The sequence below is a fragment of the Tenrec ecaudatus genome, chromosome 3 (assembly GCF_050624435.1).
Source record: "Tenrec ecaudatus isolate mTenEca1 chromosome 3, mTenEca1.hap1, whole genome shotgun sequence".
In the NCBI taxonomy this organism is placed as follows: domain Eukaryota; kingdom Metazoa; phylum Chordata; class Mammalia; order Afrosoricida; family Tenrecidae; genus Tenrec; species Tenrec ecaudatus.
Genome location: NC_134532.1, coordinates 122085986 through 122230164, shown reverse-complemented (window position 1 = coordinate 122230164; position 144179 = coordinate 122085986). Strand labels below are relative to the sequence as shown.

General features: G+C 43.9%; 2 protein-coding genes across 2 annotated transcripts; one reads left to right on the top strand and one right to left on the bottom strand.

Annotated features, from left to right (window-relative positions):
• Positions 1-35858: 35858 nt before the first annotated feature.
• DAPP1 (dual adaptor of phosphotyrosine and 3-phosphoinositides 1) lies at positions 35859-114084 on the top strand. The gene is made up of 9 exons (XM_075543541.1): positions 35859-35959; positions 64733-64855; positions 69804-69937; positions 89088-89218; positions 106846-106893; positions 108611-108673; positions 110150-110235; positions 112662-112749; positions 114016-114084. Exons 1-9 carry the CDS (start codon positions 35859-35861, stop codon positions 114082-114084), a joined length of 843 nt encoding a protein of 280 aa, XP_075399656.1.
• A 7816-nt stretch (positions 114085-121900) lies between these two features.
• Positions 121901-137606, bottom strand: LAMTOR3 (late endosomal/lysosomal adaptor, MAPK and MTOR activator 3). Its single transcript, XM_075543993.1, has 7 exons — positions 137431-137606; positions 137094-137138; positions 134039-134073; positions 131181-131239; positions 129005-129138; positions 125922-125985; positions 121901-122745 (listed from the first exon to the last, which is right to left on the bottom strand). The coding sequence occupies exons 2-7, from the start codon at positions 137100-137102 to the stop codon at positions 122672-122674; spliced, it is 375 nt and encodes a 124-aa protein (XP_075400108.1). The 5' UTR covers positions 137103-137138; positions 137431-137606; the 3' UTR covers positions 121901-122671.
• Positions 137607-144179: the final 6573 nt, after the last annotated feature.

Here is a 144179-nt window from a genome sequence, read left to right as displayed (position 1 = left end):
AATGATACCTTAAGAGTACTATTCCCTGAGCTCAATCAACAACCAAGTTAAAATATAAAGAGATAAAATCCTTCAAAACTGGATTCCTCATCATCATCCATATCCCAATTCAGAGCTTCAGCTGGTGGGAGGTCATCATAGACGCTGTCCTCACTGAGATCGCCGTCATCACCATCACTGCTATCATTTTCATACAAAGTGCAGTCTTCACTGCCATCCATAGCATTACTAATACTACATTTCTGGAAGGCACGTTGCACCATGTCTTCTGGAATGTCTTCCCAGGCATCTCAAACCCACTTTGCTATTAATTACTCTATGTCAGGCTTTGTGAGATTTCCTCCTTTTGTTACTCGGGCTTGACCAGATGACATCCATTCATGCCACATCTTTCGCACACAGTCTTTAAAAGGCTTATTCAAAGATACATCCACAGGCTGCAGTACAGATGTAAGCCCACTTGGAATAACAGGTAAAGTAACTTTACTAGATTTTCCCAATTTTTTTATGTCATCCGATAGGTGTGCTCTGAACATATCCCAAACAAGTAACGATGGCTTTTTCTTTAAGGCTGCTCCTGGTTGTCTGTTCTAAATTTCTTCCAGCCATTTTTTTGTTCCGTCTTCATCCATCCAGCCTTTAACATGTGCACACACAGTAATTCTTGGTGGGAAATTAATCTTTTTAGGCAAAGTCTTTCTTTTAAAAATAATGACAGGAAGCAGCTTAGTTCCATTAGCGAAACATGATAGAACAACTGTAAAGTGCTTTTTTTTTTCATTTCCTGTGGTTTTGAGAAAAATGTTTTTTTTTCCTCCTAAACTTGCCACAGTTCTGTTGCTTGGAAGATCATAAGTCATGGCGGTTTCACCCATATTCCCAATATCTGCCAGGTCATAATTATAAATCCTTCTTTGTTTTATAATAAATGACTGGAATGACATAATTTTTTTCTTCAAGGTCTTGTGGCAATTTCTGGGAAATCTTTGTTCTTTGTCTCAAACATAGGCGGCCAAACCTATTCATGGAGCGGGTACACCATCCTGCTGATGCAGCAAATTTTTCAATGCCTGGTGCTTTATATTTGTCATCCTTAGCCATTTGTAGAGCACATATGCGATTCCAATGCGTGTTTCGCAGTAACCATTTTGAGGACATTCCATAACCCATTTATGCAATTCACTCTCTAGAGTCCCATAAAAAGACGTTAAACTATGAGGAGCTTTTTTAGCTTTTGGAATCTGTTCCAAGTCAGCCTTCATTTTCTGCCACTCCCTCACTTGCTTTTCGTCAACACAGAATTCCCTACTTGCAATACTGTTATTGCTGTCTTGTGCTCTTGACACAACCTTCATTTTGAAACCAGCTTCATATGATCGGCGTTTTTGTTTTGGTTCAATAATATCCATTTCTAATAGGATAAAACACCAAGACTTAGAAAAAGAACTTTCATGGTAATGACCCCACCCCCCACCCCCCAACAACGTGTTAGCTGGGAGGAGCAGGGGAGTCCGTGCGGGCGGGAGATGCAGGATGTGAATTAACACAGAGACCAGAGGGGAGAGATGGAGCGTAGCCACAGAGACATCCTTACCAGTTCAGCTGCTGGCATAAGTGAATCACTATGGGTACTTCTGTGAATTGGAGCTATCCACGTCATAGGACAGCTCTGATTGGTTAGATGTGAGTAAACAAATATTCAAAGCCCTGCAGTGTCTGCGGGGCTTTGAATGAAGAGTGGAGAAAAGGCAATCACCCGCCAGATAACGGGTGCTCTTCCCGTTACCTTGGGGGGGGGGGGCAGTGAGATGCTACACCTTGCTGTAGTACCACTGACCCGTGTATAAGTTGAACCCATTTTTCAGCACATTTTTTTTGCTGAAAAACCCGGCTTATACATGAATATATACGGTAAGTGAGGACTGGGGCTTCAGACACTGTCAACACTTTCATTTTGTATTTGACCATTTTGTTTGTTTATTTGGAAAGTTCACCATCTGGGGAAAAGTAGGGTCGTTCCTATTCTGTATACAGGAAGTTAGAAAGTCTTCACAGAAATCAAATCCCTTCGGGAAAGCTTCAGCAGAATGTTGAAACAAAGTCATGGCAAATCTAGTTTCAGAGCTGCGAAGACCTCATATCTGTGTCTTCGTGTGGGGAGACCAGACGTTTGAGCTGACAGCAGAAGATGAGATTCATTGATGCAAATTCCATCCACTACGGCCTTTACTTACAGAAAAAAAAATTGCTTTGGGTGTGTTATAATGGGTTAGGCCTTCCTTAAGTCCATTTAGCATTTCCTCCTTCCCAATATTTCTGAGGAAGGGGACACTTCACTTGTGACCTAAGGGTGCTCCAAAGGAACTCCAAAAGTGTGGTTCCCAAGAGCACACCACTGCAGTGGAGGCTGACACACCTTGCACCAGAACCGGAAGGAGTGAGTCACCAGCTTCTCCAAAAGTTGGTGCAACATTTCAATGGAATGCCAGTAGAATAACTCCCTCATCCTTTGAGAGTAAAATTAATATTCTCATGTACTCATGAAGGACTTGTTAAAATACTTATTATGCCAACTGCCTGGTAGCTAGTAATGATAGCGTTTGGGAACTAAAGATTCAGATCATTGGAGTGAATACCTGTAAGTGACCCTGCTTAGCACCTAGATAATCCTCCTCAACAATTCAGATCATGGCACGTGCTTGCACTGTAGTTCACTTTTATAAAACATGCTTTTGAAAAATATGTTCTTGAATGAAAAAAAGAGAGAGAGAATTATATAGCAAATTTCGGACCCCAAATGTGAGGATGTGGGTAAGTCCATTCCAAGGCGTACTTTAGCAGCATGTTGGCCCATCGACACTGTATGACACATGTTATCTACGAAGCAAAGGGCCAGCGAAATGGACGAGCAAACTGGCTACAACAACGAGCTCCCGCGCAGCCGCGATTGTGAGGAGGGGGCAGGACGGGCACTGTTTGGTCTTGGCCCCTGAGGCACCTTTCAGCAATCGAGTCAGCACGGAAGGATTCCTAGTTTAGAATTCTGAGCATGTGCGTGCTCTTGTGAGATCGTGTGATCTACTTCCGGCAGAGCGGTCCATCAATGTGCCATGTGAGAGATGATCTTGATATGAAGAAGAGTTGTTGATTCTTGTATTGTGAAGAGTAGTGGTTATGTGTTAGGCTGCGATCCGCATGGCCAGTGGTTCAAAACCAGCATCAGCTCTGAGGGAGAAAGGTTGGGCTTTCTACTCCGTAAACAGTTACAGTCTTGGAAATCCACAGGGGGCCACGCTGAGTCTGCATGGACTGCAGTGAGTTTTGTAGTGTGAGGAAGATGAAAAAGTAATCTGGAAGGAAAAGGAAATTTAGGAGATTCATCACTACCCTCTCTGAATTTCAGGTGGTTTCCACAAAGCTGACATGTGGGGTGCTTTGGTTGGTTGGTTGCTGGGACCTTGTTTTGGGGGTGGGGTGTTGGGGCTGTTTGGTGGCTAACTCTCCTACACAAGAAATGAACAAAAGTACAACAATGATATTTTTGGTAACAAAATCATTTTGGCCATATGTTCAGTCCAAAACCCCCAAACATTCAGAAACAACATACTTTCCGAGTAAGTGGAAGCAAACACCGGCATTTTTCATTCAAATGCAGCCTCAGCCTTCTTGGGGCGAAGGGGAAGGAGGCGCTTCAGTAGATAGAGCATCCCACTCTGCAAACCCCGCAGCTGCAGGGTCAGTTGAGCATTAGTGGTTATGGCCAGAAGTGGCCACGAAGCTGGCCCCCAACCCTTGGGTTAGAGGGTCTATGTGTTAGAGAGGAAAACTGCTTTTTTTGTGAGTTTCTGGGCTGTAATCTGTACAGGACTAGGTCGACTGGCCTCACTTCCATGGAATCACTGGCCGGTGGGAACCACCAACCTGCAGGTTCGCAGCCCATCCCAAACTTTCGGCCCCACCAGAGAGAAGTGGGAAGTACAGCCCCCTTGTGGGCCCATCTCAAAGGAGGGGCTTTCAGGGCAGTCCCCTTCCTGCCTCATTCTCAGCCTGCCCACTCGAGCTGACCCTTGTCTAAATCTGCCAACTGCCACCAGTCTCCACACTCAACGGACGCAGACCCTGTGCACACGTGACTTGCCGTCCTCTGGAGGCCAGGCACGCTGGGTGACACGCAGTCCTCCGCAGTGCCCGGGGAGCTTTCAGACGTTAATGACTTCTCATGGCCTATCCATGGTCCATGCCACCCTATAGCTGGCCCGGCTAAGGCCGGGATTGAATGACTTGCCCTCGGGAAAGCCCTTACAGAGCAATGTCCGCGCCTCGTCCAGGAGGCAGGGCCTCTGAAGAAACTGTTCACCCCGCATGCAAGCTCAGGAAATGGAAAGGCGCGGGAGAGCTTTGGTCGGGCTAAATATAGCTGCTCGCGGTGGAACGCCGCCAGGGTGCGAGGTGCCAGCTCCGCTGAGCTTACACGAGAGCACGCCACGATCCCTAATGGCCACAGGTGGGATGCGGAGTTCTGCTTAATCTCTTCTAAAAATAAGCCTTTAATGAGTCCAAACCCAGCGTGGATTGGATTGTCCTTTTGAAGTTCAGGATGAAAAGCGGCTGTGTGACGTGAGGAAAAGCAGCGGTGGAGTCCGCGAATGAGTTGAAAGGTTTCCTTTTATGGCAGACACATATAGAAAGTGTCCCTTTAACACTGGCTTCTTAACGCACATGTCTGAGGGCTGCACTTGACCAACTGTGCGTCATCCTGCCCGTTAAGTCCGGGAACAACGAGGCCGCTCTGTGTGCTTCCTTCCATCCGGAGTTTCCTGTCTGCAGCCCCTGCGGGGGGAGGGGGGCGGGGGGGGGGGGAGGAGTGCACGTACAGGTTGCATTCAGCTGTTGACCCAGTGGCTGCGCACGGTGATTGAAGATGATGAGGATGAACCAGGACTGGGCAGAACCAGCCCTGAGACATCCAACAACAGGGACAGGATCCAAAGGGGTGGAGATCAATTCACCCGGGGATACCTGGGAAGAGAATCCTGGAGATCACTGTTATCACAAACCTTATGGACTGTCTGGCTATGTCACACTCGGGGTTGCCTGTGTCCAAACAGACTCTACAGCAAATGCTATTTCCAGCACATCCGATAACAGGAAGATTCCTGATCGTGCTCTGCATGAACTAGGCAAGCTGTCATGCATTGTATGTCCAGGTAGGCATCGCCTGACATTCCCTGTGCAGCCTCGGGGTGCCAGTCCCAGGCAGGTAGAGTGGATCGCCTTTCTCTCCTCCACTGCCCCTCTGCTTTCCCAAGCATGTTGTCCTGCTCCGGATACTGGGCTCTCCTGACAGGCAAGTTCTGTCCATCCTTGCATCTAAGGAGCATTCTGGTTGTACTTCTTGCAACTTCTAAGACATTTGGCTGTTCTTTTGGCAGTCCAAGTGTAGTAATTACATAATTCATGTCAACCTGAAGATATAACACTGTTGGGGGGGAATCTAGCCTGTCAATCAGATCACGGCCTGATGGTGTCTCCTTGTGAGCATGACCTTCTCATAAGGAGGGTCCTGGAAACTTCCCACCCCACACCTCATCACTGCCGCTCCCTCTCTCTCTGCCTTCACCTTTCTGTTGATGAGCCATGCTGAGACCTACATGAGCCCTGGAGACCTGTCCACAGCCATTTGATCCACAAGACTTTGCACCCACTGGCCAGGGATATTCCTGAATTCTGCATCATTGCATTGGCTCTGTGAGTCTGAAGAGGGACGTATGGACGAGTATCAGACTTACGGAATTGAGTTGGACTGGACTGGGATGTTTTATTGATGGAGAATTACATTTTGATATAAAGCTCTCTCTTACACATGCATGTGTGTCACCGAATTTGTGTCTCTAGTCAACCCAGCCTAACACACCATGATACTGTCAATGGTTTTCACCAGTACCAATTCTCCTTCAGTGTTCCTTAGTCAATGTCCAACTCTCCCAAGCATAGAAGGTAACCAAAAAATACCATGGCTTCCATCCAGAGTCCTCTGTCTGCAGAGACAAGGCAAGGCACCCTTTTGTCCTCAAACTAATGTCCTTGCCTTTCAACACTTAAAAGATATCTTCTGCAGCAGATTTACCCGATGCATAAGGCATTGAACCTAGGGCAGTGCCACTTTTACCAGTCACAGTGATTCCATGGGATAAGTCGGGGGTGATAACTGATGTCATGATTTCCCCAGATAGATGGATAGATTCCTAACAGGTATTTCATATGGGCCTTGATGGTTTTTCATTTGACTCCAAATCAGGTGTGAGTAGGAAGTGACCCAGCGACTGCTCATTTACCCAAATAAACCTGATGCTGTTGGTCAGTGGGCCACATTATGGAAAGCAAAGCTGTAAGCTATGTGATAAGCTCCTGGGTCTTCCCCTGCCCTACATGTGCTCAGAAAAATCTAAAGGAGACCATTAGGCCCCCCCAAAGACATTCTTAAACTAGAAATTCAAAGTAGAGGCAGGTCCCACGGCAAGATGCACTGCGTGCGGATGAATGGGGATGAGCAGAGCAGAGTGGCAATCCTGAGACTCTTCAACGGAGGAGTCCTCCTTGAAACAGAAAATCTGTGCTTAACTCATCTGACTGGCTCCTCAGTGCAGTATTCCCTGACCAGTCAGTGACGCACCCACCGGGAATGCAGTACCTCACTATGACTTCCAAGCCATGGTATTCTCCATTGCCTCATATGCCTGTGAAAGTTCGTCATTGAATAAGGAAGACCAAAGAAGAATGGATGCAGTGGAATTGCTGTGCTGGGGAAGAATATTGAAAGTACCCTGGACTGCTAAAAGGAGAACTCGATCTGTCTTGGAAGAAGTAAGACCAGAGTGCTCCACAGCAGATGGAAAGACTTCATCGTATATACTTTGGACGTGTTATCAGGCGAGACCAGTCCCTGGCGAAGGACATCATGCTCGGTAAAGTGACAGGCAGCAAAAGAGAGGGGATGAGATGGACGGACACAGTGGCTGCATCAGTGGGATCAGGCACAGGAACCATGGTGCGGACGGTGCAGGACCGTGCAGTGTTTCTCTCCGTTGTGCCCAGGGTCTCTATCCCCAACAGGGCTTCTGCAGGGATTTTAAGATTTCTGATGTGACCTCTTGATGATAGGATGAAATGCTATGAATTTAGCTTTCTTTAGACCCACGCCAGCAGGAACCAATGGCTCGGGAAGGAAAAGCATCATTTCAGGGGACCCCCTGGGTGCCCCCAAGTCAGCTGGGAAAGGCACTTAACTTCATCATATGTATCAAGGTTGCTGCATTCGCCTTCCTCTAACAAGGCTGCCTTCTAAGTACCCCACGAAACCATGACCATGAATCAAGCCACGCCTTTGTCCCAGGGCCATGTGTCATGCTTAGCCTGCAGCAGCTGCACCTAGCCCGAAGGACCATGTAGGCATAAGCCCTGCTAGCACGTCAGTCCAGCACAGCCCTTTGCAGAGCAAGTCCCCACCGAGCTACATTTAGAAGTTTAGAAGCACATGAACCAAGATAAAACCACCCCAGTCTACCCACTCGACCTTAGGAAACCTTTATGTCTCAAACAAAACCTTTTTCAAAAGGAGATTCTAGAAAGACGAGCATAAAGGAAGAGACTAGGATTGAGATGGGGGGAAAATCAAACACAAAAATAAAAGCGCAAAATAGTGAGAAAATTGTTGCTTGTTAAGAACTATGCTTAAATTTAGAAATTTTGTTAAAAGGAGTACACTGAAACCCAGGGGACTGACTACCCCAGGCCTGCTCTGCCTTCCCTGACCTCCCGTGAAACGTGGCTGGGAAAGCCCCTTTGAGGGCTGGGTGGAGCGTAGGAACTGCCTCTCACGTGATGTCTTCAGAAGAGTCCCTGAGCAGTGCATGCTGCCACATGTGTCGCAGAGTTCACAGCAAAGGGCTCGCTGAATGCTAAATAGCTAGTAGATTTTGGAAACCAGTAATCCAAGAGGCTTTGGGTGCTGAAGAAGGGGGAAATATACCTGGATGCAGGGAAGACTGGGAGTTGTAAACATCCAAGCAGAGAGGCCGTTTATCACAACTCGGCTCAGAGGATGGGAAGCCCTTCATGTATTCCTCTTATAAAAACCCACTGCCAGGAGTTGATTCCAACTCATGGAGACCTACTGGGCAGGGCAGAACTGCTCCGTAGGATTTGATGGGAGCACATTGGAGCCTGATCTTCCTCTTGAGGAGCTTATAGCTCTTCAAACTGCTAGCCTTCCAATCGGCAGTCTAACATTTAATTCTCCGTACAATGATGTGGTGGTGGGGGTGTGTGGGGGGGGGGAGGGAGGGAATTACTTGATTTTAAATGTGGAGCCAAATAGAAAAAAGGAAAAAAAAAGAGGGAACATTTAAATGGTCAATTAAAAGTAGTTTTAGTCTATATTTTAGGAGTCATAAAATAAGTTATTCCCTGTGAGTTATCCCATGGAATCATTATCATGGGTAAAAATAATATTACCTTCTATGCAATACCCTGTTCTCTATAGCCACCATTCATATGTCAATTTGTGACACCGTGGTGACTTGCATGCTGCTACAAGGCTAGAAGCAATGGCAGCCATATTTAAAATATCCAGTGCACAGGGTTCAGGAGAGCTTTTAGACAAAGGAGAGGAAGAAATAAGTCCCAGTGTTCTATTTTTGAAAATTAGGTGGGAAAAACCCTATGGATCACAGAACATTGTCTGAGACATAGAACTCGCTTTCTTTGGACCCATCAGCAGCACAATCAGAACCCATCTCAAGAGAAGGCTAGTGTGTTTGTAGAGTGGAGGGTCAACAGGCTGGGGAAGCCCTCAGTTCGGTGGGTTACTAGTGACTGAAACAATGGACTCCACCACAGCAACATCACGAAGATGTCACAGGACTGTTATGAATGGAAACATCATGAGTCAAAGTCAAGTACACAGTTGTTAGCACCAACAACACACTCTCTCGAAAGCTGTTTGTTACACATTTTATTTTTTCCTTTAAGATAATGTTCTAGATGCTAAGCAAGCACTGAAAACATTAGCCAAAAAAATATGACTCCCAGAATTCATCAACAAGCAGATGAAACACCAGAAGTGCTCATTCGTCCATGCCAGGGAGTCTGTAAGCCAACTCCTTGGCCAAACTGACTTGAAGAGTATGCCCATTCCAAAGAAAGATGACCCAAGAGAATGCAGAAATGATCAAACAATATCATTAATAATACATGCAAATAAAACGGTGTTGAAGATCATCCACCAAGGGCTGCAGTAGTACATTGATGGGGAGCTGCGAGAGGTTCAGGCCAGATTTAGAAGAGGACATGGAACAAAATATACCATTGTCAGATGGATCTTGGCCCAAACAAAGAATACCTGAGAGATATTTACTTGTGCTTTATTGACCATGCAAAAGCATTTGACTGTGTGGATCTTAATAAACTGTGGATAACTGAAAGAAGAGTGGGAACTCTAAATTGCTTAATTGTACATGGAGCAAGAGGCAGTTGTGCAAACAGAACAAGGGCACACTGCAAGGTTTAAATCAGGAAGGTGTGCATTGGGGTTATGTCCTCTCACCATGCTTGTTCCATTTGTAGTGCTGAGCAAACTATCAGAGAGGCTGGATTGCGTGGATTAGAGGAAGGCTTATTAACCACACGAAGATCAAGGCTTATTAATAACATGCAGGAAGGCTTATTAATAACATGCCAATGACACAACCTGGCTTGCTAGAAATGAGGAGGCCTTGAAGCACTTGTTGATGAAGACCAATGATTGCAGCCTTCAGTATAAATTATAATTTAATGTGATCAAAATTCTCACAACTGGACCATGAGGTAACATCATGTTCATTGAAGAAAACATTGAATGCCAAGGATTTTGTCTTGCTTGGATCTACAATCAATGTGCATGGAGGCAGCAGTGGCTACACAATGGGCTCAGGCACAGTGACAATTGTGAGGATGGCACAGGACTGGGCAGTGTTTCCTTCTGTTGGGCACGGGCTCACTGTGGGTCGGACTCAACTGCATGGCATCAAAAACAGCAGGTAAAAGCGTTTGACTGTGTGGGACTATGCAGAGCCTTGAGAAGAGTGAGAGATCCAGAACACCTCATTGTGCATACGCAGAACCTGCACATAAACCAAGAGGCAGAACAAGAGAACACTGGTTCAGAATCAGGAAAATTGTGTGTGAGGATTGTACCTTTTCACCCCACTTATTCAGTCTGAATGCTGAGCAAGTCATCTGAGACACTGAACTACATGCAGAAGAATGGGACAGCAGACGTGGAGGCAGGCCATAAAACCTGGAAAATGCAGATGACATGGCCCGGCGAACAGAAAGAGACACTGATGACAATGTAAGCCTATGGCCCAGAGTTTGCCAAAAAATCATTACCAAGAAACATTACATTATCATTCATGAAACATATTACTCTTTCACCTAGGGGCACTGCTGCAGTACAATGTGCTTTAAATAAAAGCTTTTCTCAAAAACTTTTAAAAATAGACTACGGCCTTCAGTATGGTTTGCAATTCAATGTAAAACTTTAAATTTCCAACTCACTATCATCGAGTTGATCCCACCTCATAGACTCAAAAACAAAACAAAAATTCTCACAACCAGACTAGTAAACAGGTTGGTCTACCAGAGGAAAGGTTGACATTGTCAAGGATTTAATTTCACTTGGATCTGCAACGATCATTCATGGAAGCATAAGTCCAGAAAGCAAAAGACATATTGAAAAAAGAAAAGTCTCTCCCACGGAGTCCATTTCAACTCAAAGCAACCTTATAGACGAGGGAGAACTTCTCCCATGGGATCCTAGACTGGGACTCTTTGCGGGAGTAGAATGCCTCCTCTTTCTCACGGAGAGCTGCTGCTGAGACTCAGCCACTAAACCCCAGGGCACAATCAGGACATATTGCACTGGGGAAATCTGCTGCACAAGATCTCTTTTAAGTATTGAAGAGCACGATGTTACTTCCCAGACTAAAGTATGCCAGGCCCAAGCCATGGGGTTTTCAACCACCTTATATGCATGCGAAGGCTTGGCAATGAATAAATAAAACCAAAGCGAAATTGATGCATTTGGATTATGGTGTGGGCAGAGGATATTGAATGTACCGTGGACTACCAAATGAGTACACCTATTTTAAAAGAAATCCAGCCAGAGGCTCCTTAGAAGCAAGGATGGCAACATTCATCTTTCATATATTGGACAAGTTATGGAGCGAGCGCGGTGCCTGGGAAAGGACGGCAGGCTTGGTCAAGAAGAGGGGCAGCTGGAAGAGGAAGACCTTTAAGGACATGGTTGGACACCATGGCTGCAACAAGGACTCAACCATAACAACAGAGAGGGCGGACGGATGGGAGAGCAGGTAGTTCTCTTGCACGCAGGGTCGCTATGCTTTGGGACAGATTAGAAGACGCCGAGCAACAACCACCACCACAGGAAAAGTGGAGCAGCTGTGGCGGCACAAAGCCAAGCTGTGTGGAGAGTCTGAGTGGACGTGAGATACACCCTCCCCTCCGGGAACTTTGATACCAATACGAGAATGTGCGATCATTGAAACGTGCCCATTTGGGGCAGGGGGTTGGTGGTGGTGGTGTCATAAATGCCGCAAATGTAGGAGCAGATTGTTAAAACAACTTTTCTCAGGACTAGTAGCTGATGGGGGATCGAGGACCTATAATTAATCTGCCGGGGGGGGGGGGGGGAATGCAGTGCTTTGTGTCCTCATAGCTCCTTTTGGCATTCAGCAAAGATCTGCTGTTTGCCAAGACTCCGGCTCAGAATAAGTCCATCCATATTAAACTGTGAATCAGTGCTGGCTAAACTTTAGCATGCATGTAAATCCATAGGGACGGGGTGGATTGTCTCGTTAAGATGCTGCTTTTGATTTAGGAAGTCTGTGATCCTTCATGTAAAATAAGTATCCGAGGGATGGAATGTCTAGTTACAGTTTCCCAAACTTATTCATCCTACCACCCCATGATCAGAGAGAAAAAATACAAGTGCCTCAGTATCCCCCAACCCATTACACCGGAACTTAAAAATACTTGTACAATAGCCCATTATAAAGTGTGGGTATCTGCTTTTCCAGCCACCACCACCCCAGATCTGTCCATTGAGCCTTACGGGGCAGCATTGCACTTCGTGGGAAGCACTGGTTGGCGGTGCAAACTGTTAATGTTCTCAGCTGCTAAACAAAGAATGGAGGTTGAGTGGCCCGAGGCAGGGCGGTCTACTTCTGAAAGAGCAGCCACTGAACACCCCTTGGCTCACAAGGTCTTTCCTGAGATGAGACACAGGGCCCTCTACTCTGTTAACCAAGCTTGTGTCACCTTCATATCTTAGGTTGTTAATAAGTGATCCTGATGCCACATTCTTTTTCATATACGCCAGCCACTCTGACGATTTGCTCAGCACATAGATTGAATAAGTACGGTGAGAGGATACAAGCCTAAGGTGCTCTGGGCATACATTTCCCAGGTAGATTGGTTTGTTCCTTTAGCAATCCGTGATTCTTGCAACATCCTTCTCCAGCATCACAATTCAAATGCAACCATTCTTCTTTGGTGTCCTTTATTCAATGTCCCACTTTCATGTGCATAGGAGGCAATGGAAAATACCAGAGGTTGGGTCAAGAGCACTGTGGTCCTCAAAGTAACATCCTTGCTCATCAACACTCTACGGACATCTCGTGCAGCAGATTTGCCTTTTGATCTCCTGACTGCTGCTGTCATGAGCACTGATTGTGAAGCTAAGCAAGATGGAATCCTTGACAACCTCAATCATTTCTCCATTTACCATGATGTGGCCCCTTGGTCCAGAGGCGAGGATTGAATCTCCTTTATATGAAGTTGTAATCCACACTGAAGGCTGCAATCCTTGATCTTTATCAGCAAGCTCTTCAAGTCCTCCTCACTTTCATTCAGCAAGGTCATGTCCTCTGCACATCCCAGGCTGGTAATAACCCTGCCATCAATCCTGGTGCCATATTCTTCTTCATATAAGTCAGCTTCTCTGGTGACTTCACAGCACATTGATTGAACGAGTATTGTGCGGGGAAACAACCCTGATGCCCACTTTCCTGATTTCAAACCAGTGTCCCTGGTTCTGGTCCCACAATCAAATCCCTCTTGATCCATGTGCAAGCTTGGCATGAACACCATGCAGTGCTCTGGGACCCCATTCTTCTTGAGGCTATCCGCAGTTTGTTATGAAGCACACAGACACTGTCAATAAAACACATGTAAACTTCTTTCTGGTATTCTGGGTTTTAAGCCAGGATCCATCTGACTTCAGCAACGATAACCCTTGTTCCAGGGCCTCTTCTTCATCCAGCTGAAACCTCTGGCAGCTCCCTGACAACAGACTACTGCGACTATCGGTGGATGCTCTTCAGCAAAATTTTACTTTCATGTGATATCAACGATATTATTCTATAATTAGAGCATTCTGTTGGGTCACATTTATTCGCAATGGGGACAAAGATGGATCTCTCTCAGGATTAGAATGGGATTACCACCTGACTTTAGCAGAAGGTATGAACCAAGCCATCCCTGTGTCCTTGAGGGCATCTTTAAGACCCCACCATAGTAGAGGGTGTGCACCCAGCCCAATCCTTTGTCTCCCTGGGAGCATCTGGAACTCCATGTTAGTGAAGGCTGTGCTTTAAGACCCCACTCTTTGTTTCCCTGGATGCACAGTGAGCCCACCATATGGGTCTCACCCCACCACCTGGAAAAACACACCCTATTTAGTGACTGCGAGTTGTTATAAGCAAGAAGACCTGCTGTAACTTGGGGACATTTTTGGCTTCTGGTTCTGGAATCTGCATTTGGCTCCCCTCTGGCCGTTCTTCTGATCTGAAACTGACCCACATTATCCACCGCAGGAGACAGTTATTCAAACTTCCGTGAGTTTCTGTGTGACTCTGCGGTGAAGTGAAGAACCCCAGGACAGGAGATAACACGCTCAGGGAGGTGTTGGGGAAAGCGGAGCAGCGGGCCATCTCCGAAGCGCTGGCTATTTGGGACAGTTTTAATCTCCAGTTCCTTAGGATGCGTCTGGTATTAATTCTTCTAAAAGAAAGTCTCATCACATAATGCATCAAATCTACTCTTAATTCAGGTGGCAAAGACTCGAGGTCCTATTTTGGCTCTTGTGGGTTGTTTTCATTCACTTTGGCTTTAACTTGAATTTATAGATGAGTAATGAGGGTTTGTTCTGGTCTCCCCTGGCCTTGTTCTCACTGATGAAATTGAATTTGGCCCTGCTGTATTATTGTGTGAACAGAAACCTATCTCACCAATTCAGCCGATACTCTATTTATTTATTTGTGTTCCTGCTCTCCTCAAATTTTAAAAAAAATCTCTTTAAAGTTTCTCGCAGTTCTTTCCCCATTTCACTTCTCTATACCCCCTAAACTATATTTTAAAATGTATTTTAGACTAGTCTTCTTCCTTTTTTTGTCTTTTAAAAATCATTTTATTGGGGGCTAGTATAACTCTCATCACAATCCATCCATCCATCCATTGTGTCAAGCACATTTGTACATGTGTTGCCATCATCATTCTCAAAAGATTTTCTCTCTACTTGAGCCCTTGGAATCAGCTCCTCATTTTCCCCCTCCCTCCCACACCCTCCCTCCTGCACGAACCCTTAACAATTTATAAATAATTATTATTTTGTCATCTGTTACACTGTCTGACATTTCCCTTCACCCACTTTTTGGTTTCTGTTCCCCAGGGAGGGGGTTATAGGTAGATTCTTATATTCGGTTCCCCCTTTCTAATCCCTTACCTTCCTGGTATCACTACTCTCATTATTGGTCCTAAGGGGTTTATCTGTCCTGGATTCCCTGTGTTTCCAGTTCCTATCTGTACCAGTGTACATCCTCTGGTCTAGCCAGATTTGTAAGGTAGAATTGGGATCATGATAGTGGGAGGAAGGAAACATTAAAGAACTAGAGGAAAGTTGTATGTTTCATCGTTGCTGTACTGCACCCTGACTGGCTCATCTCCTCCCTGCGACCCTTCTGTAAGGGGGTGTCCACTTGCCTACAGATTGGCTTTGGGTTTCTACTCAACACTCCCCCTCATTCACAATGATTTGATTTTTTGTTCTTTGATGCCTCATACCTGATCCCATCGACACCTCATGATCACACAAGCTGGTGTGCTTCTTCCATGTGGGCTTTGTTGCTTCTCAGCTAGGTTGCCACTTATTTATCTTCAAGCTTTTAAAACTAGTCTTCTTCCTATAGACAAAAGATACCCTTACATTTTAAGAGATTTATCACTATTAAAAGTTTAAGATACTAATGACCACATATTCAGGGGCAGAAACTAACTTCAGCTACTTTGAAATATTTGCTGCATTCAATTATGTTCCCTATATAAAATGAATTGTTCTTGAATTGTTTTCACTGAGAATCCTAAAGAGAATGTTTTAATTATGCCTAATCCCTGTTATAACAACAGAATTCAATTTTAACACTTATCCATGAACATATAATATATACATCTATATGATATATGTGATAGGATATATGATGTAGTATATACACACACATATATTCTGAATTTTAAATGTGCAATGAAGAGTTGTAAGATTTAAATTTACTAATGGAATTGAGAACAATGTAAGTGCTTAAAATATATTATAATTGCAGGAACAATATATGCATATATTTTCTATCTATTAATTTGAAGTTTTACATTCAAATCACTTTTACTCGTTTCCTTCCTTTGCATAAACATTGCAAAACTTTCAGGGGAAAGGGAAGCAGAGCTAAGAACTGCATATCCAAGATTTGATGAGGCAGGTCATGAAGTATGTATATCTTAATCATTCAATCGTTTCTTAAAATGTGTTTCTACACATGTGGTGCTGGCTAATATTGCTTGCACTCACCTGCTTTAAGAAGAACTACACTTTTATACACAGAAAGATCAAAGTATGAGTCCAATGGATTGCAGGCAAGCCTTTCCTGAAGTTTCCCCCAACCAATATTGTGTGGCTGCCACCTGGTGGCAACATATCCTCATCGCAGAAGCCGCGCCCCAAGGAGATGAAGGCGAGAAGGGGCCCCAATCCGCAGCAGGTTTAATCCACAAACTACAGCCAGAGGCATTGAAAGTAAAGTTGTATCTCCTATAACGACAAGCCTCATGACTTCCAGGCCTATTTAAGAAGTACAGACCAGTAGATGGGGTTTTAACAAAAGTTACAAGAGGATATCTAACTAAGCCTTAGATTTCAATTTAAAGGAGTCTGATTTCATTTCATACGTACGCCAAATGTTCGTCGTATTGGAGATAACAGAAACCCGAGGATCGTGCTTTCTTTTCATTGAATCCTACCCCAGAAAACTTTTTTTTTTTTTGCTTAAAAAAAGAAAAACACTAGATGTGGTGTCATTGAGGAAAGAACCATAGCCGAAGAAACACGACCTCTGGTCTTCACTCTGTCTGTCACCAGTAAAAGGAAGATTCACTGCCACGGAGTCCGCTTTGACTCATAGCGACCCACAGGACAGAGTGTGGGTTTCTGAGGCTGCATCTTCATGGGAGTAGAAACCTCATCTTCCTACGCTGACCCACTGATGGTTCTAGAACTGCTGACCTTCAGGTTCACAGGCCAACGCATGCCCCACGATGTCTCCGGCCCTCCAGCTCTGACACTAACCAGCAGTTGAATCCTAAGCAAGTATTTTAATATTTTCAAATCCTATTTTCTCACCAGGCGCACAAACGAGTTGAAATGGTTTCTCTGTAAGACGCCCTCATTGAAAAGTTCTAAAGCCAGTTGCTGGCAAGTTGATTCCAACTCATGGGAACTCCAGGTGTGTCGGAGCAGAACTGGGTTCCGCAGGTTTTCTATGGACTTTTTTTTCTCCCCAGAAGTAAGTCTCCAGGCCTTTCTTTGAAAGACTCTAGATCAGTGGTTCTCAACCTGGAGGTCGCAACCCCTTTGGGGGTCAAACTACGCTTTCACAGGGATCACCGATTCATAACAGTAGCAGAATTACAGTTATGAAGTGGCAACGAAAATAACTTTATGGTTGGGGCGTCACCACAACATGAGGAACTGTATTAAAGGCTAGCGGCAGTAGGAAGGTTGAGAACCACTGGTCTAGATGGACTTGAACTTCCAACGTTTGTGTGAGCAACTGAGCCCATTAACCACGCAGAATATCCATGAAACGTTCTAAGACCCCTTTTGTTTTTTAACTCCCACCCAGAATGTTTCCTACAAGGTGGGCGGGGGACTTCCACCCACTTCCTTTGACTGACGCGCCATCAGTAAAGTAGATCAGTAAAATGCAGGCCGCCGTCAATGAGGTCGGTGATAAAATAGCTTCAAACGCTGGATTAAAATATATTGATGCTGATGGATGGTGCAGGTACCTAAAGTTATCTTAAGTCGAAATTGACTACTTGGTGGCAACTATCATCAGCAAAATGGACCAAGACCTTTTGACACTTTGCCTGAGCTGTCCCATTCACCTCCATTCTGGCCCTCACTTGATGATCTGTGTGTCCAGCAACAGGGGCTTTGCCTGTAACACAAGTCTCTCAAAGATCACAGCGGGAGACTTACTCGAAAGTATTTGTGGTTTGCTGTTTCCCTTATTGCTTAGAAACAAAGTTGCTTTGTTTTGTTTTCCAGCGAAGACAAAAGGATTGGAATAAAGCCCACAACATCCCAACTTGCTTCATTTTGAGTGGGCGGCTACTTCCGCCAACTAAAAAAACCAACGCTGGTGTGTTCAACGTGTCACTTTAGTTAGTGATTTTATGTTCCCAAATCAATGCCAAGATGATTAGGTGGGAGCTTGCTCTCAGGCTGGCCCCTCATTTCAGCAATGGGAGCAGCCTTTGGCACACTAAGCATCAAACGCAGACGGTTGCATATTTGTAAGGCATGGCAGAGAGGGTGGGAAGTAAAGGCATACAGATTGAAGCATACTATCACTTAATCTACTTGCAAGACCTGATAAGAACGCTGTACTGCAGTTCTAGGAAACTAGGAGTCGGGCTTAAAGAAGCACTCTTCTTCAACCACAGGGCCTGTATTTCAGAATGATTGAATAGGGGCATGCGAATTCACTTTGACCAGAGGTGCTTTGTGAAGAACACAAGAGTCCTGAAGCCTCTGGGAGGCACAAAGGGTTAATCGCTCGACTATTAAGTGAAGAAGTCGAGTTTTAGAAGCCTGGGAAGAAAGGCTTCCAAACCCCTGGGGAACACAGCCATGCCCTGAAAGACAGGGGGTCCTCAGAAACAACCCCACGGTCCCTGGAGGGGTGTGTGTGTGTGTGTGTGTGTGTGTGTGTGTGTGTGTGTGTGTGTGTGATCAGAAACAACCCCATGGTCCCTGGAGGGGTGTGTGTGTGTGTGTGTGTGTGTGTGTGTGTGTTTCTGACTCCTATACAAAGCACACTTCAGCAACCCTGAAAGAGACACTATATCTCAATTTAAAAAGGAATCTTAAAAGTGATTTAGGATAACTTCTTTCTAATATAAGAATTGTTTCTAACAGTACTTATGAAAGGCTAGGTCATTTGATCTCCCTTTTGATTCAGTTTAAAGTTGTTTTAGTTTTTCAATATTTTTTGCTTTTGTTTCAATTGAGGGTCTTCTCTGTTTTGTTTTGTCATTGTTGGGTTTTGTTTGTTTTATATGATTTCTGTTTATGAAGTCCGAGATAGGTAAATCTATAGAGACAGTAACATGCCTCGGGGCACTGCAGGGGAGGCTGGGAGAAATGGGGAGGTAACAACAAGTATGAGAAGAAAGTGTTATGAAATTGATTGTTGTGTTAGACCTGGTTGACTAGAGAAATAAATCCAGTGACACTCATATGTGTAAGAGAGAGCTTTGTATCAAGAAGTAATTATATATCAAGCAAACATCCCAACCCAGTCCAGTTCAAGTCCATAAGTCCAGTACTAGTCCATAAATCCCTCTCAGACTCACACAGCGACATGCAGCGATGCAGAATCACAGGCTGGTGGGTGCAGGGTTGCAAGGATCCAGTGGCGGTGGCCACATCCCAGGGCAGCAGGAGGGCTCAGGCAGCAAGAAGGTGAAGGCAGGAGTGGGGGGGTGGGGGGGGAGAGGGGGGGAGGTATCCAGGACCTGGACGTCATGAGATGGTCACGCCCACAAGGAAGCACCTATAGACTGTGACCTGATTGACAGGCTAGACTCCACCCCTACACTTGTATATCTTCAAGTTGACATGAAAGTACGTACCTACCACAATTGTGATGATGCTTGTACAACTCTTCTTAATGTGATTGAACTATTAAATTGCATGTCATGTGAATTACATGCCAATAAAAACGATTTTTAATTAATAAATCATTTTATTGGGGGCTCTTACAGTTCTTATAACAATCCATACATCAATTGTATCACTCATTTGTACATATGTTGCCATCATCATTTTCAAAACATTTTCTTCTACTTGAGCCCTTGGTATTAGCTCCTCCTTTTTTCTGCCCTCCCCCACCCACCCACCCTCATGGACCCCTAATAAGTTATAAATGATTGTTATTTTCATATAGTATACCATCCACTGTCTTCTTTACCAATTTTTTTAAGGAGAGGAAAAAAGATTAGGTTGGAATTAATATTCCCACATATAGTCAATAAGACACATTTGGAAACATTAATAAGACCCACCAAGTGTCTGTCTGTTTCACATTATCACAGGAGAACAACAGCTCTAAATACTGTCAGTGATCAACTACCCCTTGAAACTGGGCAGAGCACTCTACACTTCCCAAGCACTCCTTTGTCTGGTGCTTTCAAGGACCGGGCCACTCATCTCATAGTAAAGTGAATGAGAACATGTTACTTTCCATGTTATCTACTTCTTATCGCCTAACTATAAAGGAACACTTAGAACATCCCTCCATACAAAATTAATGTAACAGAAAATCGTTTAAATACTTCATAATTGCACTATTGAGAACTGATTCTAACCTCCATTTGGCATATTTCCTGCATAGTCTGCTATTTTTTATTTATATCATTGAGCTACTGTATTTGTATTGCAGATCCTGAACAAATCTCCTTGTAAAAGCTAAGTAATATCCTGCCCTATGAAGTGCCCCACATGTCTTAGCCATTCCCTGGATGATGTACATTTAGGTTTCCTTCAGTCTCTGCCTTAAAAAAACCATCCACTCCCACATGGAAGAAGCACACCAGCCTGTGTGATCATGAGGTATCAATGGGATCAGGTAACAGGCATCAAAGAACAAAAAATCATATAATTGTGAATGAGGGGAGTGTGGAGTGGGGACCTAAAGTCCATCTGTAGGCAACTGGACATCCCCTTACAGAAGGATTGTGGGGAGGAGATGAGCTGGTCAGGGTGCAAGGTAGCAACGATGAAACATACAACTTTCTTCTAGTTCTTTAATGCTTCCTCCCGCCCCCCATTATCATGATCCCAATTCTACCTTACAAATCTGGCTAGACCAGAGGATATACACTGGTACAGATAGGAAGTGGAAACACAGGGAATCCAGGACAGATGAACCCCTCAGGACTCAGGATCAGTGGTGAGAGTGGTGATACCAGGAGGGTAGAGGGAAGGTGAGGTAGAAAGGAGGAACCGATTTCAAGGATCTACATACAACCCCCTCCCTCGGGGGTGGACAACAGAAAAGTGGGTGAAGGGAGATGTCGGACAGTGTAAGACATGACAAAATTATAGTAATTCATAAATTATCAAGGGTTCATGAGGGAGGGGGCGGGGAGGGGGGAAATGAGCTGATTCCAAGGGCTCAAGTAGAAAGTGAATGTGTTGAGAATGATGATAGCAACAATTGTACAAATGTGCTTGACACAATGAATGTATGTATGGATTGTGATAAGAGTTGTATGAGCTCCCAATAAAATGTTTTTTTTTAAATCATCCACTAATGAAGATTGTTGTATTATTGTTGTCTCTGTCTGATTCTTTTGGTAAACACTCTGCCACTGGGTCACAAATTAGATACTTTTTAAAGGCCTTTAGAGACATACTGCTAAGTAGAGTGTTCACACAACCGAAGCTAACTATGAATGATCTGGTCTCCCCAAAGTTGACCAACATTGGGTATGATCAAGTGGCTACTCTCTGGTTTCTTGTTTGTCTGTTTTGTTTTTCTTTTCTTTGATGTTTTGCTAACAGGATGGATGAAAAGATTAAGTATCTCATTGCTATTATGATTTGTATTTGTAGGGTGTTTCATTTGCATTTTCTCATTTATTACTTTATCATCCAGTTCTTTTGTCCATACAAATATTCACCCCTTGGAAAATTTTTTACTAACCATGGCATTAAAAATTTATCCCTGTTAATATAGTTTGTTTGTTTTTTTGAGAGCAGTTTTATATGTGTGGAAAAATCGCCTGCCTTCATCTACCCCCTGCCCAGTCTCTCCTGTTGTTAGCATCTTGCATTTGTTACAATTGATGACCCCAAACTGGAGTCTGCTTATTTAATGAGTATAGTATAGAGTGTCCCATGGGGCTCACTCTGTGCTGTGCAGCCTTGCGGGTTTAGAGAGCTGCATCATGCCGCCGTTCTCCCATCACAAGAACACACAGAACCTTTCCAGTGCTCTCAAAATGTCTCTGTTACCACCTGCTCCTCTCTTACCCCCACCCTTAAAGCTCAACACCATCCAGTTGATGTCGAGTGACTCTCAACCTTTGCCTTTTCCTGAATGTCAAATAGTTGGAGTCATGCCATCGGTAGCTTTTTCTGACTAGATTCTTTCAGTTAGCAGTATGCTTTTCTTTTTCTTTTTTGAGGCTCTTCCCCAGGTCAAGAACTTAGTTCATGTTATTGCCAATAATACTCCATGGTATGTATGTGCCAGTTTGTCCATTTACCTCTTGAAGGTATATGGACTTCTTCTTATTTGGGAAAATTGTGAATAAAGCTGCTAGAACATTCGTGTGCGGGTAAACTCTCGTTTTTACAAGACTCCACGAATGGGAATTCTTCTTTCCTCACTCCCACATTTACTGTTAAACAACTTCCACCCAGAAGGCAGAGTCCTCCAGCCTCAAGTTCCGAAACCGCCACTCAGTCGACTTTCCTTTCCAACCACCCTCAGACTCTTGGAGACGGCTAGCCCAATGCCACTCCATTCCGCCCTGTCAGATTTGCCAGCTGTTCCACCATCTTCTTGGTCACAATTACATTTGTTGAAGTCTTTAAGAGTGGCAGACAACAAACAAACTCACTGCCATCGACTGCGTGCTAACTCACAATGACACCCCTTAGGGGTTTCTGGGATTGCAACTGTCTAGGGGAATAGAAAGCCCAGCCTTTCTACCACAGAGCTGGTGATGGTTTTGAACTGCCAACCGTTCAGACCACAGCCCAACACATGACCCCCATACCACCGGGGGTTCTGGCAGAGCAAAAAAAGAAAATGTACAATAATCAAACTACTGTCTGTCCATCAGGAACCCTGGTGGCATAATGGTCACACATTGGGCTGTTAACCAAAAGGTTAGCAGTTCAAACCCACCACTAGCCTCACCTAGAAAAATTGGACTTTCTACTACCATAAACAGTTTCGGTCTCAGAAACCCACAAAGAGAATTCTACTCTGTCCTATAGGGTCATTATGAGATGGACCCACCAGGGCAATTCTACTCTGTCCTATAGGTCACTACGAGATGGCATCAATTTGATGGCCATGAGTTTGGCTTGGTTTTTGAGTCTCATCAGCAGACTGAAAGAGGATTTTGACCTTCTTCCCTGTGTTTGTTTCTGTTAGCTTTCTTTTTCAGTCACAGCTCCCAGATGCCTTCTAGTGGATAAAAGAGCTCCCAAGAATCCCAACTCGATCTCCGATGAACTGCTTACAAGCCAGGCGCCTTCGTGATGCTGGTTTGCGGACCTGAGGAGCAGATCATCACAGTCACGGGCAGTGTGGCAGACGTCACCGGCTGTGCACTCAAATACGTCCTCCCATTTACTTGGAACGGAGCGAAGTTGCATTTCCCAGATGCCCTTGTGTTTCAGTATAACCACACGACTACTTTGTTTTCCAAAAAACATGAACTGCTGTCTGTGCCTCTTCTTGGGGTGCCCCATGATAACGTCCCTCACCTGCTCTCCATGTGTATTCACGCTTGTGACTGGACTGGGCTTGTAAAACTGGGGGGAACCTTGAAACGGATCTGCTCAAGACAACCTAGCCACTGTCAGTCTGCTTTCTAACCCTCAGACCAGGAGGTACAGGGCTGCCTCACTGTCCTGTCTATCCTGTGAATAAGAACTCTCCTGTGTTGAACTATGACATTTGGAGTCTTCTGTAGCTGTCATTGAGCCTCTCCTGACTGACTGACACAGGAGAGGATGAGGTTTAGTGAAAAGCACCCAGGTTGAAGATACCAGGTGCCAGTCATTATTCATCTGCTGCCTCTCGGAAACCTTCATCACTTTCTCTGTTCTCGCTTATATCTCAGGGGACTGGAAGCCTCCAAACTAGAATGCATTGATTTCCTTACCAATTGTCTTGCAGCTGCAGGAAGAGATGCAGCCTTTCCTTCTTTCTTTCTTTCCTTCCTTCCTTCCTTCCATTGGGCTCTGATCAATATGGTTGGCAGTTTGAAACCACCAGCTGCTCTTCAGGAAAAAGCCTCGGCTTCCAATAACCGACAACAGTTACAGTCTCAGAAACCCACAGAGGTCGCCATGAGTCAGCATTGACCTGATGGCAGTGAGTTTGTTTGGGTTGGAAAGCCTGTAAGAGCAACAGCAGGCGCAGCCAGCACCAGTTACGGGAAGTTGTGAGTTGCAGGAGCATTGACCCCAGTTTTGAGTAGCATCCTCAGGAGTTTGCTGCTCCTGTCTGGGTTCCCCCCACCAACCGCAACCGTTACTACAGCACCAATGTCAGTCTCTTTAACCGTGCAGCAACCAGTATGCAGTCCCCTCAAAGACACTCACAGCTTGAGGGTGACCCTTTTTGCCCCTTCTAGGCCAACCAACATCTTTCTAATGAATGTCTGTGGCAGTTACACTTTATGTCAACTTGACCCTGAGTAACGGCACAGAGGTAGAGTCCAACCTATCAGCCAGGTTGCAGCCTGATGATGCCTCCTTCCTGGAGTGTGACCTTTTCTACAAGAAAGACAGTAAGAAATTCTTTTCCTCTTTCTGGCCCTTCACCTTCCTCCTGGGGGGCAGGGGTGGTGGAAACTCTGTATCTAGCTCCAGAGGAGTCCCATTTAGGCTGCTGACCCTGAAAGCTAGCCTCTGAGGTGTCTGTACCCTGTCCTATTTCCACCCACCTTGGATCCATAAGACTCTATATCCTTTGGCCTGTGATTTCCCTACAACCAGCTTTACCTTGCTGCTTCATCATCCTGCAGCTATGTGAGGATAAAGAGGGATCCGGCCAGCATGGGACCCATGACTTGAGTTATAATGGGCTGATAAACCTTCTTGGTATAAAATTACATCTGGATATAAAGTTATCCGTATCCTCTGGCTGATCACATCTTTCTTTTTCTACACCCATAGAAGCCCCTTGAATCTTTCTAGGCCTAGTTCATTGTTTCCCAAAGTAGGTGATAACATCCACTGGGGTGCACTGGACTGATCCGGGGGCACTTCAAAAGCCGATGTCTACACTTCATCCTGGATTCTGGGCCACAGCTTTTAATAGCCACTGAACAATATACATATTTCTGAAAGAAGGGCGGTACGTCAAATAAATGTGGAAGCTTGTTAAGTATGTAGTTATTTCAATCTTGAAAAGAGACCAATATGCCTTTAGCCAACAGGGGAGCGTTATTTCGTCATAACTATGATATTCTTATTAAACAGCAAAGTTTCAGTTGTTTCAACATTACCTGTTTGGAAATATCAGCAACAAGCCAGTGGCCTATCAGCAATAAAAGTACTAGACTTCCTATAACGAAGCAGAACCAAATGAATGGGGCTTGAACACAGGATAGGTGGTGCATACAAATGAATAGCGATCTCTGTAGCCCAGGACGATTTTCTTGATATGTGCTTACTCATTCTCAGGATCAGCTTAAGAGAGGCAGAACCTCGGGTGTTCATCTACTTAGACCCTCCCCGTCATTTTTATGAGTTCCCACAGGAAATATTTCATGTGTGCTTAAAACGGAGGTCTTTTGTGTTCTCTTGCTCTGACTTTGAACCACAGCTCTTGCCATGGCCCTTTAGCCATGTCTCCCATGAGGACACCTTCTGAGTGAACTCCACACTGGGCCTACAGCATTCCTGCCAGTCCACCATTCATTCTTGCTCTTTGGAGAAAAGTCAGTAAAAGTTCACAGAAGCAGATGAGAAGGCCTGCCATCTGATTTCAATTCCACTGTTTTCTGTCTGTTTTTTTGTAGATGGGTGACTGTGCACAAATTTCCCCCTTTCCCCAGTTTTCTCCAGTCATTCCCTAACTGGGGATGATAATTTTTGCTCTTTCTACTTTAAGTGCTGGTATATGTATCAAGCCCAGGAATATCAAGTAAGAAAAGGACTAGACTCAGCAGAAATCAGCATAGAGGAGTTACTAAGAGGGAAATCCAACACTGGTGGATCGCAGAAGGAACAGCATAAAGATAAGTAGGTACAGATCCATAAGGTTTTGAGGGGCTGGGGGCTTTTGGCTTACTACAGTGGAGGTTGGCTAGGGTTTGACGTTAGCTCCACCACTGTCTCAGCTGGAGCTGGGACCATTTGAAGCCAGTGCAGGGGATTTATCTCAACAGCTTGCCTCCACCTCGGGGCAGGGATTAAACCCTTGCAGCCCCACGGGCTGGGATCAAGGCTAGCTATATTGATACTTTTGTATTCCTTTCTTCTCTCTATCCCCCCACTGTCTCAGTGGGCTTACTTTTTAATTTATTTCCCTCCTCTTTGTTTCTCCTGTTCTCTCACACTCCACTGCTGACCTCCAGACCACTCCCTTTAGCCTAGGGCATTTACACCTGCCCCACACCCAGTTGGTGAGCCCCACTGTGGGCAGCTTAGCTGGTAGCTGGGGAAAGCCCAGCTTACCTCCTCCAGGGGATACTCCACCCAACTTCTTACCAGGGAATTCCTACCTGCATGCCTGGGGGAGCTCCTATTTTTCCTCTGTTGATTCACATGACTGAGGGAACTTCCTCCCGCCTATCTTAGTGCCTCACAAAGCCTAAGGCAGCTCGGCCAACACCCGTCAACATTCCAAGCTGCTTCAGGACCTCTGCCCAACCTCTGCAACACCAAAGCAGGCAACCCACCAGACTCCTGGGGCACACCACTGAGAAGGAAGCCACAGGAGGATAAAATGGTATGTTATTCCACAGTGAAATTAGCTGTAGGCAGTTTGAAAAATCATTCCTAAAAGTCTCCCAAAGAGAGCCAGTGCTCTTCAACTCCCTGGAAAATGGCACCTGGCTCCTTTAAAGCAATGCACCGCAAACAGCCATCAGCCCTAAGGACTTCAACGAAAAAACAGGAGAAACAAAAGGCAATGGCAGGTGTCCTAAACATAACAACATGCGTAATAGAAGCAGACATTGAGCTGCCACAGAAAGACATTTTCAGAATGCTGCTTGGAGTCATACAGGATATGAGGGAAACAACACAGAAAAGAGATGAAATGATAGAGGAGATAAAGTCCATACACCAAAGAGAAATATAAGAAAACCAGTAACAGACACACAGACCTTGAGAATCGACAGGAGGAAGCAGAGAACCACACCAGTGACTTGGAGGACAGCCAAGCAGTCTTTAACAAACGTAAACAAAAATCTAATAAGATCATCAGAGAAGCTGAAGAAAACCTAAGAGCTATGTCTGATGCCATGAAGAGGAACAAATTTAGAATTTTGGGATTACCGAGGAAGACACAACAAAGAAGTCATCTGCAATACTAAGAGAATTCTTGGAGGAAAATTTCCCCAGCTTAATGAGTGAAAACCAGGCAACCATTCAGGAAACTGAAAGAACATCAGATAGACTAAATTCCAAGAAGTCACCAAGGCACATAATAGTTAAACTATCCAATTTGGAGGAAAAGGACAAAGTCATGAGAGCAGCTAGGGAAAAACAGGTAGGTCGTCAGACTTTTTAAACAGGGGGCTAGTTCACTGTCCTTCAGACCCGTGGAGGGCTGGATTATTGTTTAAAAAAATTATGAACAAATTCCTATGCGCACTGCTCACATCTTATTTTGAAGTAAAAAAAAAAAAAGTGGCAAAAACACCCTGTGGGCCGGGTAAATATCCTCGGTAGGCCGCATGTTGTGTGTGGGCCATAGTTTGAGGACTCCTATTCCAAAAGGTGAAAAAGAAATTACAGCCTCAACAATTATAGTGGGTGACTTGAGTACACAACTCTCTGGGAAAGATAGATCACAGGGAAAGAAACTCAACAAGGAGGCTAGGGATCTAAACACCACATTTAGACAATTTGACCTGATAGATATTTACAGAGTTTTTCATCCAAATACAAAAATTTCACATTTTTTCCATTTTGCATGGCACATATTCGAAGATAGACCACATGCTGGGGTATAAGGCGAATCTACATAAATTTAAGCACATTGATATCATACAGATCTCTCTCTCTGACCACTGTGACATAAGGCTGGAAAACAACACAAGGAAGACGAAGAAAACAAGAGCAAACAGTTGGAGGATGAATAACTCTCTACTGCAAAATGAGCGCGTACTGGCACCGATCAGAGATGAAATTACGAAATTTCTAGAAACCAATGAGAATGAGAACATGATGTACCAAAACTTATGGGTCACAGCAAAGGCAGTCATCAGAGGAAGTTTCGTCGCAATACATGCACACCTGAGAAAGGAAGAGAGACTCATGATGGACATGCTGGCACAAAATTTACAAGAGCAGAGTCAACAGGACAATCCTACTAATAGTAAAAGAAAAGAAATCATAAAATCAGGGCTGAGATACAGGAGAGGGAAAATAAGAAAACTATGGAAAATATTAATGCTGCTAAAAGTTGGTTCCTTGAACGATAAACAGAATTGACTGACCACTAGCAAACCTAACCAAAGAAAGGAGGGAACAAATTTCAATAGCAAGAATGAGGGATGAAAGAGGGGACATTACAACAGACCCTAATGAAATCAAAAGGATAATTATACAGTACTATGAAGGATTTTACTCCAATGAATTCAATACCTTGGAAGACATGGACAAATTCTTGGAAAAACAATCCCTCCCTAGACTGTCCCCAAAGGCTGTCAAGAATTTCAACAGACACATAGCAATAGAGGAAATACATAAGGTTATCAAGGGATTACCAACAAAAAAATCCCCTGAACCAGATGGCTTGACTGGAGAATTCTACCAAGCATTTAGGGAAGAACTAACAACAATCCTACACAAACTCTTCCAGAACATAGAAAAAGACGGCAAACTCCCAAACCCCTCTATGAAGCTAGTAGAACTCTGATACCAAAACTGGGCACGAATCCCACAATTGAGAACTACAGATCAATATCCCTAATGAACATCGAAGCAAAATTCCTTAATAAAATATTGGCCAATAGAATACAAAAGTATATAAAACAAATAATTCACAATGACCAAGTGGGATTCATTCCAGGGATGCAGGGATGGTTCAACATATGACAGACCATTAATATCATTCGCCACATTGACATGAAAAAGTATAAGAACCAAATGATAATATCAATAGATGCAGAAAAACATTCAACTACAACATCCAACACCAATTCCTATTTGAGACACTTGAGAAGATAGGATTGGAAGGAAAATTCCTCAAGACAACAGAAGCTATATATATAAAAGTCACAGCCAATGTCGTAATCAATGGAGAAAAGACTAACACAATCCCACTGAAAAGGGGGACCAGACAACGATGCCCCTTGTCCCCACTCCTATTTAATATTGTGCTGGAGGTTTTAGCTAACAGCATAAGGCAAAGAAAAGACATCAAAGGTATTCGTCTGGGGAAGGAAGAAGTGAAACTATCGTTATTTGCAGATGATATGATTTTATATATTGAAAATCCCCAAAGCTCCACAAGGGGAGTACTGGAAAAAATCGAGGAGCTTGGCAGAGTGGCAGGATACAAGATTAAAAAAAACCGAAGTCCATCGAACTGCTATACACATCTGATAAGAACACCCTTCGCAATAGCCAAATACAAACTTAATTATCTAGGAATATACCTAACTAAAAGAACAGAAGATCTATATGAGGAAAACTACAGGACACTATTACAAGAAACCAAGAGTGACCTCAACAAATGGAAGAATATCCCATGCTCAGAGATTGGAAGGCTCAATATAGTAAAAATGTCAGTTCTGCCGAAGGCACTACATAAGTTTAATGCAATCCCGATATAATTACCCTCATCTTTCTTCAAAGAAATGGAAAAACTGATGACCAACTTCATATGGAGAGGAAAGAAGCCCAGAATTAGCAGAGAACTCCTCAAGAAGAAGGACACAGTTGGAGGGTTTGCTTCATCTTACTTTCGCACATACCATACAGCCACAGCTGTCAAAACGCATGGTATTGGTACAATGACAGCTACTCAGACCAATGGAAAAGAACTGAATAGCCAGAAGTAAAATCATCAGTATACAGACAAATGCTCTTTGATAAGGGCCCAAAAGTTATCCAATGGGAAGCAGATGCCCTCTTTAACAAGTGGTGTTAGAAAAAATGGGTATCTACCTGCAGAAAAATGAAGACCCTTATCTCAATCCCTGAAAAGAATAAACTCAAGGTGGATCACAGACCTTGATATAAAAACTTCAAACTATTAGGGCCATCTATGAGGGAATTGGGATCAACTTGAGAATTTTGGCACAGGGAATACATAGGCTATCAGAAATAGGGAAGGACACAAACACAGAAGAGGCACAAATTGACAAATGGGATATACTAAAGATAAGACACCTGTGTACATTAAAAGATTTCACCAGGAGAGTAATAAGAGAGTCCACAGACTGGGAAAACATCTTTAGCAATGACACATTAGACAAAGTCCTTATTATTAAAATCTATAATACTCTTCTAGCTTCCAAAAAGAAAAAACACTAATTGCCCACTGAGGTGGTGGGCAAAGGACCTGAATAAATTTTTCACAGGGCCAGAAATCCGAATGGCCAAAAAACATATGAGAAAATATTCCCGATCATTAGCCATAAGAGAAATGCAACTTAAAACAACTATGTGACACCACCTAATACCTTCAAAGATAGCGCAATTCAAAAAATCAGAAAGCAACAAGTGTTGGAGAGGCTGTGGGGAGACAGGAATTCTCATCCACTGCTGGTGAACTTGTAAGTATGTATAACCACTATGGAAATTGATCTGGCGATATCAAAAACAGATGGAAATCTAGTTACCATATAACCCAGCAATCCCCCTACTGGGCATATACTCAGAAGAGGCAAGAAACAAACCAAGGCCAGACATATGTGCTCCAGTGTTCACTGCGGCACAGTTCACAATTGTAAGGAGTTGGAAACAATCCAAATTTCCATCAACTGACGAGTGGGTTAAAAAGCTGTGGTACATACATACAATGGAGTACTACACATCACTAAAAAGCAGTGATGAACGTATGAAGCACATCATTACATGGGAAGAATTGGAGGAAATCATGCTAAACAAAGTAAGCCAAGCACAAAAGGACAAGTAAAACATGTGTCCAATGAGGTAAGCTTTAAAAAAAATGCAAAAGATTTATCGGGAAAAAGCTACTTACAAACATTCTTGGGGTGAGGAACAGGAGGTGTAGCAAGAGCCAGACCAAATCCAGGTATACATATGGTAGGTAGCCCACTAAAAAAGAGGTGGGGAAAGGGAAAAAAAAGTTTAAAAAAATTGATAGCGGAGGCACAGAGCACTAACACACCCAAGGGGAGGGTATTGTTTATGTCTCCACAGGGAAAGAGGGGCCAGACTTCAACCCAGTGCTCCAAGATGTGAATTCAACATGCTGGCATGGAGTGGGGAACCAGTGTAGAGGTCTGAGGAGCAGGCCCCAATCCTAACTACATGGACAGCTGCCCCTCCCCCGAGAAGAATTTACTTCAGAAGGCAGCACTGAAGCTGCAACTCAGGGAGAGGGACATGTCTGATCAGACACATGGGAGCAAATGAAGGGGGAGGAAGAGAGAGTGGAGCACATCCTGGCCCACCAAGTCTTGAGGACGATATTCCCACTCAGAGCAGCCCATCCACAGAGAAGACCATATGCCCAGCCCCACTATGAGACACAATCCATACCCCTACCTCATGCATACCCATACCTCACTGACCCATACCCCTACAGAAGACAACACTGGAGGCACAGTGTGGGAATTGTGCCCGATTTGTTCGTACTACACCAAGGCAAAACTCTAAGGGTGTGGAACAGAACAGCAAGGGCAACAGTGCAGCAAAGTCCCCAGGGAATACTGAAAATAGACTTTGGGGCCAGGGCTTGGAGCCCCAACAGACTCTACTGGAAAACACTCCTAAAGGCCAACAAAAAGTTCCTGAAGTAACTACAAGCTCTTCTTTCTTGTTGTTGTGTTTTGTTTGTTGTCATTGGCTTGTTGTTTTCTTTTATTTATTCTGTTGCTTTGTTTTGTTCTGTCTTGTTTTCATGCATGTTATTATCTCTGCAGGTCTGTCTAAATAAGATAGGCTGGATGAACAATCTGGAGGAGAAACAACGGAACCCACAGTTCTGGGGGGACATGGGAGAGGGGGAGGTGGGGGAAAGGTAGTGGTGTTAACAAACTCAGGACAAGGGAATGACAAGTGATCCAAATCGGTGGTCAAGAGGGTGTAGGAGACCTGGTAGGGTGTGATCAATGGTAATGTAATCAAGAGGAATTACTGAAACCCAAATGAAGATTGAGCATGATAGTGGGACAAGAGAAATGTCAAAGGAAATAGAAGAAAGAGCTAGGAAGCAAAGGGAATTTATAGAGGTCTAAGTAAAGGCATGTGTATATGTAAATATATTTATATATCAGAATGGGAAAATAGATTTTATGGATTTTATGTCCATATATTTATAGGTTTAGTATTAAGGTAGCAGATGAACATTGGGCCTCCACTCAAGTACTCCCTCAGTGCAAGAATACTTTCTTCTATAAACTGACATTCTATGATCCTCACCTTCCCGATACAATTGCTGAAGACAAAGCGGGTGAATAAGCAAATATGGTAAAGAAAGTTGATGGTGCCCGACTATCAAAAGATATGGTATCTGGGCTCTTAAAGGCTTGAAGGTAAACAAGCAGCCATCTATCTCAGAATCAACAAAGCCACCATGGAAGAACAACACCAGCCTGTGTGATCACGAGGTGCTGAAGGGATCAGTTATCAGGCATCAAAGAACAAAAAATCATATCATTGCATGCTCACCTCCCTGATAAAATTGCTGAAGACAAATGGGTGCATAAGTAAATATGGCGAAGAAAGCTGATGGTGCCTGGCTATCAAAAGATATAGCATCTGGGTTCTTAAAGGCTTGAAGGTAAACAAGTGACCATCTAGCTCAGAAGCAAAAAAGCCCTCATGGAAGAAGCGCACCAGCCTGTGTGAACACGAAGTGTAGAAGCAATCAGGTATCAGAACAAAAAATCATATCATTGTGAATGGGGGGTGTGTGCAGCATGGAGACCCAAATCCCATTTGTAGGCCACTGAACATCACCTTACAGAAGGGTCGCGGGGAAGAGAAGAGCCAGTCAAGGTGCGATGTAGCAACGATGAAACACACAACTTTCTTCTAGTTCTTAAATGCTTCCTCCCCCCACTATCATGATCCCAATTCTACCTTACAAATCTGGCTAGGCCGGAGGCTGTACACTGGTACAGATAGGAATTGGTAACACAGGGATTCCAGTGTGAATGATCCCTTTAGGACCAGTGGTGTGAGTGGTGATACTGGGAGGGTGGAGGGACAGTGGGTTGGAAAGGGGGAACCGAAAAAAAAGAAAAAGTACTAGACTCTAAGGACACCTGAGTTCCAGTCCTATGATGTCACTAACTGACGAGAGCATTTCAAACACATTACTAAACTTTTCCTGGCCTTCGTTTTCTCCCCTGGAATGAGGAGCTTGGATTAAAAGGCCAAGAAACCTTTTCCAGTATCAAAGTTCATGAATAAAAGATGTATCCTGAAAGAGGTAAATGTATAATTACTACATCTGGAGTGCTTCTTTCATTTATTATCAGATCATCAGAAACTTATTAAACAGTTGTTCTTTATAGGACCACAATGCTAAGAGTTATGAATTTGGGCACGGGAATATCATGCAAGTCAGCTTTTACCCTCAGTGGACTTATGATCTCTGATTCCCTGTTGGAGTTAGGAGGGAGGGGTGGTGTTAGGTAGACAAGAATTCGAGACCAGATCATTGCTTTTTTAGATAGACAAGAATTTGAGACCAGATCATAGTAGGGCAGATAATTCTTTATGGTGAGGGTCTGTCCTGTGTATTATAGAACGTTTAGCAGCATCCCTGACTTAGATATACAAGACATCAGTAAATAGCTAATTCACTGCCATTGAGTCAAATCTGACTCCTAGCGAAAATAGTACATATCTCCAGATATTGCCAGACATCCCCCAGAAAGCAAAATGTCTCCCCCAGAGAGCAAAAAAAATGCCATCTCTTCGGCCTATATGCATATACATAGCGATCAAGACACACAAAGACTCTGATGGATAATGTTGGAAAAAGTAGAATTCCAAAAAACTTCATTGTGCTCATATGGAAACTGAACATGGATCAGGAGGCAGTCATTACAACTGAACAGGAGGATATTAGGTGGTATACAATCAGGAAAGGTCTGCATAGGATTGTATCCTTTCACCATGATTATTCAATCTCTATGCTGAGCAAAAATATGAGAAGCTGGACTATATGAAGAAGAAGGAAGTGTTAGGTTTGGATGAAGTACCAGTAGCGGCCTTCTTTGTGCAGATGACACAGCCTTGCCTGCTGAAAGCAAGTGGGACTTGGCGCACTTACTGGTGAAGGTCGGACTGCAGCAGTATGAATTGTAACTGAATGTACAGAAAGCAAAAATCCCCACAACTGCACCGAGACAAGTGGAGAAAAGACGGAAGTTGCCTGTAAGAGCCTCCAATAAAATGATTCTTTTTTTAATGGAAGTTGTCAAGGATTTCATTTGACTTGGATCCACAGCCGGCACCCATGGGAGCAGCAGGCCATTCTGCTCCAAAAGGCTTCTTCAAAGAGTGACAAAGGAAAGGTGGACTAGGATGGGCTTGGGCCAAGCCAGGACATTTCCCTTCATATGCATGGGAGAGCTGAACGTTTGGGTAAGGACGCCTGAAGAAGAATCAATGCCTTTGAGTTATGATGCTGAGAAAAAATATTGAACTTGTGTGAACTTCCAGAAGAAAGAATAAATCTGTCTGGGAAGAAATATAGGTGGGTATGCTTTCTGGAAGCATAGCTGGTGAGACTTCATCTCAAGTATTTTGATTCAGTTATGGGGAAGGACCAATTCCTGGAGAGGGATATCATGTGCGGTACCAAAAAGGGCCAGCGGAACAGACCCCCAAAGAGGTGGACTTGCACAAGGCTTGCCACCGTGGTCTCAAGGCCATCAACGATTCTGAGGACGGCCTAGGACCAGGGAGTGTCTCATTCTGTGGTACATGGGGTCTCCATGAGTCAGAACTAAGAGCACCTAACAGCAGTACTGTTCTTTATGAGAGCAGACAGTCTCGTCTGCCCCGGAGCAACTTGATAGGTCCAGACTTCCCACCTTTGGGGTTTCACTTAATCACTGCATCTCCAGGTCTCCTTTAAGAAGACCAGTGTGATTCCTGTCCTGCAAGATTCCTCCCCTGGGATGAGGAATGGGGGAGAGAGCGCCTCCTTCATGAGTGAGTCATGGAGTGATGTCACTGCGCTCCCAAGCACCTGCCTTCTGGGCACTCACAGAGAGCCGGCAGAAGGCAGGGCACAGCAGTCGTTCTGCTTTCCAGAGACTTGGAAACACTGGAGTTTCTCCTGTGGACTTGCTTTTCCTCAGGAGTCTGGTCCCTGACACACTAGAGGCAACCCCAGCGACTGCAGCGGAAGGACTCGGGAGCTCTGATAGGGTCCATTCGCTGGCCTGGGGACGGGACCTTACACCCATTTCCTCTCTTCTTCCTACAGAATCCTTCTTCAAGAGGGGAAGCCAGACTTGTCGGTGACTCCTCCCCACCTGACACATCAAGAGCCGTGGTCCTTCAGCAGGGATGCCGAGAAAGCACTGACTGGACAGGGGCGGACTCAAAGCTAATTTGTTCCACACACACTCTTACAGGTGGTCTGGATGTGACCTTCTTCATGGCGGGGGATCAAGGCCTACGAGACACACACCTTCCTCTACGCACCAGGGCCTAAGCGCCTTAGCGAGAAGATTTGGTTTGACCTCCGGAGAAGATTTTGGCTTCATCCTCCAAGTCCAGGTTACGTTGACAGAAACCACAGGTGTGGTGTCTTGCCTCTGGTGTCCTCCGAAGAAGTCCCTCGATTTGCATACTTTATGACTGACAGGTCTCTCCTGCCAAAGCCTTGGGGGCTGGGTGGTGAGTGTCAAGACTGGGAGGAGGAACCAAGTTTCACTTCCTGGCCTGCTGGAGACTCGCAGCTCCAGCGGCTCCTCTCCCTCACCGCAGGGCGTGAGGGGACAGGCGCCCACAGGGGACAGGCGCCCACTTCTCTCTGTGGCTCCGTCGTCTTCCCCAGAGCACCTGGCCGGCACTCAGGTCGTGCGCGCGAGGAGAGCGAATGGGCAGAGCCGACACCTTAGAAGGGAAGATGAGTGTCCAGGATCCCTCCGACCTGTGGGGCAGATTGGATGGCGACGCGGAGCTGCTCCAGAACTTGGGGTAAGAGAGCCGCGCCCCTTGTCAAAGTGCTTGACGGGGTGACACAAAGCGCCCACTTCCCCCCAAAGGCTGGCTTCAATGAGATGCTCTTCAGCCCCCCAGTTTTCTCTGCTACCCCTGATGGTCTATGAGACGGCTCCCACAACAGTGTGTGGAGAAATGGAATTCAGAGTCAATGTGATTTCCTTTTTTCCAGCAACTGTTTGAAGCTCCTTCATCTTTTTCCACTTGGCTGATTTATAGCTGTCAGGTAGCTTCTGTTTGGAACCGACTGCATTCATTAAAAAAGAAAGAAGAGTAGATTGTTTTCTAGCTGCGAGAATAGTTAGGTTGAGACCATGGGAGACAGATTGGGGACAGAATTGGTATGTGTGTGCTCATATTGCTTGGTGCACTACCTATAGCTCTGGGGACTGAAGAAATGTGCTTTGATCCAAAGCCATTGACAGTCGTATTGCCGGTAAAATAAACAGAAGGCCTGCCCTCCTGTAAACCAGAGGAACTTTTTCAAAACACAAAGAATGAGGAAGTATCTGTAGCAATCTCTTGCATGTGTTTTCTTTCCTGACCCTGCCCTTGGGGGCTCTTGTGTCTGTCCACGTCTGCAGGGGAGACTTTGAGTCTTTTAAGCACTCACACCTCGGGGAGAGGATAAGATCGTGCAAAACAGAAAATAGTCTGCCTCAGACATTAACGATGTAGTAGGCAGACTTCTGTGTCCTGTCTATAAGTGGGGCCCAGATGAGACAATTAACCAGGATAATTAACAAAAGAAGCCAGCATTACACAAGAGAGGAGTAGGGGATTTCCTAGAGAAGCTAAATCAGTCCAAACCACAGAGAACGTACAGGTCAGGCTGGTTTTGACACCTGTGATTCAGAAAAGATGAAACTTGAATGTTTTGTCTTGAATCATAGGTCTAATTTCACAGCAAGCCAGTGGCATGGGAACACTTCTCGCTGTCATCCGCAGCTCGAAAAAAGAGCAGCACGGGGCTGAAAACCATGCTCGACAGCAACCGAGTCTTGGCAGAGCCAGGATCTAACAACCTGCCAAAGCCTGTGCTTCTTAGCCGTGGGAGAGATGAAACAGGAATGAATGTGCACGTGCGTGTGTGGTGCTATGAAAAAAGCTCCCAGCGATGTGTGTCTTTAGATTTAAAAGTGGAGGTTTCCCACTGCACCTTCCAGTGATAAATCAAATGTAACCGAATTTTCAACAAACTTAAAAATAAGTAAATAGAAATGGTTGCCATTGATTCTGACTCATGGGGACCCCACGCATGCCTGTGCTCTGTAGGGTTCTCCATGGCAGGAAGCTCTTAAAGAGAGATGACCAGGCCTTTCTTTTGAGATGCTCGTGGCTGGACTCCAACCTCTAGTCTTTCAGTCCGAAACTAAGGGTGTTAACTGTCTATATCACCAAGGAACTTCTTGATCCAATTATCTCTCTGCATTGAGAAAGGGGGGGGGGGGTGTCCTGGATCTCTCTACCTGTCTAGACTGAGTCCCAACACAGAAGTGAAAGAGTCCAGAGCACCCAAAACAGATGCCACAAAGCCTGGGAGCTAAAGCCAGACCCCGGGACTCGTACTCGGAAACCCATCGAATCATGAATGTAGAATCCTCACGTGTCTGGTCAATCGAAACCCTTTGCCTTTGATCCATGGACCCATCGAGGCCTAATTTTTATCCAAACTCCCAGTGGTTTGATTGAAGACAAAAGCTCAGGAAAGGCAAAATGCTTGAATGTAGTTCATTAAAAGCTAGCTTGTTTTGATAAAGTCTTATGAGTAGTTAGATACATTCTTATGTGTGACATTCCTGATAGACATAAGCAGATCATTTAGGGCTTAACTTAGAGAGGGACCATAAGTCTGCCTTTAATTTTTGATTCCGTGATTTCTTTCCTGGAATAAATGACGTTCTGGAAATTGAACTTTGAATTGCAGCCAACCTACCACTTGTCTTTCTGGAGACACGACTTGCTCTGAGCACAGCTTTCTGGTTTTCTAACGTATCTAAATCAAGTGACTCGTGTGCATTGCCATGTCTCATTTACGGGGTGTCAGCCTAAGAACACGCATTTGCTCTCCTCTTAAATGTATTAATGTTCTCAAGCCGTCAGAGTCTCAAATCGAGCAGGAATAAAATCTGCTTAAATTGTCACTTAGTCTCAGGTATGTTTTGGTAGCATGAGGTTTGGGGTAGGTGGGGACAACAATGCTCAAGGGAAAAGGGGGTGCAGAGAGCAGTAGGAGAAAAGCAAGTGCTGGAGAACCAGGGGGTTAACTGTTGCTTTTAAAGTGAAAGATGAAAAAAACAAACCTTTTGACACAGTGAAGAGATGAGGAACTAAAAGTAGAGCGCCATCATCTGCATAATTAACTAGCGCAGGATGGTCAGTTGATCGATAAATGAAAATGCCAGCGTTTCTTCACCTATGACAAGCGTTTCTACAAGTTAGACTACAGGGAGGGGCTTCAAAAGGACATGGAAATATTATCTTTTTATTCCATTTTTCCATGATTCTTTTGATGTCATCATAAAACTGTCTATCTGCAGATATAAAAATATTTTAGGATTTGCAAGGTAAATATTCAAACTAATGAGTCAGCACATTTTTTCAAGTAAGAAATATAACAAATATCCCATTTGTTATACTTTATATGCTTTCCCAAATCTCAATTTTTTTTACAGAAAAGAAAATGTCAGGCTACATTAGCCAGAATCAAGGAACTAGGTTCTGACATCTGAATATTTAAAACAATAAGTCCAAATTCTCTGCTCCTTCCTCTTCAAAAATGAGAGGAGCTAAAATAGATCAGTGGTCTAACAAGCAAACTGAGTCGCTAATAAATAGTTCAGGCTTTGCTTACGATCTCGGTTGCCACCACTTACACCTGCCACGGTCATGTGACAGACAGCCTAGACGAGCATGAAACAAATGAGCATGCCTGTGTGGGCAAAAAAAAAAGATAAATTTTACTTATGGACGCTGACATTTGAATTTCATACAATTTTCATGAGTCACCAAATGTTCTTCTCCCTGCCCCCCTCAACCACTTAGAGCGTGCAGTACCCACAAGCAGGTGGCAGGAAGGGAAGGGCCCTCAGATGGTGGTTTGCTGACCCCTGGGTGATCAGAGTTACCGCAGTGAGCCTTTCTGGTGAGGTCGAGATTTCATATAAACAAGAGCAAGTCAAAGACCATTGTTACCAAGGTTTCATTTCATACACGTATTAGACGGGTGCTTGAGCACGCCTGTCTCTGCCATCAGTGAACCCCGGTGAGGAAGTGAGTTGCAAGCTGAGCTGCTAAACACAAGGTCCACGGTTCCAAGTAACCAGCAGCTTCCCGGGAGAAAGGTGAGGCTGTCTGCTCGCGTCATGTGAGACAGCTCGGAAATCCAGCAGGACAGTTCTGCCCTGTCCTCGAGGAAGTGACTCAGTGGCAGGTAGTCTGCCACTGCTGAGTTCTCTCAGCAGCTCACTTGTATGAGTCTTGTTGGGGGAGGGTCTTCCACAAAAGAAAAAAGGTCTCAGCAAACTGGATTCTGAAGGGATCTGCTGGGCCAGTCATTCAACAGGAAGGTTCCGTTCAGAAGGTTATGGTGATGCGTTGGGGGATTCCAGGGTCATTTTGAGAACCTTTCTAGAAGGACATGGGAAAATTGCAGAGGTTTATTAGGAAGAAATTTTAAGCAAATTAAAAACTACGCTGGTGAGAAACAGACCAGGAAAGCTGCACTGCGACATTTCTTTCCCGTCAGGACAGCGCGCCTGCTCATTCTTCCAGGGCGGCAAGGCCTGTCTTGCAAACACTTATCTCAGAAACCTTGCCTTGTCTACCGCACAACCCTGGTCGTGCCCCTACAGACTTCTTTTTGTGGTCCAAACTCAAAGGATGCTTACAAAATAAACTAGTTGAATCCCTTAAGGATTCTGTTCCTGCCGGTTTGATGTGGCGTAAAGTGAAGAGCACAGAGTTCTTTGGGGGGAGGGTCAGCTAGATGGGAGCATTACCTTCAGAAGTAGGGAGACCTGGAGGGAGGACAGGTCAAGAAACAATAGCTTCACGTGTTGATGCTGTTGTTTAATAAAGGTCCCTGTGAGTTTTATAGCAGTACTGTTTCACTTGCCCAAACACGGGAAAGCCAAAAAGCAATGTAAAGTAGAAAACGTGTTAGAGAATGCATTTCAAATGTGTTCTACTAAAATGAGCACTAGACAAAACTTGTGTGACCCAGAAAAACAAGAAGTCCCTTCCAGCTCCAGCCCTCCCAGTTTGCACCGTGTTAGATCCCCATCTGCAGCTGGTATTAGAATCCCCTGAGGAGAAAGGATGGTCTCTAAGAGCAGAGCATTCTTTTTGCCTGAAGTCCTGGCTATAAAGCTTGCTCATTTCATCATATCGACTTGCCTCCCAATTGAGATAAAAACCAAAAGTCAAACCCATGGCCACCGAGTGAATTCTGACTCATAGGCTGTCAATCTTTATAGACGCTGACAGTCTCGTCTTTCTCCGAGTGGCTGGTGAGTTTGGCCCAACCTTGCACTTATCCATCAATGCTTACCTGATAGCACCTCCAAGGCTCCTCCCAGTCGTGGTCTTTATCGATCACCTGCTGTGCACCAGCATCATGTCTTTCACAGACACACCATCACCATTTAGCCATCACAATAACACTTTGAATCCACTGTGTTATGTCCATTTAATAGATGTAGACGTGACTTCAAATCCATGAAATGAGCTATCTCGGTGTCAGACTTGGTTGATGTTGGAGCTGCGGGGTCACACTTGGGTCTGACTATCCCAAAACTGATGCTGTCCACACTGTATGATGTTGTCTCTCAGAATTCATGCAAAACTGACCTATTCCAATACTGACCATTAGTAGTGTCCCATGTTTATCATGTACCAGGTATTGTCCTAATACCTTTGCACATATGAACTGACCTCACTCACACAAGCGACACTGTATGGTAGGCATTGTGACTGATGTCATCTTCATATACAGGTAAGAAAATTGAAGAGCAGAGCTTTTATCCTATGCCCAAGGTTATGCATAAGGACAGCAGTTCAAAACCTTCTGCCGCTCCTTGGGATAAAGATGAGGCTTTCTACTCCCATAAAAAGTTCCAGTCTCAGAAATTCCCAGGGCCAGTTCTGCTCTGTTTTGTAGGGTCACTATGAGTCAATGAGTAACTTGATACCAGTGAGTGGAAAGGTTATAATGAAGAGGGCTGGTAAGCACTGGACTGCTACCTGCAAGGTCAGAGCTTCAAACCCACCAGCTTCTCAGTAGAAGAAAGATGAGACCAGCTGCTCCCTTGAAGACTTACAACCTCAGAAATGCTATTTAGGGTTTCTATATGAGTTGGAATTGACTCTATGGCCATGAGTTTTAAATGATACTACTAGTAAACCTTCAAGCCCAGAAGATTGGCTCCAAAATGCACATGCTTTGCTACTTTCTAATTTTCATCAAAGTCTTTTTCTGGGAGTCCAAAGCTGGTAGCATGAATAGTCGATGCCTTGGTCTGATAATCCAAAGGTTGGAGGTTCAAATCTAACCAGAGATGCCACTGGGAAAAAAAAAGTCTGGCGATCTACTTCAGAAAAAGTCAGCCACCGAAACGTCACAGAGCACAGTTCTGCTCTCACATTCACCGGGTCACCATGGGTCAGGATCAGCTCAAGGGTGACTGTTTTATTGTTGCTGTTTTCTCCTTGTGCTAGCACCACTTCTTAGTGCTAGCGTGTACTAAGAGAAAAACAGTAGGTTCTGTGATGGCTGCTATCAACAAACTTTATTCCTAAAATATAGTATTCATTCTATTCTCCCGTCATACATATAAAGGGGCTTCAAGAAGCTCATGGAAAGGGGAATTAAGTTGGACAGGGTGCATTGTAGGTGGATTCCTGCAGTTGTGGTGGAATTAAGATGTGACACCTTATCACTGGTCTCCCTTTGGTCCAATGTAGAATTGTCCCAGTTTGGGGTGTTCTCTGCTTTGTTTCTGATTAAGGATTTTCTCTTTAATGCTGTCATTGTTGTTGGGGAATTTGTTTGTATTTTCTCTTGATTTTGTGAGTTTGTGTGTGTGTGTCGTACCAAGAGTGTTGCTTTTGTTAGATGCCGTAGAGTCAATCCCTCGTGACCTATGTACAACAGAAGGACACCCTGCACAGTCCCGCGGCATCCTTACAATTGCTCCTATGCATGAGCCCCATGTTGCAACCACTGTGTCAGTCCAGCTCACTAAGGGCCTTCCTCAAGTTCCACTGCCCCTCTACTCAGTCAAGCATGATGTCCTTCTCCAGGGACTGGTCTCTCCTGACAGCATGTCTAAAGTGTGTAAGAGTAAATTTCACCATCCTTTCCTGTAAGGAGCGCTCTGGCTGTCCTTTTTCCAAGATTAGGTAGACCTATAGAAACAACCACTGGATGAATGCATTCTAAAGGATGGGGTCGGTGAGACTGGTGGGAAATGGGGAGTACAGGAAAGAGGAAATGTGCCCTGGAATTGATGATGGTGTTGGTTGCACATCTTTTATGAACGTGATTGAACCTCTGAAATGGGTGGGGTGTAGATTGTATGTTGGTGAAACTTAAAAATAAACAAACTAATTAAAAGATCAATCGATGGAAAAAAATTACCATCTCTTACACCTTAACGAGTGTTGCTAGGAATCAACATGGACTTGACTGGCCGGCAGTGGGTTTGGTTTCGTCATTAGAAAGGGCACCCACTTAAATCGAGCAGACTCCTACAGTCTGCATGACTCTTGCTTAGAATTAGAGCCTATTTGTGAAAAATCCTGCACTTGAATAGGTCAAATTTCTTCATCTAAGGTTAATTTCACTTACAGGGGGGGGGGGGTATTCCAAACAAATGTATGTGCACAATTTTATTTTGAAGTTGTTCAAGTTAAAACTGACATTTTCCTGTGCTATATTCTGGAAGTATATCTATTGCATCTTAAAAATGTTGGACTTAATTATCCAGTAGTTTCTAAAGCAAGAAACTTGAACAATTGCCATTTAACTAACACATTCCGATTGCACTTGAAATAAATGTTTTCTATTTTTATGTAGAGGGAGTGATCATGGAAATTCTCCACAAGCTTTGTGAAGCCTCCCTGGCATTTACATGAACACACAAAGCCAAGCCAGTGTCCTCATGAAGCAGGCCATGCACAATTTGGTGTGGAGTTCAGGGTTGGGGGAATTGAATGGAGTCGGAAAAGCATAGCAAATCCAAAGCTTTAATGGAACCTGTTGACAGAATGGCAACATCGACTAGAACAGTAAAGTTTGTTCCTTCTCTTGACACAGCTGTGTGATCTTGGATTCTAAAACCGGAAAGTGACTCTCCTTTGGGGAGTGTGTAACTAAGCACAGTTTGGTTTCTCCTTGGTGCGAGAGAATTTCCTCTTTGGTTGTTGTGTTTTTCTGTTCCTCCTGTGGGCGACGGTGGTTTCCTCTCGCTTACGTGGGGTAATCTGCCCATAGGGTCTCCACGCCGGGGGAAGGCGGGGAGGTTGTGTTCCATGCAGGCGTTTCCCATCCATCTCCACAAATCAACTGTTGAATGAGGACCATGTAAAACAGGTAGGGTACACTGAAATAAATAAGACATGAGAGCTTTCTAAACAATAGATGTTTCAAGACATATAAAGATGAAATACGATTCAAATTTCAGTGTCCATCAATAAAGTTTTATTAGAATACAGAAAAAAACCAAAGAGGACATGGTTGCCCATGTCTGCAGCGCAGCGGGCAGAGAGTGAGCATGCTCACATGCTACACTGCAGGGCAGTGGGGGCAGAGAGCTGCGGCAATGCCTCGCTAGTAAACACACACGACATATGGCAGGCAGGAAGGGAAGTCACTGAAGTAGAGAAGATGGCTTTTGAATGGGTACTATTTCTGGCGGTAGGAGGTAAAGAGATGACATTTTATAAAGGAGGGTGGGGGACATGGATGGAATAAATCAGTAAAGCATGGCAAAGCACAATGAATATTCAGAAAATCAAAAGAGGCCAGATTGACTCACACTCTCTAATCTGAGAGTAAAGGGACCCCAGGCTAGAGATTTGGGAGCCAGGGCTCAGCCAGCCTTGTCCTAGCCTGGGGTCCCTTCACCCTCAGATTTTCTCTCTATGAAAAACTTCCACCTGGCTTCCCCGTGAACCAGGCCCCACGGCTTTTCTTTCTCTTCCTCTTTCCTTTTGAAGGTTACGTTCTTGTATCTCCGGCTCTCCTACCACACACATTGCTATTCTAAGCCAGTGCCCGCTGTTTTCTGGTTCCACCTCCCTGACACCGAGCTGCCTGAGATCGACACCAGTCAGAGTAGCTGAGTCCTGACCTCCCTGCTTGCTTGCCTCCCGCTTCTCTGTGCACATGCTCCACATGATTCCCTGCGGCCAGCATCTGCCCCCGTTATCTTTTGTCAGACTTCCTTGAATGCAACATACCAGCATGAAGCAGGGAACCAGTAGAGAGGTCTGGGGGCCCGCCCCAATCCTAGCTACGTGGACAGCCGCCTCTCCCTGTACCTCAGAGGATAGCACTGAATCTGCAGCTCAGGGAGCGGGACACCTCTGATCAGATCACATGGGAGCAAATGAAGGGAAAGGAAGAGAGAGTGGACTGCATCCTGGCTCACCAAGCCCTGAGGACAATATTCCCACTCAAAGCAGCCAATGCACAGAGAAAACCATATGGCTGGCCCTAGTATGAGACATGACATCCCTCATAGACCCATAGTGCTACGGGAGACACAGTGCAGGAATTGTGCCCAATCTGATCCCACCATACCAAGGCAAAACACTAAGGGTGTGCAACAGAACAGCAAGGGGAACAGAGCAATGAAGTCCTCAGGGAATACCAAAAATGGACTTTGGTACATGGTACCCCATCAGACTCGAATGGAGAGCACTCCTAAAGGTCAACAGACCTTGAATTATTTACCAGTTTTTCTTTCTTTCTCTTTGCTGTTGTTTTGTTTTCTTTTGTTGCTTTGATTTTCTGTCTTGTTTTTTATGCCTATTATTATGTCTGTAGGTCTGTCTAGATAAGATAGGTGGGATAAACAATATGGAGGAGAAAACAACAGACTGACAGTTCTGGAGGAATTTGGGATAGGGAGAGGGGAAAGGAAGTGGGTGTTAACAACCCAGGGACAAGGGAACAACAAGTGATACAAAATCGATGGCAAGAGGGTGTAGGAGGCCTGCTAGGGCTTGATCAAGGGCAATGTAACTGAGAAGAATTACTGAAATCTAAATGAAGGCTGAACATGATAGTGGGACAAGAGGAAAGTAAAAGGAAATAGGGGAAAGAACTAGGAAGCAAAGGGCATTTATAGAGGTCAAAATCCAGGTTTATACATGTAAAATATATTTTATATAACAATGGGGAAATAGATCTATGTACATATATTTATAGGTTTAATATTGATGTAACAGATGGACATTGGGGTAGCAGATGGACATCTACTCTACTCTCCAGTACTCCCTCAATGCAAGAACAATTTGTTCGATTAAACTGGCATTCCATGATAGTTACCTTCTGGACACAATCGCTGAAGACAAAGTGGGTGCATAAGCAAATGTGGTGAAGAAAGCTGATGGTGCCCGGCTATCAAAAGATATAGCATCTGGTGTCTGAAAGGCTTGAGGATAAACAAGTGGCCATCTAGTTGAGAATCAACAAAGTCCACATGGAAGAAGCACACCAGCCTGTGTGATCATGAGGTGTTGATAGGATCAGGTATCAGGGATCAAAGAACAGCACATCATATCATTGTGAATCAGGGGAGTGCAGAGTGGAGACCCAAAGCCCATCTGTAAGCAACTGGATATCCTCTTACAGAAGGGTCGCAGGGAGGAGAAGAGCCAGTCAGGGTGCAGTATAGCAACGATGAAACATACAACTTTCCTCTAGATTTTTAATGGATCCTCCCCAACACTATCCTGATCCCAATTCTACCTTACAAATCTGGCTAGACCAGAGGATGTACACTGGTACAGATAGGAACTGGAAACAGGGGATCCAGGAGAGATAAGCCCCTCAGGACCAATAATGAGAGTAGCAATACCAGGAGGGAAAAGGGAAGGTAGGGGAGAAAGGGGAACCGATCACAATGATACTTTCAATCATACCAAGAAGAGAGGTACAATCATTGCCACAATCAATTCTAGGATATTTTCTTCTTTAAAAAAGCATATAACCCGCTCCCTGGGGAACGCATAACAGAAAAGTGAGTGAAGGGAGACATCGGACAGTGTAAAACATGACAAATTAATAATAATTTGTAAATTATCAAGTGTTCATGAGGAAGGGTGGGGAGAGAGGGGGAAAATGAGGAGCTGATACCAAAGGCTCAAATAGAAAGCAAATGTTTTGAGAATGATGATGGCAACAAATGTACAAATGTGTTTGACATAATGGATGGATGTATGGATTGTGATAAGAGTTATATGAGCCCCCAATAAAATGTTTTCTTAATTACAACTTTTTTTGTTGTTGCTGTTGTTATTGTTTGAAGTGAACTTGTTTGTCGCAAGACTCCAAGTCCATTTCAGTTTCACTTTCCTCCTTTTTTCTTTAAGCCACTCAGACCACTGTTTAGGTTTGAGGGCTAAGGAATCTGGAGGGATTTACAACTGTTTTTATAATGTCCAGTGTATTATTCAAGGTGAAAGGGTCACAACAGCAGTACTTTTCTTTAAAACTGTTCACCTAAAATTACATAAAGAAAATATGGCAAATGTTACCAATTCTTCTGCCGAAAATTAGTATGTGGGTGCTAGAATTCACTTTTCTGTCTGTATATAATTGTTCATATAATAAGCAGTTAAAATAGTATCCCACCCAGAGTCACTGGGTTGATTCCGATTTATAGTGATCTTGTGTAGCCTTCCCAAGGAGGGTGGTGTGTTCAAAGGGCTGACACTGCATCTAGTAGCCTCACTGTGTGTCTAGGTCTAGGCACCAGGCCTCTTTTAAAAATATATTAAAAATAATTAATAAAATTTTTTAAAGAAGAAAATATCCTAGAATTGATTGTGGCAATGATCGTACCTCTCTTCTTGGTATTATTGAAAGTATTAATATGTTTGAAGTATTCATATACCTTAATTATAGAAAATTTGGGGAAAAAAAGAAAAGTGACAAGAAAGCCAGTCACAGAAAGGACATTTTGTTGAACTCTTTTCAGGCTTGTGTCAGCCTTTTCCGTAAACACATACGCACCCAATGGAATGGTGATCACACCATGCATATATCATTTTGTTTTTGCTTCCTGGTAGAATATTTTCCCATCTTCCATTTCTGGTCATTCCTGGGTCAACCTGTTTCCCTAAATTAAAGCTGGGTCAGCCGAGATTCCAAAGGAGCTTAAAGTGATTGGACTTTGGTGAACTGATGTTACTGGATCCCTGGATGTTTATAGGATGGGGGATTACAAGGCTTTCATAGTTTGTTTTAAGCTGGCCATTTGAGCGTGGTGGTGGTGGTGGTGGTGGTGGTGGAGGTGGTGGTGGTGGTGGTGGAGGTGGTGGTGGTGGTGGTGGAGGTGGTGGTGGTGGTGGTGTTGGAGGTGGTGGAGGTGGTGGTGGTGGTGGAGGTGATAGTGGTGGTGGTAACGGATCCAGAGCCAAGAACACTAATTAGTGAAGCCATTTATAGGACTGGCAGTTTAGAAACTAGGTTTGATTGATGACCTGGGTAGAGCAAGGGAGGAACAGGGTGGAAGTCAGTCATTCCATTGAGCTGAGCACCATAGGTGATTTGTATCCAAACCAGAGTTGGTTCTACTACTTTTGGATATATTTTTTCAAAATAATAACAAAGAAATGTGGAAAACCATAGTATTTCACAAATGTCTTCTAATTGTTCTTTGTTTGTTATCACTATACATTTCTGAAGTGTTTCTGAAGGTCTCCGGCGACTGTTTCTAAGGTTCTGACTCAGTAACAGCTGAGCAGACTCTGGGTTGATTCTTCAGCTAATCGTAAAAATATTTGGCGATATCAGTTTAAAGATTTGACCACTTGCTCTAGACTCCTGAAAAAAAATTTAACTCACTGCCGTTGGGTTGATTATGACTCATATCAACCCTACAGGACCAGCTAGAATTGCTCCTGGGGATTCGGAGACTGGGCTCTATAGGAGTAGAAAACTGCATCTTTCTCCAAAGACTCCTTTGGATGTGAACTGCTGACTTTGCAGTTAGTAGCCCAACGCATAATCACTACGACACCAAGGCTCATTTTTGCTCTCGGAGAAAGCAGAGTAAATTCATTCTGATGATGAGCACCTTAAACTATAGATGATCCATATCTGTCTGCTCCATCCAAGGCCAGCAGTTCGCACAAAGCATATTTGCTCCAGTGTGAGTCAAAGTCAAAATCAGAAGTAGAGTGAGCTCAGTCTTCAGTCAGTGAGCTCCTCACAATGCCGGCACTAGTAATGTATATGCATGAATCGCCCCCAGACTCACTCAGTTCCCTTACACCCAAAGGCTTTTACTGGGTGGACAAATCGATGTCAGTGAAAGATATCATCTAAACCCTGGAATAGAGAATTCGATTGCTCGTGACAGAAGGTGCTACCTGGAATTTTTCACAACCTACAAAGTTTAGAGTTCCTTCCTGTACCTATAAAGGTCTTAGCCCTCAATGTCACCTGTAGTGGCCCTCAGTCGGCAGTTGTCAATGGCACTCACTACACGTGAAGCAGCACTTCTTTGGGGTGCTGGCTGCAACAAGTAACCAGATAAACAGCAGAGTCATGCTTGATACTACTAGAGATGAGTCCTCTGGAGAGAACCTTTGGTTTGGGGTCCCTGCCCAGCCTTCCCAGGCCTCCGCAAGTACCACAAAAGCCTTGTTTCTAGGTGATCTCTCAACTTTTGTTTGCATATTCTGAAGCGAACATTCTCCCAGGACCCGTCGGGGGGTGCTCACTCACAGCCATGGAGTCAACTCTGACTCATAGAGTCCCTTTAGAACAGGGTAGGACAGGCCCCATGGGCTTCTGAGACTGTAACTCTATAAGAAATCCTTGTTTTTCTCCCTGGCAGGGGCTGGTGGTTTTGAACTGCTGACCTTTCGGTCAGCAATCAGCACGGCACCAGGGCTCCTTCCCAAGGGGAGCAGTGATGCCCAGCAATCCTTCCTGCATAGTGCAGACTGACCTGAGCATGAAATCTAAAGAACTGGGCTGCAATGTGTCCTGATTGGCAATCCCTCCCTGCCACACCTGCCAAACCTGCCACACCGTCCGTGGCCCTATCGAGTCTTTGCTCCTTTGTTTTCCCTAAGTGTCTGTCCCCTGACTTTCCTGGGTGTGTTGTTGATCTATCTCCCAGGCTGCTGGCCCTGTGGGTCTTTCAGTGCCTGCAGCCTTCCTTAGTTTCTCTGTTTCTGTCACCCAGTTCTCTCTCTCTCTCTCTCTCTCTCTCTCTCTCTCTCACTATTTCTGTTCTCTAAACCGCTTGCTTCCAGCTCTCTGGGCGAGCCCTGCATGCCTTTCTCGGCCAGTTTTGAAGCTTTATCTCTCCAGCCACAGCTCCTTGGCTTTTATGCCCCGGATGCTTTGCATCACCCATGTCTCCGATTCTCTGGCTTTCCGTCTCGCTGTGTCTCAGTCGCTCTGTGTGTTTTTATGACTTAGGACTTCTTGCCTCATTCCAAAGACTCCTTACAGAACAGGTATATCCTGGTTTTAAACTCCCACATAATTCTCTTCTCCCTTTCAGTCCTGTTTTTCTGGGGTGAGCCGTGATTCCTTCCTGAAGACTTGGAGCTGCATTTCCTTCGTTCCTGGATGCGATGCTCACGTCCTCTGCCTCTGGCAAACTCACGACATGTCTTCTAAAGCCTGGGCCAGCTGGCCTCGCCAGTTAGTTTGGCGCATTAGTGTGCATGCGTGTAGGCATTTAGAATGTAATGCGGAATGCCACAGATCAGGCGTGTCTCCTCAGCCTCCCCTGTACCTCACACTACTCATGGTGCAGGCCTTTGGGGGAAAGAACAAAAAAAGAGCAATTTTCAGGCCTTTTATTCGAGGCATCTCCGGGTGGGTTTGCACTACCAACCTTGTGATCAGTCGTCGAGTGTATGTTTAACCGTTTTCACTCATCAGAGGTGCCCTGAAGTCTTGTAAAACTCCCCAAGCCCTCTGCCAGCCCTCTGCTTGATTCTCTTTAGACAGGGCCCCTCAGCTGTGCTCAGTGGAATGAAAGGTCTGTCCTAACACGTGTGGCTGCACAGAGCCCTGGTGACTCTGTGGATTCAGTGTTGGGCTGCTAAGTGTAAGGTGGGCCAGTCAAACTCAGTGCCCACTCCTCGGGGGGAAGGCAAGGTGGTCTGTTCTCGTAAAGATTTGCAGTCTTGGAAACCCTCCAGAAGTTTAATCGAGACAGAATCAGCTCAGTGGCAGTGGGTTTGGTCTAGTCTGGTGGCGCAACATTTAAGTGCTCACCTGCCAACCAAAAGCTTGGGAGGGCAAACCCTGCAAGTCTGTGGGAGAAAGCCCTGGCGACCTACTCCCAGGAAGATGATCATCCAGGAGCCCTATGGGGCCATTGTACTCTGTCACGTGGACTTCCTATGACCCCCAGTCAACCTACTGGCATTTAACAATCAAAGCATCTTCTTTTAGATATGTTACAATCTCATTTGAATACATAGAGTAGCACTTACACTTTTTTCCCCCTAAATCCATGATTCTGGGAGCTACTCAAACTCCCAAACCCACTGCCATCGAGTGGATTCTGACTCAGAGTGACCCTATAGAACAAAATAAAAATGTCCTCATGGGTTTCCAAGACTGACTGCACCAGAGTAGAAAGCCTCTCTTTCTCCAACTCTGACGGCTAAAAGCTATAATTTTCCACAAAACTGGATTCTCTAGCATCATCTCCATGGACAAATGAACACAAATGAAATCAGTAGCCAAGAAATCCCATGGGAGGACTCAAGGACTAAGGGCAAGTTAACCCAAGTGAAGATGGCTTAGCCCAAGAAGATCTATCTGATTCATCTTGGACAGTGTCACTATTGTGTCAGAAGGAGTTTGAGGCCCACTCTAAGCTCATCAAGAGAGAAGACGCATCCATTACCTGTGTTGTCCAAGGTCCTAACAAAGGTCAGTGGCACTGGATGCCATATACCTTCCATGTTTGGTCTAGTTCGTTCAGAGTCGGTCACTGTCACTCAACAGTGAGGACAGCTTTGAAAATCAAGAACAAAGAAAACTCCCAAAGAAGAACAGCATTTGTTGACTGCTCTGCTATTGCACATTTTAGCAGCTTTCACACAGCCGGGGTCTGTGTTCTTGTCGGGGGTCTGAGTGCGTGCCTTCTTTATACCTCTGATATGACAGCATTTGTTGACTGCTCTGCTATTGCACATTTTAGCAGCTTTCACACAGCCGGGGTCTGTGTTCTTGTCGGGGGTCTGAGTGCGTGCCTTCTTTGTACCTCTGATATGACAGCATTTGTTGACTGCTCTGCTATTGCACATTTTAGCAGCTTTCACACAGCCGGGGTCTGTGTTCTTGTCGGGGGTCTGAGTGCGTGCCTTCTTTGTACCTCTGATATGACAGCATCTAGGTGGCCCATCACTTCTTTTTCATCGCAAGAGGAATCACATTATTACAATCCAAGTGCTGCTAGGTGCCATCGAGTTGGTTTTGATTCATAGTGACTCATGTGACAGAGAAGGTCCCATAGGGCCCTGTCAACTTTAGAGGATCAGATTGTCAGCTCTTTCTCCCCAGAAGCTGCTGAGTGAGTGCAAACGGGCAAGTTTCAAGTCAGTCGCCAAACACTTCATTGTTGTAAGATGATGTTGCCCATATTCACTTGTAGATATGGGCCACTAAGAGCCTGTATCCTTGAACAACGTGATCTAAATGTCATGGAATTTAAGTTTCAAACTACAAGATTTCTTTTGGCGCCCACTTGTTCTTCCAGCAGTATGTTACATCACTCACTCTCAAAGATGCAGTGGCCCAACTGGGCATCTGTTTCCTGTAGACAGCACACGTATGTCAACCTCAGTGCCTTTGATTAAGCCTTGCCTCAGCTGGGAACTCCCTTTCTCTCCCCGTCGAATGAGTCCTTCCTCTTTCATGGAGTTTTCCAATGTCCTGAGACCTTCTCCTAAATGGCTGACTGTCCAGATCACTAAGATGACAGGGATTTGATGGATTCCAATGTTAAGTTTCAATTCTTCCCTTTCTTTCCATGTTGATATTGGGAAGTATTTTATCCCTTTCTTTGCCATCTCTGTGTTACTCTTCAGCTGCCAGCCACTGAACTCAGACCATAAGGCTATTGAAATGAATCATAAAGTTTAAGGATCAACAGTCCTTCGCATCATGCTCCTCCGTCTTCAGACTGCATAACAAGCACCATTTGTTATAATTCATTATAATTCAGCAGGTCTTGGTGGGTACTGGGAATGTCCATTTCTAACATGGTCCCAAGTGTCACCTCACACTGTGAGTACCAACCCTTCACCGTGTTCTTTGAGACTTTACCTTGATCTTCACCTCATAACTGAGTTTAAAGTCCATCCAGTAGGTCAGGATATTTTTTAAATAATAGAAGGCTGAAAAAAGTAAATGCTCATAGATGGAGACTCTCTTACAATGTTTGATCACGTGCAAGTATGTGATATGTATGTGCATATATACTGGGAGACATAGAAAGTAAGTTTTGAACTGTGGGTGGGTCCAAAAATGTTTGCCAACTTCTTCTGTAGAGCTCAGCAAATGAAGGCCTGCTGCCGTCAGGTTGTTTGCAGGTCAGAGCTGTCTGATAGAGGTTTCTGAGACTGTCAATCTTTACAGTAGTGGGCAGCCTTTATCTGCCACTCAGAGAGGAACTGGTGGGGTTGAACCACCACATTTGTGCCTAGCCATCCGCAGCACCACCAGAGCAAATCAAGACAGTGACCTTCAATGGGATAAGCAGCTGTGACGCATCCAATATATTGGAGCCGTTACTCAGAAGGTTCTAGTATGAAGAGGGACTGCAATGGGAGGAACCAAGGGTGAGCTGAGAACCAGCTTTCTGGAGCAACCCTGCCTCTATTCTGCCAACCCAACCGCTTGCCATGGAGCCAGCTTCCCCTCAGAGTGACCTCATGAATCAGAGTAGAACATGCTCCATAGGGCTGTCAGTGGCTGGGTTTGTTTTGCTTTGCTTTGTGTATTTGTGTGTATTCAGCAGGCCTTTATCCTGAGGTGCCTCTGGTTGACCTCAAACTTCCAGTCTTTGGGTTAGCAGGCAGGTGTGTTTGCTCCATCCAAGGTTTCCTGCTTTCTCTGGGACCCAGCTGATTTCCTGTACCGGCAGAGTGGAGAAGCAGTTGTAGAAATGCTCCCTGGGAGGGAGTTTCTTCATTGGTTACTACATCAGGGAAGGGGTTACACCACAGCGTTTTCCACGGTCAGCCGCTGGTTTTGAGAATCTCATTGTTTTGATGCTTGATTCGGCTCTGCTCCTCCTGGAGACATAATTGTGGCAATGTGTTGGATTTGGGGGAAATGAAGAATATAGCATTGTTTCAAGTGCATTCTTATAAATAGGGGCAATTCTTATGTCGTCATCTTCCCTTTTTTAGCTTCTTCAAGGAAAATGAGACCCAGAGGATTTTTTTTAGGAGAATAAATCTTACTCCGCACTGCATAGATGTTTATCCCCAGTACCCAACACAATGTCTGTAGTAGTCACACTGCATGAGGCAACTTAGCAAAGTTTGTAACTGTCTCTTTCACAGACGTTGACGGAACCATATAAAATATGTATAAAAGATGACATTGTATCAATACATGCAAATAAAAGGTGCCTTTTTTATAGAGAATTTTTAAAATTAGCCACTTGATACACATACAAAAAGGACACCTGAGGGTAGGGAGGGAGGGGGGGAAATTAAGGAGCTGATACTAAGGGCTCAAATAGAAAGAAAATGGTTTGAGAATGATGATGGCCACAAATGTACAAACATGCTTGACACAATGGATATATGTCTGGATTGTGATAAGAGTTGTATGAGCCCCCAATAAAATGATTTTTAAAAGAAAAAAAAGGGAAACCTGCAGATTTGGAGTCATGGTCACCTCTTGTGTTACAGAACAGACCTGAACCCCATAGGATGTTTTGCCTGTAATCTTTATGAATGCCAGGCTTTGCCTCCCTGGCACTGCTAGGTGGGTTCACTGTTCAGTTAGTAATGGAGCCATACGAAAACAGAGGTGGTCATTTGTGTAGGGGTGGACCGTGGAGGCGATGCCCTTTGGCTAATCAATATGAGTGAACCATGTGGCTGGACTAGCTGAGAAAATGGATGTCCAGTCGGTGCTGATTCATAGTAGCCCGGCCATATAGGAAAGTTTTTGAGGCTATAAATCTTTATACGAACATAAAGACAGCCTCATCTTTCTCCTGAGGAGCACCTGGTGAGTTTGAACCACAGACTGTGTGTTGAGCAGGCCCACACCTAACTCACACCACTTGCAACTCACTGCCATCAAGTCGCTTCTGACCCATAGCTCGTATAGGGGCAGGGTAGCACTGCCCCTGTGGGTTTCTGAGACTAACTCTTTATGGGACTAGAAAGCTCATCTTTCTCCACAGGGGCGACTAGTGGTTTTGAACTTCTGTCCTTGAAGCTGGTGGCACAATGCATAACCTGGACACCACCAGGGCTCCTAGAGAAAGATATAACTCGCCCTCTCCATAAGGCATTCGCACGGACACTGCAGGAGCTATGCTGTCCAAGCCCACTGCTCACTAGTACGCTTACTCACTTGGCATTTCCCACTAGTAAAGGGGTCTCGTTATTGTATTTGATTCTGAAAACATCAACCTTCAAAGGGCAGCTGGTGAGTGGTGACTAAACAGCCAAGGAAGATGCCTTTTTAAAATATTAAATCATTTTATTGGGGGCTTGTACAACTCTTATCACAATCCACACATACATCCATTGTATCAAGCACTTTTGTACATTTGTTTCCCTCGTTATTCTCAAAACATTTGGCTTCTGCTTGAACTCCTTTTACCTGCTCATTTCCCCTCCTCCTCCACTCCCCCTCTCCCATGAGCCCTTGATAATTCATAAATTATTATTGTTTTGTCATATCTTACACCATCCGACATCTCCCTTCACCCATTTTTCTGCTGTCCATTCCCCCAGAAGGAGGTTATATGTAAATCCTTGTAATCTGTTCCCCCCTTTCTCCCTCACCTTCCCTCCACTCTCCTGGTATCGCCACTCTCACCACTGGTCCTGAAGGGTTCATCTGTCCTGGATTCCCTGTGTTTCCAGTTCCTATCTGTAGCAGTGTACATCCTCTGGTCTAGCCAGATTTATAAGGTAGAATTAGAATCATGATAGTGGTTGGGGGAAGAAGCATTTAAAACCAGAGGAAATTTGTATGTTTCCTCATTGCTACACTGTACCCTGATTGGCCTGTCTCCTCCCTGCGATCCTTCTGTAAGGGGTGTCTAGTTGCCTACAGATGGGCTTTGGGTCCCTACTCCTCACTCCCCCTCATTCACAACGATGTGATTTTTTGTTCTTTGATCCCTGATCCCTTCAATACCTCGTGATCACACAGGCTGGTGTGCTTCTTCCACGTGGGCTTTGTTGTTTCTCAGCTAGATGGCCGCTTGTTTATCTTCAAGCTTTTAAGACCCCAGACGCTATATCTTTTGATAGCTGGGCACCATCAGCTTTCTTCGCCACATTTGCTTATGCACCCACTTTGTCTTCAGCCGAGGAAGATGACTTGATTGTGAGTTTTGATCAGCAGTGAATTCAGAATGAATCAGCTGTATGATGTAACTGTGAAGAGTCTCAGGCAGCCTTAATGTGTGTCCCCTGCAGCCAGCAAGTCAGAGGGAGGTAGGTACTGGGTGGCTTTGTGGGACACAGATCTTATCTTAAAGATCAAATTTTGAACCTGGGATACCGTCTGGGAAGATAAAGGCTCTAGATGGTAAGGTTTTTGGCTGGCAAAGAGACTGAAAACTTGTTATGAAAGTAGACGATGGTGATAGAAGAGAGAGCGCAGGCTAAATGCTTTCAACCAGCTACTTAGGCATCATTTATATAACTGCAGAAGGTAACTCTGGGACCCTCTGTTGAAAGCTCTTCAGCAGAAAATGGCATTTCAATGTAGGCAAGTGTTTTCTGCCTGTCAATCATGGAAGTATGGAAATGACTTGCCTGTACAAGTAACGAGCTCCTCACTACTAGCAAAACGTAGGCAAAAGTGGACCTAAATCCTTGAGAGGATTTAGATGCTATCTCAAGCACTGGAAAAAATTGAAAAAGAATATACCCAAGCTAATGGCTGTCATTTCCTCTAGAAGGGATACAGTACACAGATTAGGCTTTTAAGTTCCGTGTCCCTGGGTGGTACAAACAATTACCACACTCAGCTACTAGCCTAACATGTGCAGATTGGGGTCCAGTGCAATCCTTTGGAAGCACCAGCTGACGATCTACTTTTAAAAGACCAGCCACTGAGAACCCCGCGGTGCACATAAGTCCCCTGGGGTAGGAGTTGACCCTGCAGCAACTGCCACCTCCTTTGTTATCATTAATTTATTTGTATCACTTGTCTCATGTGCATGTGAAGCTGCAACATGAACAAGGAAGTCTGACGAAGAACTCATGTCTTTGAATTATGGAGGTGAAGAAGATCAGACAGATGAGCGTCAGTCAATAAATACTGCTGCTTGGGTTCCAGTTCAAAGATGTGTTTAAACATGTCTCTTTGGATAGCCGCAGACAGCTATCTCAGTGACCCTTGTCTCATTAGAATCCCGTAAGAGCAACAACAATAGATTAGTCTTTTGTGCCTTTGGGGGTGAGGGGAGACAATGCTGAGGTCAGGGCTAATCATAAAGTGTTACCTAAATGCAAGCGGACATCTTTCCAATTCATTCAAGCTTTGCAACAAGTTGATGGAGCTGGTGACCCACATAAGAGAGTGTTTCGATGTCGGTGTTTTTAGCAAGGTTGGGTAGACCTCAAAGGCGAGTCAAGGCCGGGAAGACCGTTGACATCTATGACGTGTCCTGTGGTCGAAGTCCAGACACTGGTGGAAGGAGGCCAGGGCATCACCATTGATGCAACAGCTGCTGAAGTTGGGATCTCACATGGCTTGGCGTGAATGTCTTGGCCTCAGCCAGTGCTGACATTTTCAATAGTCTTTTTATTATTATTAATTGGGATTAATACAGATATCAAATCATTCCATAGTTCAAGCACATCCAGCAGAATTGTACATTGGCTACCAAAATCCATTTCCAAACATTCTTTATCTATACGGGCCCCTGGACATCATCACCCCTTCACCCTGCCACCACCATTGTGTCCCCTCCCCCCAAAAAAACCCTTATTCCACTTTCTGATTCTATAGGTTCATCAGTCCTGGTTTTCATACACCGAAAACCAAAAAAACACCTAGAGCAAAGCAAGATCAAAGCTAGTGAAGACAATTTTTATGAACTGGCTCCTAGCCAGAAACCAACCTGTTCCAGAGTCAGGTCTAACCGAGGCAGTGTTTCTGAGGGGTCTGCCGGGCCAGTGCAAGCCAAGGCAGAAAAGGTGTCAACGCAGAAGGTTATGGCGATGTTTTTATTGAATGGAAGTTTCTGTGGTTTTGTAGCAAGCCTTTTTCACTTACCCTCATACACAGTAAAACCTGCAGAAGCCAGAATCTGTGAAAAAGGTAAAGGTTTACCCCCAGGTAAAGTAAAAGGCAATAGTGTTTTCATCTCTCAGACCCTCCCCGTAAGGAATTCTGAACCCTTCCATTTACACCACATCAATATAGCAGTTTGGGCCTCCTCAAGGGATTCTAATCATAACCTGTTTCCACATTTTTTGAGTCTGAGCAACAAAAAGAAGTTTGAGAGGGGCGAGATCTACGGCTGGAGCTGAGTGAAGGGTGTCAATGAAATTCCCATAGGGCCACCCTTTACTACCCTCAAAAAATGAGCAGATACATTGTGGTGCTAGAAACAAATCCTTCAAACTTTCTTGGTCTTTTTCTTACCAACTATCATCTTCCCTGGTTCAAAACCTTCTTCCTAATACACTCCCATGATTGCCCTGTGTTCTTTAAGAAAAATCTATCAAAATGACTCATTTGAAATCCCCCCCAAATGGACACCATAACCTGAGCCGAACTCTGCCTTGAACGGACCTAGCAGGTCCCCTTGGCATTCACTGGTCTTGATTGGACCCTTTAAAAAAATTTTTTTTGGTGGGTTGGGTGGGGTGTGAGAGACACCCTCACCAGGCTAAGTATCTGAATGAATTTGTTTCCAGGTATCCACTGACTACAGAGGCACCTTTGAACACATTTTTGATTGTAATAAACATGTACATGTAAGGACTAGATCCCTAGTATCGATAGTAGGGAGTGCCCGAAGAGTGAACTCGTCTATTTGAAAAAAGCAGAACGAGGATGTTCTTCAGAAGTAAAGATGGTGGGATTTTTTTTTCTTATGCACTTTGGGCATGTCAACCAGGAGGGGCCAATCCCTGGAAAAGTGCACCCCATTTGATAAAGTAGATACTTACTCACTGCTGTTGAGTCAACGCCGACTCATCGTGACCCTGCAGGGCAGGGTAGAACCGCCCTGTGAGTTTCCAAGACTGTGCTTCTTGATGGGAGTGGGAAGCCCTGTCTTTTTCCTGATAAAGTATGTAGCTAGAGGAAAAGAGACAAAGACCTTCACTGAAAGCGATTGGCCTGGTGGTTGCACCAATGGACTCAAACATCGCAGGGCTTGAGGGTAGGGAGGGGCTGGGTAACATGTGGTTCTCTTGCACCTAGGGTTGCTGTGGGTTGTACCTGACTCCAGGATTCCAAACAATGATTACAATTCGAACAATATCAGTTGCTTCAACAATGTATCCACTTTCAAACAGTACAAAGCATATGACTTCTGAGCCATCAGAAGTTGACTGCCTAGCCAGTGAAGCTGTACCTCCAAGTTCTTTGAAGCCGACCCTAGCCATGCGGCGACTCAATGCCGTCAAGTCACGGAGTATTGACGATGAGTTTCTGTACAGGAAAAATCTAGGTGCCCAAACTCTTATAATTTGACAACATGCAAGAGCCTTCATGGAACTTCCAGAGTTGCCGACAGTTTTAAAAGCCTCTTTACCACCATCATGTTGTGAAGCTGAAAACAGCTTTTCTATACTCTCAAAAGCCTTCTAAAAGCTTCCAAAACAAAAGACTGAATCCTTGCTCTATTTTCCTTAGAGAAAACAAAATGATGTGATGAGACAATCAAAGAATACTTGGCCAAAATTTCATGGAAAAATATTATAAGGTTGAACAATTCGTGGAAATAAGTTGTTTCGGTTTTATAATGTTTGCCATATAGTTTATATTTTTGTGAATTTCCTTATAAATTACTGTTCCTTCTTGTCATCTTTTTTCAGAAGCTCAAACTCACGGCCATGGAGTTGGTTCCACTCATAGCAGGTCTCTAGGGCAGAGGAGAACTGCCCCTCGGGGTGGCTGAGACGGTAGCTCTTCATGGGAGTAGAAAGTCGCACCTTCTCCCTCGGAGCAGCTCTTAATTCCGAGCTGCCGACCTTGTGATTAGCTGCTCAGTGCATGGCGAGCCCTGCTGACATTGATTACATGCTGGGCTGCAATCCGCATGGCCAGTAGTTCCAATCCACCAGCAGCTGGCTCGGCAGGACAAAGGCCGGGCTTTCTACTCCTGTAAACCCTTACAGTCTCTGAACTCCACAGGGGGTCACTGAGTGGGCAGTGGCTCCATGGCACAGAGAATAGTTTTTGGAGAACTCAATGCATGACCCACAATGCCCCCAAGGGGTCCGTTTGGGCCTAGTAACCTCCTGAACAGCACATGACAACATTGTCTTTTTGGGGCAATTATATTTTGGGTCAGGGGATATTATTAAAAAGTAAATCGTATCGTACTGTACCCCAAACTAGTTTTCTGACTTCACAATATATTTTAAGATCAGATGGCACTATCAGAGAAGTGCTGGGCCGCTAACCTCCAAGGTCCCTGGTCCCATGAAGATTCCAGCGCCTCACAAACCCTGCATAACATTGCTTTGCATTGGAACAGAGAAGTGGCGGTGGGTTCTGTTTGTTTTAAATCTACTTTGATCAAGACTCCTTGGTGGCATTGTTGAGTAAGCAAGCATTGGACCGCCAGCCACGGGGTCTGCAGTTCACACCCAGGAGTCAATCTGAGGGGCAAATCTACTCCCCTGAAGACACATAGCTGCATAAGGTCGCTAGGAATCAGCGCCGACACGGCAGCATGTCCACAAGTACAACAAAGCGATTGCTTCCGCTGCACTAAGCAAGCCAAAGCAAACTCACTGTCACTGAGTTCATTCCCACTCACAGGGACCCCTGACAGCATCTCGGAGGCTGTAAATCTTTCCAGGGGTCGTCCGTGCCATTCTTTCTCCAGGGGAGCAGCTGACGGGCTCGAACCACCCCTTGCTGGCTAGCAGTCCAGTGCTTCCTGGCAGTGCCACCAAGGATCCCTTGAGCTACCCTAGAGAGGCCCAATTCCCTCCAGTTTACACCCGATCGACAATGAATGGGAATACCCACCGCCCTCTCTAATACTTTATACTACAGAACATTTCCATTTCAGATAAGCTGGTACATTTTAAAAATTGCAGTGTTGTATTAGTTTGCCCTTCTGGGATGGTAATAAGATCATTTATTTCCCTTCTGTAACTTTCACTTTGCTTTTAGAAAAGTGTATGTAAACATTTACAACTTGTTTTATGATCCAAAAACCAGAATGAATACTTTTAAAAAGCAACTCTGTCCCCTTTAAAGCCAACTCGGGTGCTGGCTCATTCAAAGAACCTGGTTGGACTCGCTCTTGGAGCCTTCCTGCAGTGTCACCACTCCTGTTCGTGGATATGGTCCTCGACCCACTTTCTGATCCAGCCAGAGGAGTGCTTTGTGAAGCCCGGCCGCAGGCTCTGTCAGATTCGTTCCCTTGGACCTGCCTCGCCCACGTGCTTTGTCGACTCTTTGCACATATGGGTATTTGAAACACAGTAGGTGAAGATTTATAAAAGCGATTGAGTGGAGGTGGGGAACCATGATTATGGAAAAACTACCAACTTAATTCCTTTTTTAACCTTCAGCTCTTCGAAGAGCATGATCTTGAATCATTCTTACCAAAGGTGAACAGGTTCCTACAAAGAGCCTACAATGTATTGGATCTATATTCACTCCTCTGTGCTCATTAAAAGGACACTAGGAGCACCTTGAAAGATATAATCGGTGTCATTAAACACTCATTGCTGAATGAGTGTTGTTTTGTTGTGTATATTTTCACCACAATCATACACACACACACACACACACAGACAACGGGAACATCATACACAACTTAATTAAAAGAGGGATTTTAGGTCTTTGTGGAAAAGCTATTGGAGATGTGAAGATCCTCCTTCTGTTTCATTTTCATCATATGTATGTGACATATCTCTATACACGGCTTAACTGGGCCCAGACCTGCTAAACATCTCAAGAAAGGGTAATCTTGTTTCAAGCAAGTTTTAACACTGGTGGAACACTTTCTAAATTTGAGCATATTGCAGTCTTCTGGCCTTATACACAATTATTTCCTATGTATTTGTGGTATGTAATTAGAATATAAAGGATTTTTGTTTTAAAATTGCAAGTACAAAGAAAGTTCTGTCGACCTATTAAAAACAAAACACAAAACCCAGAAGAATGCTGTAAGTGGTTTGCACGTAGACCACACGCTCACAGAAAACCCTCAAAGAATTCCGTTGCGTAACTGTTTTGTTGTAGAATGTTGTTGAAGCAAATATTACTTCAATATCTACTGACTCAAGCTGAATCTTATGCTAAAATGTTTACCCTCAGATTAAGTATTGGCAAGAAGTATCTTAGGGACTTTGGGAGACCTCTTTTAGAAAGACTGGAAATGATTTAACCTTAACTGAACCCGACATATTAGAAGACTACACTTTAACTTCTCCATCTGTCTCTTGGAAGCCTTGTGTCATGCACACACTTTCACTTGTCTGGGAGTCTGCAGAGAGAATGGGGCTCCTCTTGGATAAATCACCCAGTGGGTGTTCTTTGACAAGTGTTTTCCACGCCATTCTTTCAGCTAGCAAATATATAGCTGGTACAGGCTGGCAGCACCGTTGCCCAAAAGAGGAAATTTACTAAAGAAACATGCATCAGGAAATATAGATTTAGAAAACAGATAGCTTAGAGACTTCTGTAGAAACTTCCTTCCACCGATGATGCCTTAATGATCTCGGGCTGCTGGAACAGAAATGCCACGGTGGATGGCTCTCACCAACACTCAGCTATCCTCTCACGGTTTGGGAGCCCAGAAGTTTGAACCCAGCCCGCCAGGTCTTGGGCAAGGTGCTCTCTCTGGCAGCTCTCGGGAAGGTCCTTGTTTCCTTCGGCATCCACGGGTCCTGGGTTCCTTGGAAATCTCCATGTGTCTTGGGATAACTGGTTACAATTCAGGACTAGAAAGGACTCAGGACACCATTCTCCAGGCAGGGCAGCTTCTCCGTTACGCCCGTGAGCAGGCCCGTCTTTGTGACTCTCTGCCCTCAGCCCCTGTGCCTTCTGTCCTGCTCAGACAAGGGATACAAAGATCATCAGCTGCACCAGTAAGTGCCTTAATATGCTCCACTCCACTAACAAGGTTCCTGCCTGAAGACAGTCAGCTTGGTCACTCTGTGAGTTGGCACCGCCCCTGTGGTGTTTCTTCCTGGCCTCCTGATTCTGCTGGCATTTTGAATCCACCCAGAAACACTCCTGTGGTAGTTATATAATTTGTTGTCCACTGAGATTTAAGAGTGAAGGGGTACAGGTTAGCCAATCAATCAGGTTGCAGCTTGATGACTTTACTTGGAACTGCTAGTGAAGTAAATAGCTCACTGGAGGCGGGACACTCATACACACCCTGCGAGACATTCCTGTTAAGAAGACACATGGAGCTATGTTAGAGCCCTGGAATGGAAGGAGCCATGTGGAGACCCTTGCCAGTGCTGGGATGCCTCTACCACCACTGGATCCACATGTCTTTCCACCCACTGGCCTGTGTTCTTCCTGCATTCAGCATCATTACACGTGTTGCATGAGTCTGAAGAGGAATTTATAGATTGGCATTGGAGATAGGGACTAATATGGGATTTATGGACTTGCTCTAGACTGGGCTGGGGTGTTTTCTCAATATTCAATTGCTCTGTTATATATACATTGCTCTTTCTTACACACATATGAGTGTCTCCGGATTTGTTTCTCTAGTCATCCCAGACCAAAATAACCCCGGAAGAAAGACCTGGAATTTACAGTCTAAGCCTATAGAACTACAGTCGCTAAAATCCTGTGAAATCAAGGACCTGATGCAGAGGGCTTAAATGGAGAGCAAATGCTTTGAGAGTGATTAGGGTAAAGAATGTATGGATGCGCTTTATACAATTGATGTATGTATATGTGTGGATTGAGATAAGGGTTGTATGAGCCCCCAAAAAATGTAAAAAAAGAAAAGAAAAATCCTGTGAAATCCTGTTCTACTCTGAAACATATGGGGTCACCATGAGTCGTAATCAATTTGATGACAATGGGTTTGCTTTCATTCAAAAAGAATGCAGAGCAGTGTACCAACAATGCTCATTTCTCCCTGGAATTCGGGGGGAGGACATCCTGGCAGGCCTCTAAACCAATTGCTGTTGAGTCCAGTGTGAAACCGTGCGTGTTAGAGTAGTACGGTATTCCACAGCGCTTTCAGATGTGGTTGTTCAGGAGGAGGCCAGCAGGCCTGTCTTCTGAGGCACCTCTGAGTGAATTTGAACCTTCAAACTTTCAGTTAACAGCTGAACATATTAACGATGTGTACGACCCAGGGATTCCCCGATCATCACTAGATGATTGGCTGCCTTCTAGGAGAATAGGTAACATCAGTATCCTCTGGGGAAAGGAACCCAGGAATCTGAGAAGTCAGCAAAAGGCTTTCTTTTCAAGATGTGCCCTGTTGTGGTGGTGCAGTTGGTTAAGCATTGGGCTGCTAACCACAAGGTTGGCATTTCCACCTGCGGTTCTGCAGGAGGAGTGTGTGGCCAGCTAGTCCATAAGGATACACAGTTTCAGAAACCCCAAGGAGCAGTTCCACGTGGCTTTATTTTTAATCATGAATATATGTTACCTTTTCTATATAAAACAATTTTTTAAATTAAAAACTCGTGGATCGATTAGCGTTTCCTTGGGAATTCCCCTGTCTCTTCAGCCATTTGTCTGTTTGAAACAATATACTTGATGAGGCTTGCATCTCCTTACAAAAATGTGGACTCTGTGTGCTTCCTGTTTCTTCTGACAGTGAGTTCCATGAAAGGGCACCCCAAAAGACAGTGGGAGGGAGAGACGCAAAGACGGAAAAGAGACCAACATCTATGCTGATTGCTAACTTGGTGTTGGACTTTCAGATTTTTTTCCATGTTCACAGTAACACTCTATAGCCAGCTTTCTCTGATCTCACCGTTCACCGCTCCCAGCGATCTCCTTGCCCTGCCATTTTGTGTGAGAGCGTGGTCTGGGCTGCCGAGAGGAGATAGTGCTGTGACCTCTTCACGGAGATGGCAGGTGCAGGAGCAGAGACGTTCCTTCCCCAAGTGATCACACCGCTCTTTGCTTCCTAGGTGGTATCACAGCAACCTCAGCCGCCACGCCGCCGAAGCGCTTCTTCTCTCAAACGGGTGTGATGGAAGCTACCTGCTGAGGGACAGTAATGAAAAAGCTGGGATGTATTCCCTCTCCGTCAGGTAAGGGCACTTTGAACCGCATGAAATAACTCAGCACAGCACCTTCTGTCATTACCGGGCATTTACTTTAGCATCAGACTGAAATTGCAAGACTTCAAATCTCTCCTGACATTTATACATGAGGAGTCCTGGTGGCATAGTGGGTTGTGAATTGCCCTGCTCACCGGAAGGTCAGCAGTTTGAAACCACTAGTCGCTCTGCAGGAGGAAGATGAGGCTTTCTACACTCAAAGATTTACAGCCTTGGAAACCCACAGGGCAGATCTACTCTGTCCTATTGGGCCGCCATGAGTCAAAAGGGACTTGGTTTTTTGAGGCCAAACTCTAAATAATAAGAAAATCAAAGCAAATATTCTTGCCCTATTCCATCTGAAGAGAGAGAGAGAGAGAGAGAGAGAGAGAGAGAGAGAGAGAGAGAGAGAGAGAGAGAGAGAGAGAGAGAGAACACACACTGGAGGAGACTATGAATTGCTCTTAATCCCAATCTCTGGCCTTATCGATGAAGCGATGAAGACACGGAAATGCAGGTGGTGGGGTACCCTGGAGTTGAAATAGCACCAGAGTGTACTCCCTTGACACCCAACCCTGGCCTTCGGCACGCTCCCTGCTCCCTGGGCAACATCAGAGTGATTTGTACTGGTTAACTCTCATAGTCACAAAGTCCAACCGCAATAACGTGACTCATATATGTTTTTTGATTCTATCAATGGACTTTTTTCACGAGGCCGTGTTTCACTCTAATGGTAAGAAAAATAATCGAGTTTTTGCCATAGTGTTCATCATTGTTAGTCGCTGGGAGTTGGGGCGCTGACTCCGAGCGACTCCATACCCGGTGCCATGGTACGCTGCTCAATCCTGTGCCATCCACATGGCTGATTGTAGCAAAGAACTTTGGGATCCATAGGGTTGGCATGAACTACATGTTGGAGGTAAATGCCAGGTCATTCTCCCTAGACCATCATAGGCTGAAGCGCCACGGACACCTGCTCAGCAGCATCGCCACAGGCAACAGGCACTGATTGTGGGTGCTGCTATGCATGAGAGCAGTAACTGCCCTGTCCTGTAAGGATCTTCCCTCCCGTCTCACTTCCTTCTGGCTGGCTGGCTGGTTCAGAGAAGTTGGCTATGCTAGCCATGTGGGAGCCAGGGGTAGGTGGCTAGGTCTAGGCTAGCATCTCTCAGGCTCACACTGAAATGTCCCAGTTTCCCTGGCTTCAGGGCAGGCTGGCCTACACTAGACAGAGGATGAGAGGACTCCAGGAAATTACCTGCAATGTGACTCTGTGAGCTGCTAACCACAAGATTAGCAGTTCCAAACCACCAGCCGCTCTATGGGAGAAAGATGAGGCTGTCTGATTCTGTAAAGATTTACAGTCACAGAAACAGTATAGAGAGAGGGTCCCTGTAGGTTTTTGCCCATCATTAAATGAAAACCACAAGGCTTTCTACTCCCATAGGGAGTTACAAACTCTGAAACACATGGAGGCAATTCTACCCTCTCTACAGAGTCGCCGTGAGGGAATGGCAATGAGTTTTTGAGTTTATCAAATGCCAAACTGCTATTGTTGTTAACACTCCAATGGGAGGACCATGTAATCTACAGAGACAGTCATAGGTGCCCTGCTGCAATCCCTCCTGAGGAGTTGACACAAGAAAGTGCTTATTCCTGACCACACTGCTGAGGAAATTGCCCAACAACGAGACCATTCTGTTTGGATGGAAGCAGAGAGCTAGCCTTTCTCTGATCAACAGCAAATGGTAAAAATCCATTATGTGGTTAGGTTACAGATACTTTCTTGCATGAATCTTCCAAATTTCTCAAACAAATTTGTGGGATTGTTAAATCAAAGAATTTTAGTTAATTTTTTTACCTACTTATGTCAAGCTCCTAAAGAATCTAGGTGGTACATTACATAGACACAAAAATGTTAAATATACATCACTGATGATCATTTCAAGTATTTGGGAATGAGATTCAGTATCTTAACACTCAGGGATTATGGAGCATTGTCGTGATATGATTCTGGGCACAAAACAAAGCCGGAGGGGCTAGTATATCTATCTGTGTTTTTAGATGAGTCTGCCCAGAATCGCCAGTGATTTCCTTGCTTGTTTTTGCATGCCCCTCAAAGCTGTCTCAAACCCTCACAGTATTATACAGAACCAAGAAAAGGACTGGTCATCAATTTAATCCTCTTTGTTGTTGCTGTCATCGAGTCGATGCCAACTCGGGGTGATTCCATGTGTGCCGAGGAATTACTTTACCGAGTTCTCCAGGCTGTGTGCCACTTTGCTGAGCTGAGGATGAAGCTTTGCCATTGGTATTTCAAATGCCAGCAGGTCACCCATGGCGAACAGCTTTCCAGACTAAGTACAGACAAGGAAGAAAGAATAGACTGTCCGCTTCTGAGGGATTGGCGTCTGGAAACCCTATGAAGAGCAACAGAACTTTTTCAATATATGACACATTGTCTGGAGAGATGACTCCTTGGAAATGAGCCGCATGCTTGGTGAAGGAGAAGGAAGTCCCCCAGGAAGATGGATTGACACGGGGGCTGCAACAATGAACTCAGATATAACGAGAGGGAGGATGGTGCCAGATAGGAATCCTTCGTTCTGTTGTACACAGGGTCGCTCTGCTTCAGAACTAACTTGACGGCACCCAACAACAAGACCAGCAGAAGTAGTCGGAAGCACAGGGCGGTTCAGGAGAATGATTGCATTCATTCATTCATCTTTTATTCCCATAACAGCAAACACTTAAGAGGATCCACTCTCTGTCAGCCACTCTGATAAGTATTGTAGAAGATTCAAAACGTTGTCCTCAGAGAGATTCGTCTCTTGGGGGGCATGAGGACCAAATACAAGTAACACCGGGTATGTGCAGTAAGTGACACTGCGTAGAGAGGCCTGGATAAGTGCTGGGATTTTGAGAAGAGAAAACGGAACCAGAAGTATCTCACATAATGTGTGACAGGAATGGTGTTTGACCTGAAACTTCATGGGTAGCTGGGATTTAAAATAGTGGGGGGCGGGGGGAGATATTCCAGGTTAAGAGAACAATAACTCAACAGTACACAGCTTGAACAGAATGGTGAGAGGATACATCCCTGATACACATTTGCCTGCTTTTAAGCCACACAGTACTCCCTTGCTCTGTTCACACAACTGCTTTTGCTCAATTGCACATGAGCACAGTGAAGTGTTCTGGCATTCCCATTCTTCTCTTTGTTATTAATGAATAATCAGAGAATTTGATGATTAGCAACCTGTGACATGCAAATGACACAACCTTGCTTGCGGAATGTGAGGAGGGTGTGAAGCCCTTGGTGATGAATATCAAGCATCGAAGCCATCAGTATGGATTACAACTCAATGTAAAGAAACCCCAAATCCTCATAGCTGAACCAATAGGTAACATTGTGGGAAGTGGAAAAAAGAGTAAAGTTCTCAAGGATTTCGTCTTTCTTGGATCCACAAGCAATGCCCGTGTTAGCAGCAGTCAAGAGATCAAACAATGCACTGCACTGGGTACATCTGCTGCCCAAGACCTCTCTAAAGTGTTGAAAACAAGGCTGTCCCTGTGAAGACTAGGGTGTGCCTGACCCAAGTCATGGTATTTTCAGTCTCCTCACATACTTGTGAAAGTTGGTCATAGAATAAGAAAGACTGAAGAAGAATCGACGCGCTTGAATTGTGGTGCTGAAGAAGAATGTTGAAGGTACCATGGTACAGCCACAATGCTCCTTAGAGGCAAGGATGCTGAAACTTTGCCTCAGACACTGTGGGAAAAGATCCCATGTGGGTGAAGGAGCGAGGCAGTGAAAAAGAGGAAGGCCCTCAATACGATGGATTGATACAGTGACTACATCCTTGGGCTCAAGCATAAGAACAATTGTGAGGGTGGTGTCGGCCCGGACCAGGCTATGGTCTGTTGTGCACAGGATCACTAAGAATCAGAAGCTACTGGACGGTGCCCAACAGCAACAACAAAACAGAGGCAGTAGTAGATCCACTTGGATCAGAACAGGGCCTCTCAAAGTGTGCACCCCAGACCAGCAGCAGCTTCAGCATCTCCTGGGGATGTGTTGGGAATGCAGATTCTCAGGCTCCTTCCTGGGCCTACTGACTCAAGATGGGGCCCAGTAATCTGGGTCTCTGACTCCAGCTCACGTTGGAGTGTGCAGTGCATAGAGAGGGATCGTAGGAGGTCAGATAAAATGGGCCTATGTATTTTTTTAACTAAATACTCTGCCACATTCCAACATTGAGGTGAAAAATGGCAATTCAGAGCATTTGATATTTTATCCTGCAGGGTTGGATTCACAGAGAAGTTGGCTTGTGGCAGACTCTCAAGTATAGCAGGAAACCTAAGGTGAAAAGAAAACGATGGTGAAGGTCTTCTATGCTATTTGATCATCTTTGTTCCCTGCCATTTGTATCATGCACCTTAAGAGGGGGGTCGGTGGCCAAAGGTGATGTAAAGGGTTTGTGCTTATCTACTAACTTAAAGGTTGGTGGTTGGAATCCACCTGGCAATACCAGAGAGGAGATAGCCGATCGTTGGCTTCCAGAATGGTGACAGTCCAGTAAACACAATGGGAAATTTCACCCTGTAACACATCAAATCCCCTCGAGTTGGAATCGACTCTATGGCCAGTTGTCGTTTTTCCCCCTAAGGGGGTTAACATTCAAGAACACTTTCAGCAAGTGGAGGAGTGCATAGGAAGAATGAACTCTAGTCTTTCAGTACAGTGAAAATTTTTAAACACCTAGCCTGCCAAAAGAAAATAGAGATGTTGTGTCAAACTACAAGCGATTTTGACGATTGTGTCATAATGCTCAGTTCTCGGAAAGAGCTATTTATGATGCTAATAACTAAGAGTAGTTTCCAGTCAAAAAAGATATTCATTTGTCCAGTAATGTTGGACGCTTGTTTTTCCTTTCAGAGCCAAAGACTCCGTCAAACATTTTCATGTTGAATATACTGGATATTCATTTAAATTTGGATTTAATGAATTCTCATCTTTGAAGGACTTTGTCAAGCATTTTGCCAACCAGCCTTTGATTGGAAGTGAGACAGGTAAGCTCAGAACAGACATTTAATCCATGAGCTATTATTTCAGGATGAAGGGACCACGGCACATTTCAATGAAAGCACTGCATAGCTGTCACTCTGTTACATTGTGTGCATATGATAAACAACTTGATATACTTAGAAACATTTTCCTGTTGCTGCGCCGTAAGCTACGTTCATATATTGTGTGTGCATGCACACTTATTTCAGCCTTCTATGAGAAAACAATGTGCTTTGGACAGAATAGATATTTTCTCAGAATGTCTTATTTTGTGAATTGATTAAAAACACATGGACAAGTCCCTTAAAACGACCTCTGTTTTACAACCATGCGTACAATAAACAAAGAAAAGATAAAAGCAAAACCAATTTTGAGTTCTTTATTACTTTAGGTATGGAAAGCTTTTATGTGGGTAAAGAAAATTTTGAGTATTTGTAAAAATAACGTTCATACTTTATTTTTCCACCGAGGTCACTGAGCACTGAAAATAACAATTAGGGCATGCTTTCATGAGTTATAAAAATCTGTTTCTTTTGTCCTGGTTTCTCATAAATTGTTAAGCTGGAGCGAAGTGTATCAGGGAATGTTTAAAAGTTCCTATTCTAATCTATCCCAAAATTCTGTCATCAATTCAATTCCTAGTCAATATGACCCCGTGTCGGGTTTCTGAGGCTGTAAATTAAGTCAGCGCTCTCCTTTGTATTTGGTAGAGAACCACAACTTTGTTTTTTTCTAAAAGATGATAAATCGCCATTAATGAAAGGTAGGGAAATTCCACAAACCTATGACACAGAGGAACTCAAGACATAACATGGCCAGTTACCAGGAATCCCTACGTACGCATGTTCTTGGTAAGTGTGGTCACTAATCCGTCTGTCGACTTCAGTGTGTTCAAAGAAGGCACCATTGGCCTTTTCTATTTTACGTGGTCTGGATGGATCCTAATATGAATCATACAGTGTTGAGGGCAGATAAAATACACTGTCAAAACCATAAAATAGTCGACTTCCTTTAAATTGACCACACCAGGACCATAAGAGGATATTCCAAATTATAAAACTGAAACTATCATCTTTTTATGGTGAAAACTCTCTCTCAATAAGCCCTAAAAAGTATTGCACCATTTAACTAACATTGCTCTTTATCTTACTGTGGTGAGCTGATGGATCCTATATCACCAGTACTTCAAGTACTAGAACAGTCAACCATAGTAGATACATTTCAACCATGCTTCCAGGCTAAAACAGCCTACTTAGAAATTTCTGGTGGTGGACTTCCAAAAATTAGTCTATGAAAACTCCATGTAATACAACAGAATATTCTTATGATGCTTGAAAAAGATCACCCTAGACTAGAAGGCATTCAAAGTACTCAGTAGCCACAACAATGGCTCATAATCATTGAAGATGAAGAGGAGGCCGACACAACAGTTTACTTACACAGATGACAGGTGAAATATCTCTTGCTACCTTGACCTTGGCAAGCATTTCAGTTTCTATGATCCCTTCTCGTACGACTTAATTCTCATTTGTGTCCAAGGCAACACTCGATTTTGTCCATTTTTTGGTCCCTGGCCTTGGAGAAGAGGTTTTTGAAGTAGGGACTATGCTTTGCTCATCTCCATATCCCAGTTCCCGGTACAGTGCATGGCGCTTTGAGGGAATGAATAATTGACTATGAATAGGAATTCCTTATAGCCTGCAAGGCGATTAATTTATTCCTTTAAGGGTTCTCTGCTTTCTCCAAGCAGAGCCTGCTCCCTTCTATAAAACTCTCTTCCTAGAACCTAGTTTCAATTCCTTTGGTCATTTTATTGCTTCTTCCTTTAGGGAAGACATTGACTCCAAGTTAGGGAAATAGTATTCTTTCTGCTAACATATTTCAAGGAAGTTTCAGATCTGTGAGCACAGTGCCTTCTGATGGAACTTTGATGGCAACTATCCAATGGCCCAATAAAAGGATGACCTAAGACAGTGCCAAAGCAAACTAGTGACCAGTGGCCATCTAACTCCGACTCGTGGAGATCTTATATATGTCAAAATAGGATTATGTTCCGTAAGGGTTTTAATGGCTGACTTTTTGGGGAAGTAGATTCCCAGGTCTTTCTTCCTAGTCTGTCTTTATCAGAAAGCTGTGTTGAAATTTGTTCTCCACCACAGCAGTAGCGAAGGCTTCTTTAGCAGATGGGTCTTAGGTACATATGAAGTGCTTTGGTTCACAATCAAACCCAGCTCTTTTTTCTGTGGAAGGCGAGAGTTCTGCCACTGAACCCCCAATGCCCTGATGTTCATACTAAGCTTCCTTGGCCAATAATCAAACTCAGCTCTCCCTCACAGAAGGAGAGGATTCTACTACTGAATGCCAAGTACCCTCCTGTTCCAAAATAAAATATCCTCAATATTGTATTTAAGCTTCCCTGTGAATGCATTTGGACAACTAAAGAGGGCTCAGGATGAATGCATTCGGTGGCAAAGATTTGTATCTGGATTCCTATAACAGTTTTCTCCACAACTAAAACTTGCTGTATTGTTATATTTCTTTGCTGTATTGTTATTATTATTATATTGTCATATTTTATTTCTTTGCAATAAAACCCAGGAAACTAAGAATTCTCTCCTCTCCTCTGCCTCTCCTATTCACTACCCCTTCAGAGATTTACTGCTATCTGAACCCTTGTAACAGGACACGGGTGCTTATGAATGTGTTCTTGACTTGCTGTCTCTAAGCCCTGGAGTTAAATTCTGCTAACTCTGTACAATATTCCTCTTATCTGTCTCAGACAGATGAAGGCAAAGCTACCAAGGCTGGGAACAGGAGGCAAAAAAAAACTCGTGACAGATGAGTGTTTCTATTTTACCCCTCTTGGATGGATTGGCTTCAGGAAACAAGATAACATGCTGAAGTCATGATGACTCTTTAACCGTGACCCATAAAGATAGCGTGTGGAAGCTGGGTTGCTACCCTACAAATATATATGCCTTTATTCTTGTCCAATCAATCATTGGCCCCTGACATTAACTCCTAAGGATCAGGAAATAAGAGTTATGATTTCCTGTTCATAGAAGCTGCAGTGCAAAAACCTCTTACACAATTTAGGTTGAATTGGAGACAACCAATACATCTTCCTGCACAGTAGACGAAGCTCTGTCAGGGTTCTCACAAATGGGTCTTCAGAGTGAGGAGAACTCGAACTGAATACTGCGGGTCGCTTCTCTCAGCCCAGCCCTTCCTTGCTCTGACCCAGCCTCACTTTGCAGGACTTAGAGAGGAAGTTTATTAAAGAGAAACTTTCTTATTCTCATCTAGGGTACAGATCAAAGCACGGGCGGTACAAACGTTAAGCACTCACCACTAGCGGGAAGACTTGTTGATCTGCTCCCCCAAACAGAAATCATTGTCATAGAGTTCATTGCTGTTCACAAGGACCCTGTAGGACTGAGTGGAACCGCCCCACACGGTCTCCAACGTTGTAATCTTTACAGAAGCGTAGGTCTGAAAATTGGCCTTTTGGTTATCAAGTTCCTTAACCACTGCACCACAGGGCCCTTCCATAGAGATCACGAGCTCCTTCTATAACTGACCATGACAATAATAGCAGCTGCCCCAGATGGCATTGCTGATGAGGGCAATGAGAAAGATGCTTAAATAACCAACAACCGTACACTTCTGCCTGGTCGTTAGTTACAGTATCCACAGTAGAGTGAGACTAGGAATACTTGTTTCTAGTTCATGAGAAGTTATTTGCACTCAAGATAGTTAAAATTATTGACCTTAATTGATGAGTACTTCTTCACGGTATCTTTTTTCTTACTATTATTCTACGTCTATTCCCTAATCTTCAGACTCTCAAGATTTCCATTTATTAATCTGGAAAACTAGGGTTTGCATTACTTTAAATTCACCTCAAGCCTACATGTCTATTTGAAAACAAATCATGTATTAGTAAGAACGCATTTGTTTTATCCTTTTGCGATTGGCTGTTTCATATACGGAGTCTTGAAAACGTGGGCAACATTTATCTCTATGCTTTTGCTTCTAACATGTCACTTATGTTGCATGACATTTTTATTTTAAATGATCACATATGATTAACTACTGGTATTACTATGGTGATTTTATTTATCTTAGCCACATGAGCAAGTGTGACACCAGCCAAATGCTGTATGCGTTTGTACTTACTCTTTAACATAACGGGTTGTTATTTTTGAAGATCTTGTCTGATACTTACTTGAATGTCACATTTCCACTTCTTTTCGTCGGTTATAGGAATCATCAAATCTGTGATGACTGCCGCAGCTACAAGCGCTCTGCTTTGTGGGCACAGCTCTTTCCCCATTCGCATTATTTGAAACCATTAGATTGCATTGACATTGGCTTTAATTTGAGTATGTTTGGCACTTCCAGAAATAATCAGGGATAACTTGGAATTTTACTAAACTGCAACCAGAAATCTCTATTGAGTGCATGTTCACTCAGAGTAAAGGCATGTCTTAGTCTGCAAAGCCATGTTTGAAAAGAGGGAGAGAAAGCAAGAAGAGCTTAAAACCAACTTTGTTGATTATGTGCCAGCCGTTCTGCTAGATGGTTTCACATCCATCCCATTATTTAATCTTTTCAACCACTCATAACAGATGAATGATCCCATTTTCAGAGGAGGAAACCAACACTCAGAATCTAAGTTATGTGCCCCAATTTCCACAACTAGGTTTGTTGCTTCTCTGTTAGATGGCCGCTTGTTTAACTTCAAGCCTTTAAGACCCCAGATGCTATATCTTCTGGGCCAGACGCTATATAGCCAGGCACCATCTGCTCTCTTTACCACATTTGCTTGTGCACACATTTTGACTTCAGCAATGGTCAGACTGTAATTTTTTATGGGAGTAGGAAATCTCTTCTTCCTCCTGCAGAGTGCCTGGTGGTTTGGAATCACTGACCTTGCAGTTAGCCCAACATATAGTCACTATACCACCGATATATGTAGGAAAAGGTAAAATAAAAGGTAAGTTTTAAATGAAGAAAGTCGAGGAAAATCGAAATGAGAAGCAAAGATAAAATGGGGCCAACTGTTTCAAAATAATATTGACCAGGGAAGTTTTGGTTATTAAGTTTCCCAACACTCAATCAATTTGTTTCCCTTCAATAGGACTGAATGGTTAACTACACTTTAAGAATATCTGAGTCAGAAGACAGTTTAGGAGACATGTAATTTTTCCTTTACAATGACGAAATTGGCTAACAGCACCTCCTAGATAAACCATTTTTCACATCTGATTTATACATGTCCTCTCTTGCCCACACTAGATAGAGTACATCATTTCGCAGTCATGGAGAACTTTCTGGTGGGGATTCATAGAGGCTACGAACAGTATGTGATAGAATGGCTCAATGTGTAAGCGCAAGCTTCAACTCCAGCCTCTACTTACCTGCTCTCTGTCCTCAGGCAAGTTAATCGAACCTCTCTGGGCTTCAATTCCAGCATCTTATAGAGTTGAGCTCATACCTTACTGCCTTACTGTGAAAATGGAGCGAGATTAGACTCAAGACATTTAAAATATTTTTTTGGCAGAACATAAGCCCTCAACCGTTGTTATGTAACTGTTATTTAATGAGAGACTCTCGTGTGGTAATTTTTGCATCATATTCTACTTCAGAACTATTAACTCTTCAGCATGTCATACAGTGTTAGATTAGGGAAATTGATGTTACATGGATCACATGTTTGTCATATCCTCTTTAATTTTTAAGCCAGTGCCATAGCGAGTTCATCTGACTAATAAATCAAGTAGCCACTCAGAAAGAGAGTGACCTCCCTTGACATGGATACTTTAAGAGAGGTCTTTCTTGTGCTCGCTAACCGACAGAGTATGTATTTCCCCCACAAGACTGGACATCAATACCAAACCCAATTATATGTAAAGGATAATGATTTTACTAGCGCCATATTATGACGGGTTGAAGTCCATTTGCAGAACAAGTAGCAAAGAGGCCATGAGAGAGGTCTTGACTATTTCTATGACGGTGTTGTATACCTCAAGTCACTTCTGACTCAGTGACTCAAAGGACAGGCTGGACGGTAATCATTACAGAAACAGATGCTGTGTCTTTTCCTCAGCAGAGCTGCTGATGGGTTGCACGACCAACCTCAAGGTTAGCAGCCTACCACTTAACCATCACACCATAAGTGCTTCTTGAATATTCCTATAAAATGCCTCAATGTCATTTCCCATTGGTTGAAGGAGGCAGGGAAGACCATGATACATAATCAAATTGACAACTGTGCTCTCAAAACTGAAAAGAATAATAAACATGAGAAAATGTATCTTAATTTCATAAAATAATCTATATAGTGGGAGTACCCACTAAGCACTGTTAGCTTCCAAATAACTAAACAAATCAGCTAGCATCATTGCCCTCAAACACTTGACAATCTACCTGGGGATACTGCTGAGAAGGCATTAGATTTAAGGCATTAAAAGGGAAAAAAAGTTCTAAACAAATATTTTCCTTTTAGGAGTTAGGTGTACCTTGTGTTAGGTGCTTGCCAAGCTGGTTCCAACTCAGATGCATAACAGAAGGAAACACTGCCCGTCCTCCTCATCCTTCTTATGCTTGAGCCCATGTTTTCAGCCACCGAGTCGATCTCTCACTGAGGGTCTTCCTCTTGTTCATTGTCATTCTACTTTACCAAGCACAGTGTTCTCTTCAAAGACACATTTCCCTGAAATATGTCCCATGTACGTGAGATAAAGTCTCACCATCCTCCCTTCTAAGGAGCAGTCTTTCTGTACTTCCAAGACAAGTGTGTCTGTTCTCAATGTAACCCATGATACCTTCACTGTTCTTTAGCAATACCATGATTTGAATCCACCAAATCTTCTGCTGCCATCCTCATTCGGTGTCCTATTTCACAGGCAGAGGAGATAGGAAATACTGTGCCTTGAGTCAGGCTCTTCTTAGTCTTCAAAGTGACATCCTTGCTCTTCAACATTTTAAAGAGGTGTTGCACAGCTGATTTGCCCAATGCAACATGTCATTTGACTTCTTGACTGTGCTTCCATGAATGTTGACTATAGATAGAAGCAAGATGAGATCCTTGACAACGTCAATGTGTGGCCTATTGTGCTCTATTTCAGATAACAAGCTAATGCCAGAGCCCTGAGACCACTTTCACTCTTGTTCTGAATTCCCTGCTGGGGTACAAGATAAAGAATCTTTCAATACAAGATAATCACATTACATGCATAATACCAAAACCAAACTCTTTGCTCCCTATTCTATTCTGACTCATACCAACACTTTAAGACAGAATAGAACTGCCCCCAAAGAGCTTCCAAGAGTGTAAGTCTTTAGAGATACAGACTGGCACATCTTTCTTCTTCTCCGTGGCTCGTAGCTTCCAACCACCAAACTTTTGGCTTGCAGCTGATCGCTTAACCGCTGCCCCATCAGGACACCTTCGTATGTATACAAGTGTCCTGAAAGTTTCTGTTCAATCAGCCCCTGTGGGAATGCCTACTTCAGTCTGGTTCTGATCACCTCAGAAACAACGTACCTCCACTGAGCATGCCTCACACCGGGTTTCATATCAGAGACAGGAAACAGTCTCCCTCTTGTTCCGAAACTGAAGTGAAACTTGCAGTCAAGTTTCCAAGGTCTGTGGTTGCTGATCTTCCTCCCTCTTCTTCCCTTAACACCCTCGGTCTCCTATCGCCCTTAGTCGACATCGCTCCCCACAGCCCTCATGCCCTGGGGGCCTGGGGGCTTGAGTGTCACTCACTAGCATCAGAGGTCCTCTCTTATGGAACACAGGCACTGTCTTTGATGGAAAAGATAACGAATCCCAGTTGGTGGCTGCATTATATGATTTTCTTTTGATTGCAAATAATAGACAGCAACTCGGACTACCTACACGAAAAAGTAGGGGACAGGGAGGAGGAGAAGTTGGGGGGTAAGATATTTGTGTATTCTCCCAGAATTCAAAAGCATGCTAAACAACCAAGAGACAATAAAGAATCAGCACAACCATGGCACAGCAGCAGCTGCTGGCAGACCTGCTTCTTACAGAAGAAACTCAGACTCCCAAGACATGAGCGCAATCCATGCTGTCTGACTGCTGGAGTTTGTGGTCCTCCGTCACTGTGAGTTCTAGCTTTGAGTCCTGGGATGGAACCGTCACTACAGAAGAAATCATTATCGGCATACATTTTGCCAAGAAGTCTGTATAACGGCCTTCTTAGGGCATGAACAGTCTAAGCAAAGGAGGCCTGGCTTTTAAGATACCAGATTTTGTTGTTGTTAGGCGAGGTCACATTTTGCACTTTTTAATCCCACAATTCAATCTATTGTTTTAAAAGCTCACATCTATCTACAGTTAATTGGACACCCCTGGTTGATTCTCTATCATTTCCTTAAGTTAACATTTTGTGAGTTAACCTGTACAAGAGGCTTTTGGGTCCTCCCAATGAAGAGTTGGAGCCTGATTGGCAGCATAGTGGGCTGCTAATCACAAGGTCTACAGTTCAAAGCCACAGTTTGATAAGAATTTCTACACCCTTAAGGATTTACCGTGTCAGAAACCCATGGGAGAAGTTCTACTCTGCCCTATCAGGATGCTCTGAGTCAGAATCAACTCAATGTCAGTGAAAGAGAATGAACATTTAAAGAACCCTTGTGTCAGTCTGGAAAGACTTGAAAAACAAATTCATAAACACACATATGTGTATAAGAATTTTATATACGAGAGCAGTTAAATATTGAGAAAACGTCCCAGACCAGTCCAGATCAGATCCATAAATCCAATATTAACCCATATGCATAAAGTCCTCTTCAGACTCATGAAATACATTCAATGACGCTGAGTACAAGATGATCACAGGCCATTGGGTAGAAAGTCTTTGGATCCAGTGGCATTGTAAGCATCTCAGCACTGGCAAGGGTCTCCGTGAGGCTTTTCCAGGTCCAGAGTTCTGGCTGCATCAGGATAGGTCCATGTGGCTTCTCCTCAAGGATGTCTCACAGGGAGTCAGCAGAGAATGTGTCTTCTGCCATCCAGGAGGAAATACCAGAGTTCCCAGAATTCTCAGGAGAAAGCCATGCCCACACGAAGGCCTCATTGGTTATATCTTGATTGACAGGCCAGACTCCCTCCCCTTCGCTCATAATCCCCTCAAGCGGACACCCGATTATGTAGCTACCACAGCCCTGAGAGAGGGAAGTTGGGTTGAAAGCTGGGCTGCTGATTGCAGGGCTGTTTATTCAAACCTACCAGTCACTCTGTGGGGAAAGATAAGACCGCACGCTCCTCTACATAGTTACAGTCGCAGAAACCCTGCAGCGTAGTTCTCCTCGATCCTACAGGATCTCTAGGAGTCGAAATAGATTTCGTGGCAACGGGTTTGTCTTTCATTTGTTTGTTCTCATGGGAAGTTGGTGAGTCTTGGCTAAAGCAGGGAATGGGGACCTGGGCACCTTGTGCTCTTCTTATCCTTGCCGCAGGCGAGGGTTGTTTCTCACCTAGGAAGCTGCTTCAGACCAGGCTCTTTCCTGACTTGAACCTGACCTACAACCGCATTGGCTTATTCATCCATCAATTTATTCATCAAGCCTTGTCATGTTGTGAACTCTATTAGGTGTTGGAGATAGGAAGATAGTTTTGGTGCCAAACGTTCTCAGAAGAGCTCAGAGCATTTGGAAATGTTCTCTGAAAATAAAGTCAATGGCTTCATGGTGTAAGTAGCTCCAGTACTGAGGTAGCATTCCTGACCCAAAGATTATCTTACACTACAGCTATACAAGCCTTTGTGGCCATGCAGCTATCCCAAGAACCGGTAGGGCGGAATAAGGGCACCTCAGAGATGTCCTCATTCCTCCCCGGACCTGTGCCTATGTGGCGTTACCTTACAAATTGCTGCTGAGCTGATACCGACTCAGAGCAGCCTGAGTAAATCTGTGCTCATTGGGGGTTGCCGATGCTGATTGCTCAGAAATAGTTTCTCTAGATCTTTCTTCTAAGCCCCTTCTGGATGGACTCCAACCTCCATCTTTCAGTTAACAGTCAAGTGTGTTAAGTGCCTGCTCCACTGGGGACTCCTATGGTAACCAAAACCCAAAACCAAACCCATCCCATTGAGTCAATTCTGGCTCATGGCAACCCTATAGGACAGGGTAGAACTGCCCTTGTAGGTTTTGGAGACTGTAATTCTTTAGGGGAGTAGAAAGCCCTGAAAGGAGCGGTGGGTGGTTTCAAACTGCTGACCTTAAGGTTAGCAGCCCAATGTGCAACCACTATGCCATCAGGGCTTCTGTTGCTATGGTGCATGGCCAGGAGAAAGTAATATTGCTAATTATCTGACCTAATGATAGAAAGATTCTCCTGAAAGATCCAGGTAGGAACATTGTAATCACAAGAATCCTTGTAAGTAAACCAAAGCAAACCCACTTCCATCAATCTGCTTCCCATGCCTAGTGACCTATGGGAAGAGTAGAATTGTCCCATTTGGGGAAGCCCAGACCTGGGAATGGGTGGCCGTAAATCTTTCTGGGGAGCAGACAATCTCATCTTTCTCCCATGATTGGCAGGTCCAAATTGCTGTTCTTATGTTAGCAGCCCAATTGCCTAATCCACTGCACCACCAAGACTCCTTATATCTAAGCAAAACCGAAAAACCCACACAATTCATTGCCACCAAGTCAATTCCAACTCATAGCAACTGTGATAGTTAGGTTTATTGTGCCAACTAGGCTAATAGGTACATGTGGGCAGAGTTTAATCAGATCACAGCTTGATTGCAATAAATAAAGACAGCTGGCATCCCATCTCCCTTTTGCTCCCTGGTGATTGGACCAGTGTGCTGCTGCTTTAGCTAGTTCTGTCTCAACTTTGCTCTACACTACCTGTGGGCCAAGCCAACCTGTGAATCCTGTTGCTAGAGTTTGAGGCACCTTCCAGACCTGCTTCAACACTCTGCTGGAGTGTACGTAAATTTCTTGAGTTTGAAGCTGGTGGATCCTGTCGCTGTGCTTGAGCTGGAGATCCCACCCGGCCTGTTTCACTAAGCTCCTGAGCTACTGACTGTTGCTCACCCACCCTGCTGTCTGCTGTCTGCTTCCTTCTGGCAGACTCTGCCTGCCTTGCCTGAGGGAAAACTCTATTGTCTCTGTCTGCTTCCTTGACCTTGGACCAGGCAGCCCATGTGAGTTGAAGGACTTCCAGTATATTAACTGTTCCATGAAAGTGAGTTGAACTGAGCCCTCCGTACTGCTGTGTGGACTAGTTAGCTGTTATATTTCTTCGTGCTCTATAAACCTATCCCCTTTTATAATCCTGAGGGTCCTGGTTTTGTTTCTCTAGGTAACCCTGCCTAACACAGCAACACTCTGGGACATGGTCGAACTGCCTTTGTGGATTTCAGAGACTAAATCTTAACAGGAGTAGAGAATCCCATACTTCTCCCACAAACAGCTGATGTGTTTGAATTGCCAGTTTTGTGGTTAGCAGCCCCTTGGGGAACCCGCTATGCCATGAGGTTCCTTGATAAGCAAAAGGGACAGAGCAAAAGAGTCAGGCCAAGCAGGCTGGCCGTGTAAGAATCTGACCTGCTCTTGCTGGCTTTGATGATGGAGGAGCGAAAGGGCCGGCAGTGTCCAGAATCGGGAGAGCGAAAGGGACCAGATTATCCTCGAGCGCCGAGGTGAAGAGCCTTGTGGCTGCCGAGGGCCATTTTTCTATTAATAACATCATCCTCACCCATACTGGACACCCCTCACTCATACTGGAAAAAGGTGGGGCTTTCTACTCCTGTGAACAGTGACAGTCTTGGAAACCCACGGGGGCAGTTCTACTCAGTCCTGTAGGGTCTCTATGAGTTAGTGCCATTTGATGGCAGGGAGTGAGTGTATGTGATGGCTGAATCTGCTTCCCCTTGGTCAGTCCTAGGATAGCTGGTATTGATTTTGTCTTATAAGGGCCTGTGGAATAGATGGCCCCCCCTGCTCTAGAGCCGCCAGAAAAGTATAGCCATGCAAGCGCCGTGATTCTAGACCCAAACCAAACCAAACTCGCTGTCAGAAAGTCAATTCTAGGACAAGGCAGAACGGCCCCTACAAGTTTTGGAGACTGGGAGACCCATTTTCAACTTCTCATCGGGAAGAATGCATGCTAATAAATTGGGGTTCTTTTAAAACCACTTGGATTGTGACCATTTGTTACCACAGCAGTAGGAAATTAATCCCTGGACCCTGTGAAGTGTGCCTGGTTACGGACAAGGAAAAGAACTGACCACCTGCTTCATCCCACAGCGTCGTCGTATGAACGCTTATGGAATATGCTTGGAAGACTATCTTTAATTTTTTTCTCAATTTCAATTCATGTTCCCCCCACATTTTCCAGCTGCTTTGCACCCTAGGCTAACAGACCCTTCTCCTTTCCTGTCCACTGGATCTGTTTGAGAGCCACTGTAAAGAGTGGTGGCACTGTGTGCCAGCCATTGGGGTACTAACTGCAAGGCCAGTGGTTCAAATTCACCAGCTGCTCCAAGAGAGGAGGAAACAAGGCTCTCTGCTCCCCTAAGTACTGATGGTCTTGGACGCCCTATACAGGATCACTGACTCAGAATCCGTTTGATAGCCGAGAACAGGCCTTGGCAACCAGACAGCTGCCATTTCCATCCTTAGCATAATGCAGTATCTTCGTCTCTTTTCTTAGCTTGCCGTTTTAAAATGCATGTTCTACAACACTCGGCCACTGGAACTTCATTTAAGGATCTTAAAATACTGTATGTCAAGATGCAGTTACAGCTAACATTTGGATAGTCTTTCCTCAAGCACAGCCATACTTGGAGCTTAAATCAGCTCAGTGAGTAGAATACAGTACGCTAGAAGCCGCGTTAGGCAGAAACCTGTCGGAGAAGGAAGACTCACAAATATTTTCCACTCAGAGAGCCACCATCGAGAGTACTAGGGCTGCACCCTGTCAGAAATGGACAATTTGCAAGACCCAGGAACACACCGCAGTTCTGATTCTCACCGGATTTGCTGTACGATTCTGAGTTGTCAGGGGAGGAACCGAAAGCTTGGCACGGTTGTCAGAGGTCAGCAGGTTGCCAGAGACAGTGGTGGCAGGCGACCCCGCTCCACTCCTGATAGCCCAGCACCCTTTGCAGGGCAGTAGGGTGCACCTGGAGGTGCATCTCCAGGGTGGCTCGCTTAAGAGCTCACCCCAATTCCACCACGCATCTGCACCACATTCTCACAGCCCTGCATCCGCAGAGCAGCTGCTCCTGATTTCAGCTCGGCGGTTTTCATTATGACTGTAATCGCTAACCGGCCCCTTCTCTTTAGATGACTGGATCTGTTCTCATGAAAGGCGCGCATTGACAAAAGGCTGCCAGAGCAGGCTCTGGGGCTTCTGATCACTACAAAAGCCATTTCCCACGGTGATCTCAGCGCTGTGGGCATGCACTGGCTGGAGAGAGAAGAGGTGGCTAGAGGCCCTGGCTCTCCCTTGGGGCCAGGATCAGAGAGCCTCTGGTGGCTTTTCCCAGCATTCCTTCTTTGTGTTTTCAGCTGCAGAGCTTTATCTGGGCCCAAATCTCAGAAGTCACAGTTGGGTTTGCAGACGGGGTATCAGACAGACTCAGGTATCCAGGGTGGCTTTGTCTTGTTTGTAGGTTACTCATTCGCATTTACACATTGTGAACCGCTACGAAGGTATTTTTCTTTCCTCCTGGTCTCTCTCATACTCCAGGGTAAGACCAGGACATCATATAATCCTTCAAATCAGCTTCTCAAAGAGGCCTCCTTTACCCCTGTATAAAATATCACCTACCACTCAAACATCGCAACAGTGGTGGGGATGCGCAGCACCACGGTGTGGCTTGTTCTGTTGTACCGCGGTGAGCAGCAACTCGACAGTACCTAACAGCACTCTATCACTCAACCGAGTTTCTTTCTAGTGTTTATTCCCACCTGACATGGGCTAGTTTCCTATTTTTCAAACCCTTGCTTCGTCCCCTCTAACTAGACACGAGCTCCGGAAGAGCAGGTTCGGTGTCTCCTTGGTTGACCACTGTAGCCTTGCTGCCCGGACAAGCACCTGCCGCTTAGTGCAGCTCAGTAAGTGTTTGGGGTTTTCAACAAATTAATGATGTCTCCACTGCCCTTCCAGGGTCTAGTACTTCCTGGACTTACTGTGTGAAAGACCATGTCATTGTTAGGTGTTGACTTGTCAGTTCTGGCTCATAGCAACACTGCAGAAAACAGAATGAAACGCTGCCCTGCCCGGTGGTGCCATCCGCACAATTGTTTTTATGTCTAAGTCCACAGTTTGTCGTGTGGTTGGTTGGTTTCGTTTGGTTTCCACACACCATACAATTCAATGGTTTGAAGATATTTCAGAGAGTTGTGCGTTTGATTACCACAATCAATTTTAGAACATTTCTTGATTTTCGCTCCCCATGTTCCACCCACCTCCTCTGCCATCACCCTAGGAATCTATTCTAGTTATGGTCTCTATAGATTTGCCTATCCTGGATTTCATATAAAGAAAATCATACCAAAACCGCCCCCCCAAAACCCAACATTATCAAAATAACAAAATAAAACATAGAAAAAAATCTCAACTCCAAAGAAAGAAAATAATAAAAACCGGAACACATTTAAAATGAATCAAAACAGAAAACAAACAAGGTGTTAAAATTTAACCCAAACCCCTGATGTGTCTTGTTTGCTGTAGATAGAGTCACTATGGGGAGGTCACCTAGCAACAATGGCCTCTTTGCATCAATTCACTCTCTGACGCTCCCTGGCTGGTGGGAAGGCTCTTCACATCCCTAGTCAGTGGTCCAAGGGAATTCAATGGAGGTTCCATTCCCATGGGGGCGCTGCACATGGACTTGGGCCACTCACTGCCACCCAGAGCCTTCTGCAAACTGGGTGAGTTTGAGGCCAGTTTTTGTGGCCACCTTGTTCATCCGTCTCCTTGAAGGGCTTCCTCTTTTTCACGGATACTCTACTTTTGAAATAAAAAGCAAGAAGTCACGTAGCACAGGGGAAAGCAAAACAAAAAACACCTTAACCTACCTTTTTTTATAGCCAGGGTTTCTAGTTTGCGATTGACTGCTGGAGATGGGGGAGGGAATGGTTCAAAAGGGGAAATGCCGGCAGCACTGAGTCAGAAATGTACTAAGCTCTTATTTTGAAGATCCTGAAACCCCAAAGCCATATCTAGCCCTCTGGGCTGGGGACTGGGCACCTTCTTCGGCCTGGACTCTCCCCCTCCAGAAAGAATGGGAAGCCACCACACATGAGTATGGGCCTGTTCATTTCACAGTCCCCAAAGAAAAGCAACACCATTGTTTTCCTGTGTGTTGGGTACTAGGAGAGAGTGCTGCTATTTCCCATTTTTTGAGATCCACTGATGGGTGTCAAGTTTGCTGTAGAACTGGTATGAAATAAGGACAATGTAGTCAACCCTCCTAAGCTGCACAGTGTACAGTTTTATGGGTTTTGCTTCTATGACTTTTGTGAAATCCATCTGGAGAATCTTTACTAATGCACACCTTGCTGTTAGGTCAATTCCAGCTCATGGATACTCCATGCATATCATAGTGAAATTGTTCTCCAAAAAGTTTGCAATGCTGGTTTTTCAGAAGGAGAACTCCCGGGCTTTCTTCCTAGGTCCTTCTGCAAACCTCCAACTTTTGTTAACTGCTGAGTGTGTTGGGCATTTCCACCACTCAGGGACTAAAAAAAAAAATCTAGCCATTATTTAAGCTCTAGAACAAATCTCTTTATCACTGGGAATTGCAATGTGAGGAGGCATGTAAATGAGCAGTAAACTTGAATAGCATACCTCCTCGTCCATGAGAATATGGTGTGGAGAGGTCAAATTTTTATTTATCTCGAGGATCCCTGGTGGTGTAGTGATTAGCTGCTAACCACACAAAGTCAGCCGTTTGAAACCCCCAACAGCTCCTTGAGAGGAAGACAGGCCTTTCTACTCCCATAATGGGTCACAGCCTCAGAAACTCACAGGGGAAGTTCTGCCAGGTCTTCATAGGGTCACCGAGTCAGAATCAGCTCAATGGCAGAGAGTTTAGAGTTTGTGATCATGTATGAGCTCTTCTATGAAGTTTTCCTGAAACCTCTCACCACAGGGTCTCCAGTCCCTCCTGGAGACCACCACCAGGCCTAATGACACTGCTTGTATTGGTTTCATTACCCTGTTAGTTTGTTTGTTTGGTTGGTTGTGTTCTAAAGAGAACATGTATTAAGTCTTAAATTGGACAAGGAGAAGATGGCGACAGCGATATATCATCTGCATGAGGGAAGCCATTGCCCGAGATCATGAGGTGGTCCACGGGTTTGCTGGTGTACAGAGCTTTCAAAAGGACTTAGGGGATCAAAGAGAAATGTCACAAAAATATGGTTGGCAGCATACCAATACACAAAATGGTCAATGTATCCCGGTTACCAGTGGGACTCCCAAAGAGAGATGGGGCCATGAGTGGAATAGGTACGGTTTGTTAGACAGAGGAGCTTGCAATTTGGCCCTGGGACGTCCTCAGGGCAGTGAGGGTGTGACTGTGCAGCACTGTGACACCCGTGAAGCCTGTAAAGAAGCTTGTCCCTCCCTGGGCGGGTTAGAGGAGCTGGGGATACCTGCTTTGCTGTGCTCCCTCTGAGGGCAGCACTTTCCTGCCCCTGATCAATCACCTTTCGTTGTTTGTTTCTTTGGTTGGTTCAATTTTCCAACCATTTGAACAGGACATACTCCAGACCTCAGACCATTTAATAGGCCAGGCATATCAGCCAGTGTTGCGCAATCACTACCACAATCTTTTTGAAAAGTCTCTTCTTCCTTGTACTCACCTCCCCATTGTGTGTCTCACTCCTGCTGTATCCCCCAGAAACCCTTGTTCTTGTTTTTGTCTTTGTAGATTCACCCAACCCAGGTTTCCTATGTTGAAAAACCTAGATATTTAAAAGAGAGTCAAGAATGCTACCAACAATAAGAAAATACAACAGTGATAAGCTCCAATTTGAAAAGAAAAAAAACACCAGGCAATATTAAAAACCAAATCAAACTCACAGCATATCAAAAGGGAGATCAAATGTCAAGGTTTTACCCATTCTAGTCAGATTTATTATTTTAATCTACTGTAATTGTTTCTCTAATATTCTCTGCCTGATATCCAGGCCATTCCCATTCCTCAGGCATGACCAGAGGGGAATCACCAGAAGTTTTTTCCATGTGTAGGTCCTGTGAATGTTTCTGGGCTTACAGTCATCCACAGCCTTCTGCAAACCAGAACTTCGTGAAAGGCGCTGAGGTCACTCCCTCCTTCAGATTTGGATTTTATCATTTATAATCCTTGGATCACGGATGTTGGTATGCTTCTTTGGGTGGGTTTAGTTGACATCTCACTTAGAGGACTGCTTGTTTAAAAACGAGCCTTTATGACCTCAGCTGCTATTCTTTCTGATAGCTGAGCACCATCTAATGTCTTCACCACACTTTGCTGTAGCACCCATATCTTCCACCTTTCTTTCTGAGGACATATATGGAGCAGGGCCATGTGGTAAGAACTAATTGTTCTTAAATTGGAGGTAAGATGGAGTGCAAGCACAAAATTCACTCCTAAATCTGTTTTCTAGTTACCTCTGCTTTGCCTTAGAAACATTTTTTGTTATCTTATATTAGAGAACCTTATCAATCATCTCCCTGAAGCATAAACACATGTGGGGTTAATTGAAAGGCGAATGGATAAATGGGTCAGTGAGCCTCGCCTTTCTAGTTCTCGGGTCTCTTGCTTTCTGAAGGTCAGACCAGGGTGCAGCTGCCTTAGCCAGTTCCCTGCTTTAGCTGGCAAGACTCACTTCCTGTAAGACATCCCCAAGGGGAAGCCACATGGACCTACCCTGATGCAGCCCTGGGTGCTGGAACACCTGTGTGAAGATCCCTGCCAGTGCTGAGATGCTTACACATTCATTGACTCGGCTTTCCTCCTGCAGTCGGCATCATAGTGTGTGTTTTGTGAGATGGAAGAGTACTTTGGGGACGGTGTCAGACATATGGATTAATGCTGGACTTGTGGGCTTGGCCGCACTGGGTTGGGATGTCATCTTGATGCTCACTTAACCTTTATATAAACTCTCTCTTATACATGAGTTTCTGTGGATTTGTTTCTCTAAAGTACCCAGACTAACACATATACAGTCCTTCTGTTTATAAGTCATTGATTTGGCCTATGGTAATATATTTCAAACACAGTTGAGAGATGGAGATTAAACAAATGTAGGCTAGCTACAAATCACAACACATGGATTATTGATTTACACAGATTAAGTCTTTACATGACTTAATAGTGTTTATACAAACAATGGATACTGTTTATACAAACAATGGATACTGTTTATACAAACAATGGCAATTGGTGGTCGAGCAACATTTACAATAATATTCACTGACAATGTCAGACACATGTCTGCCAGAATAATGCATATCTTAATCAAGCAAGTAGGGCATTTAAGTCCTAAGTCCGTGTTAGTCAAGCCTCTTGGTATTACTGTCCTCCGCTTCTTCACATACCATGTAATTCCGGCCTTCAGTCCTCCGGTTTCATCACCTTCTTGATTTCAGTGCTTCCCTATTTCTCCGTAGTTCAAAGGGCCAGGAGGCCAGAGGTCGTGTCATTTTTTTTTATACCCTAGTGTCCAGTTAACGTAAGAGCCCTGGTGGCCTAGTAGATCACACGCTAGTCTACTCGTCGCAAGGTCCGCAGTTCAATTCAATCAGTCTCTCCACAGGAGAAAGCTGGGACTTTCTGTACCCATAAAGATCTGCAGTCTCAGAAACCCCAAAGAAGCCGTCCTTCGCTGTCCTACAGGGGCTTGTGAATCAGAAGCAACTCGATGCCGTCATAGTCAGTTGGGTCCAGCTCATGAGTGAGAACTAACATCCTTGGGTCTAGGGTTTGGTTTCATTCTTATCCTGCTTAGTTCTTGGCACATCGTTGCTGCTCGGTGAGTGCTGAGAAGACGAGCAAGTAAGGATATGAGACAACAAGAGGGGCTGCACTCCCGTCAGTTACCCAGTTCCGAGATTTGGGGGCCCTTCCTGCCGGTGAAACAATTTGTTCATTTTATTTCCGCCAGGCACCCTGATTGTTCTGAAGCATCCCTATCCCAGGAAAGTAGAGGAGCCTTCCATTTATGAATCAGTGCGCGTCCACACAGCCATGCAGACAGGAAGGACGGAGGATGACCTGGTGCCTGCTGCCCCTTCGGTAAGTCACTGCCACATGGACGCCAGCTCACCTGGCCTCTGGAAGTGTGGAGTGCAATAAGAGCAACCTATCTGCCTAACTACATTGTCCCCTCCCACTCCGCCCAACACAATTCTCATGTGAGCTAGAAAACTTGCACACAAACATAAGATTTGACGCCCATGACTCTTTCATCTGACCTAAGATAAATACATTAAAAAAGGATATAATTAAAAATTGATCGTCTGACCATTTGTTGTCCCTTTGGACCCATTTTATCTTGGTCTAGGGTTTCTTAGAGGAACCCTGGTGACATAATGGTTACCCACGTGTTGAGCTGCTAAATTGCAAGGTCAGTGGTTCAAAACCACCAGCTGCTCCTTGGGAGAAAGTTGGGATGTCCTATTCAATCAAGAGTTACAGTCTTGGAAACTTATGGGGCAGTTCTAAGTGCCGTGCAGGGTCACGCTGAGTCAGTGTGGACTCCAGGGCAGTGTGTGAATGAGTGTTTATTACTTCCTGCTTTCTTTTGGATTGAAGTGCATCTGTTTTATATATTGTTGTTGCTGATGGGCTTGGGGTGTTGTTTTGCATGATTTTCTTTTTTAATGAAATCCCCGCTGAGTAAATCTAGAGACATTTGTTAGATCAATAGATCCTTAGTGTTATAGCGAGGCGCCCTAAGCATAGTGGTTACAAGTTGGGCTACAAACCTCAAGATCAGCAGTTCGAAACCACCAGCCGCTCCGTGGAGAAAGCAAGAGCTTTCCATTCCCGCTAACAGTCACAGTCTGAGAAAGTCACAGGGGCAGTTCTACCTCGCCCTGCAGGGTCAATATGAGTTGGCATCGACTCAATGGCTGTGAGTTTTGAGGTTAGGGTTTACAGGGAAAACTGGAGGGCAGTGAAGAGCTAATAACAATGGATACAAGAATGAAGAAAATCGTCAAAACTTGTGGTAAAAAACACAACTCTTTAATGCACTTCAGCCATCGAATAGTATCATTCACTAAGAAGATAACAATGGACTGGTTTTAAATTTTTTTAATTATAAAAACAAGACAATAGTGCTAAGAAAGGAACTGCTATTAAAATGACCCTGGCATTCCTTCCTCGGCTGTGATAGAATGAACTGACTAAACTGGATATTCCTTAACACGGTTTTTCTTAAGGACTATTTTTCTTCCTTTTCCCATTTCAACCGCCTGTCGGAGAAAAGTATGCCCTACCTTCACGAGAGAACCTCCGGCCCCACGCCCAGTCCTTTTGCCCCTTCCCTGGAGGAAGGGAGGGAACACAACACGTCTGCACCTCTTTGTTCCCTTTCAGCCAGCGGGCGCTCATTGTCCCCGAGGATGAACTTGTGTTTGTTCTGTGAACCCTGGACCCTTCAGCCAGGCCTCCGGAGCACCCAGCGGCCGCTGTTCTGCAGGCTCAGCTGTGCCTCCCTCTCCCTTGCGTGGGCGCCCTCCGGGTGTAAGTGACCTGGACTCGCACAGGCGACGACGAGGACGAAACCCACAAGGGCTAGCAAGAGCAATATCCTCCGGAGCAACCCTGACGCCGCCGGGACAGTGACCACTTGCGGATGCACAGGCAGCCAGGAGTCATATTCAGACGCGTGCCTCGACCAACCCCGCGGTGCTTTTGGCTGCTTTGCCACCGAGGAGCGCTTTCTTCCAGAGTCACAGCCTCGGGGGCTCGCACTCTGTATGGCTGCCTGGACCCTCCTCACCTCGCTGGTCTCCTGACCCTCCGCCCCTCCAAGGTGCACACACAACTTGCCTCTCTAATGCCGTGCCTTCTGGCCCATGAGCTCCTTCTCCAACTCCCCCCCCCCTACAAGCACTATGACCTTGTGTCCGTGAGAGGTATCTTCCAGAACGCCTTCCTTGACCCTCTCGCGTTTCTGTTTAAATGCCATTTTCCCCTGCAGTCCAGAGCACTCTGCTTACCGTTACCTGGAGTTATCAGACGCTAATGTAAGGAACAAGCAAAGACAGTTGCGACAGTGTCGGTTCTGGCTAGTGGCTACCCTTGCATGTCAGAGCAAAGGGACTGCCACGGCTGTGACCTGGACGTGGATCTCCAGCCCTTTCTTCCAATGATCCTGCAGGTGGATATGAACAAACAACTTCTCATTCGTAGCAGGGCACTCAATCCCGTGGGTCCCCTAACTTTGGCGTTTATGATTGCACTGAGATGATTCAGACTCGGAATAACCCAGGTAGACAGAGGAGAACTGCCCCAGCATTAGGTAGGCCCTGGTGGCACAGGGTTACCACTGGGCTGCTAACCACAAAGTCAGCAGTTCAAAACCACTAGGTGCTCCGAAGGAGAAAGACAAAGCTTCTTACTCCTACAGGGGCAGTCCTACCCTTTCCTATAGAGTTGCTATGAGTCGTCATCTTTTCCATGGCAGTGACTTTGGTTTGTTTGGGAGTATTTACAGGAGGAGCCTGTTGGGGTAATGGGGTTCCCCAATGCTTGAACAGGTCCTCAGTAGCGACTTTGCGATTGTGCAAAATAAGACAGACCGACAGACAACGGGACACAGGGGATTCTCATCCCTATATCAGGACTGAGAGAGTGAATGTATTTTCCAATGGGTATATGTAATGGGGCTTACAGATCTTTCAAAGGGCATATGCGTCATGCAGCAAATATAGTACATAGTCGATGGGTAATCGTATAAGAGGTAGTCTACAAGACAGGCCCTATAGACTTGGATTGCTCTTATCTTCAGATAACCTCCAGGCACAAACCCTAGCCAGATGCAGGAATGATTCCTCTTAAATAGCAGCTCCTTTGTGGGGGTAATTGGAGGGACTGTTCAGTCATGGGAATGTGTATTAAGACTTATTGATAGCTCATAGTTGTAAGGCTCTTCCCGCAGCGGAGTGAGCTTTCCAGACCCGCAATTATGAGCTATAGACCCATTGGAAAATCCATGTCACTATTCTGACACAGGAGCCCCTGTGCCCCACTTTCTGTCTGTCTGTCTTATTTCCCACAATCACAAAGTTGTTCCTGAAGACCCATTCGAGGGTTTGGGGCCCCTGTCCCCCCACAACAGCCCTGGTGGCATCATGGTTATGCTTTAGGCTGCTAACTGAGGTCAGCAGTTCGAAACCACCAGCTGCCCCAAGAGATAAAGACAGGGCTTCCTACTCCAGTAAAGCAGTAAAATCTCTGAAACTCACAGGCACAGGTCTACCCTGCCCTCCAGGGCATTGACTCGATGGCAGAGAGAAAAAAACTCCTCACCAGGGTTTCCCCCTGCCAGCCACTGGCTGCATTCAACTACCATCCCTTCAGTTAGCCGCCCAGCGTTTATCCATGGTGCCAGCAAGTTGCCTTCATGGTGGCACACTACCTGCACATGCGGCTGCCTTCTCCACCGGTCTGAAACTTCCTGAGGACAGGGCCGTAGCTTGTCTTTGGAGCTTGGTAGCCTAGTTCTTGGAGTGCCTGTCTTCGTTCCTACGCTTCCTCGCTGCCATCGAGCTGATTCTGACCCATAGTAAGCCTCCAGGGGAGGTAGACCAGCCCCCGTGGGTTCCCCCAGACTGCGGCTCTTCACAGGAGGAGAAAGCCCCGTCTTTCTTCCACGGAGCAGCTAGCTGTTTCAAACTGTTGACCTCCCGGATAGCAGCCCGACTCACAGCCACCAGGCTACCAGGGTCCCTTCTGTTATTATGCTGCATCTTCTTAAACATGAAAGTCCTGGAAATTGGTGGCAAAAGAGAGTTTGGTCTTGTTAGAGTTGGGGGAGGAAGGTACCGGGTCTCAGAGAAATGGCGGAGACAGGGAAGATAGAGTCCAAAGTCAAAAGAGGCCAGAGAACAAATGGAGACCCACCGCCAGTGGATCCTTGGTTCCTGTCAACCAGTCACCCCAGAATTTTCCTCCTTTTCCATCTTTTCATCACCACCAAGCACTTTCGCACCTCTCTCAGTTGGCCTTTCTGTCTGATATCACTTTCTCTTTGTGTTACGAGTGTAACACTAACAGTCTCCACTTAAGGTCACCCAAACCTGCGCCACTCTCTGTGTCGGCACCCATGCCGCGGGACACCGCTGAGGGAGTCTGGTTACTTGAAAGATATGGACATTGTCAAGTGAGGCCAGGAGCGTTTCGCAAGGTTCAACTTATGAGGTTTAAAATGGTCCTCTGTACCAAGACAACTGTATGCATCCTGGTTTTAAAATGTTCTTTCTCTTAGGAAATGACAGTGAAGGTAAGCATTCGCTTTTTAACAAAGTGTGCAGTTTTAAAGGCTGCCCTTTGCACTGATAGGCCTCTTTTACAATGGTAAGGTGGCCCTTCTCTTAGAAAATGATGATGGTGGTAGCTGGTAGCTTATACATTTTATTATGTGTTTGACAAAATAAATCATTAACAATGTGACAGCTCTCCAAGCTTTGAAGTTCCCGACGAGCTGTTCTATTCAGTGCAGAAGTCTCTCTCCTCTCACCCCAGAACAGGGAGCCTTGGCTCCTCTGTTACAGGGTGGGGAGTCCTCGGGGGTGCTTTTAGTTACCGGTAATCTTCCTGAAACAAATGAAGACCCCTGTGGCCTTATGATAGTTTCTGTCTTTCTCATAGCCCTTCCTTCTGAGGAACAGAGGACGCCTAGTGGGTAGTTAGTGGCTAACGCACAGCTAGAAGCTCATGAAGTTCATTGTACACGAGTAAACCAAGCTCACAGCCCTCAAGCCATCAGAGCATCACTGACGCGCAGCCACGCTGTAGGACAGGGTAGAACAGCCCCTATGGATTTCCGAGACGGTAACTCTTTGTGGGAGTAAAAGGCCTCATCTTTCTCCCATGGCGTGGTTTCAAACTACTAGCCTTGGGGTTAGCAGCCCAACAAATAGCCCACTGTGCCACCAGGGCTCCTTTGTGCAGGAGTAGAGACTACGAAGGCATTCTAGTTGGTCCGGAAAAGTCTTGTTAGACCACTCTAAGGAAGCAGAGACAGCTAAACCAGCATGGCCTGGGGAACTGCTGCGATCCAGTCAGGGAACTAAAACCTGTTTATAGAAAAAAGAACCTCTTGCTAGAAGTGAAAGTGAAAACAGATGCCTTATTGCCCACAAACGGTGTCCATGCTTGTGTAAACTGGTTAAGTCCCTTTTGCCAACTGTGTGCTGGTAAATCACATTGTGAATAACATAGCGTTGAGTTCCTGAGATCGGTGTAAATTTAATTTATTCATTTTTAACTGACTTTTCCTAAGCATCTACCATACATCAGGGCTGTTTTAAGCATTGGGAGTTTGGCAGTGAGTTAGGCCAAGGTCCTGCCCTCCTTGAACTTACATGTGGGGATTGCACACAATCATCAGAGCAAGATGGTAGTGCCCAGTGGTGAGCAGCACGGAAAAAACAGTAGGGGAAGAGAGGGCAGTAGGGGTGGGGGTGTCTCTAAGGAGGTGATATTTAGCAGAGACCTCATTGAAGGAAGGAGTAACTCATTTTTGGAAACTTGGAGTAGAGCATTCCAGCCACAGGGAGCGGTACAAAATCCTGGGGTGGTGACTAAACGACAGTGCTTCAGAAACTGGTGAGAAGATCAGCATGCAGACCATGGGGTAAGAAGGAGGGGTTCAGTAGGAGATGAGATGCTTGAGGGAATGAGGGACTACCTCATGGACTGCGATAAAGCTCTTAAAGGAACGGGTGTGTGGACCCTTGTGAATGTCTTGGTTGTCACCATGTGTGCGGTGATAGTCCTAGCTTTCATGGGAATCAAGAAAAGTGAAAAGTCTGAGATTTTTCCCTTTTGCAAATTGGGTGTTGATAAAGACACAGCCATCTGGGGCAAAGATGCAGACTCACGGCAATAGTAGCAGCCAGAATATCAGTATCTGACTTAGTTCTCTGTGAAGGCTTCTCAACCCAACAGGGTAACATGAAGATAGTACACACATGCACACACACAATGGGTGTCCGCAAAAGAAGGTAACTCTGATTTTAGAGCACCTAAATAGCTTATAGTGGATGTGTTAGGCCAGGGTGAATAGAGAAATAAATCCAGGGACACTTATGTATGTGTAAGACAGAGCTTTATATCACAGAGTAATTGCATATTGAGAAAACATTCCAGACCAGCCCAGATCAAGTCTGTAAGTCTGATATTAGCCCATATGTCTAAGACTAGTCTATAAATTCCTCTTCAGACTCACATAAACACATACAAAGAAGCTGAATGCAGAAAGATAAGAGGCTGGTGGGTGGAAAGTCTTGTGGATCCAGTGGCGGTGGAAGCCTCTCAGCACTGGCGCAGGTCTCCACATCTCCAGCTCCAGGTTTCTAGCTGCCAACAGCATGGCTCCATGTGTCTTGTCAACAGGAGTGTGAAGCAGAGAGAGAGTGTGTGTGAGAGAGTGGCCTGCCTCTTCTGATGGCAGAATCAAGAGAGGACGTTCCCAGAATCCTCATAAGAAGCCCATGCCCACAAGTAGGCATCATCAGGCTGTAAATTGATTGACAGGCTAGGCTCCACCCCATAGTTACTTATCAAGTTGACACGAAATTATCTAACTACCGCAGTGGACAGTAAGCATGTCTGCCTTTTTCTGCAGAGGAAGACATTGTTTCTAATTTTGAAGGCTGTTTGCTGTAAGTGTAGAAGCATCCTTTCACGTTGCTCTGAAACAGAACTGGAAGTTCTTGCTTGTAGGGGGTGCAGAAATGTGAAAAACTCACAAAGAATTGTTTTTGCAGCAATGAGCAGTGGCTGTGAGGCTAACGTCATTCAACTGACTGCTGTGGAATTGCTTCTGACTCGTAGGATATGGTGGTGCTGCCCTGTGGGTTTCTGACACGATAAACTCTTTGAGGAACTAGACAGCCTCATTGTTCTCGCTTGGAACAAATTGCGGTTTCCAAATAGACTGCATAGCAGGCCCTAGATGCTGTAGGAAAATGTGTAATATTCTGGCAAACCTGTAATGGACATGGTTTCATTCTGTTTTTGTTTGTTCATAGTAGGGTGTATCTCAGAGGTGTTATGTCATTGGGGTCACCCTCTTGAAGTTGTGTTATATGTTTTTAGGTAAGTGAAACCCAGGATTAATAAACCTATAGTGACAGCAAGTAGAATAAGGGTTTGGGGGGTGGGGTAGGAGTATGGGTGGTTGGAGGATAATAGGGAGACAATGTCAAGGAGCCCAGGAAGAAAAAGTATGTTTGGAAACTGATTGTGTAAGCAATTGTACAATTCTGCTTGACATGATTGAACTATGAAATGACATGTGTACTAACTTGCAAGTAATAATAAATTTTGGAGAAAAACATAGATCCAAGAATGGGTTTGGGGCTCATATTAAATCCTAGCTCCAACTTAAGAACAACTACCGTATATACTCGAATATAAGCCGACCCAAGTATAAGCTGAGGTACCTAATTATTACCTGGGAAACCAGAAAAATTGATTGACTCGAGTATAAGCCTAGGGTGGAAATGCAGAAGCTATTGGTGAGTTTCAATAATCAAAACAAATGAGTATAAAATTACTAAAAATTGAGACATCATTGGGGTAATGTATTTAAATATTTATTTTAAATTAAAAAAACACAAATAAAAGGACAAGTCATTTAACATTAGTAAACCAGCATAGTAAGTGGAAAATCGGTTCAACAAAAACAATAAGGTATCAACAATGATACCTTAAAAGTACTATTATTCCCTGAGCTTAATCAGCAACCAAGCTAAAATGTAAAGAGTTAAAATCCTTCAAAACCTCATCATCATCTGTATCCCAATACAGAGCTTCAGCTGGTGGGAGGTCATCATAGATGCTGTCTTCACTGAGATCACCATCATCACCATCACTGCTGTCAGTTTCATACAACGTGCAGTCTTCACTGCCATCCATAACATTACTAACACAACATTTCTGGAAGGCACGTTGCACCATGTCTTCTGGAATGTCTTCCCATGCATCTCGAATCCACTTTGCTATTAACTCTATGTCAGGCTTCATGAGATTTCCTCCTTTAGTTAGTCAGGCTTGACCAGATGACATCCATTCATGCCACATCCTTCGCACACGGTCTTTAAAAGGCTTATTCAAAGATACATCCAGAGGCTGCAGTACAGATGTAAGCCCACCTGGAATAAAAGCTAAAGTAACTTTATTAAATTTTGCCAATTTTTTTTATGTTATCCGATAGGTAGGCTCTGAACATATCCCAAACAAGTAACGATGGCTTTTTCTTTAAGGCTGCTCCTGGTTGTCGGTTCCAAATTTCTTCCAGCCATTTTTTTGTTCTGTCTTCATCCATCCAGCCTTTAACATGTGCATGCACAGTAATTCTTGGTGGGAAATTGATCTTTTTAGGTAAGGTTTTTCTTTTAAAAATAATGACAGGACGCAGCTTAGTTCCATTAGCCAAACATGATAGAACATCGGTAAAGTGTTTTTGTTTTGTTTTTTCCATTTCCTGTGGTTTTGAGAAAAATGTTTTTTTCTCCTAAACTTGCCACAGTTCTGTTGCTTGGAAGATCAAAAGTCATGGCAGTTTCATCTATATTCCCAATAACTGCCAGGTCATAATTATAAATCCTTTGTTTTATAATAAATGACTGGAATGACATACAGTAATTTTTTCTTAAGGTCTTGTGGCAATTTCTGGGAAATCTTTGTTCTTTGTCTCAAATATAGGTCAAAAGTATTCATGAAGTGGGTACACCATCCTGCTGACGCAACAAATTTTTCAATGCCTGGTGTTTTATATTTGTCATCCTTAGCCATTTGTAGAGCACGTATGCGGATTCCCATGCATGTTATGCAGTAACCATTTTGACAACACTCCATAACCATTTATGCAATTCACTCTCGAGAGCCCCATAAAAAGACGTTAAATCACGACGAGTTTTTTTTAGCTTTTGGAATCTGTTCCAAGTCAGCCTTCATTTTCCGTCACTCCCTCACTTGCTTTTCGTCAACACAAAATCCCCTACTTGCAATACTTTTATTGCTCTCTTCTGCTCTTGACACGACTTTCATTTTGAAACCAGCCTCATATGATCGGCGTTTTTGTTTTGGTTCAAGAGTATCCATTTCTAATAGGATAAAAAAAACAAGACTTTGAAAAATAACTTTCATGGTAATGCACCCCCCCCCCCGCGACGTGTTAGCCGGGAGGAGGGGGGTGAGTCCTTGTGCGTGGGGGATGCAGGATGTGAATTAACACAGAGACCAGAGGGGAGAGACAGAGCACAGCCACAGACACATCCTTACCAGTTCAGCTGCTGGCGTAAGTGAATCACTACAGGTGCTTCTGCGAATTGGAGCTGTCCACATCATAGGGTGGCTCTGATTGGTTAGATGTGAGTAAACAAACATCAAACATTCAAAGCCCCGCAGTGTCAGCGGGGCTTTGAATGAACAGCAGAGAAAAGGCAATCACCTGCGAGATAATGGGCACTCATCCTGTTACTTCAAGGGGAGGGGGGGGGAGGTAGGGAGATGTTACACCTTGCTGGGATACCATTGACCGTGTATAAGTCGAATCCCAGTTTTTCAGCACATTTTTTGTGCTGGAAAACTCAGTTTATACACGAGTATATATGGTAGTTCCTACATCACAGCCCTGCTCAGTATTTGCCTTCAGGAAGGAAACACAGAAGCTAGGGGTGCTATTGCAAACTGTGGTGAGGAAATTAAATGGTGCCCAGTTATCCAATAAAATAGTGTCTGGGGTCTTAAAAGCTTGTCTCCAAGATTTCAACTAAATCCACATGGAAGAAGCACACAGTCATCAGTCACCAAAGGGTTGTAAATCATATAATCCAAAATTAAAGGAGGGACTAGTATCACAGCCTAAATTGGCAGAATCCAGTTTGCAAAAGGCTATGGATGGCAGTGGGAGTCCAAGATTCATTGGTGGGAACTACACAGGAAACTGGCCTCCGGTGAACGCCCTCTATCCACAATTGAGGGATGGGAGGAGAGTGGTTACTAAACAGAGGGCACTGGAGAGATGAGTACAGAAGATCAAATACATGAATCTGACTTGAATGGTTAAAACCTTGTCAGTTGATCCCTCTCTGATGCATGCTTGACCTGATTTAGTTTTCAACATTTTCTGTATTTTCATTTTGTTTTGCTTTTATTTGTTCATATCAGGAGGTCCTTCAGAGGTGTTATGTCATCGGAGACCACCCTCTTGAAGTTGTGTTATATATTTTTCTGTGTTTCGGTGTATACACTCCCAATTAATACTAATTTTTTAGAAAAGAAGAAACAGAACCACAACTTGAATAGATAGTGAAAAATTATCCTCCCCCCTTTTAATAAAACACTAAAGGCTTTGTCGGACAAAGTGAAGAATTTTATTTTTCCCCGAGCACTGAAGAGAAATTTCTAAAAGGTTTTGAGTCATGTAATCCAAGGGTTCAAAGAGGACCATCATTCGCACTGCTAAATGAAACCGGGGTAGAAACAGACTTGGAGGCAAGGAGACCAACTCAAAGGCATGGTGACAGTGCAGGTAAGAGGAGCATTCCGTTGCATGGTGGGGAGGAGAGAGAAGGGGCAGGCAAAAGAAAAATCAAGTCAAATTTAGGATGTGTTTTGAAAGTATTCGACACAAGGCTTACTCATACATTGAACATGGCATCTGACGGACAGATCAACAGAGTGAATAAAATAATCCTGTTCTGGCCTGAGATGGCCAAGGTTGCAGGAGGAGTGGCGTGAGAGATGGCCGAGAGGAGTCAGGTTGTGGACATGCTCTCGGCGAGGTGCTGATGAGGACTACGGGGAACAGTTCAATGAGTAATGAACCCCAGTGTCTGGTGCAGACACGTCCTTTCTAGCTTCCATTTCCTTAGTTTCCCTTCGGTGATGTTCGACATTTTCAACAACTGTTTCTAAAGTTTCTGTTTCCTTTACTTCTGCCAGAGGTTTCTCTCTTTATTCTGCTATCTCCTTGATACATCGTCTAGTTCCTCTTTTTGGTCACCTCACATGCATTTGCCTGTCTCTGGTAATCTGCCCTTGAATTTCTAATTTCATCTCACAGTTAACATTTTGGTGTCTGTCCTTCCAGACTCTTTCTGAACGATAAATGATTGACAGATGGACAGAAAGAAAATGGGTATAATCTATATTCTTTCTAAAACTTTCATTATGAATTGTGTATATCTCCCAGGTCTCTTATGTACTTTTTGAAACACCATTAAAAGTTCTTATTATTCCATTTTTGAATGCCATAGTTTATTTATTCAATCCTTTTTGATTTTACATGTTAGTCTTACTGAAATCATTTCAGAATTATAGAAAAGTTGCCAAAATAGTACACATTATTCTGTTTTGTCCTGAGGCAACTGAGAGAAAATTGCCTGCATGATGTCTTATCACCTCAAATACTGCAATGTACATTTCCTACAAACAAAACAAAAAATAATATACCAAACTCACTGCCATCAAGTATATTTGGCCTCATGTGGACCCCATAGGACAGAATTGCCCTTTGGGGGTTAAGACTGTCCATCTCTACAGGCGTAGTAGATAGCCTCAATTTTCTCCCTTGGAGAGGCAGGTGGGTTTGAAATACTGACCTTGCAGTTAGGAGTCCAATGTATAGCCAACTATGCTATCTACAAACAAGGGGTTCACATATGCAACCACCTGTGGTTGTTAGGTGCCGACTCACAGTGACCCTGTGCACCATGGAACGGAACGCGGCCCATTACTGCAGCCGCCCATCGTCCGTCTCACCAAAGCATGATGTCCTCTTCTTTGCCAAGTGCAATGTCCTCTTCCAGAGACCAGTCTCTCCTTGTTGACCGATCACATGCCCAAGTACATGACACAAAGGCTCCCCATCCTCACCTCTATGGAGACCCTGGTTCTACTTCTCCCAAAGTGGATTTAGTTTTTCTTCTGACAGTCGGTGCACTTTCAATAGCCTTTACCAACTCCATAATTCACCTATATATTTTTTCTTCTGTCTTCCTTATTCAATGTCCAGTTTTCATTTGAACACGAGGCGACTGCAAATACCAAGCCTTTGGTTACCTTAGTCCTCAAAGCGAAACTTAAAAGAAGAAGAGGTCTTGCGCAGTAGAGTTGCCCAGCCCCACGCATTTTTTGGCTTCTTGGCTGCTACTTCCATAAACACTGGTCGAGGTCCAGAGTAAAATGAAGTCCCTGACAACTTCAGCCTTTTCGACATTTATCATGATGCTGTTGATTGACCCTGCTTTGAGAATGTTTTCTTTACACTGAGTTGCAATCCCCACTACGGGCTGCAAACTTTGCTTTTCATCAATGTATAACCACAGGGTGTTTAAAACGAGGAAGTTGGCATTGATACAGTGTTGCTGTCACTGCCGTAGCTGTTAGGTGCTAGTGAGTGGACAATAGAATGAAGTGCTGCCCCGGCCTCGCGACTGTTACTCTGTTTGAACCCACAGTTCTTGCCACCGTGTCCAGCCTTGTGGTCTTTTCCCAGGGACTGGTCTCTCCTGATGAGACGTCGAAAGTCTGTGATCCTTCACGCTGTTCTTCTTCATCTTTTAAAAATCATTGGATTTGGGGGCTCATACAGCTCTTATCATGGGCTGTACTTCTTCCGGGAAAAATGCGTTTGTGCTCCTGGCTATCCCTATATCCAATTCACAGGTCTCATTGGTGTTCTGCCAGTTTCCTCAGTAAGGTTCTCGGAGTAAAAGGATCACAAATTACAGTGACCTGTTCTCTCTCTGACATCTTCACGGTGGGACACTTCCCCCGTCTTTGTTTGGTTTTGTAACTCGAACACTTCTGAAAAGTAAAAGGTCAGTCATTTTGTTTTCTTCCTCAATGTTGGCTGGTCTGCCATTACCTCACCATTAGATTGAGATGATGTGCTGTTGGTAGAAAAGCCACAGACGTCTGCTCTGCCCGTGCCTGCCTCCTCTCAGGGGACACAGCATTTCCATGTGTCCCATCGGAGTGTGTCAACTGTGACTACTAAGGTATCTGCCAGGGTTCCTTACTTTAAAATTACTTTGTTCCGTTGATTACTAATAAGTATTTTGGGGGGAGGTTATTGAGACAGTGTAAACATCCTGTTCCCCATTAAAATGTTACCCCCAGTTCTAACATCGATGAATGTTTCTTTGTAGTTTGAATCACCATTGACTGCTGCCACATGGCGATCCTTGGATTTGTCATTCCTTGTACATAGATAGATTTTATTCCACTCTATGGAAATGAAATTTATTCTCATTTATTCAATCATCAAATAAGGTTTATATATTCATATTCATAATTGTCATGTTCATTTACTAGTTTCTCAAATTCTCCCAGTTTTTCCCAGTGAAAGACTGTTAAAGGTAGCTTCTACGTCTGCAAAATATGGCCTCATTCTTTGAGCATTTTCTGACTGTCTATAACAGCAAGATGTCCCAGGCTGGTCTTGAATTTGCTTTGTGTCTGCCTCTACAATCAGCCATTTCTTCAGGAAGCCCCCTCCCCTGTTTGGACTTTTTTTTTCTTTTTCTGGAGCAGGGAGCTTTGGATACTAAGATCTCGGTGCTATGTGATTATTGTTATTGGGGTGTTATTCTCTCCGTCAATTCTGCTGGAACTAGAAAAACCACACGCGTGTGTATGTGTTGTCATTAGGTGCTGATAGTGAGTCCATTTCTGGTGCGTAGCACCCTCATGAGACAGAGTCGAGCTGCCCCGTCGGGATCTCTAGGCTGTGATCTCTTCAGAGGGGGCTCAACTGCTTAACTATTGAAGCACCAGGGCTCCTTGTGTATGTCCACAGACAGGAAGGTGAATTCCGTTATCTTCTCATTCTTGTTTTCCTTGAACTTTCTGAAGCCCTCCTCGTATCTAGCCATTGTAAATCCATGAGCTCACAATGACACCTCAGTTCTCAACCCAGTACCACAAGGAGCCGTCTCCTTCCCCCTTATTCATATCTGTAACTCCCTTCTCCTGTTAGTGAGGGATGTGCCTCTTACTGGTCTTAGTATTCTGACTCTTCTGATGACCAATTCAACGTAACTAATGTCCAGGGGCTACGCCACTATCCACCTCCTAGACTCCCTACTCACTTAACTTGGGGTTCACCATCCCATTCCGTGCCACTGCTGCCTCCTCCCTTCTCAGGGTCTGGAAGACCTAGGCGGTCCAAATGACCTGTCCAAACAGCCGCACACGATCCGTTCTACTGGCCATATCAAGGACAGCTAGAGGTCTAGATGACCCATCCCAGATGGCCTCACTCACGTTATCCATTCCAGAGACCATGTCCAAACAGCCTATTGACGAACACCGCCCCCCCCCCCCCCCGATAATGAGGTGCACAAGGTGTGGATTAGGAGACCAACCATTATGCTGGAATAAGAACCAATCAGGATGCAAGAATAAGGGCCAATGGCAAAGCAGGATGAGGACTGAGGCAAGCCAATGGGGGTCCCCTATAAAGTTCACTGTCTTACCGCCAGACATTGTAGAGTTAATCAAATCGTGAGGGGACCTGTTTCATGACGGGAGTGAATATTGCTTATTAAATCTTTGCCTAGCTTACTGTCTTGTCTCGCAGCCCTGTGTGTGTGGCTCTCTCCATTGTGGTGGCAAACCACTCTCTCCATTGGGGAAACTTACTAACTTTTCGCTGGTGAAGAAAAGCCTGGCGACATCAACTTCGGAAACAATATCATCCCTCATCACAGATCACAGATGTCTGCTCAGTCAACTCAACGCGGACACTTTGCACTGACAATCGCCTTCTCCTTTCTGGGAAGAGTCCTCCTTCCCTCTGCCCAGCCTCCCACCAAGCTGCCACAACTCTCTCTCTCCCTCCTTCCCTCCCTCCCTCTCTCTCTTTCTCTCTCTTCTCACTCCCCACACCAGGCTGCAGCCCTTGTATCCACTCACACCTATGCCTACCTTCCTTCATGAGGCTTTCTGGGTTGTTTGTATTGTTTATTACGGTAGGCAAGCCAGCCAGTCAGCAAGATAGCAGGTACACAGGGAGACGGGAACAACAAGTGAACAAGCTTAGTCCTTGGTCCAAGATCAAGCATTTGGGGTGCTTCTGATGGGGGCTCTTGACAAACTCTTCTTACTGTTGTAGGCCATAGATTTTAAAGATAAAGTAAATCTGTTAGAGAATGATTTCTTTTCTCTGGGGATGTTTAAGGAAATTGATATTCTCAACGATTCTCTCTGTAGCCTTTTAATTATCTTTCAAGTTCATGAGAAAAATAATAGATTTATAGCCTATTATTTGCGGGGAGGTAGGGTAAAGAGTTCAATTCTTCATCCTAATTTCAATGAATAATCATATCAGAGTCTTCTATATAGCAATTGTTTTTTGTGTGTGTGGTTGTTGTTATGCTTATTTTTCTTTATAAATCATTTTATCGGGGGTTCTTAAAGCTCTGATAACAATCCATACATAAATTATATCAAGCACATTTGTATATATGTTGCCAACATCATTTTCAAACTCTACAAAAGTTTTGGTTCCTTAATTATTTTGTCTCTACAGACATTAACTTACAACAACCCACAATGTTTTCATTTTTGCCATTTCTATGATCTAGTGCCTAAATTCGATTCAGCGAATTCAGTTTCTTTAATGTCAAAGTAAATGACTGATTGTGTGATATCGATCCAGCGCTTTGAGTTCAGCAGTCACTAAATGGACACCGGAGAGGCTCACTGTTACTTTAATGCTGTGAAAGTGAACTGTTTGCAATGATTGATTATTAATACACCCCTGTCTCACCCCCGCTCCCTGCAGGGAGGACAAGAAGAGAAAAATGCGTGAAGGGAGGCAGTGGATGGTGTAAGCTATGAAAATAATAATAATTTATAATTTAACTAGGGTTCATGAGGGCGGGAGGGTGGGAAAGGAAGGGAAAAAATGAGGAGCTGATACCAAGGGCTCAAGTAGAAAGGAAATGTTTTGAAAAAATGATGGCAACATATGTACAAATATGCTTCACACATGGATGTATGGATTATTATCGGAGCTGTAAGAGCCCCAATAAAATGATTTTTTTAAAAAGAAAGTTAAAAAAGTTACTCTCACCTTCAGCAAGCGAAATTTAGTCATCTACATATCCCATATTGTTGACAAACTTTCCACCAGCCCTGATGCTGTGTTCTTCAAATACTTCTGTTTTGCGGATTATTTGCTCACATGCATGTTGAATAAATATGGTGAAAGGAAAAATAAATAGTTACTATTTCTATATTTAATAATTTTATTGTGGGCTCTTACCGCTTTTATGACATTTCATACATCAATTGTATCAAGCGTATTTGTACATATGTTGCCATCATCATTTGCTAAAAATTACTTTCTATTTGAGCCTTGACATCAGCTCCTCTTTTTTCCCTCCTTCCCCCCTCCAATCCTCGTCCACCCACATTTGTGTTGTTCATGCCCCTTGGGGGGGTGTTGACTATGCGGCGATCATAGCCACCATTTCTTGTTTTAACTCCTTATTTGCTGTGATAATTGTTGTTCCTCTTTTTGTTTGGTAGGAAGAGTTTACCTCAGGCCAAAAAAAGAAATCCTGTGGAAACTCCCATAAAAAGAAACTTGCTCTCGACTAACTCATTTCCCACTTTTTATTTGTTTTTTTTCTTGTTAATACCAGACATATTATGACATCATATTAGAACAAAAATACCCTACTAGGAATTCAATTTCTTCTTAAATATATGAAGGAAAATGTTAATCCTAGGGTCCTTGTCTTATGCAAATATCTATTCACTACCTCCCACCCCCCAGCACCACTATTCCTTATACTACATAGATGCTCACCAAGTGTGTGATATTGCCTTTACCCCTGAATGAATGATTCGGAGATTAAAAAGAAATGAATCATTTTCATTTCAGCCCCTTTGGACAAGTTAAGTGTAACTAAATCTGCATTTCTGGAAATTTGTTCCATGGAATATGAGTCTCAAGAGATTATCTGTGAAAAATAAATATTGGAAATTCAGTGCCTAAAGATCCCTGTTAACAATCCATAAAGCACGTTAGCATAATAAAGCCATGAAACCCAGAACTAAGAAATTCCTCCACTTTCCCTTTTCTGAGGAGCCTTGTTGACATAGTGGTTTTTCGATGAGCTGCTAATGGCGAAGTCATAGTTCAAAACGAATAGTCACTCCTGGGACAAAGATGAGTCTTTCTATTTCCGTACAGTTACTCCCGGAAACGCACAAGGACAGCTCTACCCTGTCCTCCGGGGTCCCTATGAGTCAGAATGGACTCGGTGGCAGTAAGAGTTCCTTTACCCAGAGTACATAGACCATCGAAGTGCATGCATGTGTGTCCTGGCATACAACAGTCCAAAGAACTGCCTTTCACAGAATACACTTTGGCCCAAACTATTTATTTTGCAAGTGATGTGGCTTTTGTCTTTTCAAATCACTATTGATGGTAGTTTAAGAGTGCTTTCTATAGTTCCCTTGTTGCCTGCTGCCCAGAACTGTGCAGATGATCCCATCTGCAATCTCTTGCTTTCCACATGGCTAGGTGGAGAATGCTCAGGGCCACTGATTGATTGCGTGAAGGCAAACTTGTTTTTCATGTTCACAAAGGATTCAAATAGATAAAGATAAAAATCACTTGTTGTCGGTTCACTCGATGCTTCTTTCTTTTTCAGCTGGGGACCAAAGAAGGCTACCTCACCAAACAAGGGGGCTTGGTCAAGGTAAGGAAGCGTGTAGCCAGGAGGAGAAGAATGCATCATGACACGGACGCTCTCATTTTGACAGTCTGTTTTCCCCTCAAGAAAGTTCCCAACTTGTTTTGTCTCAGTTAATAATCAAAAGGTTGATGGTTTGAACCTACCAGGTGCTCTGGGGGAGAAAGATGAGTTAGTTAGTCTGTTTCTGCAAAAATCAGAGGCTGCGGCGGGCCGGGACATTAGGAGTCAGAATCCACTGCAATACAGTGGGTTCAGTTATTTGCTCCTGTGTGTGGTTTTTGAAATTAATATTTACCTGCTTGATGGAGAGTTAATTCATCCAAATAATGGGAAATGACTTGAACATTCTTTGGTAAAACCTTTCTTGATAATTGCCTACAGTTTATACTCAAGAAAACACACGTTTTGTGGAATAATTGAAGATGTAGCAAGTTAATTTTAGAACATTTGTTTTTTATAAAAATATGTCAAGTTCTATAAATTGTTTGTCTAAAAGTACAGTAAAAAGGTCACTGTGTCTTAACGGAAGTATTTGATAAAGTCCCACAGCAAACTCAACTTAGGACTTTCCCATCCAGGGCATCCAGCTGTCTACCATTTATATCATTGTACCTTTAATGTTACTCATTTCATTTCCACGTGGTAAAATGCCCGTTGAATGTGGTTATTTCTACCTATCGTAAGAGTCGGTACGCATCCTCTCCCACAGGGACCACCATGCTGGAGTTTTCAGCATAAATATTTAGCCATTTGTGTCCTTTCTGTACTGCATACTTCTTGACGGCAAACGTTATCCATATGCATAGAATATTTATCTTTTAAACTCCTTTGTTATTTCCTTAAACTGGGACGATTGCTGCCTAGAATAAGAGTAACCCATTGCTGTCAGGTCGATTCTGAGTCATGGCCATGGCTTTGGAATAGAGAGAGCTGAGCTCCATTTGGTTTCCAGTGCCTGTGACCTTTCAGAAGTAGATCAGCAGGCTGTGCTTCTGAGGGTGCCTGTGGGTGGGCTCAACCTCCCAACTTTCTGGGAGCAGCCGCGTGTGTTTTGGATTCTGGGAACACACAAAAAGAAAACAATGGATCTGGAACGATTGCCACAAATGCCCTCAAATCCTTAAGTAAGATTTAAAAGATCACGTGGTCTGAGGACCCGGAACTGCAACCTTGTTATTAACAAAATTAAAAGTAACAGTAATTGCCACTGTGATGTGAGAAATCACTAAAGTACAATGAACTTCCAAAGATCATATGTAGTGAGTAATCAAAAAGAGCTATATCTATTCATCGTAGAGAGTTAATAAGATGAAAATTCTACTTGCTATAATTGACCTTGAATATTTATGTAGGCTATTTTATTTTCTTTAAAAAATATTTTAAATGACTTAATCATAAAATTAATGAATAAAATTATTCAAATTTTTATAGATATTCTGAAAATTTTTCCCCAAGCATGACACTTACTGCAATAATCTTCAGGGTTATTGTTTGAGCTAAGGACTAATACAATAAATAAATAGTGTATTTTACTTTAAGCAATAAATATTATTTACTAGTCTTTTAAATGAACAAAATATCCTTTGTACTTTAAAAAATCAAATGAATGAATTAAAGACTAGTATACTGAGGAAAGAAAATTGTCTAGTTCAAACATTGCTTTCCTCTTCAATGTCCCTGCCTTTTAATTAGAAGTTTGCTTTGTTATTTTTTTCCTCAGACGTGGAAAACAAGATGGTTCACTTTGCACAGAAATGAACTGAAGTATTTCAAAGACCAAATGGTGAGAAGCATTGTAACACATTTTCCCATGATATATATCAGCTCTCTAGAAGAAAGGAACATTATTTTTTAAAATCTCTGAACATCTTTTATTCCATCCCCGACCCCAAAAAGGATTTATTAGAATTTTGAATCCCTGATTCTTCACGTGAGCAGAGCTCTTTTGCAGCGGTGCAATGGGTATTACAGAAATTGCTCTCTTGGACTAGCTATGCTGTGCTTTCCAGCAAAGTATAATTCTGTTTTAGAGAATGAACTCATTCTCTTGCTGCAATTTATTGCTTTATTTTGAAACCATTTTCCTGTTTATTAAAACTCCATTCACTTGCTGGCATGTGTGGCTAACTGGATAACTGTCTACGTGGTCATGAGATCAGAAGACCTGGATGATGCCTGGCTACAATTACAGGAAAATTGGATCAAGGATTCTGTCAGGAAGAATCCCAATCAAAGCTGGGGAAATGCAGGACAGAATGTCACATTCTGATGGCACCTAAACTGGAGCCAGGGAAGATGAAAGAGCCCCTGAAATGATTGTCCTAAAATAGTCTTCAAACCTTCAATCAAAAGCATCCTGAAGTCCTCTTAAAACCTAGCAATAATTTCATTTAACTAATAAAGAATGCGTGCCTTCATTGTACTCTTTTAAAATCACATTCACAGCAGATTAGAGAGGCCATATTAGCTAGAGAATGCAGAGAGCAGGCAGTTTAGGTTGACGAGGAGGAGCTATAAAGATGGTGTGAGGATGGTCGTATGCTTCAGATGTGAGCAATGCCCATCCTTGCACGCCTAGACACTGTCGATTTGGCATCTCTTTGCCATGCATATCCCCAACGGCAACAAAAATTAAGTATGTTTTAAATATCCATTCCCCATGTCCAGTTCATTAAGAATAAAATTCTCTCTCTTCTTTCACTATCTACACAAAACTGAGCAAGTAGAAATTTAAGAAGATGGAAGACCAATCTGATTCCCATTCATGTGTTAAAATCCATCACCATCAAATATAAATTGTTAAATACTATCTCTTCTTATGACCCAGTGTTGTGAAAAGTTACCCCCCCCAAAAAAAGAAAAAGAAATCACTGTCCCTGAATTTATGCTGGCCCATAACAACCCCATAGAACAGAGTAGAATGACTCCTATGGGTGTAGGAGGCTGTGAATCCTTCCAGGAGCAGACTGCCTCATTGTTCTCCCACTGAGAAGCTAGTGGGTTTGAACAATTGACCTTGAAGTCAATAGCCCAATGCATAAACCAGTACATCATCAGGAATTCTTCTGTTAAATTCAAACCAGGTATATGACTTCCTTTTATATGGCTTCTCTATTTTTAGTCCTTTTAATGAAATTAAAATTCACAGTTGCCCACCGTAGGAGAATTGTTAGGGGAATCATTATGAGCAGAATTGTGTGTGTTTGTGCATTTTATGCTAACACAGTTTTGTTGCCTTTTGTTTGCTTTTAAAATAAAGTCACCAGAACCAATTCGGATCCTGGATTTAACAGAATGTTCAGCTGTACAGTTTGATTACTCACAAGAAAGAGTAAACTGCTTTTGGTAAGTTGTTCTGTAATTGAAATATTCAATCGCTTATTTTAACTATCAAACCACTGCCATTGAGTTGATTTTGGCCCTTAGGGGCCTATGAAACAGAAAATTGTATGTTTTTATACAGTATAAATGTTTCTGAAGAGTAGAATATCAGCTGTAGAAGTATAATGTGAGAGGGCTTGTAAAAGTTTCTTGAAAAATTCCATGATCTGTCAATTCCATTTTCTACAAACTTTTTGAAGTCCTTTCATATTACCAATGCTAAGAAAATTTCCATAAAAGTTCGACATGATCTAGCAGGGGTAAAATTTTCACATATGTGCTAGTCTGGGTAGACTAGAGAAAGAAATTCATAAACATGCATATGTATATAAGAAAGAATTTTGTATACAAGAGCAACCGAATATTGAGAAAATGCCCCATCCCAGGCCAGCTCAAGTCCATAAGTCTGATATTAACCCATATGTCTGACATCAATCTATGAAGTCCTCTTCAGACTCACAAAACACAAGCAATGATGGTGAATGCAGGAAGATCACAGGCCAGAGGGTTGGAAGTCTTGTGGATCCAGTGGCATTGTAAGCATCTCAGTGCTGGCAAGGGATCTCTATGTGACTTCTCTGGCTCGAGAGGCTCTGGTTGCATCAGGGTAGTTCCATGTGGCTTCTCCAGCTCAGGGCACTAGGGTGGTTCCATGTGTCTTGTCAGCTGGAATGTCTCCCAGGGAGGGAACATCAAGCGAGTCTCCCGCCTCCAGGAAGGAAAATACAGCAGTTCCCAAAATTCTCAGGAGAAGGCCATGCCCACACAGAGGTCTCATTGACTAGCTCTAGATTGACAGGCTAGACACCACCCCTATACCCTTAATCCTCAAATTGACACTAGATTATGTAACTACAACAATATAACAAGAAATCTGGAGGCAGGCAGCTACCCCGACAAGGTCGGGTTCAACATCTGTACCTTATTTGGACCTTTTCCTCATACTTGCTGCTCAACATCCAAGACAGCTACTCCAACTTCTGGCTTCATTTATGCGTATAAGAAAGAGAAAGTGAGGGCATGGCCAAGTTTTTTCTTCCTTCGTCTTCTTTTCTTTTTAATCAAGAAGGCAAAAAGGTTTCCAGAAACTTCCCTATTAGGTTTCCCTTTATATCACATTGCCTGAGAGCCCCATGCACATCCCTAGCAACTGGACAGGCCCAAAAATAGAACTAGAATGAGGATGATTGGCGTCAAGTAATTAGGCTTATTGCATGTGGATTCTGTCAAGAAGCAAGGAAAACCCTACCTGTGTGAGTAGCTGATTTCTAGACACAGGCACAAGGAATGCCAAGCAACGGTTCTAGGACCCCATATGATGTAAGGTCATCCCTCTTCTCACAACACTCTTGGACTTCTAAGCCCTACTCAACCTCACAATGGGAACTGAACTTTGTATACATGAGCTTAACTCTTGCCTATTTAGTAATTATTGATACAAACAAAATTTGCCACTTAAGTTTTTGGAGCTAGAAACCCCTTCTGAATTTTAATTCATGGTGGTTTTTTTTTTAAGACTTTGATGTTTCCGTTGTCAACTGGAAAGACAGGAATTATGGGCAAGGCATTAACTATGATTGCCCTTTTAATTCAAATGATTTTGAATATATATCCAACAATGCAACCCAAATACTATCGAGTTGATTCTGGCTCATAGCAACGTACAAGACTGAGTAAACTGTTCCATAGGGATTCCTTGACTAAAATCTTTCCATGAGCAGACAGCCTCATTGTTCTCTCACAGAGCTGATGGAGGATTTGAACCACTGACTGTTTGGTTAACAACTGACCCCTTTAACCACTACACCACCATGGATCATTATCTTATGGCCAGTGGTGGTCAAAATGGATAGCTGAAGAGCTTTATTGTCTCCTTTTCCTGTCCTAACTGGCTGAAAATTCTCACAACCACTGAAGGTCAGCATTGTCTCTGTTGAAGTGATCTAACACAAACTACAATTTGTCTCGCCAGCTCCTTAAATCCTAGCGCAGGTACATGGAGTCATCTGCGCGATCAGCTGAGTAAGCACACGAATGGTGTAGTCAGCCAAAAACTAGGACAAAAAAAAGCTCTAAAGGGTTTGGAGGGTGCTGACATGCTTCCTCCCCGCCTCCCCGCTTCTTGGAAGAACCAATAATGAATAAAAATCTGCCTTGTGTTTTGCGTTTATAATTCCCTCAGCATTTCTGCAGTTTACTGGCAGGGATGGCTTCATATATAGCAGTTCATCAGGTTTCTTGACTGGGCCCTTTAGAGCCCTCTCTCCCACCCCCCGCCCTGCTGACCCCCCTCTCATTTGGAATACTCTAGAATCTAGACAATGTTCAACTAACTCATATAGGCAGCCAACCATCTGGAGTATCTTACATTGCTTCTTTTGTTTTATCAGCTTAGTGTTTCCGTTCAGGACATTTTATCTCTGTGCAAAGACAGGAGTAGAAGCAGATGAGTGGATCAAGATATTGCGCTGGAAACTGGTAAGTTATGACATCTACCAGATGCCCATGTTGCTCTTAGTTACCTTTGAGTCAATTCTGATTCATAGAGACCCAGAATTAACATGTTAATAATTTTAAACATGTTTCTGATGAAAGAATCCTGCTCTCCTTAGTGACCAATGGGGTGTCTGCATGTTGCCTTGTGGGTAAATAGTCTGTTCATTCTTCTGGGGCAAGAGGACAGATGGGGACTGAAGTAAGAAAGGATGGGCTGTGGACATTAGCCCAGTGCCCCAACATCAAGTAGTCTTCCGTTTGTGTGTTCCAGCTAATACAAGTTTGCTTGCAGACGAACATTAGGAACCAGTAGAAAACTGACTTATCTCTATGGTTAAATAGCTGCCTGCCTCTGAAATAGCTAGAAAAGAAAGCTTGGCCAGAGAAACTTTGCTTAGTTTCCAGTGTAAGCATTACTTTGTATAGGTCAAGGACAAAGTGTCGTTTATTTTCTCTTCTGTTTATATACTCCCCAGGGGGAAGAGAGAGTGCTTATAAAGATCAGCCAGCCGCTTACTTTTTTTGTTGTTGTTGTACATGTTTGCTAGCTAGTGGGTTACTAGCCAAGAACTTGATTTTAAAGCTTATTTGAATTTCCTTTAATACCATCAGGAAATGCTTGGTGTTGTCAAGGGTTAAGCAATGTTCTCCTAATTATTTTTTCAAACGAAATTATCTGCTTTATATAAGTGCTCTATCAAAACTTGGGATCTTGACAAATACTCCTTTTTAGATACTGGGATATTTGCTTTGGCTATAAATTCAAAGACATATACACTTATTTTGCGATTATTCCAATGTGCTTGATATTCAATGAGGAAATATTTGGCCAGATGAAATCGTAGTTTAAAGATGAATCATTTTATTTATTCTTCCAATTGTACAATTACTTATGCAGTGATACATAATCTTTGTGGAAAAATTAAAGATTTCTCAAATGCTTGTCATTTTTGACATCACCCCTATAAATGCAAATTTAGAAGCCAAGTGTAATGATTCTCTAATTAGAGTTCTGGGGCATCTTTCCATATCAAAACTGTAGCAAGAGCTTCATGTTAAGTTATTGGGAAGTATTATATTTTAGATTGTAACTCTGAGGTCAGTTCTTAATCTGATAAAAATAAAGAAAATTAGATTAATGTGGTGGGGGGCCATGATACTTAATTTATAATTGCATGGTTTCTTTACTAATCAGCATGACTTATTCGATAGTTGCTAAAAGCCACTCGTGTGTCTGCTTTGTTACAGTCACAAATAAGAAAACAGCTGGGCCAAGTGGATGGCACAATCCGATCTCGGTCCTTCATCTTTCATTAGCTCTTCCCTGATAGGGGATGCTCTGCTCCAGGTGCCGGGGTATGCTCGCTGACGCAGGGATCGGTAGCAGACTTGAGAAGAAAGCAGACTAAGGAATTTTCTTTAAAACAAACAAAAAACCCATCAAGCAGATGCTGATTGGGACCTTTCAGAAGATGCTGCATTTGCTGGTGCGTGGCAAACTGCTGCCCTTCCAAGACGTTGCCTCCTCCCTGAGGGGAGCGATCGTCGTTCTGGGAGAACAAATGAACGCATCCTCGCTTCCAGACCCGGTCACGGTTAGAACATGGAAGATGTCCCATGCTGTCTGGAGCCCCTCTCAGTGTTGTGGCCAATTCAGCTGACCTCAAGGTTGCACTATCGACACGAAGAGACTTGGACTTAGGTGGTGTCTGCAGAGAATATCCAGAGATAGTGAAAAAATCAAAGATTTGAGGTGAGGGCAGGCACCTTGGGGCTGTGCTTTGCCTTTGGATTCTTTTGGCAAAAACAAAGACAGCTGTCACCAACGAGAACGTGTTTGCCGGCCTTACTTTCTCTTTTTAAAATGGCTCAGAAATCTAGTGGGCCTGTTCACTTCTAATGATTAGCCCGTGGAAACTAAGGATTCGGTGGGAAATTGTGTTGAAAATAAAGATAAATGAAGGTACACTTCTAAAGCCTCCTTTTCAGTCATGTTGGAGGAATGTTTTCTAGAGTGCGAATTGAAGAGAAGGTAATGAAGTAGCAGGTCACTTGTAACTTAATATTAATAGTAATGTTCTTAGCTGTCCTTGAGTTGGTCCCTGCACAATGGAGCTACATGCTGTCTGCTCCTTAGCCATCTCTTGGATTGGTTGCAGGACGGGCAACGGTGGCCCATTGGGTTTTCACTGGATGCTTTCTGAAAGTAGATTCCCAGGCCTTTCTTCCTAGTCTCTCTTATCTGGAAACCCCACTGAAACCTGCTCAGCATCATAGCAACACACAAGCCTCCACTAACAGTTGATGATGGTGGCCCATAAGAGGCATTGACCAGGAATCAAACCTCGCCTACTGCAGGGAAGAATTCTTCCACTGATCCCAAACCACACCTGCCATCAACAGAGCACATGCAAGCTACTATGTTACCTTTGGCTGACATTTCTCTAAACAAGCTGAAAGCGACTTCTCAAGGAGAGTATGTTACACCCTGTCCTGCCCCCAAAGTAAAGTGTAGTGTTACCCCAAAAGATGTAGGAATGACCTGCCCTGAGATGATGAAGTGCCCTGCACGCTGCTCAGTGACTTCTGGCCTCAGTTGAAGGAGTCGCACTCACTAGCATGTATAAGAATGTGTGACACAGTACTTTCCAAATTAGATTGATGCAGGGGAAATAGATGCCAGTGTCCAGAGCTTACACTTCTTCCAGCTCCTCGATCCACAATGGAAATGGCTTATTCAAGACCTTTGAAGGGAGACAAAGTGGAGGAAGAACTTGAACATGAAAGAAGCTTGTGGTCTAATACTCAGATATAACACTGCTCGTTCAGTCCAAAGAGATGCCATGCTTCTGTAAGTGTTTTCAGTTATTTAGACATCTAGCACTTAGAAGTTACAGTTTTACATATTATAACAATGTTTTGTAAAAGTTTGCCTTGTTTGCATAAAGCAAAATATGGAGTTCAAAGCTATGGGGTCAAGTTGGAAAACCAAGAAGTTATAAATGAATCCTCCCTGAGACAAAGGGTTTTCTGGTTTGTTTTTCTTAGAGTCAATGATGTCATTGTGTAGGAGATACTGTTTTACTTTCTGTCAAATGTGTCCTGTTTATTTATAGACTTTGGTTCTATTTGTTAAAAAAAAACCCAGCATGATATTCCTGCACATTCCTGTACTGTTTTTCTAGTAAAATATATTTTAATATCTGTAATTAAAAATAAATACAACTCCTGGATAAAATAAATTCCAATGAACACCTGCTTTGTTAGAACCTGAGGTACAAAGGGTTCAAAGTCAAAGAAACAATTCCAGACGTTTAGGCGCTTTCATTTGAAAGACAAAGAGTGTGCAAATAGACACGTGACAATGTATAGAAGCAAACAAGCTACACCTCCGATAAGAGCCTACAGAGAATTACTGCACGTCCAATGGGAAGGGTGCATCAGCTGAGAATAGACCCTAGTATGGAAGACGTTTCACAGGAAAAGGAAGAACAACTGTACAGGTGCTTCCTACGGTAATGGGTGCTAGGCAGGTTCTTTCTCTTAGCAACCCATTGGACACGCCTGTAACACAGGGGGTTATGACTTGGGGCTTTGTCTTAGTCTGGATTCTCTAGAGAAGCAAAACCTTGTGTATATAGACAAGGAGGTTTATATCAAGGAAATGGTTCTTACAGCTCACGCCCATGGGTCCAATGTCAGCCCGAGGCTTCTCCTGACTCCTATAGCTGCAGGAGGCCATGGACGCGGGATTGGCAGGCTGCTGCTGACTTCCAGATGCAGGGTCCAGCTCCAGCATAAAGCCTACAACCTTCCCCACAACGTCCACTTCTATCGGAAGCTTGTCACACCCCTAGGGAGATCTCATCACTGGAGATTAATTCGTATTAAGTGCCAAACCCTTGAGGATGCTGACCCAGCACAATTGAGACGAAACCTTGGCTATCGCGTCCTGCTTGCTCCCTTAAGGTTAGCAGGGTTAGCTTCCCAGTGGCCCCTGGAGAGAAGGGCAAGGCAACCTGCTTCCGCACAGATTTACCTCGGGATCCAGGAAAGAGCAGGTCTCCGATGCCCCACGGGGCCCCTCTGCGTAGTCAGAGCGCAAGGACTCATTTGGCAGTGGGCTGGTTTGGGCTTTTCAGACGCTCTCAGCAGCCCGAGCAGAGGTTATGTTGCTACCTCTTGAGAGGAGTCTGCAGAAGGGCCCTCTGCTACTTCTCCAAGCAAGGGGGGATGCTTTGTGTCACTGGCAGGTCAGAGTGGAGGAGTTTGGGAGACTAGCAAATGAGGCATCTGTCAGGCTCTGTCTGCTAACAGGGTTTTGGGTTGGTTTTTGTTGTGTTTTAATCATAAAATGCCTTTTAAGACACAGCAAAAGCGTTAGGGATTAATTCCCTTCTGAGAATTTACACACACACCATTCCTCCACCCCCACCGCAAGAAAAGTCTTGTCTCACAAGAATCCAGAGGATGCCAGAGAGTGGGCATTGAGAGCATTCCCTCCCAGAGTCTGAGCCAGCAGGCTATGCTGTGCCTCTGTTTCAGGCAGAGAGCAAGAGAAATACGTATTAGAAGCTAAAACGTCTTCCAAGGCCTCAGTCTTTATTTGCTAACATCCCATCTGTTGGCCTTTTAGTCAAGTCTAAATCTTGCTCGTTGTATCCTTTTATCATGCTTATTCTGTTTCTGAGCAAATAAACTACGAAGAAGAACTATATGAATAAACACATGCCATCAGGACTGGATAAAGACTTATTAACAACCTGTAGTGTGCAGATGACAAAACCTAGCTTACTGACATGAAGGGACTTAAGCACTGACAAAAATCAAATACTACAGTCTCTGGACTGCATAATGCTTCAACCTAACACTAAATCCCACAAGTGGTAGTAAGCAACATCGTGGTTAAGAGAGTGAAAAGGATTTGATTTCATTTGGATCCTCAACCAATACCCCTAAAACCAGCAGTAAAGAAGTCAATTTCAGAACTGAGCCGCTCCAGACCCAAGTCAGGGCATTTCCAATCGCCTCCTATGCAAGGGAAAGCAGAACAAGGGATAAGAAAGATGGAAGAATTTGAATTATGGTGTCTGCAAAGAATATTGAAAATACCAAGGTCCCTCGGGAGAACAAACATTGTTTGGGAAGGAGGATGGCCGGAACATTTCTTAGACATGCGGATGGGAAGACTTCCTCTCACATAGTCTCCTGGAACCCATGACCGCCAGCAGCAGTGGCTAGGCTTGAGAAGTTCCACTGAACCCGCGCTGCATCGTGGCATCATGCCAGGCTCCACTAACACCACGGGTAGTGGCTGCACTTGAAAGTGCATTCCCAGGTCTGGGAAATCAGCCTGAGTGTTTGGGGGACAGATGCATTGTTATTCAATGAAACACAAATGTAGAAGTGGCTGTAGAAATAATTTGTACAAGTGGATAACTTCTACAGCCAATTAATTGCCTTTAAGAGGAGACGGTGGGTTTCATCCCATCACCTAAGACAATGGAAGTTTCTCGGAGGAAGAGCTTTGGCTGGAAGAACTGAAGCCTTCCATTCCTAGCCTTGGATCTTGTTCTGGAGATTTCAAATGTGCCAACCTCCAGTCACGCATGCCAATTCCCTGAAGCAGGTAAGTCTGTTAAGGCAAGTCAAAGACATGGCTGCGCAGGTTCTAGTTCATACAGCACAGGTTTATTCTACACCAGATGTGTCTCAGTGTGCCTCTGCGACCCGTGGACGGCTACAGAAAAGCTCTTTCAGTAACACACTTAGTCACACGAGGTTGCCTTCCAAAGAAGCTTCCATCAAGTGGCGCCTCCCAAAGGATGTGCTCAGCCAGAGAGGGCAATTCAGGTTGCGGCCACTGCTTGGAGGACTTCACAGGGCTCCCCTTCCTAGATTTTCCTCAAAGGTCCCAGGACCATCACAGGGGGTTATTAGGAAGACGTTGTTAAGAATATTAAAAACTGCATTGAATTTGAAAAGGTGGGGGGAAGTTGCCCCGAGGAATTGTCTCCTGTCTCCCCTAATAATGTGCCTGCTTTCTTCGAGGGCAGCACGGGTTATCCTTTAGGAATTGCACTGAGAAGCTTTATCCGAACAACCTACAGCCCTGATGTGGCCCAGACTTTCTGCTCCCCAACTCATAGAACATTAAAAAAAAATCATTTTATTGGGGGCTCATACAACTCTTACCACAATCCATATACATCCATTGTGTCAAGCACATTTGTATATTTGTTGGCATCACTCTCAAAACATTTGCTTTCTTCTTGAGCCCTTGGTATCTGCTTGTCATTTCTTCCCCTCCCTCCTCGCGCCCCTTTCCTCAAGAACCCTCGATAATTTATAAATTCTGTCGTCTTAAACACTGTCCGATATCTCCCTTCACCCACTTTTCTGTTGTCTGATCCCCTGGGAAGGGGTTATATGAAGATCCTTGTAATCGGTTCCCCTTTTCTATCCCAACTTCCCAGTATTGCCACTCTCACCACTCACTGGTCCTGAAGGGATCATCCGCCCTAGATTACCTGTGTTTCCAGTTCCTATCTGTACCAGTGTACATCCTCTGGCCTAACCGGAATTTAAGGTAGAATTGGGATCATGATAGTGGGAGGGAGAAAACATTTAGGAACTAGAGGAAAGTCGTATGTTTCATCGTTGCTATACTGCACCCTGACTGGCTCGTCTCCTCCCCGCGACCCTTCTGTAAGAGGATGTCCAATTGCCTACAGATGGGTTTTGGGTCCCCACCCCGCACTCCCCCCTCATTCACAATGATTTGATTTTTTGAAGCCTGATACCTGATTGCTTAGACACCTTGTGATCACTCAGGCTGGTGTGCTTCTTCCATATGGGCTTTGTTGCTTCTCAGCTAGATGGCTACTTGTTTATCCTCAAGCCTTTCAGACACCAGATGCTGTATCTTTTGATAGCCGGGCACCATCAGCTTTCTTCACCACATTTGCTTATGCACCCACTTGTTTCTCTTCAAGCCACTCAAAGAACATTTAAAAGGAAAGTGCTGTGAATCTCTGGAGGATGCCCAAACGGCCAAACTGTTGGATGTGGTATAAAAGTTAAGAGCGTGGAATTCTTCAGCCAAGGGCTAGAGATGGAGACACCACCTTCCGAAGTGTGTAGGGTCACATGGAAGTGTGCTGTGAAGTAATAGCTTTACATTTTGACCATTTTAATAAAGGTTCTTATTTTATAGCAAGAGTTTTTGACTTACACTTATATAGAAATGGCCTGAATACATTTTCTTCCCCAAATGTCACTACTATTTTGTTATTGTGTTCTGGCAATTATTTCTTTTGAAGAATACCAGCTTAGTCCCAAGGAAATGGAGATTGGTGATATCCCAAATGTCCAACTCTTCCAAGATGCTATTTCTCCCCATTCCTCTGTTGAGTATATTCCCTCTCATCCTGGATTCTGCAGAGAAACTCATGGAATTTGATGAAAAGTCTCGTGATGGTGGATGCTGTTAGTTCTAGAATGGGCCAGACTGGAGCCAAATGCAGCGTTCAAAGCCCGGACCCAAACATGTCTGAGTCACAGCAGGTCTTGCCTACAGTATATCGGAGTCAGTAGCTAGAGGTCTGCCTCCTCAGGTGAGGTGATGTGTTAGAACTCTCTGATGGTCTCACTATATATCTAAGGAAAAACAGAGGATGGTATCTTAAATCACACCTCTCCTGAGATAGACTAAAAGCTGTCCCCAAGGAAACAAAATGTGTGGCTTGATACTAAAACCAAACTCACTGCCCAGCTGATTTGGCTTCACAGTGACCCCAAAGGGCAGGGTAGATCTATGCCTGTGGGTTTCTGAGACGGTAACTCTTTAATAAGGGAGTAGACAGCCTCATCTTTCTCCCTTGGAGCAGTTGGTGGTTGCACACTGCTGACCTTGTGACGGCAGTCCTACTAGTAATCCAACACATCACCAAAGCTGTGGGGCCTGAAAGAAGCCATTGGGGAAGCAAGGGATGTGGCTTGGTTCGCACCATCTGAAGGCCGGATCTTAATCCCACCTTATTCCTGCCCACTCGTAGAGAATGCCCTACAAAACGGGGGTATAGCCAGACATATAAAATCCAGAATTGTATCACATAAGGAAGTATGGTTAGCAGGGCCTTGGCTGACTTTAACTCAGTTGTATGCTGAAATATCTTCTTGTATACAAACTTAAGAGTTTAAAATGCAACACACTTACCATAGTTTGTTTGTTTGTTTTGAGTTTAAAATGCACACTCAGGGTAAAGAGCCTCACTCCCTACCCCTCCCCAGCACCGAGATGGATAGCTCCACTCCTTGGAGGCTGTCAGTGCCTTTAGGGCTGAAACTCAAAAACCCCTGCCATCAAGGCAATTCCGACTCATAGCGACCCTATCGGACAGAGCAGAAGAGCGTCGGTGGGTTTATGAGCACGTAAATGTTTCCGGAGTAGGAAGCGTCCGTTTCCTCTGCAGAGGGGCTGGTGAATTTGAGCTGCCACGCCTTCTATTCCACCAGGGCACCTTTTCCTGATAGCCTATCATGGAAGCACGCCTAGCCCATAGGTTGTTTCACGATCTCTACAGAAGCTGGTCAACCAGGCACTTCCACCCACGGAGCTACAATGGGTACAGGTGGTAAGAAAGGGAGGGGAAGGTGCGGTACCACACCGGGGTTCCATTCATACACACTTCACGTGGAAGGCCACCCCAGAGAACAGAACTATGATTCGAACAAGGCCCAGGGCACGAAGGCGTCTACAGGCATGCTCTCTACTGAGGTAGAAGATGTCCACAAAACAAAGGGTGTAGCTTGGTTCACAATTTGCAATATGGTGGCTCCAGGACAAAGCATGCAGTTCAGTGACCAAGCCTGATGGTCACAGCACACAAGGGAGGACAGGGGACAACCTCAAATAACGGACTGCGACCTGAATACACAGACCCTGACCCATGGCTGTGACAGCTCTTGTACATGGAGGGAGAGCAGTCTCAAACCACATCTACAAGGAGCCCCAACTACTTAATCCGGAGGCTCAACGAGTGTTGCAGTTCTGGTTCACACACTTTCAGAAGACAGAGATGTGGGGAGGAAACCAGACCTATGTAGTGCTCAAACTACACTTTAAAAATACTATTTTATTTATATTCATGTATGAAAAAGTCTGTATTATCATGTTTACATAATACCAATATATGAAGCAGTTTGAAAACGAATCACAACTAAATTTCACAAAGAACACATCAACATTATAACACTGATTGGTTATGTATAGACAGCAGAGTGGGGGGAAATCAGTTGCTATAATTTGAATTTTAGGGATGAACAGCACCCTCTGAGAGGAACCACAACAATTAGCAAGTCGTCTGTACTGTAGAGCAATATGTACATAGGAAGAGTTCGTGATTGTACTGACTTTATTACTTTTGCCATTGTATTTTCCTCACATTCAGTGCCAAGAAATACAACATCACAAGAAGAAAAACAGGTTCTCGTCGTTATTCACAATCAGCAGGGTCTGCTTCTTTCTGCAGGCCTGGGCACATTTTACAAAAGGGAGCACTTGATGGTTCACGTGGGTCACTGTATCATTTTGATGCTGATCCACTGAGGAGATTCTCATCTACATTTGGTGGCAGAACTTAACTCCATGGGAGCCGTGGCAGACTGAACCATTTCTGTGGTATTCCCAGATCACACAAAATAAGAAAATACCCCAAACAAGAAAATATAATAATCAATCTGTCCAGAAATTACATCTATAGGCTCTTTCTTTTAGTAAAAGGTAGGAAAGAGGGCCCTTTCTTGGATCAACAGATACAAGCATTCGTGTGGTCTAGAGACTGCCGAGTTGGGACTGTGTCTGTACAATGGTTACAAGGCACACGTCCAAACCATTGCCCGCTCATGAAACTTCCACAACTTGTCTCAATTCTTCAAATAAAGGGGCAAGTTCTTTTTCTAGGCTGACAATTAGTCCTAAAACAAAGAGATTAAGAACATAAGCAGGTTAGAAAAATGTTCCTGATAAGTCTTCAAATAAAATCCCCACCTATCTGAAACATACAATTCTTCACTAGTTCTTAAATGCTTCCGTGCCCCCACCCCACTGTCATGATCCCAATTCTACCTTACAAGTCTGGCTAGACCAGAGGATGTACACTGGTACAGATAGGAGCTGGAAACACAGGGAATCCAGGGCGGATGATCCCTTCAGGACCAGTGGTGAGAGTGTCGATACTGGGAGGGTAGAGGGAGAGTGGGGTAGCAAGTGGGAGGGAACCAATTACAAGGATCTATATATAATCTCTTCCCTGGGGGATGGACAAAAGAAAAGTGGGTGAAGGGAGACGTCAGAGAGTCTAAGATATGACAAAATAATGAATTAGGAAGGGCTCATGAGGGAGGGGTAGTGGGGAGGGGGAAAATGAGGAGCTGATATTAAGGGCTCAAGTAGAAAGTAAATGTTTTGAGAATGATGATGGCAACAAATGTACAAATGTGCTTGACACAAAAATTTTTTTAAAAATTTCTACCTATCCAAAACTTAGTTACTCAGAAGTATCTGGGACTGTTTATTCCCCATAACTAGAACAATTCACTCTCTAAAGCAGTCTACAAAAATCATTAGGGAATGTTTTATCATTATTAAAGCAAACAAAAATGTGTGCAAGGGAAGATGTAGAATGAATTATATTCACTAGGAAAACCTTGATTTAAACATCAAGTGTTTCATAATCTGTACTGATTCAGACAGAGTACACATAATTTTTTGTTTTCTTAATCATTTTATTAGGGGCTCATACAATCCATACATACATCAATTGTGTAAAGCACATTTGTATATTCATTGCCCTCATCATTCTCAAAACATTTGCTCTCCACCTAAGCCCCTGGTATCAGACCCTCATTTTTTCCCTTCTCTCCCCGCTCCAGCCTTCATCATGAACCCTTAATAATTTGTAAATTATTATTTTGTCGTATCTTGCCCTGTCCGACGTCTCCCTTCACCCACTTTTCTGTTGTCCGTCCTCCAGGGAGAAGGTCACATGTAGATCCCTGCAATCAGTCCCTCCTTTCCAACCCACCCTCCCTCCACCCTCTCAGCATCACCACTGGTCCTGAAGGGATCATCCGCCCTGAACTCCCTACATTTCCAGCTCCCATCCGTACCAGTAATACACATAATTTTTAATAAAGGTGCACATTTTTCTTCTGAGTAATTTAATAGGCTTCCAAAAGCAAGATGGAAGAGTCGCTTTCATATTTTAAAAAAATGAAGATTTTTCTAATTTTGTTTTATTTGCAGTATTGCTTTGATTTTGAACAAAGCAAAAAACATCAAAAATTTATTTTACATATTCAACAAAGACAAGGTATAAATATTTTAAGTTGAAAGTATAATTTTAAAGGTAAATAATAGAATAAAACATACACTTGAGTTTTTAAAAAGCATTTAAATAATAAACGTGGAACACAAATATTTTCAGAATTAGATGATGTGGTATTTCTGTATAGAGAGGCTATATATCTTAGTGCCCCTGCTTCATGTTCAAACAAAGATCATTCCTCCAACTCACAGGGACATGGTAAGGGCTCTAAGATTACAAGGGCCAGGTTCTAGTTACTAAGGTATCATTCCATATATAATCACTCAAAAAACAGAACCAAACTCATGATTATCCAGGGATTCTGAATCACAGAGATCCTAAAAGACAAGGCTTTGAGTCTTTACAGGAGCCTCATATTGCTCCCTTAGAGCACAACTAGTGGATTTGAACTGCCAACCTTGTCTAACAGATCAAAAAGCTAAAACTCATTTTAAAGATGCAGAATCTAAAGACAGGTTTAATGAGCCAACCAGATTAAAGCTTATTCAAACTGCTTGGAAAAGAAGTGGAGAAAAAAAGAAAGGGAAAAAATCTGATGTAGAACAATTCTAAATTATGATCAAATCTTAGGAAACAGACTGAAAATAAATTCTACTTTAGCCAACAAGAAGTAAACAATTAAAACTCAGCTGAACACTGCCATTATTTCACATAGAAAATGTCCAGTGATGGGTATGATGTAGATACCCACTCCTTATTTATAGCATGTTTGGATGAAAGACCAGTTTGTTCTGTGAAAATCACCACTACACAAAAAGAGGAGATGATGAACTCATCGAGACGGAGGATGGCTACACCCATCAGTGCACAGCTGCCAAGCCATGAAGGACCACGGCCCAGCCAAGCTGACAGATCACCTTAACCATTACCATGTTGCACCTCACCTATGGCTACTCCCTGATGTTACAGATATCCATAAAATTGTTGGACACACTTCTTACTACTGCTGTGAATGAGACATGCCACCTAACAAGGCAGTTGATAAGTGAAGAGTAGGTAGATTGAGACTTACTATCCTCTCTCTATCAGGGGACATCAAAAAGTTTCTAGAAAAATATAATTAAAAGCTAATGGAATGTGTCTGTGTCTGACAGTTTCTGAAAATAAAATATTTCGTAACAAAAAATTAAACTAAAAGAAAAATGCTTTAACACTAAGTTCTCAATCACATTCATCTTAGTGCTGTCTTCCAACATGATGTTAAAATTCTCATCTAAAAGAGTGGTCTATGTAGAATGAAATCATTCTTAACCATTTTGCTTTCTGAAGGTCTGACACCGGGAGCCAGATGCAGGACTGAAGAGATAAGGCAGTGGTTATGGATCGGGCTGCTACCTACAAGGTCCAACAATTCAAAACCACAAGCCACACTGCAGGAAGGACGACCTATTCCCGAAAAGCATTAGTCTTAGAAACCCACAGGGGGAGTTCTACCCTGTCCTATAAGGAGGGCTATGATTAGGTGGAGTCGATCAGTGGCAGAGCGTTTTGAGTTTTATAACAAAATACCACCTCTCCCTGCTGCTACACTTACATAGAAAAAACCCTGCAAGAGGGAGAGAGCTAAGTTATTATCAATGTACCAGGAGGGAAACCAGGACTCACAGAACCGCTTTCCTCAGAAACAAGGAAAAAAGATAACAGAACTTGTCACTAGTTCCAGTGTTTGGATTCTCAGTCTCCTATCCCTGACGCACTAGACTGCTCAGACAGAGAAATATAAAGAACTGAAAGCTGTATTTATGGTAGATAATTACAACATACCTGTATTGGCATTGCTGCTGGCTATGAAACTCACCACCAAAGGCAAACGATTAAATTGAACCACCTAGAAAGAAAACCTATGCTATAAATTATGTTTTAGAATGGTAATATATATAACTCAGTACTTTAATCATGAAAGTTTTTAAAAGGCCAATGTGTAAGACACTAGTTTAACATCAAGAAACACGGAAGAGATCAAAGTAAATATTCCGTGTGCTGCCCACCCCCATGAATATAGAAACTGACCAATTCTTTGTAAAATGGTCACAATAATTAGCATCAGAACCTTCTGGAGTTGAAGTCTCTCTATTCTCCAGCCTTGTTCCCACTCGGCCCCAGTCACCTTTCACACAGCTCTCCGGGCTCACGGCAAGGCCCGCTTACAGGGGTGCAGGAAGCCATGCTCCCAGTTAGCTGGTTAGGATCAACAGGCTACAACTGGAGATCAGGATCGGGAAGTATGCGGCCCTTATCTCTATGCATGCTCACTCTCAGCCACCCCAGCGACCTCTCCGCCCCTGCGGGCAAGCCTCTCTGCCTTCCACCTCCCTACCACTGTCCTCTCCACTGCTGCTGGCGCAGCTCACGGCCACTGTAGCAATCCTAGCACGGTTTCTGCCACCGTCGCCAATGTGGACGCTGGGCCCTCCTGGACCTGCCCCAACTAGCTCTGCCCCAGGGCCCTGCCAGCCCTCGAGCTGCCTTCCGGGCAGCCCTCCATACGTGTCCCAGCTCTTTTAGAAGGTTCTCCACCTCTTCGGGAAGCCCTGGAGGCATAGCGCATCTCGTGTTGGCTCTAACCACCAGTTACTTCAAGAGGAAAAAAAGAGGCTTTCTACTCCCATGAAGAGTTGCAGTCTCGTAACCTCAGAGGTGCAGGTCTACTCTGTCCTCCAGGGCTGCTGGGAGCTGGAATGGACTGGCTGGCAGTGAGTCTGCCTCTCCTGTCTCCTTGCTTCTCTTCCCTTTGCTCCTCCTTTCTGTCAGCCCAGCTCCGTGGGGTGGGTTGTCTAGGTAAGCAAACTCGTGGCCATTCTAAAGGCATGGCTCTCCCACCAGGGTCATGAACGGAGTAATCCCTTCTTGGTAAGCCACATTCACTTCATCTGCACAAGAGCGAGTCAACCAATTGGCATGTTTCTTGAGCAACCCCAGCAAGGCACATAAAATAGAACCTTTGAGGCAGAACACCAAGGAACCGTGGTGGCAGTCTGGGTTTGACTTTGTGCTGCCAACTGCAAGCTAGTGGCTCACACTCCGCAGTCATTCCAGAGAGAAAAATGAGGCTATCTGTTCTCGTATAGATACGCTACAGAGAGCCACTGTGAACCAGAATTGGCTTCCTGGCAGTGGATTTGGGGTTTGGGTAGAAAACTAAGGCAAAGATAAGCCCTCAGGTTTTAACGGACAAATTTTTCTAACTTTTTCAAGAGAACCAAATCACTAGGCCATACACAGAAATTCACTTCATCACATTCTTAGAAACATTAACACCCCTGGAAGCCTTCAAGCTTTTTAAAGCAGGCCTAGTTTTGTCTTATGTTTATCTCTAAAGGTCGGTAAAATGTCAATTACATGGCAGGAGCTCAGCAACTATTTGATAATTCAACAGTAAAAAGTGCTATTTTTTTTTACACTCAAGTAGCTGTATTTTCATGATTTTTTTCCTGCTTTCTCTGTACCACTGTACACCAATAGTACATGTATTTTAAATCAACTTTCTTTTAATAATTTCAGCTTCAACTTAGTATCTTTCCCAAAAAGTTCTGGAAAATTGTAGGTCAGATGTATTGGTTATTTATTTTTTTACCTAATTGTAGTGAACTGAGATTGTGCAAACATGGCTCTCTATTCATGTCTATATAACACCCACCAAATGATTGGGACCATGAACACAGGCTGTGTGAGACACCGAGAGGTGCTGGTCCTTCTGTTGTAAGGCAACCATCGCAGAGAGGGAATTCTGGAACTATCAAAAAAGAAGAGCCACCAATGGGGCTTGTATAACATTCCTGAACCAGAGGCCACAGCACTGAGATCGTGAGCAGAGCAGACATACTGAGACGATGAAGCAGAACCAACCTGCAGCATCAGGCCCATGAGGCAGAAGGCCAAAAGACCAGGGGACTGAGAGGCAGGGCCCAGCAAGAGTCATGTCTGCCAGCATGGCTGAGAAGAGACCTCATGGGCAAGAAGACCTGCATCCTTAACATTTTTCAATTTGTTAACTTCTCCAATAACCTCCCATAAACTGTATTATCTTCGAGTTCTGAGTAGCCATTGCTACAAATTATAAACACAGTCGAGAAGCAGAGCGCTGTGAGAAGAACGACCGGTGTCAGAATAGCAAAGGGTTGAGGTGAACTCGTCTGACCTCTGCCTAGTGACAATCACTGTTGGCTTTGTGTAGGGTTGGAGTCTCCTTTGAGCAGCCAGAGGAGGCCAGTCGCGGCCTCCACACATTTCCTCACCAATACACTTTATCTTAAATGTATCTTTGTGTATCATCAGTGGCAAATAAGTCACATAATACTGCTTCATAGCATAAAGGGCCCATTTATTCTAAAGAAGAAAATGCACTTAGAGAGCAGGAGATATGTAACAATTCCCCCCCCCCACAAAAAATATCTTCATTTAACAAAGGACTTTCAAAAAGTTCATGGGAAAAAATCCAATTATTTTTTAATGCCACTTACCACAGAAACAATACATTCTAAGGACTTTGGGGAGAAGTTTACATGTCACTTGAGAAACCTTCCTTGTTTAGCTAAGGGCACCATCTACTGGAGGTAAAGGTGAGCTGACTTCCTTTTTAGGGTAAGAAAAGCTGTCTTATTTTTTGAAAAATGCCTTTCTTAGTTATTTACTATTATAAAATCTAAAGAAAAATGCCATACTTTACCACAACCAATTTGAGGGTTAATAATAAAAAATTATTTCAACTCCAAAACTGAAATTTGGAATCATAATGAGTTATTAAGAAGCTATCACATCTTAAGGAAAAAAAAAAGCTATTACAGAAAATCCAACAGTGATGGCTGATGGTTCAAATCGCAGCCAATGTAATGTAAATGTGAACTTACCTGGTAGGTGTTATAGTAACAGATGATACTTTTGTTTTTTGAGAGACCGAGTTTGCTGCCTTGGTCGGTTGCAAGAGCAAACGTAGACAAGAAGCCGGGTCTCAAAGCGTGCTCTGGAGCATTGTCGTTGGCCACTGGAAAAAGGAAATGATTTTAGTAAATATTTTGTAGAGGGTATGTTATGGTAGGTAAAAGACTGATGGCCCGTTTTGTCCCTGCCCCCTCCATGAATCCATAAAAATGAGCCTAAAGGTTTGATGTCAAAATTCCAAAAATGTCATTCTTGGGGTCAACTCAACTTAGGTGGGAAAAATTTGCTCAATTTTGCTCACTCAATTATACTCACTGACCATAATCAAGGGAAGAAATGCTAACTCATACAAGGTTTTTTTGGGGGAAAATTATATTAAATGTTACAATTTTCTTGACATCTACTTAAAGCAGAGTATAAATCAGTACATTTAATAAATATTTTGGCTAGCTGAGAGCTAGAATAAAACCATGAACCAAGCAGCCAGGGCCTCTGCCCTCATGAAGCCCAAAGCAGCATTTCTCAGAGATATTTACAGTTCTGTCACTAGTTGCAAGGGCTGAAGGGAGTTGATCGTAATAACTAGTAAGTGCAGAGCTCAAGGTTTTAACAGAGATTCTAATAGGTGTTTAAAAATCAAAACCCAAACCCAGTGTTTCCAACTCAGAGACCCTGCAGGACAGGGATGAACTGCCTCTAGCAGGTTTCCCAAGCCCTAAATCTCTACATGAGCAGTTTGGAACATCTTTCTCCCTCACAGTGGCTGTTGGGGTCCAACCGCCCATCTCCTGGTGAGCAGCTGAGGTAAACCAAGAGACACTGCCATCAAGTCGATTCTGACTCACAGAGACCCTGCAGGGCAGAGCAGAACTGCTCCACGCATTTTCTGGAACTAGAAACTTTACAGTTGGAAATGTCTTGGGTATGATTTTGCGCAGCTCCCATCACAGTGCCTGTCCACAGGCAGCCACGTTTTAGGGTGCGTCAGGAAGTACACCGAGCCACATGACGTTAGGAAAGGAGTTCCAATACCGTCCTGTCACTGACTCATGTCCGACTCTAGACTGGCAATGTAGACTCTGTACTGGAAGCAGCAAGTTAGGCAACCTCTCAACTTCCTTTAAATTCTAAGTTCTAACATTCTCTTACTCATGTGATGCCAACGCCCCAAATTCACTGCTGTTACGTTGACTGCTACTCAGAGTGGTCTGACAGGACAGGGTGGGACTGTCTCTATGGAGTCGCAGGCTGTTAACTCTTTACAGGGCAGAAGGTTCACCTTTCTCCTGCAGTACGGCTGGTGGTTTCAAACTGCTGAGCTCGCAATTAGCAGTTCGATGCATAATCCACTACGCCCCCGCCCCATGCTCCTACACTATGGAAATAAATAGTAAACAAAGGGTGCATATTACGGAGCCTTCCTAAAGTCAAGCTCTTAGTGTCCCATCTCTCCTAAAACTGTGAACATCTATATATTAGGATCATGTCAGGTTGTAGAAATAATTAGTAAAACTAGACTGAATCCACACTGCCTAACTCTGTGACATCATGAACACTTAAAAAAATTTTTTTAAGTGAAAAGGCTGAAAATTAGGTCAACAATCCTCCTAACATTCCAATTAAAATTAATGTTAAATGCAAAGTTAGAGGTTAAAAAACAGCTTATCTATATTAAGCAAGAAATCAAGAAAGAATAAATCAATCAATGTATGATTACTTAAACGATTGCGTGTTAATCCTAAAACTATCAGCAAAAGAACTATGGGTAAGTAATATAAATGAGTGTGTGGATCCACGGCAATGAGCGAGTTTGGTTAGGGTTTGGAGATAGTCTGCGACTCCATGATTCACCTTGTGCGCACACATGCCCAGTCTCATCAGGTGTATAAATGTTTTATTACGGCACAAAGGAGAAACTGAGTCTGTGGTGCATCCAGGCTGACACTCTGAAAGCTAAAATGTTAGCATGTGGTAGGTTTTAGGTTCCAATTCAACCATCACCATGTAAAAGCAAACATTAAGACTGAGACCATGTACTGAATTTAATGAGGGTTTTATACACTCCCTTCTTCACCACTCAGTTAGAAATAGGCATGTTTCCGTCAAAAGCAAACATAGCATTTGTAATAAAGTGTGTACTTTTACCTTTAATAACAGGTACCCCATCTCTATCAGATACAACAATAGCATGGAGTCCTTCAACACTAAAAAGAACAAAGTTAAAATATTAGACAACATTCCATTTTTTGAAAATACCTACTTCAAAGTAATAATGGTAGCTTTTACAACATTTTTGGGGAGACAACATCAAAACATGGAAACTCAAATATTAATTTTAGAAAATCTATGTCTGCTGAAACACTTCCAGAAATCTAAGGACTGCCACTGACATATTTGTACACTGTACTGAGAACGACCTCAAATATCGGATTCTCCATTAATGCACAACGTCCTTGGTTGAAAAGAAAGCAAACGGTCATGAGCAGCCAAGGTGAAAAAGAGCCACTTTTCTCTCAGGCACCCCCTACCAAGTGCTCAGTATTTGTGGCCCTCGACACTCGTTAGCTGTAAGCAAAAACATATTTGCTGCCGAGCCAGTAATTATGATCCACAAGTTGTGCGTCCATCAAATTACCTCAAACTAGTGAATGTAAAACTGCAACTTATCGAAGTTAGATAAGCTTATAGCTTCCTAATACTTATTCTCATGTTAATTCCTAAATACCAACTAACACAGCAAAAGAACAGAAACACTCAGAACAGGCTCTTTCACATCTACGACTTCTAAGTGGATCAACATGCTTCTGAACTTATGTTTGTTCCCCGATCTGATATGCCCTCCTTCCACTTTTTATTCTCTACTAACAAGTAAAGTCTCCAACCGTGGTCAATTAATTCAGAAAGTCCTGTTTTGCAGTTCTAAATGGACATTCAGTCGCCAGGGTCCATTTAAATGACACCACTCCCCCAACAGCATGGTGTAACCTTCAGTTGGATAGATTAACTGAGCAACTACTTGCCTAGGGGAGAAGCAAGTGGAAACTTTGGCCACAAACTACAAAAATGACCATGTAAGTTTGTGCAGATGCAGCAAAGTATGCAGGACACCCCTCCGGAGGCATTTTTTTTCTTGTAGTTTTAGCTCTACAGAAAAATAGTGTTCTCATTTATCCCCTTCACCTAAAATATTATTTCTATGGTACACTTGTGACAACCAGTATGAATACATTACATTGTTAACTGAAGTCCACAGTTCCCACTAGGGTTCATTTTGGGTGAGGTACTATCCCATATTTAGGTTTGAAACATGCATGCGGGTATCCACCATTACGGTACCACAGACTTGCTTGGCCTGAAAACGCTCTGGGCTCATCTACTGATCCTCCTCTCCCCACGTCCGAGACCCGATTTGTTCACGCTTTAGTTTTACCTTCTCCAGGAAGCCACTTTAGACTGCTGCCTTCCACTAAGCAGTCTGCACTCACGGTAAGATTCTTCCCTGTCTTTTTTTGTTTTAGTGCATGTTTTTTTGTCTTTTGTAATTGTTTTATTAGGGGCTCATATAACTCTTACCACAATCCATACATACATCAACCGTGCAAAGCACATTCGTACACTCATTGCCCTCATCACTCTCAAAACACCTGCTCTCCACTTAAGCCCCTGACATCAGGTCTTCCATGTCTTTTCATGGTTTGATAGTCCATTTGTTTTTCTTGCTAATCAATACTTCACTGAATGGATATGCCAGTTTTCCTACCCATTCACCTTTTGAAGGGCAAATCGGTCACTTTGCACACTGCTGATTCCAGCGACCCCGTATGGCTTCCCGAGACTAACTGTTCACTGGAGTAAAAAAGCCCAGTATTTTTGCTGAGAAGCTGTGGGTGGTTTTAAGCCACTGACAATGTGGATCACAGCCCAGGGCTTAATCAATACCCACCAGAGCTCCTAAGGAATAGGACAATTCCCCAAGGCTTATCTTAGACCTATGACAAGTAGGCACTTTTTGAAAGTTTTTGCAAAGATAAAAACCCCTGTATGCAATTCTCTGTATTTTTCATGATGTAAAGTTGAGTGAACTAAAATTAGTTTCAGTGTTTTCTTTATCCCTACAAATATTTATAGCTAAGAATAAAATTTTTTTAATACTTTGATCAAGAACTAACAGGATCATATGAACTGCAATCTCCACTGACTACGAAAATCAGGTGGCACGTTTTCAGTTTCTGCAGAGACGTCACACTGATTTGAGGATGCTGCACTAATTGAAACATCGTTCAATCGATTTGGAATCAGTTTTCTTTTTTTCTAGAATGTCAGAACAGAGGCCTAAGGTCATATTCCTAATATCAGTTCCCAGAAACCCCGAGTTCTGTGTAATGGATGTGGGTGGGAAGGAAAGCTTCAGACCACCCCAGAAGGCACTATTACCAAAAGAAAATTCAACTGAAGTGACAAATTCCTTTGAATCCGTGATATATATATATATATATGGAAGTTTGTGACATTAGCACATGAGTCTATTTATAAAACAGGGCAGCAAGAGGATTGTGTACTGACAAAAAATAGACAAATGATTTTTCAAGCGTGAATTGCTAAGGCAGACTCAGCAATTAGGTGCTAAGTCATAAAAGCAATATAAAGATTAGCGCAGCTTATTTATTCTACAATTCTTTTTCTTCCCTGAATGGCATACTGTTAAGTATCTAGAAGTGTAATTCAACATCTTTGTGTATCTGCAAGAACTCCAAAGTAGCAAGAAATATAAGTTCTAGCTCTCCAGTTTCCATCAGCTGTTTAACCTCAGAAAATCCAGGTGAGTATGTTAGAACTTAACATTATCTGCCAACTCAAAGAAAAACATGGGTAACCTCTTAAAGTTGCAGTTAGAAATTTGAAAGGGCTACAAAGGAGCACCTTATATATAGTGACATTAGTTTAAGTAAGTAGAAACAAAAGATTATCTACATCATATTATGCAGAATTGATTAAGTAATTACCTTGGTAATTTTTTATACAGGAATCTCTTTAGGTCCTAAAAGAGAAACAAATATCAAAAAGTCATATAGTATTATGCCTTCATTCATTTTTCTGGATACCATCCTACCTATACACATTTTAGGAACTTTCAGTCATGTTCAGCACCTTTCTTGCTTGTATTTTATCTTTATGATTCAGATACTTGCTAGTTAGGCAACTGGATTAAGTTAACTAGCCTGTTACCTGAGCCTCGGTTTCATTATTTGTGTAACAGGAACACTCCTAAAACCTACTTCATTCATCTGCTGTCAAGGTCCAGTGAGAGGCTGCATATAAACGGATTAGTATCCCTGGAAACGGGAGCAAAAGTACAAATTAGACGATCTGCTCCACCCCATGTTGCATCCTGTTGTTACTGTTGTGTTCATTTGAGAATCTAGGATGACCATCTTTCCAGATCCAGAGAGCACTTTCTAAATTCACTTTTAGTGATCTTTATAGGATTAAAGATAAAGGGACAACATACACAAAGCATTTAGCACGAAACTTTAATTAAATCAAAACAAAATCAGTGGCCCCAAGAATCCATCCTGAGTCAGGGCCCCCGTGTGAGTCAGAGCCGAACTGTGCTCCAGACAGTTCTCAGAGTCTGCTTTTTCAGAAGTGAATCACCACCAGGCCTTTTCTTTCTTAGGTGCTTCTGGAAGGATCTCTCAGCCAGCAGCCTTTATCTGAGCCAGCAGTGAGTGCATTAACCATTTGTTCCACCCAGGAACTCCCACTCACTCCAAAGTCAATGTTGAGTGAAATCTGATTCAGAGTAGCCCTCTAGAACTACCCCATAGGGTTTCCAAAGCTGAGATCGCTATTGAAGCAAACTGCCACATCTCCCCCTGTGCAGCGGCTGGTAGGTCGGAATGGCAGGGGGGTGCATAAACTGCTCTGCCTCCAGAGGTTCTGGTCCAGAAAACAAAAACCAAGCCCACTGACCCTGAGGCCACCCTACTCATAGTAACTCTATAAGGCAGGATAGAATTGCCCCTCAGAGTTTCCAAGACTGTAACTCTTTTTGGGAGTAAACAGCTGTCTTTCACCCAAAGAACAGTGGTTTCAAACTGCTGACCTGGCAGATCGCAGCCCAGGGAGTAACCACTATGCCACAAGGGCTCCTCATCATAACACCGGTACTACTGAATCAGTAAGTACTAAAGAAATGAAAGGCTTTTGCTTAGTATATATTCAACTGGAGAAACTTTTAAATCTGGTTTCAATTAAGACCTCTTTGTAAATAATCAGGTAAGATAGCTGTTCTTTAAACAAGGAAATCCTATAATTATCTTTAATCTGAATGTATCACTACGAGTTTACCTGACTCTCCTCTTACACACACACACTGAATTCAACCTGTTTTCCAAAATCCACTTGACTCTCCTCTTACACTCTCTCTCTGAAGTCTACCTGTTTCCCCAAATCCACATTTCCTCAATTTTGACGTTTCCATTAGTGGTATTACCAATCTCTTGGTTTCAAGTCTGAGATGTAGAGGAACAAATTAAAGTTACATTTGCCACTTTTAAGCCATTTGTCAATGAAAATCTTTTTAAGCGGATCATCTTTGATCGACACTATTATTTTTATTCTTTATGACTTAAACTAGTCTCCCAAATGGCAGCTGGTCGTCTCACCGTTTTCTCTAACCCGCTCTGCACTGGTGTGCTAGTTATAGGATCATCCTTCTGGAAAGCCTTCACAGCAGTGGTTCTCAACCACAAGAGCAATCATGTGGGACTTTCAGAAGAAAGATGCTGAAGCACAGGTAGAAGACCCTGGATGATTACCTGTGCACCCAGTGTTTGAATGGCTCCCCACTCCTACTGGATTACATGCAAATACTTTACATATTTGAAGCTCTCTACAACATGGACTGCACCTAATGTGACAATCCTGTTCCTCACCTATCTGCTCGCGACTACCAAAAGCTCCTCCCCACACACAGCTCGTTCTTCGCTCATTTTGCTTATGTGAGTCACTCCACCAGAAACATTTTCCTCAGTCTTACATAAAAGAAAAAGTTATTCAACATCTAGAGCTTAATCTCAATCATCAAATACTGATAGACACCTCACCCCACCTCCCCCCAAAATCTGATGTAATCCTGCCTTCCTTTAAATTTTCACACTGTAACTCTGGGCACACTATGATCACTTAAGTACTCTCTCTTGCCCCTCAAACTCTTAAAGAGTTAGAGTGTGCTCATCCTTATTTTACCTATTGCCCTTGATCACAGACTTTTACAAAGTGTGATTTGTGTATGTCTAAAGCATAAGTAAGGTCTGGAAAATGCTATAGGAGCAAACATAATAACTCTAGGGTAAGTTATTTCATCTTGTTGTGATCTAGCATCCTCTTCGGGAAGACAAGAATGGCCATTCTGTTCAATATTTACAATATCCAGCAAGATAACAACAGGATGTAAAACATGGAAATTAGTCTTCATAATTCTCACTCACTGCAGCGGAGCACACGGTGTCTGACTCATAGGGACTCTCTAGTGGTGTTGTGGACTATGCATTGAGCTACTAACTGGAAAGTCATCGGTTTGAACCTGCCAGTTACTCTCACAGTTAAAGATTATAGGGTCGCTGTGAGTAGTGCAATTCGGTTCTCTAAATTTAGAATTTAGGTTTTACTGCTGAGCTAAAGAGGAATTTTGAATTGTTACAATATAACATGTGAGTCATCATGGCTAGAGAGAGTAAAGTATTCAGTGTTCACGTCCTACTGACCATAAACTGATAGGAAAAGCCACGGGAAATTCAATAGTAAACATACAGAGCCTCTTATGCTCTTAGGATTGGGGTGTGAGAATACAATTTTCTCACCCCCTGGCACCTAAGTGCCTGCCTGTCCTCTACCCTCCTTCTAGGCAGAAACTCAGAATCACACAAAGCCACTCAGATTGGCCTCCCCCATTCCAGACCCTGGCGGGGAGGGGACCTAGAGCAAAAATGGCTACTTGGGAAGTTCTACCTCTCCCCACCCTCTCCTCTTCCAGGTGTAGGGCTGTCAACTCACATCCGCCATGATGAGCCCCTTTCTCACGCAGCTCAAGCTCCACTCCTGGAAGAGAAACCCTTGGTGACTATTCCCACAAAGCGTCCTCGCCCTCTCCACCCAGCCAAGCGGGGATTCAGTCCCACGTCGGAGCCTCGGATCCCGGAGGCCGAAGGAACTGGAGTTCCCCAAGGCCTAGGCAGGCGGCCGGGATGCCTTGCCCCACTCCGCCCTTGCCCGGATCTGGGCCTCTGGTTGGAGAAGAGAAGTGGCGTCCTCTCCTCTTCCGTTTTCCTCGCCAACCGCCCTCCCTCGCTTTCCCGGCACAAACTATGCCCGGCAATGCGGCGACAGTTACCTGGGCTTTCACTCCCGGGGATACGCGGTTCACTCGGCTGTGTGTCACGTCAGGAGCAGCCTCAGACACAGACTCCTCTGCAAACAGTCATCACGTGACTCGTAACCCCGTCGGCTCTTCAGGAAGCAAATCAGGCGCCCTGAACGCCGGTGACTCGCGATTTCCGGGGACCGAGAGCGGAAACCCAGCTAGGAGCCGCGGCGCCACCCCGCCCACGCAGCCCCGCCCCCACGCGGGCACGCCCCTCCGTGCAGCCCCGCCCCACGCAGCCCCGTCCCCACGCAGCCCCGCCCCACGCAGCCCCGCTCCCACACAGCCCCGCCCCTCCGTGTAGCCCCGCTCCACTTTCCAGCCCGCCCGCAGTGCTGAACAGAAGATTGCTAGAGAGGCCCAGGGCCTGGGTAAATCTTCCTGAAAAATGTGCACAAGGTTTTGTGCAAGAACACGGTTTTGTAGAGAGAACGGGCCTAAACGTAATCCCGCGTACAGTGCGTATCTTCAAAAACTATTCTTGCAAAGGAAGAGATTTGAAGGGAGCGCGTTACCGGCTGAACAGCAAGCAGTAGATCGATGACCCAGGATTAGAAATTTCAGATCTGCGCCTTTCTGATCCCAATTGTCACCTGTCCTTTTGCTTTCTTAAGGCTCTTGGTTAGATGGAGTCGAGGACTTTTTGGAGCGCTCTCTGAGCCCCTTGAGTACCCCAAGCCTCTGCTTCTTTAAAGGAAGGCATTGCGCCACCTGGGCTCATTGGCTTGTGGGCTTGCCTTCCACACATTACCTCGAATATTTTTTTGCTGGTGCCTTGCTTGTTTGCATTTGCAAAACACCTACGGTAGATGGTAGGAGCCTTAACAAATAAGGAAAAGGGGGAAACCCACTCCATTCACCAGGCCTTCTCAGTCTCCGCGTTCTTGATCTTTTGGGCAGGAAAGTCTTTGGTTTTAAGAGGTGCTCTATGCGTTCCAGGTGTCTGGTCCCTCGTCCTCTGGCTTCCTCACTCTTTGACCTAACCTTCCTCTAAGAAAAACCCAAACTCACCACCATGGAGTGGATTCCGAATCATAATGACCATGACACAGGGTAGCAGATCATAGCAACCCAAAGGGCAGGGAAGAAATCCCTGTGGGCTAGACCAGACGATGTACACTGGTACAGATAGCAACTGGAAACACAGGGAATCCAGGGCAGATGATCCCTTCAGGACCAGTGGTGAGGATGGCAATACCGGGATTGTGCAGGGAGGGTAGGGTAGAAAGGGGGAACCGATTACAAGGATCTACATATAACCCTCCTCCCTGGGGGATGGACAACTGAAAAGTGGGTGAAGGGAGATGTCGGACAGTGTAAGGTATGACAAAATAATAATTTATAAATTATCGAGGGTTCATGAGAGAGGGGGGAGCGGGGAAGGAGGGGGAAATGAGCTGATGCCAAGGGCTTAAGTGGACAGCAAATGAATGTACAAATGTGCTTTACACAATTGATGTATGTATGGATTGTGATGACTTGTAGGAGCCCCTAAAAATGATTAAAACCAAACCAAACAAAAAAAGAAACAACAAGAAAGGCCTTCAATGAGATAAATTGATGCAGTGGCTGCAATAATGGGCTCAAATAAAACTGTGAGGCTGGTACAGGACGCAGTGGGGTTTATTTTAGATGTTCATAGGGTTACTATGAATTGGAGTCAGTCTGATGACACCTAACAACAACATGCCTCTGGCTTAATAATGACTCCAAGTGATGCAATGGTTAAAGCGCTCCACTGCTAACCCAAAAGGTAGTATTTCAACCCCCCAGCCAGCTCCAGTGGAGAACGGTGTGAGAGCTTACTTACTGCATTAGAAATCACAGCCTTGAAACCTTATGCAGGCAGTTAGTTCTATTCTGTCCAATGGAATCATTTTAAGTCGGCATTGACTCAAGAGCAATGGTTTTGATTTTGACTTTTTATTTAAGTTTATTTTTTAACATAGCTATTTTTAATGAAGGCATAACTATAAAAATGCCATAGCATTACAGAGGGAAATATTCACATATTGAACTATGAGGCCTCAGAAACTAATTATAATTCTAAACAGGCATAGCTAATTTTGAATACAAAAATGTGTCCTTTGAAATATTTCTCTTTTCGGGGGGAAGTATTTCAAAGGATACTATCATCTCTATACATGAGTTCAAACTAAGTAATTTACCATAAATTAAAAAAAATTCAACTATGAAGTAATTCCACTTCAAATTTTTTTAGTTCTACTTTTTAAAAACAACCCTTTAAACCTACACTTTAGCTGTCAGAAGGACAGCATGTATAAACAGTTAATTTTTAAAAAATTGAACACTAGAGAAGCCTTTCAAATAGAACAGAAATTCTCTTAACTGATTTATGCATAACCGTTTTCTCTGCTCCCTCTATAGTGCAACAAGAAGGCGGCTTACATCACAGTCAGGAAGCCTGCATGGTGCAGTGGTTAAAGGCTTGGTTAGGCAGCTACTGAAAGGTCAGTGGCTCAAACCTCCCACAGCTTTGCAGGAGACACATGTCTCTGGGCTGCTATCTGCAAGTCAGCAGTTTTTCCATGGGAGCACGGCGAAGCTTTCTACTCCCAAAAGGTTGTCTCAGAAATCCACAGGGGCAGTCCTCCCTGTCCTATAGGCTCGCTATGAGTCAGAGTTGACTCAAGTGCAGTGAGAAACAGAAAGTGTTCTAGCCCCACAAGGTCACTATGAGGCTGAATCAAATACATGGCATCATTCATAGTGCAACTTATTATAATACTGTCCTTTGTCTTCTCCAGCTTTATTACATGAACATTTCTTGTATTTGCTTAGCTGCTCTACATTCAAGAGCATGCTTCAGAGTCTCTTCTGGCCCCTTTTTTGGACTTTTCACCTTTCCTTCATCTATAATGTTCTTGATGTTATCCTATAATTCAGGTCTTTGTCATGAATGTTAAGTTCATCAAATATGTTCTTGAGATGTTCTCTACATTCAGGGGGGATTTGCTGGAGGTTATATTTTGTCTCTCAGATTTGTTTTTCTTCCACCTCAGACTGAAGCAGAATGAGCAATTGATGGTATCTTCCCCAGTTGGCCTCTGGTCTTTTTTTTTTTAAAAGATCATTTTATTGGGAGCTCTTACAACTCCTATAACAATCCATACATCAACTGTATCAAGCATATTTGTACACACGCTGCCATCATTATTTTATATTTACTTTCTATTTGAGACCTTGGCATCAGCTCTTTTTTCCTCCTTCCCCACCTCATGACCCCTTGATAAATTATTATTATTTTCATATCTTACACTGAGCATTGTCTTATTTCCCCCATGGTTTCTGTTGTTCATCCCCCTCGGCTGGTGGTTATGCGTTGATCTTGTGATGGTTTCCCCCTTCCCTCTACCGTCCTGGTATCGCTACTCCCATTTCTGTTACTGAAGGGTTCCGTGTGTTGTGAACTCTTAACTGCTCTGGTCTTGCCGGAACTGAAAGGCAGGACTGGGGTCATGATGATGGGTGGTGAGGAAGCCTCAAAGAACCAGAGGCATAATGGGTAGTTTCATTGGTGCTAGAGTAGTTTCTTCTGTGCTATGCTGCACCTTGGTCAACACATCCCTTCCTTGTGACCCTTCTGTAAGGGGATGTCCCATTGTCTACAGATGGGTTTTGGGTCTCTGTTCCAACCCCCCTCATTCACAACAATGTTTTTTTATTTGTGTGTTTTGGGTCTTCTGATGCCTGTTACCTGATCTCGTTGACACTTCATGATCAAACAGGCTGGTGTGCTTCTTTCATGTGGGATTGTTGCTTCCCTGCTCCATGGCTGGTTGTTTAACTTCAAGCCTTTGAGACCCAGACGGTATATCTTTTGATAGCCAGTCACCATCGCTTTCTTCACATTTGCTGTGCACCCATTTTGTCTTCAGTGATCGTGCTGGGAGTGTGCCTCACAGAATTCCAGGTTGTTAGAACAAAGTGTTCTTGCAGTGAAGGAGGGCTTGAGCAGAGGCCCAAAGTCCATCCACTCCCTCAATGTACTGTCAAATAAATATATGTATATAGGCCAATATCCTATTTTTAGGAATTATTATATGTACATATTTACACAACTGTTTATACCTCTATCCATAGTTTTGCTTCCTAGATTTTTCCTATTTCCTTTTACCTTTCTGCTCTCTTGTCATCACATCCACCCTTCTTCTGCCTCCTAGTAATTCCTCTCAGCTAGCTTGCTATTATACCAACACCCTCAGGATCACTATGTCCTTGTTGTTGCTTAATTCCTTTGCTCACGACTTCTTTCCCCAGTCTCCACCTCCTGCCCACCCCACTCCCCCCTCTCCCTCCTCACCCTCCCACACTCCCTGCGGAACTGTTATCTGTTGCTTTCTCCTCAGGCTTGCTTCCCATGCCTACCGTATATAGGCAGGCAAAACAATAACAGAGACAAAAAAAAGAATAAGAGAACAAAAATACTGAGAAAGCCTACGTAATTCCAGGTCTGTCCGCCGACCTTTATGACTATCTCCCTACTGGTCCTGGGGGGTTCTGGGAACTGTCCCTCCTAGCTTGAAGTCTATTTGGGGGGCTCCTCAGGGGCTTTGTGGCTTGGCTTTGCTCCCGTTGCTGATCTGTTATATTCCTTCTTGGTTCGCCCCACTGTGGGGGGGTTTAGAGCAGACTCACTCCCCACCGTGTGTCCCCAGAATTGTCCTCTGCTGCAGTGTGCTCCAGCGAGGGGAAATCATGTCTCAAGCGGCTGTCAGCCCTACAGTCTTCTCTGTCTTTGGCCTCCTTTTGACAGAAGATATTGTCTCTTCCCACAGGGAGAGTCAGGTGTATTCCACCTGGTGAAATCTTTTTGGATTGTCACCATTTATGTTACTGAAAATGGTCTTTCAATTTCGTTGTTTTTCTTCACAAGTCTATTATGCCATCTCCAGCTGCATTTTTATCACTGTATTTTCCAACTACTGATTGTTCCCGTTTGTTTCCAACTCGTGTATACCAATTGCCAATAATTCTCAATGCTTATTTGCATGTTTGATCAGTTTCTGATCAAAGAATTGGATAGAATTAATCAATTGATTAATCATTAGCTTTATTGGTTGGGGCACAAATTTGAATAATAAGTTATATTAATTTATAATAAGTTTAAAGATATTATCCTCTAAGTTTATATCATATAGGTTATAATAGTTCATAAGTTTAAAGGTATTATCCTATCAAAGACAGTATTGTGCCTGAAGGGAAATTGTGAAATATTCTTTTGAACAGCATTTGTAATTGGGGTCACCACCAAATTGGTGTTTATGACTCATTCTCCAAGATCCATCTGATTTCGTTTTTTGCAAGTAGGTGACTTACATGAGGATGTGGTGGGAATTACCACCTCTGCATCCTGTAAATCCTGAGAGTGACACCAATCTCTACAACCTTCCCAGTATTGCTTTTCGTTTCCTGTTTCCCTAGGGAATGTTCTAATGCCCTCCACTCGACTCTTACCTACTATCAGTCCTTATTCAATATGTTAGGGATCCAATATGGGAGTTCTACTGGTTGCTGAGCATGTCTGTTCTAATTATGCTTTCAGGAACTGGGAAGTCATTACAGAATGGATGAGACCAATGTGACCTATGACTCCGTTAATGACCTGACTTCCTTATATCCCCCTGTGATTATTGAGTCACAGTGACACTTTAGTTTCTCCTGGTATAGTAATCTGACACTGATTATTCCCTTTCTCTAATGAATAGTTACTCTTTTAAAATGCTGTAATCCCATTGGGGAAGGCTGGGAGAAAGATTAACAGTACACATTTTTGCAGGAAATTGAAGACCTTTCTCATGCACATCTGGCCTTTACATCATTCAAGAATCTGTAAGCTCCAGTCTGGGAAATGATTGGGGGGGAAGTGACTTTCTAATCTGGTGCTTCAGGTAAATCTGCTGTTCACTTGATCTAGAATTATTCCTGTTATACAGGCCAAGTCAATATTTAATAGTTTTCTCACCCGTTTCCTTCCTAGGGCCATCATAAGTCCATTCAAGCCAGGCTAGTCTGATGATTAGATTACTACTTTGGTTCTGCTATCACTCCATCCAACTTTTCTGTCAAAGCAGTGCTGCCACTTGCCCCCCATCATCACAGGGCCTAACCGGCTCCATTGTAGTTAGGTGTCTTGATTCAATGAGGGCAAGTCCAACTGTCAAATCCAACTTAGATAAAAGAGCAATCACAGCAGTATTATTCACAAAGTTGTCCCTCAATGTGGTAAACTGTGTCTTCTGGGTACCCCATCTGGAGATTTATGATTTACCTAGCCTGAGAAGTACACTCTAACACGCACATTTCTCTAAGTGTCATATATCTACTTCGACAGTGTACCAAGACTGTTCTGGTACCTCAGATTGATTTAGTGTAAGGCTATTGTGTAATCCATTATTCCATGAACCAACTATTAGAACTTTTCCTCAACTCTCCTGCTGAAACAATCAAGAATCAGTGTTTAGAGCAGCAGTTCTCAACCTCTGGGTCGCCACCCCTTTGAGAGTCCAACAACCCTTTCACAGGGGTCACCCGATTTATGAGTAGGAAAATTAGTTATGAAGTATCAACGACCATAATTCTGTGGTTGCAGGGTCACCTGTACTAAAGGGTGGCGGCATTAGGTAGATTGAGAACCGCTGGCTTAGAGGGTCCGTATCAGTAAACTCAGAGTGATGCACATTTATGTTCTTTGTATT

Coding starts and splice junctions, on each gene's coding strand:
- DAPP1 (XM_075543541.1), top strand. CDS start 35,859: ATGGGCAGAGCCGACACCTTAGAAGGGAAGATGAGTGTCCAGGATCCC. Junction 89,219..106,845: donor TGGTGCCTGCTGCCCCTTCG/GTAAGTCACTGC, acceptor TTTCTTTTTCAG/CTGGGGACCAAAGAAGGCTA. Junction 106,894..108,610: donor AACAAGGGGGCTTGGTCAAG/GTAAGGAAGCGT, acceptor TTTTTTCCTCAG/ACGTGGAAAACAAGATGGTT.
- LAMTOR3 (XM_075543993.1), bottom strand. Junction 129,139..131,180: donor TGGGGTACCTGTTATTAAAG/GTAAAAGTACAC, acceptor TCCTTTTTCCAG/TGGCCAACGACAATGCTCCA. Junction 122,746..125,921: donor CAGCAGCAATGCCAATACAG/GTATGTTGTAAT, acceptor TCTTTGTTTTAG/GACTAATTGTCAGCCTAGAA.